General features: G+C 40.4%; 1 protein-coding gene across 1 annotated transcript; it reads left to right on the top strand.

Annotated features, from left to right (window-relative positions):
- Positions 1-44660: 44660 nt before the first annotated feature.
- On the top strand, positions 44661-125240 carry galnt18b (UDP-N-acetyl-alpha-D-galactosamine:polypeptide N-acetylgalactosaminyltransferase 18b). The gene is made up of 11 exons (XM_061246653.1): positions 44661-45291; positions 92422-92614; positions 93872-94038; positions 103665-103848; positions 105454-105651; positions 106570-106684; positions 110887-111072; positions 113936-114073; positions 114540-114635; positions 119260-119424; positions 124547-125240. Exons 1-11 carry the CDS (start codon positions 45054-45056, stop codon positions 124691-124693), a joined length of 1827 nt encoding a protein of 608 aa, XP_061102637.1. The 5' UTR covers positions 44661-45053; the 3' UTR covers positions 124694-125240.
- The last annotated feature ends 18939 nt before the right edge of the window (positions 125241-144179 follow it).

Genomic DNA, 144179 nt, shown 5'->3' with positions numbered 1-144179 from the left:
TGTTACTATGTTGTTGGTCTGTTGGGGAAGCAGATCCTCCGCCCCACCTACTGGTGGACAGGGCACACACACTTGGGTTGCGTTAACTAAACGGCCCAGGTGCTTAACGTGTGCTCGCTTCTACTGTACAGGAGAACACTCTAAGAACGGCAGTTTTGTGGTGGAGTTTTAAAAACGCATTTTATTTATCCTTCAGTTTCACTGCGCATTTTGGAGGAAGATGCTGTTGAAAAGTCTCAGAGTGGCGAGCTGAAAAGCTGTCACTCGGTTTGACTTTTTTTTTCCCTTTTTTATTTTAGTTTATTGTGATAAGTTATTATTTTTGCGAAGGGCGAATACTTTTTATCATGTATTTTGTGCTGGTGTGGGTGTTCTCTCCCTCTCCATGCGGCAAACAACGGGAAGATTCTGGAGGTGCTGCATCTCCCTCACAGGGGAGACACACGGCATATTAAATCTATTTTCATTTAATTTTATTATTGGTCATGCAGGGAAGGGGCATCAGAGCATCAGTGATACAAGTCTATTGTTTCTTACAGATACTTTCCAGTATGAGTTGAGTTTTTATGTACATTTTCTGTATTTCTATAAAACGGACTAATTTTAGCTTAAAGGTTCAATTGGTAATTTTGAACTTCTAACTGTCAAGAGCGGAATTGCAGAAACAAACATGCTCAAACCACAACACTGTTTACCACACCCCTTCTCTGTGAATGCACTGAAGTTGAAACGCCATTGGCTGTGGCAATTAGAACTAATTTTCAACCAATAAGCTTGAATTACTGTACAGCTATACAATGTTTATGAGTGCACGCCAATCAACTGCATATTTTGAAACCTGGATTTAAGGACTATAAACACAGGTAGAGGGTGAATCAACATGTCAGTGAGCCTTTTTCAATGATAGGGAGGGATTTACAATTGTCTTATAATAATGTTTTAACAGAAAAATCTAAAGGTACCTATTGTACCTTTAAGGAATGAGAAAAAATATCTTCAATAACATAAACATGTAGGCTTTAAAAAATTTTTTATATCATGTAAGCTTTTGAAATGTTGTGCTTTGTTTAGATCTTTGATAGTTGGAATTTCATTGAATCAATTATGGTGAAGGAATCTACATTTCTTAAGTGGGATCATTGCGCATGTGTTAGTAGTGAATGATACTTGCCAATAGCCTTTAACTACTGTAGCTAATGCTTGTCAAATCTTAAATCTTGTCATTGATTTCAGTTTAAGATTATAGGCTACATTTGCTATTAGCAACATTATTTTCAGTCGTCTATAAATCAGGCCTTCAGAAATCACTAGTGTTTTGTTAGTCACAAATCACTAGTGTTTATTATTTAGTATTTAGTTATGGTATGAAATCTAACCCATAGCTTTTTTTTCAGTAATCATACACTATTGTATATTATAATATATATGTAGTGAGGTGCGTGTATTAACGATCACGCAAATATTTATATTCTCCTCCAGTGCGCATAATAATGATCACGCAAATACTTATCTCTAGTGCACAAGGCGCACTTGGGTGTCATCTCCTTTTTCTCTCCCGTTGTCTACCCAGTCAAATATTTACCTGTTCGCCAGGAAGTGATTGACATCCATCAGCGCCACTGATAGAGTTAGGGAGGGTGGCGGTCTAACAGGTGCGTAGAGCATTGAATATAGGACAGGTACACCCGCCTCTTTCTTGTCTCTTTCTTTGCATCCTCGTGGCTGGGCTGTAGGAGATTGTTTGGCGTGTGTGATCCTCTAAATCAGGGGTGTCCAATCTTATCCAGAAAGGGCCGGTGTTTGTGCAGGTTGTTGTTTTAGCACAGGACTAAGACAGCTGATTCTACTCATCTAGGTCTTGATTAAAGACCACGATTAGTTCATTAGTATAATCAGGTGTGTTACTGCTGGGTTAAAACAAAAACCTGCACCCACGCCGGCCCTTTTAGGATAAGATTGGACACCCCTGCTCTAAATGATTTAAATCGGTATGCTAAATTAATTCACTTACTTCTACATTTTAAATTATACGGTGTTTTAATCTGAACACTTTATGTCCCAGTGTGTGTTTATTGTCTGACCGAAGTTAAGACGCAACTATCGGCAATAATCAAGTTCCGTTGCTGAATCAGGAAAGGGTACGTTTTACAATAGATTCTCTATTGTGTTTTGTAAACGTAGTTTTGTTAATCTTTTACTAAGGTTTTCTCCAGTGCCTGAGTATTATTTCTGCATACTGACTGTATGATTAACTTTTTGATGTACATTTGTAATGTTTGGTATTTATTGTCCTTATTCTATTCATGTAATGACGACGTACTTTTAAATTGTTTGCCATTTATTGTTATTTTGTTCGGTAGGCCATTCTGCTTGGAGTGCTGTATGGCCACTGTTTCTTTTCCCTCCGATATTAGTTTAGAAATGAGTTGAGCCACCATAGTGGTTGTTTATTGATTTCTCACCTTTTGCTGGCCTTGGTTTACATTTGGTGTATTGTGATTTATGTGTGTATTTGGTTTATTGTCCTTTTAGGCGCATGCCCATATCAGGCATCTACTGTTGTGCCTGGGTTTTTTGGCCCTGGAGAACTTACACCATTGTGGCTAGATTGGCCCTCGGGCTACTAATTCCACCCCTATTATTTCAGAGTAGCTTTTGGGTGCGGTGCAGTGACACTTGTTTGCTGTTGAAATTGTGTATTTCTTTGAACAGTGTGTAGTGATCACGGATTGTGCTGTGCATCACATGGGTTAAGGCCTATTATATCCTACTCTGAACGGTTTGGTGTGACTCAACCCCTAAGGGCCTAGCCTAGCCTCATGGTTAAAGCATGTACTGGGGCCCATCTGGGACATGGCATCAAGGGGTGCATATATCTCTGCATTGTTGTATTTTTCTTTTGTGTATTTATTAATTAACTAACTATTTGGTGGGAAGACTGCCTGTAACACCAAGGGCCTGTGCTGGAGTGTGATGCCCAAACCAGCTACTTTTTATGGATAACTGAAAATAAAATCTTTATCTTTTATATTAAGTGTTGCTTATGCTGTACCTAGCTGGGCTCCCCTACCCATTATAATCAGGGGTGGCGTAGTCACGTTTAGCCTTGTGACATTTTACTTCCTTACCATACGGTCACATATATGTATACTTATAATCATATTATAAGTTGGGATTGTGTGCAACATCCAAATCAATAGGTCACAGATTTTCTTCTGTACCACTATATGACAATTTTGTCGCTATAAAGGTCAGTTCTGTAGATGTTGGATTCTTTAGAAGATGCATTTTCAAGTCTTTGTCTTGAGGACCAAATATACTGAACAGCATAATGTTTTATATAACCAATCAATTACTTGGATACACAGGATATCCTTTCTGTGGAGTGCACCTAATTTGTGAAAACATAGAAACAAACAAAATGCCCTTTGTAATCCTGATAATGTCTTTGTTATTTCCAGTTAGTTCAAACCACTTCCTCATTTCAGGAAGAGCCCCTCATTGTTTTGCAGTTCATGCCAGTGAGTACAAGTCATGTGTTCATGACCTCAACTCCACAGATTTGGATCAACTGCATCTACTGAAGTCAATTATTTAGACTTGAAAAAATCCAAACTTTATGTTCAACCTATTATCAGGCACCTGGCGATGGTGGTTCCTGCAGTGGTTCTCTGTACTATACTATAGTATATTAGAAACAAAGTCACTGTTTTCCAACTCCTCCCCTTAAAGTGACTCCTCCCCAAGCAATACTTAACACACATAACATGGCTTCCTTTCTTTTCACACCTTCATTTCTTCTTAAGCTTATGAAGTTTCTTGTCAACTTCAGGTTAGAGCATCAGCTCATGTCACCCATGAATTGTAATGCATTTTAAAACATGCATATAAATGACTGAATTAATTACAGCAGGCTTCTCCAATCGGCCCAGGGCACAGGGAGATAAGATTTGTCTGCCAGTAAACGACATCTCTCACTGATCATTGAGAATGTTAGATTGTACACCTGAACAAGAATACCAGTTCAGTGCTGATAAACAGCAGTGCATGGTTACATTAATATACTTATAAAAATATTTTGACGAGCTTTGTGATTAGATTTTGAGTTGCTAAATTGAATCAGTGCTATGATTAATGAGATGGTTAAAACCTGCAACCTAATGCTTCCAAATTTATAATCCTGCCAGAGCCTTGAATTCGATCCATTTCTCTCAAATACAGTTGACACTGTATGGATACATGCTGATGAATTTCCATGGCTTATGTTTGTTTTATGGAATTTCTAGTCAGATTAATGAGTACTGATTGGAAATAAAAATGATGAATGTTAACAGGCTACAATGAATCACAGTACCCCCTGATGTTACAGGTCTATTAATGCCAAGGAGGTAAATCTTTAATGAACATTGACCCGGAACACACAATTCAGGAAAAAATTTAAAAAGCAAGCTTAAATAATTACTATGATATTGATATTTGCTATGATGTCGCTCAATGTGCTTTAAAAAAAAATCCAAAACATGAAATAAGTGACAAGGAAAGAGTTGAATGGATTGGATGTGAAGGACATGTCATGAATTGAGGGATCAGAAGAATATGCTTTGAAGCAAAAGCTGGTTTCATGCATAAGTCATGCATCTCCAAACTATGCAATAGTTAGACAAAAAACTCTTCTTTTTTCCATGAGTTTAGCATTTCGGCTTTTGAACCAACTTTATTAGCTTTTATTAGTTCTGAAACTCTGACAGTAGAGAACGTCCAATCTGTAAAAAAACAAAATAACAAATTAAGATACAAGATATATTTATTTTTATACAACACCAACAAAATGATACTTAATAGGCACATTCCAGGACATATACAGCCAGTGTGCATTTTATTAGGTATTATTTCATCATTTTATTTATAATTTTTTTGACTTATTGGTCTTCTATTGCTGTAGCCAATCCACTTAGTCTCAGCTAATCCTCTACCACCTGAGATGCATGGACGGAAAGTGCTTTCATTATGAGCATTTTTGTTCTGCTTTACAGCTGAAGAAGGTAATATGCTAGCAATCATAGCCTGCAATTATCTGAATTTTTTTATTTTTTTTATTCTTGGATTGTTCAGTCAGTCGGGTGGTACATTCTTACTGATTTAATTTGCTTCCATCTGAGCTAATGAACTATGGGACTAATATTTCAGAATGCCAGACACCTGCTGTTATAGATATATCCTTCAATATAGAATGCTAATACATCAGGTTGCTGCATTTCCTAACACTGAGCTGAAAGGCCTGTTTATATGCATGCAGTAACTGCCTTTTTGCATGTAGATGTTTCTGTGATGATAAAAGGCTCACCTTCCTGTGATACTGTCATTGTTTTCATTTAAAAAAATGCAGAGTGAAGAATTCTGCGGTAAGTTCCTTGCTCAAGGGTACAACGGTAGTGTCCTACTTTCCACGACATTAACTCACAAAATTCTGGTAACTAACTAAATTCCCAAAGCAGTATATCACACTAGCAACAGTGTTGAAAGCCAACAGGAAACAAAAACATGATCCGTATTAAAATAAAAATATTACTGGGTATATGAGAGTGGTTTATAAGTATTGCAAACCTTGGATGTTCATCTCATTACAAATGGGGTGTTCATCTAATTAAAATTATAGTCAGCATTAATTGTAGTGCATTCATGTAACATTGTTTCACTTTGATACTTTGCCAAGGAAGAACAACCAGAACTGTGTGGAACAGTGACAGGAGAGGGGAAATCACAATTCAATGTGTCTTTAAATCTCCCTGTTCTATTGCAGATCGATTTGCCTGTGCTTTTGTTGGTACACTATGTAAGATTGCCCATTCAGCTACACATTTAGTCAGCGAAACTCACAATAGATAATGAAGGAATGGTTAAGAAGAAAACCATGTTGGAGCCATTCGCCAGTGTGTTGGATCTGTCACTGGTAAATAAATAAAACTCTATAGCAGCTTAAACATTGCACTTGTTGAGATTGACCAGATTACTGGAATGCTAAAATATACATGTGTGTGTTTCAAAAAGGTTCGTTTGAAACAGAATAGAGCACCCATCAAATCAAGTGACTTTCCATTTATCTGGAGAGTCATCGACATAGAAATATGTTCTGCCTTGATTCAACAATATTCATCCCATATAGCCCAAAAATAAATGATTGAATAATTTTTATTTTCTTGAATTCCAAACTTATCAAGCTCTTGGTGCGGAAAAAAGTTTACCATGGCAAAATGTTTATCCATTTACTTAAAACTTGTAAGACTTCACTTGTGCTCACATGTGCTGTGAGTTGCATATCATCCATCATCCATCATCATGCAATAAGCACCAATCATGTGGGAAATGGGCACGCAGACATGTGATATCTAAACTAATCACGAACTTCCCACTCGTATTCGCAATTCAATACGCAGTTGGACGTGAAAAACAGCTGCTATTATTCTGCAGTCTCTTTTCTCTGGCCATATAGGATGAACATGAATGCACTGCTGTGCTGTTGGCAGCAGGAGAGTTGTTCACTCACCCCATCCTGTGTGTCAGTGGCAATGCATACAGCAGTGTGAGAATTCAAAAAGAGCAAACACTGTCTTGTGTTTGTAGTCCAGATGCAAACATGACACGCATTCTTGGGAAAACAAGGAGGGCAGTAGAGCTATCTAATCCAAACAGAAAGGACATAGATTTTAATACTACAGCCTAAAGCTCCACAAATCAGCTCAAGTGTAAATGTCCCACATTTCTCCAGAGTAAAGCAACAATCGTTATTAGCATGCTGATTGACTGTGTCAGCTATTATCCGGATTATACTTTTGAACATAACGTATTGCATTACATGTGTTTACATGACGCAGTAATAGCAAAGCCCAGAAATATAGCGCTGCTACTGCCACAGTGGGGAATGTCTAACTTCTGTTTCGAGCGTGACAATGACCAAACCAAAATTAAAGGGGCAACTCGTTCTCCCACCCCTAGGAAACTAATCTTCAGGCCAAATGACCCAGAACTGAATTGGTGCCTTTCAGTTTAGTTTGGTGAGGCACAATTTGTTTACTATCATGGTCAGAAGAAAATACTGAAGCAAAGCAATGGCTGATGTCTGTATAACTTTAGCAGTTGTTGTGAAAGTGTTCCCCAAACAGCTGCAGAGTCACACAATTTCAAATGCAGCCATCTCTGCCAAAACTCACAAAAGATACATTTCTATGTTCAAATAGCTAAACCATTACAGAATCCTTGATCTCAATCTTAAACACTTAGTCACTTTCTCTTCCTCTTTGTGAAGTACTCCCACTCATGTAGGCGAGCTCACACCTTTGCTGCAGTACTGTACATGCCCAAAATGTCATATTTGTATGACAATACATTTGTATTGTCTCTATGTGTTATGTATGTTCATTTGTTTGTGTTGGCTGTGGGCAGCTGTTCTCAGTGAGAAAAAAAAATTCTTTTGAATTCTTGGATACAAGACTTTTTTTTTTTTTTCCTTTTGTGTGTGTATTGATTTTCTTATTGAAAAACAAGCTCAAACTCCTTCTTAAAGTGCTCTGTGTCCAGCTGTGGTATTTGTGGGAGCACAGCCATGTCTCAGCCTTGGGCAGATTAATGCTATAGTCAAACCTGACCTCGACGATGAGGCATCCGACTGCTCCTCACATTAAAACGAAAGATGAAAAATTGGTGCAACAGCAAGGCTCTCCTTCTGAAACCGTAGACGAGGTCGGCCAAATTACTGGCAACATCGCTGCTTAAGGTGCTTATCCAGCCTTCTATCCCAGCACCAATAATGGCCTCCATTTTGGACCTGATATCTAAAACACATCTTAACTTGCCAACAGGTGTTGTGCTTCTTTATAATTATGTTCTTATTAAGAAAAAGCATTTAATTTTATTTAATTTATTCATTCATGTATTTTCTGTTCTGTCTTTAAAATAATGCAGTTGATTTTTATTTTCACATTCTGACATTTAATGTGATTTATTTGATATTATTTATTTTAATTGATTCATATAATAGCACTCTACCAAGTACATAGATTAGCAATATTATTGTCATAAAAATACGCATAAAGGTGTTTGACACTTACGTACTGTATCTAGAAAATAAATACTTTATTAAAAGGCAGCCAAAGAGCTAAAATGTTTTAAAAGCTACACAAAATAAACAAGCTTTGAATAGTTAACACAACCTGAATAACATGAAATTATGAAATGTTTTTATTCTACCAATGTCTGAATGTGAAACAGTTATTTTTCTGGCACAGAACAATGGGTGTGAATGACATGCGTTTGGTCTTTAACAGCTTGCAGGGAGAACAGCAGCTATGCGGGGAGAGACAGCTTTGGCTGCAGAATACAGGTGTCTCATTTGCCAAAAACTGGCATTCTCTCCCACAATCAGTCCTCTCATCTCTGCTTAGGAGGCTCACCCATGAGACCATCCGTCTTGGTGGACGGGCCACAAACAATGTGAAGAGCATGTGTGTGATGAGGACGACAGTCAGGCAAATGTATGAATATAATAACCATATTACTTTGAATAATGTGAAAGCCTTGTTAGGAGTACTGACTATTTGCTGTAATATGGTAGCATTAGCAGAATCCTGTGAATGGAACACATCGTACTTGATTTTGGTCTCTGAGTATCTCTCCCCATCCCTCCCTACCTCCCTGTGAACCTTAATTGTTGTCTCTGTGACTTCCTTGTGTATCGGTATTTTTAGTTGGCTAGGTAAGCAGTGTTTGGATAGTTAACTTTGGTCACTTTTGCTCTGTTTGTTTGTTTCTTTGTTCTCAAAAAAAAAAAAAAAAAAAAAAAAAAAAGGCCCTCGTCCTTATCTTTGTTGTACAGGTAGCAGTTGAAATTGTACTTCCCTCTAGGGTCTTTCAGCGAACTTATCCCTGGTTATGGGTATGCACTTTGTTGTACATCGCTCTGGATAAGAGCGTCTGCCAAATGCCAATAATGTAATGTAATGTATGGCATAATCTATGGTGTTCCATATTTACATATTTATTTGATAGCCTTAAGCAGCTATCGTTTCTTACCGGGACTGAGGTTACAGATTTTCAGAGGAAGAAAGCATTTCTGGCCCTGATGGGAAATCCTGGTAATTAAGCAAGGAAAGGGATAAAGTTTTAAAATCCCTACACTCCTCCAGTAATTGTGGCCTTAGGCACCTTGAACCAAATGTGCTGGTTATTAATTCGCCGGACTTGACTTCTGCAGTGCTGTTGAACAACACTGAGTCGGAAGACGTTTTGTAGTTTTTTGGCAATCCACAGAGGTGCATGTTGTCCAGTAAGTATGACCTTTTCTCTCCTTCAAAATAATTTAATTCAGTTTCAGTTTACTGCTGCTTTTCTGCTTTAGATATTTGAGTGCATCTATTGAAAAGCAAGAATAGCAGATCATTGTGGCAGGACTAGTTTTAAAAGGATGAAAGGGGTCAAATAATTATTCATGTAATGGAAATTCATGGAAATACTAAACATAAAATTGCAATGCCAAGTATTCATATGTTAATTTTCATATTTTTTAATATCATGTTTTACAGAATAAATGTATACATGAGAATGTCTCCCTCCGGATAATATTTTAGACCTGTTCATTCCTCCCACTGATCCTGGATCAGGCAGCAGCTGACCTGAGGCAGTTCTTACGGCTGTCGTTTGATCCCTCAGGCAGCGTCACATCTCTTTATTCCACATCAGCTCACATCATATCACCTCAGGGAAATGGCAGATTACTGTGTGACAGTCCCGCTGTCTGCTTCCCAGTGACACACGGTGGCGTGGGCAGCAGCACACATCTAGGTGAGTCTCACCAGTCAGGCTGCCATGTCAACGTGTCTCTCTGGTGCAAGAGATAGATCATTGTCTACTTCCTTAAAAACATGGGCTGCTCCTCTTCACAGAGTTAAGATGGGCTCTCTCCTCTTTGGCTTTTACAGACCTAATGATGAGGAACCTACGATGGTTTCTTGCTCTTCAACCCTCAAAGTGTTCAAGCAATGGAGTCTTACCTGATAAGTTCAACACAGTCTAATTTAGACACTTCTGCCTCGGTCCTCCATAAATACATTAATCAGCATTAGACTGATTGATACTGATGCTTTCCCAAAGCACTTGATAATGATGCCTTCAGAAGTGTGCCCAACGACTGGATGCATTCCTGGCCCAGTTTATGGTTTTGCTGCCACAGTTTTGGTTTGGTTTTTGATAAAGCATAGGAAAAGTACTTTTGTTATGCCGACCTAATTTAAATGTATTATTATTAATAAATGGTCATCGAAATGCAATCAAATCATGATCAAAAGCTTGCGAACAAACTTTGTTAATTTCAAATAGAGTGTAGTGAAGTTGGGAGGGGAGGGGGTGCAGTTTTGGGGGCTGTGGTGGTTGGTGGGAGGGGGTGCAATTTTGGGGACTGTGGGGGTTGGTGGAGGGGGTGCAGTTTTGGGGGCAAATAGCAGGAGGGATCTTTGTGCACTGTGTACTAGAGCATGATCATTAAAATCAAAATGAAATTTGTAATTAATTTTTTTTTGAGTGAGACATTGTTAACCTAAAAGCACAAAGCCTGCATTTTGAACAAGTTAATTCATGTTCTTCATTACCTGAACTAATTAGCCGATTGGCTACAGTGGAACTGGGATTGATTGTCCCTCAAAGCCAAGTAAATGTATTTATTAATCTTTCCAATTTTGTTTAGTTCTTGCTTATGCACAGTATACCTCCAATTCAACCCCTTTTGAGTTCCTGAAGACACAACATACGGAAATAATGACAGTGCCCCACCATAACAAGAAATCATGCAAAGTAATACATTGTTTGACAGATTAATAGATGTGTAGTCCCCACAGATGACACAGGTCTGACATGAATTAAAATGTATCGCATCAAGGTCGCCAACTGTGGGGTTGTCTCGGTGACGCAGCCTGTAGAGCACTGACCGCATGCTCATTGTGAGCCGCGACGTCAGCGGTTCGAATCCGACCGTCTGACATTTGTCGCATGTCTTTCCCTTTCTCGCTCCCATTCTTCCTGTCTCTCTATACTATACTGTCCAATAAAGCTGAAAAAGGCCGAAAAAATTTATTTTAGGAACCCCCCAAATACACCAAAAAGCGGAATTATCTAAGAGGTGAGTAGTCTTACCAGATGCTACTGGAACCGGGTTAATTAAATGTGTCTTGTTTGTCTGACTCCAATGATTAGGCTAACTGCTCCTCTGTACTAACAGTTCAGCAAAAACGGCAAACTTGCATTACCTGTGGTTTATTTCTAAATGGTATTTCAAAATCTTTATTCACCAACTATTGTACTACACCACCAATGACACCAAACTATTTCCCACAACACCAAACACTGTATGATCTATACAGTACTATTACAGTTCTGGGAGCATTCCACTGAGGTGGCAGAATTGCACAGAGGCAGCATAATGGTGGGTGCAATAGTCCTTCATTGTAAACACAGTCTGTTTCCTTCTAGGGGTCTGTAGAGAGGCACACCCATGTAAAATGCCCTACAATTCATTCACTAACGGTGCAATAAGCAGATAAAGTTGAGCTGGGTAGTCAGAAGCCTCTGCTTCCCTTTCTGGGGGAGTATGTCATGAAGTTTATTTCACCTTCAATGTACTGAAGTATGACAGTATTAGGAAGTCATATGATTTTATATACGTAAGTCTTCACTGACTGTTTCATGCCATGAGTTGTGTCGGATTGTTAAAGCAGTAGTAAAAATGCCTGCCTATTTGCTCCATAGTTCTGCAGTTAAGCTTGTGCAGAGAGTTAAAAGGACACCATGGGTAGCTTGTGCAAGCAGACTTCAGGAACCCGACTGACCAGAGGCAGTTAGTGGTTCTGCTGACTGAAGTCTCTCCCATCCTTTTCAACACTTAGGCTATTATGTGCCACTGTGTGGAAGCTTGCTACAGTATGTCTGGCACAGGTAACATCAAGTGGAGTGGCCCACCCACACCTCATCGGCATCAATGCAAGACAAAAAGCAGGTGTTATTTCCAGGCGCCTATACGTACAGTAATTAATGTGATATATCCATATGCATCATATTATACCATTATTTCAAGGTTGGAGCATATTCAATATCTCTTGCACTACGTATATTATCTATGAGATAACTATTTTGCATGGCATTTCTATAATGGATTTCAATGGCGGTGCAAGAGCCAAGACCAAAGTCTGCTCCGTGGGGCAAAAGAACAAAGACAGCAGTCAAAAGTTTGTGGTACAGGCAGGCAGAGGTCAACAAAACAGAATTCAATAATCTTTGGTCAATAAACAGGCCCGGATCTTAACAGGTAGCCAATGGTTTGGAAAACCACTCAGACGTGCACTGACAAACAGGAGGCAGCCATTTCACAAGGACATGACATGGAACTGAGCTTTATGCAGGTGTAGATAGGTGCAGACAATTAGCTTGAGAGCAGCATGCGAATTGAAGTGAAGGATTCACAAGTTAACAAGACACGAAAAAGTGTATGCTAAACAATGAACGGAACAACATAAATCATGACATAACAAGTTTGCAAAACTGTGACATGAATATAACGTGACATGTCAAGACTAGAAAATACATTGCATTACAACTATACATCAACATGACATGAAAATGAAATGTAACAAGAAATAAAACATAAAAACGTGGCGAGACTAGACTAACATGATATGTGACATGACAATAAAATAACTAAGACAATAACTAAACATGAAACATGATATGACAAGCATAAAACGTGAAAATGGATAGGTATTTTTGGTGGAAATCATTGGAAATTATTAATATCTACATACTGTGCTTGACTGCAAGCTGTTCTTCCAACCACATGTAGATGCCATTTCTAAAAAGGTAGAACAACAGCTGTATGTACACTCACTGAACACTTCATTAGGAACACAATGCTAATACTAAAAACAGACCCAATTCTTCATGGCATGGATTCCACAAGACGGTGAAAACATTCCTTTGAGATTCTGTAACAAATTTACCACGGTTGAAATCACTGAGATCATATATTTCTACATTCTGATGGTTGATATGAACATTAACTGACGCTCCTGACACTGTATGATTTTATGCATTGCACTGCTGCCACACAATTGGCTGATTAAACAATTGCATGAATAAGCATAGGTGCAATAAAGTGCTCAGTGAGTGTATGTGTACAATTGACTCTTTTTAAGGTCAGTGCAACGATGATGCTGTTTCAAATATTCAGTTATGTCTGTGGAATTGGTTTGTTCATAATGATCCTTGATATTTCCATATCTCAGTCCTTTCATTGGTGTCTGCTGAACTTCCCACTCAGCTATCTGACCAATTGTAGAGCTCGGTGTCAAGTATTGCCCACACTAAGATGGAAGGACAGTGCTCAAAGGGTTTGTGTAAATCGGCAATCAAACACATACCATATTTCTTATTTTTAAGATGCAATTTCAAAATACAGAAGACCGTTAAAAAAGGCACTAACATACAGGATACAAAACTTCCATATGTCTGTGCACTATAATGGATTAAAAACTTTCACTAAAGATAGAGTGCAGCTGTCATTAGGCTCTCTGTTGCAAATTACAAACTTTTACAAGACTAGAGGCATATACACTGTGAGCACTTTTTTAGGTATTTATTAGAATTATGTTTTAGACTTCTACTGCTGTAGCCTATCCACTTAGAGTTACGATGCGTTGTGTGTTCAGAGATGCTCTTCTCCATACCATTGTTGTAATGTGTGGTTATTTGCATTACTGTCACCTTCCTGTCTGCTTTGACCAGTCTGGCCATTCTCCTCTGATGTCTCTCATTAACAAGGCATTTCTGTCTGCAGAACTGCTGCTCACTGGATTTATTTATTTATTTTCGTTTTTTGCACCATTCCTTGCAAACTCTAGAGACTAGTGTGCATGAAAATCCCAGGACATCAGCCGTTTCTGAGATACTCAAACCACCCTGTCTGCCACCAACAATCATTCCACGATCAAAGCCACTCGAGTGGAGTAGGGGAGTGCTTGAGTGGCGTAGCAAGCTTCCCCAGCCTACTAGCTATTATAAACAATCCAGGAAGCACTTTTGGTTTGGTGGTGGTGATGGTCAATAAATTATTGACATTGAGAGTTTTACTGCTGCTACAAACAGAACAGCTATACCCTGGTCCTGTGTATTAAGCTCACAGCTTGCTCATTTCTAACATGCTACTAATATGTTAGATGATATCTCATTACAGTAAAGATAGCAGTACATTGGCTGCACACAGAGAGCCTGATGGCAACATATAAGCAGGGTGATTTATCCGGTGGATATTTAAATTTATACTCTCCTCTCCGTATTAAAATATGCCTCTTTGCTCTTGACCCTCTAGGCTAGGAAGGAATTTGAAGCAAAATGTTCCTATGTACCCTGGACAGTGTTTCTGGAGACCATGAAGAAGAGTAATGACCAGAGGTAGACTTATTTATGAGACTAATATAGTCTCAAATTCTCACCTCAAACTCAACTTAACTCATCTATTACAGGCCCTGAACCAGACCTATGAGTTTGTCCTAGAATATGTGTGTGTGCCTTATGCACAATGAATCAGTGCCCCTTGTTGTGGTTGCCATGGTCACAGAATACCGGTGGTTCTTTTGATCAGATTCTTTTGGTTTGTACTATGGGGCAAAATGAAATGTGCTCTGCGCTCTCTCCCCTCTCTCTCAGACTCGAGCAGGGTGCCCGAGGAGTGACGCTGTGTCTGTACAGGAGCTGGCAAAAGCGCTCAGTCGCCATGGCAATTCAGAGGAAACGAGCAGGTGTGCTGACTGGCTCATTGGGCGAAGGGCAATGATTGTTGAAAGATTATAGCCCATTTACAGGGAGAGCAGGAGGCATTGGTACTGCTTCAGGAGTGAGCTGCCTTGATTTTAATATTCACTCATAAGGTGTGTGTGTGTTTCTCTCTTCTTCGGAACATGTACTTTCCTCTGGTGTTTATTAGTCTCGATACAGAAGTGACAATGAATTTGTTTGAAAAAAATCCCCAAATTCTTCTGAAGGTCAATACCAGCACACAGTAGTTTAATCGGTTAGAATGCCAGACTGTGAACTTATAAAGCATATTGAAGCCAGGAAGGTCCTAGGCCCCGCAGCTGGCTGAATAATGCATTCCAATAATTGTGGTCTCCAAATTCACAGACAATTCTGGCCAGTCTTATAATCAGCCTGGGCGTCTCTCCCATTTCATCTTCAAAGCTCATTCTCATTAGTCTGTTAAGGAAGGAAATTCATTCATTCAGCACTTGCTGCATTAACATCTGATTGTGAAGAGGCTCAGGGTTTCCTCAAAGATAATGTAATTAAGAAAACAATGCCTTTGTGGCAGGGTAATTAGTGGGAATAAATGCAAAGTGAACCCTTTCTTTTCTTTCAGGCATCTCCTTTTCCAGGGGATTTCTTTTTAACTCTCTGCTCGGGCATCTGGCCTGGATGCTCGTGGAGACCTTTTCTCCGCTCTGCTTTGGTATTTTCCGACACTCCTAGTGGCCGATAAATCCAGTAAAGATCACACAGATGGCTACACACAATGCAGACAGCGACTTTTGCTTACCACTGGTGCTCAGCCACAAGAGTGTGAGCTTTACCATCGTCACGATACGGATTTGTTTCTGATTGGCTATTTTACAATTTAGCCTATTGTTGGTTATGACTTGAAAAAATGTTTTATATAAATGTAAAATTTCCTAAAATTGGTGTATTTCAACGTCGTTTTCAGAGTTCCAAAAATTTCAGTATTCAGAACTGCTTTGGTATTTTCCAACACTCCAAGTGGCCAACTAATTCAATGTTTTATTCAACTGCTTTTCTGTGTTTTTTGGAAGTGAAATTGGTGGGACATCATCATATTAAATCAATTTAATTAAAAAAATGAGAAATGGCAGGACACAGTTAAAAAATGGTATTACTGGTTCATATTACTTGTTTATTATGATTTATGAGGAATCGGATATAACAAGGAAACAGGGAACAAGGAACAAGGAAATGGAACCCGCACACCAGAAATACTGCTCCCTAAATCAGTGGTTTATTACTCACAATAACAACATGATCAAGATTTCAGTTTGCAAGGCATCTCTGTCAGGACCCAGATTTAAACCTAATGTTTAGAGTAAAAAGGATAAATGTATGCACATTCTGAATCACTGACTGTACTATGTTCTTGAGTCATGGCTGTGATAACTTATGACTCATTCCATCAGAAAGACGAGGTCAATAAAGATTATGAATGTATATGTTGTTCGCGCTTGTAATTAAATGACAACATTTATTTACAGAGGCATATATAGTGCGTGTACTTCATGATCACCTCAGTAAGATACATGCTACGGAAATAGTTCCTGGGGCGATGTGAGATCAGGCTCCTTCATGCAAATGCTCTGGCCCTGTGGGAAACCAATGTACTTCAGGTACTCCATTCACTTCCCAACAAAGCAACTTCATTTGATATAGTGCGGCCTGTATTTGTCATCAAACATTCATCTTCTACTGATAGGTTTGAATCCAGTCCACAAATAGTTGTATTGCTTCATGTAAGACATTACTTATGGAACAGTAAGGATATTCCAATGAGTAATATCTGTTTTGGTGACCCAAATGTCCTGGCCTCTTAAAAATCTGTATAATTAAGTACAATACAACCTCAGAGATCTGAAACTCAGAAAAAAGAGGCAGCCAACCAAACAAGGTATGGAATCGGAAGTATAATTTTAATACAAAATTACTTCAAATTAATTACAAAATTGACTTCAAAACGTAAAGGAGTAATGCTATTAAATGAGAAAGTACTTGACATATTAAATTCTATATTAAAATTAGAAAAGGGCCTGATCTTAACGACTGTTGCTAAAGTACCTCTGTTGACATAAAAAAAACACAAGAAAATGTTTTGCTGTCGGATGGAAGTCAGAAGTGAGCGACTTTTGCTTACCATTGGTGCTCAGCCACAAGAGTGTGAGCTTTACCATCGTCACGATACGGATTTGTTTCTGATTGGTTTTACAAGTTTAGCCTATTGTTGGTTATGACTTGAAATAAACTGAACAGAAATGTATATATTGAATTTCCTAAAATTGGTCGTTTTCAGAGTTCCAAAAATGTCAGTGTTCAGAACTACTACGTGTTCTCTGAGGTAACTACTTTAGTAGTAATTACATTTCCATTACTTTTACATAGATAGGTCAACTGGAGATGAAAAATATATATAAAAATATATTTTTATGTTGCGATGTGCATTTTCTCTGAACTCAGCCAGTTGCCAATATACTACTAAATTAAAGTAGGCCTGCATTTATTCAATAAATATGTATTAATAATTCAACAAATTAGCTACCCTGGTTATCAATGCCACACAGTTGTCATTGAGGTCCACATGAGAGTGATTTTTTTCATTTTACATTTGCTTGATGCCTTTGTACAAACAGACACGGTTGGGGATCACTGCCTCTACCAGGTGGCTGAAAACAACTGTTTTGTCAGGGCATGGATGAACAGTTTGTTTGTTGAGGGATTTACGTTTGCTACAGCATATAGCATTTATGCAGAACACTAAGGAAAAACTGGGTCTAAAGATTTAAAAAGGAAGTATCATTCCATTTCACTTCAAAATTAAAATATTTTCATCACTATTGTTTCCATAGGCTACTGCATGGGTTATAGCATAATATTGAGCTCCAGCTCTGAAAAGTATTATCTCATAAAATTGTTGTCTCATTAATACCAAATGGCCATTTTTGTTTTTAATTCGTTGAGTGGTAAAAACATTTCACAACAAAAGACAAAACAGCAAAATGTGTTATATGCTGTTCCAGAATTCTCATGTGGGTTTATGAGGCATATCCAAGAGCTAAGAAGCTGAAAGAAAAATTAACTGATTTTTTTCACTCCGGCAACAAGCTCATTTATAATAATTTCACATTAAATGATATATACTGTATATATATACACAGTGTATGCCATTACTTCTTTCTTGCAAAATTACAAGCCATTGAATGTGTACTGCCAGCACAACAAATAAACATTTGCATTCCTCAAATATACATGGCTGCCAGTTCAGGCATTATAATCCCCAAAACATTAAACACACTAATTAGCTTGTTTAATTAGCTAGTTATTCATCTCCTCTCCCTGTACACCAACCTAAGAGCTTTGGGTCTCCACCCTTGTTTTTCTACTTGTATTCTATTCTGCAGTGGAAGCAGTGATTTGGCATAGTGTGCACAGGAAAAGCTCGTACTTATTTTCGAACAGTTTAACACACCCATACATTTGCCAGTCTTTCGACAATAAAAATAACAATAACATGTCTGTTAATTGTGCAAAATCTGTGTTAATTAGTTCCACTATGTATTTATTTATTTATTATTCGAACAACCTCACAATATTATAGTTTATAATCAATTGCAATGAATATATATGACACCACACCTCAACAACACTGAATGTTTGTTATAATTACTGTATGTATATGAGCACACAATACCTAACTCTATATGTACATGCCAACTCTTGCATCATAGATGCAGAACAGAGAGAAGCTTCTTCTTCTTCTTCTTCTTCTTCTTATCATTACTATTATTCTTATTCTTATTCTTCGATAGAGTATCGTGACCCTCCAGTCTCAGTCATTCCTATGTCCTGGGAAAATGATCTATTAATCTTTTAGGCTTTTTAAAGTGTAATGTGTCCCACTCCTGTGACTGATCTAACAGGGGGAGATGAGGGCATTTTTCTTGCCTCCTTAAATCATGCCATTATCTCTGTTCTCAACTCAGAAGAAGAAATCAAGTCAAAGGCTGCACAGTCTGTTACTAAAGGCTGACACAGCAGCTGCTGGACAGGTGGAGAGTAGCCCAATAACAACAGCCAGTTTATCCGGCCAGTCCGACTCAGCAAAGCCAAAGCAGAGTAAGAACCCGGCATCCTACCCATTATGCAAATTTCCCAAGATGAAGTGCAGATATTCTCTGGCTTTGGAGGTCCCTACTGATAAAAATCCAAGCTGAATGATGCATACAGTGCAGTCTGTAGGCATTTGGACAGTTGGTACAATTTATGTTCTGTTGGCTCTGTAGTCCAGCACATTGGATTTGACTTGGAAGTGCAGTCTATCCCTTTTATTTTGACGGTATTTTCATCCCTATCAAAAACAAAAGTAATTGGACAGTTGGCTTCTCAGCTGCTTCTGAATGGTCAGGTCCTTAGTGCCGGGATAAGAACGTTTTCAGTATCTCGTCTTGATTGCCTTTGGAGTCTGTTATTGGCATTTGTCAACATGAGGCCCAGTGTTGTGCAAATGACAGTTATGAAAGTCATTGTGAGGCTGAGAAATCTGAAAAAAACATGTATTGTTTAATTTAAAATCCAATGTGCTGGACTACAGGGCCAAAAGAACAGAAATTGTACCAACTGTCCAAATACATACGGGCTCCACTGTGAATATGCAATAATGCCTTATGTGGGCTCTCATCCCTGTGTGTGTGTGCTAAGACACGCTGCTCTGACAGAGGAAGTCCTTATCAGACAGGAGGAAATAGTGTGACAACCACAACACTGTCTGCTTCTAGGTAATCCGGCCTCCAGATCTGTGTGGGTTTGATAAGCTCGGTCATGGTCACTAGTGGAAAGGATCTGTCTCTGTCCCTCAGATGGCCACCAGGATAAAGGCCTGATTTTTTTTTTTTGTTTGGACCTATTTTTATCCATGGTTTTTTATTACACTGTAATAATGTAATAATGGAGTCCAAATTCACAGCATTGTTCAGTGTTATGGATAACAGAATAGCAAAATGGAAAGCGTAAAATCAGTCTGTAAGATTAGTCCTGGGTTTATGGTGTTAGTGAGTAATTTTGAATAATATGAATGCAATATTAGCATCAAGCATAATTTAGATTGCACCAATTTCATTTCAGTCACCAAGCTGCTGATGCAATAAAAGCGCAACTTCAAAGTGCAGCAGTGGGGAAAAATAAGAGCCCTAAAAAATCACATATTGCACAGGCAACTCTGAATAATTGTATTCATGAAGATAAAAAGAATAGGCATCTGTGCCCAAGGTTACAATGGTCACAGCAAAGTAACCAGTCCTAAAAGTTCAAAATTAATAGAAGTGTGAGTTGAATGTGGGTTGGTGTGTGTGTGTGTGTGTGTGTGTGTGCGTGTGTGTGTGTGTGTGCATGTGTGTCTATGTGTATGTGAGTGTGTTTGTATGCATATTGCATTTGCGTGTGGTTGTAGGCAGTCAGTCGCAGGGTCTGCGGGAACCGGTGCAGGCAGGCTGCTGGAAATAAACTCACTCCGGTTGAAGGCATCCATAATGAAATGCCAGTGAGTCACTCAGCACCAGCTGTGCCTGAAGAGCACTCCTCTGACGTAGAGGCTGTGCAGCTCAGCTCCTGGATCCAGGACAGAAAAACAAGCTTTAGGTCGGAGCACATGCTACAGAGAATATGGATGCCTGTTGGTTCTCTGTTGTAGGGGAGCCTGGGGATGATTGTAACACTTTTTCTTCCAACATGTATGATTAAATGATTTTGCTAGAACTCTTGTCTGCTACAAATATTAGTCACTTAGACATCTACTACAATATCACAGAATGTGTGAGTTAACATCAAATACAAAGAGTTCCACTGTTAGAATATATTTGGGAAAGGTGTAACACTAGCTGCAGGTGGATGTAACAGGAATAGAACATTTGCTTCAATCAGACCCACAATATGAATTTTTTTAGAAGAATAATTTTATAGAAAAAAGTCTGACTAGGCCTAACATACATACTGTACATTCTTTAAAAATGAACAAAAATACTTTTATTCTTTAACATGGAATATAAAATAGTATATTTCTAACATCATTTGAAAATGTAAAATCCATTTTACAAATATAAATGTCTTTTTATAACGTCACAATTTTTAAAATTATATATTTCAAATAAAATCTGTGATACTTTTTTATTATTTAAATGTTTTTGTTCTTTTGTTTCGTTTTTTAAAATATCTCTTTCATCTACATACAAGAGTGCTTTAGTGTGTCTACTGGGACACCTCTGTCTGTTGGTCTCTCCCATTTTCTAGGCATGCCGAGAATTAAATGAATCCCAAAAACAACCAGTTTTGATAGATTTTGTAGAAATAAGTGTTACAACTGTCTCCAACCCAGGTTGAAGCTAGCATGACATTTGACTAGAGCAACTGCTTATTACTGCCATAGAACTTAAACAATTTTTACCTACAATATTGTGATTGCTAAGCAAAAAATAGGCTAGATGAGAATAATTACTTTTGTACCTCAAAATGTGTTTTGTTTTAAAACACCCAACATTCAATATAGAGTCATCCAGCTTGTCCTGTTAGCTCAAAGGGGAATATGGGTCTAGATAATAGTGATAACATTATCACAACCTATGCTGTATAGGTAAAATGTGTGTTACAACTAGCTTAGTATTATACACATCCCCCAGTCTCCCCTATTCACAGAGGTTTTGCTCTGATTATATTGGCAAAAAAATCTGGTTAAAAAAACATTGCTAGTGATCACAGATGAAGGTGACCATTGTTGATGCTGGCATCAATTCTTTCATAAAGCTTTGATAATGCTTCATTCTGCTCAGAGCAGGCCAGCTGCTCGAGACCTGCGATCTCCCACCCCAGATTGGCGGTGTGTCTCAAAGGCTTTCTGGACATTTTTTCTTTCAATCTGAACCAAAGGTGATGAAATGCTAGCCCTGACAGCAGTTGGTCTCTGGCTTACTGTTCTCACATCCTTCTGACACTTTACGAACAAAGGAACACATACATTTCAGGGGCCTCACAATGATGTGGTAGAACATTTTATACCTGTGTCATTGACCTGAGCATATTATTATTATTTTTACGATTTTTAAAACTTTTTTTATGAATATGTCAGCAAACAAGTCTGGGTGTCTGTTGCGTTTCAGAAGGCAATTCATCAGCCACCAAATGGGAGACGCGAAAAGGAGGTGGGGTGTCATTATTTTAAAATATTTCTTGTCTTGGTGTTTGATCCCATCCTGTCCCTTTTTCCCTCTCAATTTAAAACTGACACTGCAGCTAAAAAGAACACACTCCTCTGATCCACCACTGGTCCAGCCACTTCTTTATTTCCTACTTTCCACACAGTACTACAGGACACATATAGCCCTGATGGAAGGAGCAAACGATTCCTGGCCATCACAAACCCACCCTACCCCTAGGTAACTGTGCCCTTCTGCTGCAGTAATGATGGTTAACTAGTGACATAACCCTGTTTGAACTGGAAAAGGGGTCATCTCCAGGCATTGTGGGCCCCGTGAAAAGATTTCACACTGGGCCCCAACATCCCTGCGCAATTACACTGCATTTTTTGAGGGACCCTATTAGTCAAGGCCTTTGAAATCATCATTACTCCCAATATAGCACACCTGACTGGAAAGGCTTGGACTGCAAGTTTATTGGTGTAAAGTACCTTTTCCAACTGACCTGTTCAGGAGTAATCTTGAAAAACTCTGCACTCTGCAAGATTCTTTTCAACATTCCCTCTCAGCACTTCTACCTAATCAGCTCAGGCTAATGAAATAGAACAGCTACTGATGAATGAAAGCAGACAACAGTGCGACATGGTAAGTAACCTATGCTGGCTAAGGACGAAATGGACCTATCAGTACTCTTAAAAGGCACTAGCCATCTCTGCCATCAAAGCTTTGGCTGAATAAACATCAGCATCTGGGCACTAGCTGAACAGCTCGATAAGATCAGTGCTGAGTGCCCAAGGTTACAGGAGATTGCCCATTTGAATTTTATTTCGTTTTTTATTGAATAAACCAAAACTGTAAGAATGTGCCCAGGCTCTGAAGTGCAAATGAGATTACAGCTGGAGAATGAGAACTGAATTCTGCTAAAATCTGGGATGAGAGACGTTAAATTCACAAAGATCAGCAGACTACAAGCTATCTTAGCTTAAATGTGACCAGACAACGAGAGTGGATTGCCTGGAGAAAGGGATGGTGGCAGAGAAGGCAGTGGTGTTAGGCTAATGGACTCACAACTGTCATCACACAGAGGAAGAAAGGTACTTGGTGTCAGAATACTGCATCCTGAAGTGTCAAGTAGAATCTATCAAAAGTTTTTATGGCCACTGGGTTCAAGCCAACACACAGAGCATGATCCCTGCCTCTCTGCACTTTATTTAGTAGTTACATTCCTTTTAAATGTATTGTTGGGCATTATATTGTATCAGCATAGAAAGCAATTATGTGTGTACAGTATGATGTCTATTTTAAACAGCCACCGGCCATGGCACATGACTGGGACCCCCAAGGTTGGTGGTTCGAATCCCGCTGTAGCCACAATAAGATTCGCACAGCCGTTTGGCCCTTGAGCAAGGCCCTTAACCCTGCATTGCTCCAGGGGGGATTGTCTCCTGCTTAGTCTAATCAACTGTACGTCGCTCTGAATAAGAGCATCTGCCAAATGCAATAATGTAATGCAATGTATCAGGAATGAGTTCTGTGCATTGAACCAGTGTCATATGGCCCGATGGCGTAACTGCATACACACGCCCAGTGTTCTTCATCCCTAGCTGAGGCGAGCGCTGGTTGCTCCCTGCAGTCTCTGCGCTCAGATGAGATTGATATTTTCACTGTTCACCAAAGCAAAAGGGGACCTGCCCTGACCCTACCCGTGGGCCTCAATCCCATTTCCACATGGGTTTCGAGTCTGATTACACAATGACCCTTTATAGCAAACTCCAAAATGTATTGGCTGACCACAACAAGCCAAAGAAGGGAGCGGTGTGTGCAAACATGGTTCCCATTGTGTAGATGGTCACAATGAATAATTAGCATTTGCCTTTTGCAACGGTGAGATTACCTTCAACCTTTAAAACTTTACAAAATGCACTTTAGATTGATCACCTTTGGGTTTAACTTACACAAACTGCTGGAGCACCTGGAGCACCATTATAAATGATGCATTGTCTTGCTACCACTTACTTTTTCCTCTGAAAAGAGCGTCTGACACCACGGGGCCAGCAACCTTGTGCACTCACAACATAAAAGGTATAATTACCTCTCTCAGCTCTGACTGACATCAATCAAAGAGCAAATGGGAAACTGCTTGTTGTGTGCATGACTCATAAAGGTGTCTGACGAAAATATACAAGAAAATGTACTAGATTCTGACAACTGTTTTCTGCAGATATCCCTTTCAAGCTCTGTATACCGTAGCTGAAATAATTTTTTTCATCTTGAAGAAAGGTCCTCTAAAATTAATACTTTGTGACTGAGCACATCCATCTCAATACAAAATGTTTATCTAACATCCACTAGAATGCAGAGCTTATTTATCACACTAGTCCAGGGAAAAATTATACCAAGAATAGATTTTTTTGTATAATGTCACCCCCAGTGAGCACTTTATTAGGTAGTTATTAGACTTATTTTTTATTAAGTGTGTTCAGAGATGCTCTTCTGCTTACCACTATTGTAATGCATAGTTATTTGGCTTACTGTCACCTTCCTGTCAGCTTTGACCAGTCTCCTCTGATGTCTGTCATGAACAAAGCCACAGAACTGCTGCTCACTGGATGTTTTTTCTTTTTCGCTGCAGACCTTAGAGACTGTTGTGCATGAAAACCCTCAAATCACTCTGTCTGGCACCAACAATCATTCCACAGTAAAACTCACTTAGATCACATTTTTCCCCATTCTGATGGCTGATGTGAGCATTAACTGAAGCTCCTGAACCGTATCTGAATGATTGTACTCTATGCATTGCACTGCTGCCACATGACGGGCAGATTAGACAATCACATGTATACGTAGGTGTACAGGTGTTCCCAATAAAGTGCTCAGTGAGTGTATTCATTGAATAATGGAAATGACCACAATTTTACCAAGCATGTACATGGCTTATTTTATTTTATTAATAAAATAATGGTTCTCAACCACTGTCCTATAAAATTAGAGTGGCCTTAGCTGGTTAGTTAAAGCTGTTGAGTGCACAGTTCACTGTCCTCATCTGGTGTTTTGGGTCTAAACTGGTTGCTGGTTGCCAGCTGAAAACTAAAACTAGCACAACCTGTGACTTTCCAGGACCACTGGTCTAATATATGTAATTTATGATTTAGGAATGACAAATATTCATTCCTTTTTGCAGAGGACGACTGGGAGTCCTTCTCATGTGCCAGTTTGAAAACCCTGACAACGGGGTTTCTCAAAGACAGAGTAAAAATGGTCCCTTGAGGAATAAATCCCCCCAGCACTTGTACCACCTCTGATAGTTTAACATCATGGTTTATGAATTTAATCTTTCCATCTGGCTTTCCTAGCTCTGTGGTGGCTGCAGACAGCTGGAGGATTTCAAAGAAAATCACACTGGACCAAATCTTTTATTGACTTTTTCAACATCCGCTCATGGATGGGGCTAGAATTCATCCTTAGCGCACTATTAAAGGGTCACTCTAAAGTCCACAGAAAGTCAATGTGTCCCTTGTTAAGATGTAAAACATTTCCAGCCCCTGAAAGAGGCCATATATCCAGCATGCACCAGACAATCTGATCCATTTTATACACGTTGGATATCAGAGGCATGGTGGTGAAAGTTGTGAAAAAGCCAATACTTCATTTTCAAAGAAGGGCAAACTAGAGATCAGGCAAATATGTTTCTGTGGTCAGGACACACATTCAGAAAGCCTTGAGAGTGAAGTGCACTATTCATCCTTGCTAGGAATCAATAGGTAATGTATTACCAGTGCGTCGGAGGCCAGGTTAGGTTGCTCATTTTATAAGAACACTTTGCTGAAAGGACAGTGGTCTTCTGCCATGGCACTGTCCAGAGCACAAAGGTGGCCAATCATAGGCTGATGGGTTACCATGACAATCACCTGATGTATGGTCTAAAAATAAGCATGCCTGAAAGCTGCAACGTTGTGTGCCTTTAGGGCTGTCTGTGAAACCTGAAGCAATTAGACAGGTGGGGCGTTCGCAGGGCAAACTAATTACATTCAGACAGAAAGGTAATACAACAAAACAAGGTGATAGGAGAATGCATGTGAATGTATGTTCAGTGAGTCCAGCTCCCTTCCTTCCTTTTCTAATATTCACTTTCCTTTCTCCAGCCCATTAGAGAACTGTGTCAGTCTATAATTCAGATATTTTTTTGGGAAGTGCATGTAGTTCCCCGACACTATGAATGCTCCTCCACACCAGCTCACACAGTGGGGTCCAGCGCATTAGCAGCTGCATCTCATTACCTCTACTTAAAAGCATTAGCTAAAGAAAATAGTTTTAAATATATCTCAAAATGTCATAATACTTGCTTATCAGGCCCATGGATGATAGATTGGTTGATGGCATCAACCATGACAGTGCATGGCAGTTACCCATGATGCATCAGTCCTGTGCCAACTTTGGACTCAAAGCTCCTGTAAATGTAAGTGCATTGTGCCGTCTCCTCTGGCGTCTCTCTGGTTTTTGTTTTTACCTTAATATCAGCAACCTGTTCAGACCCAAGAAACCAGGTGACCTGAGTTAGCTGTGTGAGCAACAGACATCACATGCCTTCTCAGTGCCACTAAGCCCTCGTCTTCCCCTATTGTGGAACACAGGATGGAGCTCAGATGTTAGCTGAGATGCAAGCAATGCTTTGAGTCCCCACCACCTCCCCAAGCTGCCCCAGCTGTTTGAATGTGCTGCCAGATGGCTACCTGCAGGTGGGGAACATGAGACAGCAGGACCCCTCACCTCGGATGTCCTCTTTACAGTCAAGCTGGTCCCGTGCAAATATGACCTGGCCCTTTCTATAAAACAGGGAGTAAAACAAGTAACACATAACATATAACACATCTCACTGCCTTCTGCCCTTCTGTAACACAAATGTTCAGTTCTCAAAGGCCTTCTGCCAAATGCTTCCTCTTTACTATGAAACCTTGTATTGGAAGTGTGGGACATGCAGGAAACAATGTGAGTTTCTGACATCAAGCACAGCAATATTATCAAGCTCCACCTCCATGGTGTATACCAGCAACACACTGAAATAAAGAAAAACTTATTTCTGGCCATAATTATCATGCAAATCCAATTATCACAACACACAATTACTAGCAGAGCTTCTGAGACATTGAAAATAATTTGCATTTGTACTGGGGATTAAATACTGTTTTCCCTTAAATCTTGCTATTGATGATTTCATGCACAATGCTTATCTGCTATAAACAATTTAATTAATGTAACTAATTAATTGAACAATGTTATAATTAAATATCAATCCAGATTTGTGTCTTTGGCTGACACTATTTTTCTTTGTGATCTGGCAGTGAGTTTAAATGATTTTTACAATGAATACATTTGCAAAACAAATATAGTACTTATTGACTTTACTGTAATTATGTTCTAAAATAACTAACCAAGCATTTTTAGAGATTAGTTACTCTGCCCAAAGCAGACCTTGCAATGCAATGTGTCCAGTCCTGCTGGCCTGATCTAAAATGAAAAACCTCCAGTCCACTGGGTGATTGAATGCATGCATTAACTGGCTGCAGCATCAGTACTTAGAGGCTAAGTACATTTCCACACTCCTTATGTCCCTTGTTTCCTTTAGTTTTTCCTTCATATATTTCCCACCTCCAAAGCACTTCTGTAAAAGCACTTTGAGTCTAACTCAGATGAGTGTACCTCAAGGCAGAACAGCCAGAGGGGTAGAAGAGTGCGGATATTTAGTGCATTTTAATATTCACTGCCTGTACACTGATTATCATTGAAATGTGTGCCAGTAAAAATAAAGCCTGAAATCTCTGAAAATAAAACAGTACATTACTATATACTGTATCTATAGTACATTGTATACAGTATATTATTCATGCATGTACACAAACACACACGCACACACACACACACACAAAATATAATATTATATTAAAGCATTACAGTTGAAACCTGACTCCTCTCTGTTGCTGAGTGGTAACATCACATACTCTGCAGAATGAGTGCAAGGGTGAAGAGCAGCTGCAGAAATGAGAACGAAGCACTTCATTGGTTAATATGAAAGACACTTTACTGTTACTACCCCTATAATCAATGTCAAATTTGATCTCATTTCAATCCATATACAGGTATCTATTGAAAAAAATGTCTCCATGTCATTCAATAAATTAAAAATGTTACCTTCATTCAGATTTCATTTTAGTAGATTGAAGAAATGCATCAACTCTGTCTTTCCAGGTCAGGTAATAGCAATAAAAGATGATGATACATGATGAAAATGATAGGCTTCTGCACTCAGGCCTCTACACTCAATAGTGATGAAGAGAGATTTTGGAGCAGAGATATTTTTGTGTTTTTGGTGAGGTTAACATGGCAGATAACATGGTGCTTAGCAGAGCCAGTCACAGTACTCTTACTGTGTTTCCATGGACACATGAATAACACTGACATCCTTCCCCCCTGACAGCTGAGAGAAGCTGCACTTTGTGCTCTGTCACCGCTCATGGACTTTGTGCAATTAGCGGCCTGTCACCGCACTGCAACTCCAAGCAGCCCTTTGGCTGACAGAGCCACCTTTCACCCCTAAAGAGCCTGGCCCAGGGTGCATGGAGCTAATGTATTTTCCTACTTGATTTCTTTATTAACTTAAATACGACATGTAAATAAGATAAAAATCGTATTATATCGCTCTGCATAACAACAACAAATACAGCAATGACAATTTTCTGTGTATATACGTATAACTTAAATCAATTGGCCTATTGCTACTAAAATTGTACAGGTTCTCAACATTACTGTCACTAACATTCTCTGTCCTTTGGATTCTTCGAAAAGCCTGTGATTGATTAGTTGTTTCATCTGCCCAATATTTCATTAGCTGACTGTGACATGAACTGCAATCTGCGAAAGCAATCTGCAGCAGACAGAAATAACTTTGTCCTTTCAGATCAGGGTGGGCTAAATCAGCCAGGGTTCCTCTGACTACCATTGCATGAACATGCAGCCTCTGCCTCTCACCTAGGGCTCATCTGTCAACTGCATCTCACAAACTTCACTAACTGTCATTTATGATTTTACCCATGACATGGAAGTGACTTTAAGCGACTTGTACCTGAAAACTTGTATTGCAAGTCTCACACACAGTGTATTTTATTATTTTTGCTGAATCAAATACGATACCTGGTATATGCAGCAATTTAAAGGATATGCTGTACGTAGCAATACCAGTATGTCAACGAGAAACAGGAAAACAACACTCAATTATAAAGGATAGATGTCACACAGGAATCACTCTAAATAATACCTTTTTGGTCCCAGCTTCACTTTAAAAATGAGCTACAGACGTTTTCCTTGCGCAGGCACACATGAGATAGTAACCCCCTGCATTTGGCAACTTAATGAAAAAGTAGAAAAGAAAACATTTTGATGAAAGCAGTGGGCAGAAAGACATTATTTTGTGTTGCTCAAAGGTGTACTATAAACTGCTGAGTTCCTGGCTTTGGATTACCCCGCATAAAGGCAGAGGAGGCTAATCATCTTAACCAGACAGCGCAGATTAGCCGAACTGAAGATTTATTCCTTTTGCATGGAAAGCGGAGCTCAAGCTAAGCTTCTGAAAAGGTTGGCCCATTTCAGAAGAAATCTGTGCTAAAATTTCACAACCTTTGTTCGGCGTGAGCAGACTGCCTTCTTCCTGCATGTGTGAGGAATAACACTGAATATTCAACATATTATGAGCACAGCGCCAATGACAACAATGAGGCATTTTCAATGAGCTGTAAAGCTCGAAATTAGACTTGGTCACGGCATCAATCCCATGTAACGATACCAATATTCAAATTTATTTTATTGTATTTCATGTCACAGGTCTACTAAATCACCTTCTAGGGATAAAAAAATATATCCAATGGCCAATCCACAGGACCCTCTTGACACAAATAAAGTAAATAATATTGTCAGATTCCTCCATTACACAGCAGATATGCCCCTCCCCCCTCTCGCCTGGCAATCGATCGTCTCGTCATTGGGATACTTTTCTCCACAGTCTCCCTTGCGTCACACTTTTAGGATTTGCAGATGCATCCAACCAGTAGATTAAAGGTTTCAAAAAATGAAAAAAATAGAAATACCCTTGAAGGAAAATATTCAGCTTTGATACGGTTCTTAATGTGGGAGTGATGAAGGGAGGGGCAACCTGAGGTTATTTCTCTGTTCCCAAGGTTGGTGGATCAAGCCCCGGTGTGGCCTATACCACCGCTGGTGTCACCAGATGACTCACTCCATACTCTGATTACCAGACTTGGTTTAGCTTCTCTGACTGTACATCAGTTGCCAGATTTTCACCTGAATGATATGGCTGTTAGGCATTAACTAGTACAGGTAGAATTGTGGATATTACCGTTTCATTCATTCATTCATTCATTCATTCATTCATTATCCTAACCCGCTTATCCTGGACAGGGTCACGGGGGGGCTGGAGCCTATCCCAGCATACATTGGGCGAAAGGCAGGAATACACCCTGGACAGGTCGCCAGTCCATCGCAGGGCACACACACACCATTCACACCTACTGGCAATTTAGACTCTCCAATCAGCCTAACCTGCATGTCTTTGGACAGTGGAAGGAAACCGGAGTACCCGGAGGAAACCCACACGGACACGGGGAGAACATGCAAACTCCACACAGAGAGGCCCCGGCCGACCGGGATTTGAACCCAGGACCTCCTTGCTGTGAAGCGGCAGTGCTAACCACTGCACCACCGTCCCGCCAATATTATCGTTTGCCCATCATAAATTTCCTCTCGGTTCAGACAGGTTTAACTAAAAGTAAAATTTGAAGCCTCTCATTCTTCTGTCTCACTGTGGTCTGCCTTCTTATTAAAACAGGTGTGTTGTGTGTTGTTTTAGTATTTTAAACTACTGTTTCATGAAAATCCTGTTTGTTTGGAGGAGAGTTGTGTGAAACATTTTCAAATCCGTCGGGTGAAACTGATGGGAAACACTGATGTGTGGATATGTTTACTGTAGGATTTCACATTCAGAAAATAAATGGTCACACAGACATCACAGCCTCAAGGGGAGGTTCAGATACAGAGCACGCCTTACATCTCAGCCTCTCCTGCAGGCAGCAAACACTGAGGCGTAATGGCTATCAGCCCAGGTCTTCAGTACACATAAACCCATAACAATCATATTTCTGTCTTGACTACAACTGGATTCTGGCCCAAACAATAACTCTTTTATAAAATGAAATGGGCCTATGTTGAATGTCCAGACTGCTGTTGCAATGGCTGCTGAAAGGACTGTGTATGGTGTGACATTTTGATGCTTAATATTGCTTGTTACTCCTGATACCTTTGTTTATACCTGTCATGTCCTCCAAATGGGAACAACTGAGCAAGCAGAACAGCACCTTCACACTGAACAGGAGCAAACAAATGTTGCATTTTGAATACGCCCCAGGTATCATTGTATTGCATCTTATCCAACACAAGTCATACAGTGCCCGTAGCTGATCACATTGCTTATATACACATTTCATATAGTGGCTTGATGGCTCAATATTTTTCGTGGTGGCCATCAGTCCACCGTGGAATTATGACTCATGTGTGACCAATTCCATGGCTAAACATTAGAGAAATGTGTGGGAAATTAAGAGTGTACATTATCAGATATTGGCAACAAAAACGACATGCCCAAAATAAATCTGCTGCCGTGTATTGTACCACAGCAATACACATCTATTTCAATATTCAAATAGAAAGGAGACCTCTGCAAAGGCAAAGGATGCTGGGAGGCATATAAACTGGGTACAGCAGCGCTGTTTTCCCTAATGACCCATAAAAAGGAAACAGACCAGCTGCTTGCTTTCCCTTACTTTTTGAGTTTTCAGCACAGGGAGTAACCTGAGGGCATAATAATCTCTCTCTCTCTCTCCCTCTCTCTCTCTCTCTCTCTCCCCTCCTCCTCTTCCTTTCTTCCTTCCCCTCCCTCCTCATAAGAAATGCTGAATATTTTCCATTTCGCACCAAATGCTTTTCTTATAAAAGGGGGGAAAGTTGAAAGGAAATGAAAGGCAAGTCAGCCTGTTTTGTTAGTATGTTGTTTGTTGTGTATATTATGCCCGTAATCTAACTGATATGTAACTTGATTATTTTTTTCAAATTATAAAATGTACCTTTGTCTGTCATGCTAAGCACAATCTGCATTTACAATTTTCATCAAGAGTTTCAAAACATCTGATAGACATCAGCAATACAGTCCTAGAAAAGAGGACTGCAGGAGTGGACATTATATGCATGGTGCTCTGGGTGCTATCATGGTACAGAGCCCCTCAGAGGGCAACACTCAGCCAAGAAGAAGTAGAACCTTCCTCATCTTAGGGGTGACATGGCTCAGGCAGTAAGAGCAGTTGTCTGGCAGTCGGAGGGTTGCCGGTTCGATCCCCTGCCCGGGCTGTGTCGAAGTGTCCCTGAGCAAGACGCCTAACCCCCAAATGCTCCTGACAAGCTGGTCGGTGCATTGCATGGCAGCCAATTGCTGTTGGTGTGTGAGTGTGTGTATGAATGGGTGAATGAGAAACAGCGCTTTGGATAAAGGCGCTATATAAATGCCAACCATTTACCATTTATCTTTCTAAAAACACATTCCTGATCAATGAATGTGGTGCAGTTGCACATCATTGCCCTAGATCACCATGTTCATCATTTCCCTAGATCTCATGCACCACATTAACCACATTTTCATTCAACCACAGCCTTTTGCCACTTCAGATTGACCGACACTTTTCTTCTTACATTTCAAGCCTTGAATTGCTTTGATCACATGAAAAACCTGTGATCGTCACAACCTGAAAATGATCTTTGTTTTAATTGCAATGGTCTCTAAATTTCCCACCCAGAGACAAAAAAAAATAGCAGTTTTATCTCTGGAGTGCAGGATCTTTATAAAAAAAGTACTGTAGGTTAACAGATGCACTGATGCATGTAAAGCAGAACTCTGTTGTGATAAGAAGCAGCAGCCAATGTCATGCCAGGGATCACAAACTCCAGTCCTGGAGGGCCACAGTCACTGAAGGTTTTATGATTTCCTTTCGATTGGCAGCCAATTTAATCCTTTGTGGGCCCAATGTGTGCAGACTCTAGCCAACCAACAACTTGAATTAAGCACTTAAGTGCAAGAACACATCAGAATCCAGCAGAGGCAAAAGCCCTCTGGGATTGTGAGATCCCTGTTGCAATGTCAGCTGCTGCTTCTTATCACACCAGACGTCAGGCTCACACGGAGGGGAAGACACCAGTAGATTAAGACGCCATGTGCTGCTCAACATGTTGTAATAATGAGATGTTTTATTTACGCTGCGAAAAGCTATGTGACATATGCAAGTGAAATAGTTTCAAATGTAGGCCTACATTGAATATTTTATATAATATCATACATTTAGACTTTACATTTTCTTTGATGACTACATTTCTTCATAGTGAGTTCAGTTTTAATTGGTGCTTTTTCTTCAAATGTTCTTCTCACTTTGTTGTATTTTGTTTAATGAGTGGCAGTTAAGGGCAGTTAAGGTCACAGGCACAACTAAAACAGAAAAACTCAAGTGATGGTTGTTGACAAACAAGTATGGTGCTAGTGAGAAACAAGGAAATTCTAATTATTCCAACTGCCTTCTCAATTAGGAAGAGAACAAAAAACCTTGTTGTTGTTGTTGTTGTTGTTGAGGTTCAACTGTTCTTGTCTCATCCGGGGTTCATTCTGTTGTTAGCAAATTGCTAAACTAACTTGGTTGCTGTTGCCACATTAAAAATGTGTGTGTGTGTGTGTGTGTGTGAGTAAAGATATGTGTTGTTGCCTGGTTAATGGTCTGTGTCTCCTTGGCCAAGGGAAGCATCGGTATTGTGTCACAAACCTCAGAGTGGTTACCAGGGGACTCATGAACCACCGGCATTAATCAGCCTGAGTGTGTGGGCCTCATACAAGCTGGGCACAGCCCCAAATTACCCAGATGAGCACAACCCCTTGTCGATGACCCAGAATGGCAGCGAGGGCCCCTGAAACTTGAGGATGGTGCAGAAAAGATTTATCAGCAGAGCTCCTCCTGGTTTTCATTACAGTGGACACTTCCAAGGCCCTCCCCATCAAACCTGCAGCTGCAGAAGCAGTCAGCAGCGATGGAGTGAGGGCTGGGGGAGAGGGTCCATGAGGGATCGCTGCTGCACTGGAGCACAGCTCCAGCACTGTGTGCTCTTGTTCCCAACCCTGCTTCTTCTCAGCCGTCAGTCTCTTTGGATGACAGTGCAGCCTGATTAGCCAGTTACACTAACTGAGATCTCAACTGTGCCTTTTAATTGATTCTGGTAAAATATGCTCCAGAGAACAATATCGTCCTGACACTTTGTTGAAATTGGTGTGAATGTGTTTCTGCTCTTTCAGAGGAAACATTTCAGTGGGTTCTGAGAAAAGTATCACAGAAGGCATTATTATGTGTCCAGGGGTGAGGTTTAACCATGGTGCAGTGAAGTGAGGTTCATTATGTTGATGGGGGAGAGAAATTCACCTCAGCAGATGGCATTTGGCAAACTGTGTGCTCGGCTACATGCCCCCAAGGAACAATAACAAAGTCCTGCAACAGAGGGAACTAATCCATGTCAGATCAATATGAAATTGTTCTCGGGACAGTCGTATTTTCAATATTCTTGTTTGTTTTTTTTTTTTTATTCATTTTATATAGAAGACTAGAGTGAAATCCACTGGTATGTCAAGGTAGATTAAATGTGTTATAGCAAGATTTGGTTTACTCCTAAATGCAATTTAGTAAAGACTATTTCAGATGGCTTACTGGTCAGTAAAATGATTGGCAGTGGGAATAGAAACTTATGAAAACATGTCTTCCCACAGTCTGTTTAAAGAGCTTCATGTGTTTCAAGTATAAGCAGCTCTTGATATTGTAAATCATGAGCTCTGCTTTAGCCCTCTGACAGTCTCAGTTTTCACACATTTCACACACAGTTTTCCTCAAGCTCTGTAGTGCCATTATAAACGTTTATGTATCTGTTCTTCAGTGCACTTACAGGGGTCATTTTATGATGCAATAGCCTTTTAGCCACATAATTTAAATACAAAATAAAAAAATTCACTTCTTATCAACAGATATAAATGAAAGTTTGTTCAAAATAAAAAAAAGTAATGCTTTAATGCTTAATGCTTTAAGCTGCTGTACATCCATTGTAAAAATTTTATGGACTATTAATTGTTTATTTTATTGTCCTCTATCACACTGGTGGATCCATCAATGTAATATTTAACAATATCTACCAATATGTAATTGTAATGTCTATTTTTATTCTACTCGTAGAGAGGTTGGTATAATTGGATTCCTCCAGTGGCCTGTGCTGGTTTTTCATCAGAAGTAAACACTCGTCCTGGTTCAAAGGGTTTCTCAATTGATACGACAGCTTGATTTAATTAGAACCCTCCAATAAAGGTGGGTGAAGCAACATTATCATCTCTCCACTGATTTAGGGCTGCCCAGCCCCCACTGCTCTCTGCTCATTCGATCACAACAACAAAACAACAATCCATTTAGGAGCAATAAGAACAATCAGCATTAAATGCCTCCAAAACAGAGGAATCAGCCAGTAGGACACTGCTGTTTCCCCCGACAACAATTCAAATGAATCTGACAAACCACACGGGGGTCTCAATTAATGTATCCTATATATACATATACTTGAAGACTGAGTGGCTTCCCAACAGCTAATACGATTAAATGTATTAACTAACTTACTACTAAAATGGTGTAACTTCAAGCAAGCAATGCTTGATGTGTGTGCGTGCCTGTGTGTGCATGCGTGAGTATGTGAGTGTGTTTGTGTGTATGCATGTGTGTGTGTGTCAGCCCCATAATAATTACATAGTTCAAGCAATATTAGGCTGGTCTCATGTTTCCCTTTGAAGGGCTGGGGTCTGGAATAGAATTAAAATGCCGGAAGCATAATAATGCATACAAATGCATCCAATTTGACATATACTGCAAATTAAAAGCAAATCTGGGTATTGTGTTACAAAGAATATTGTCACTGTGCTGGAAATAAATCCATTTTGGTACATTACCTGTCAGAGAAAAACATCTATTGAATGTGTCCATCCATGTATTTTATCATCACGTACATTGTGCTCTTTAGTTCTACATGGAACGCTTCTGAAATAGCTCATTCTGGAGAAGACAAAGTGAAGGTGCCAGCGTGCTTGTTGCTATGCAAACCATAATCCAACCAGTCTACAGAAGCCACTCCCTGGATCCAGCCCTGGTTTTACATGTACAACACATCAAGAACAACATTTTACATCACTCCTGTACTTTTCCTCTCTTTAAAAATAAAGAAATAAATAAATGTGGCCCTACCTACATACAGCTTAAATAATATTCTACTGGAGCAGGTGGACAAGATACAGTAGGTAGCTGAGCGACACAGCATAATTAGTTCTATTATGAAATCTGACATAGATTACATCAGCGCATTTACACATTTACATCAGCGCATTGCTACAGAATGCTTATTAGTTTACCGTGATGTAGCTTGTGTTGCTATATGGCAGTTGGTAGGTAGCATGTCCAAGAGGCACACATGAGCCAATTCAGTCAATTTAACTCCACTTGGGAGCAATAAGTAACTCCCCCAGAGGAGCCTTGCATTACTTTAGCTGACACTTATTCTGAGCAATTTAGAAGAAACATAAGTGTTTTCACCTGATTAACATGAGCAATAGAGCTAGATCCCCAGATGACTGGGTATAGATGCAACATTTGGTGAAGAAATGAGCTGGAGAAATGGAAGATGTGTCAATTAGATACCTCCAATAGTTTATTCAATCTTTGAGTTTTATTTTTTACCATAAGAGCAATCAATGTAGGTTGACCTCATGGGAAAATTGGAAAAATGCTGAAAAAATACAGAATGAAGTTTTGCCCCATATTCAGGAAATGGCAACACTGACGGTGATTTTATGCCTACACACATAATTTAAGCATTTAATCCAAATACGCTGAACTGAAAAAAGCATGACAGTGCTCCTTTAAGCCAGTACATGTCTGCACACATGCATTTGCACATATCTGTGCATGGGTCTGTTTGTGTATCTGTGTGGGCATTTGTTCATGCATTTGTGCAAGTGTGTGTGTGATGGGTGCGCATGCGCATGCAAGTGTGTGTGTGTGTGCGTGCACCCACATGGTGTATGTGTTCCTTCTCTCTCTGATGCATTGCTCAGTCTGCTGGATCATGACTGCAAATCCATCTTACTGCAAGAGACAACAAGGCATTCAGCCATCAGCGCTTTGGCCTTTCAGAAGCTCTGCCCTTATTCCCCACAGCCCGCGCAGGCATCCTTGCGCTGGGTCAAACAGACCCACACAGGCATCCTTGCGCTGGGTCAAATAGATCCACAGAAGGCTTCCTCTCGCTGGGTCAAACAGACCCACACAGGCATCCTCTCGCTGGGTCAAACAGACCCACACAGGCATCCTCTCGCTGGGTCAAACAGACCCACACAGGCATCCTTGCGCTGGGTCAAACAGACCCACACAAGGCATCCTCACGCTGGGTCAAACAGACCCGTACAGGCATCCTTGTCTGAGTCAAACAGACCCAGACAGGCATCCTCGCGCTGGGTCAAACTGACCCACACAGCAGCGAGGTACTGCCCCAGCCACAGAGAGGAAAGTGTTCTGCCTTCTGAGCCTGACTACCGATACACTCCACGCTATCCTTTATGCATAATTTTCTGCCTTGTTATGAGTGGCCTCTAATTTATGGCTCCTGTTCTTTGCGAATGTGAAACAAAAGGCCTTCCCGGCATCCTTCGAGGCAGCAGAAGGACCATCCTTATTTGTGTGCTATTTTTTCCTGTTAATGAGATGGCTCCTTTGCTTGGAGCAGTAAAACGTGGAGTTAGATGCTAGAGCCCGTGTCCTGCATACAGCATCCGAAGCAGGGTTGGGGGGGTGTGGGGGGAATAGGCAGCTGTAGACAGCCTTTATAATTCATTAGAATCGGTGAGATGGGAGCGCTGCATTATGAACGCTTTGGGCGTGTTTTTCTGCCGTACCCTGTCTGGAGAAACTGAGAGAGAGACAGAAAAAGGGGGGTTGGGGGGCAGAAGCTTCTAGGAAGACTAATGAAGTAACACGTCTCTTCTCTGCACTGTTAATGTGTTCTTTACATTCATCTGTGTGGATTTGTCATAATTAGCTGCCTTATTTGCTACTGCGCACAAAGACAAGAAGATTTGTGAGGAAGAGAAGCAGTCATATTTCTCAGCTCTGTTCAACAGCACTGATGGCTCTCTTTCAAGCCTCTGGCCAGCTGGCGATCAAGAAAATGGCAAACTCTTGAAACGTATGCAGGGCAGGGACTGGTGAATGAAGCAGTCTTCCTGTATGAAATGTCAGGGCTTAGCCTGAGCCTGTTCACACATTGAGTTCCTATGTGTCACAGCAGAGAGGTTTATTAAACCACTGAGATGTGCTGCCATTTCAACCTCAGCAAGCAGAGCTGTATCCCTGGAACCTTCATCTTTAGGTTGTGGCAGTGCTGGAAATGGGCTGCACGCAAGTAAACTCAACCACTGCTTCCCAAACCAGACTTGTCACTCACCAATACATATCCATCCATTTTCTTATGCCACTTGATCCGAGTCAGGGTCATGGTGGCTCACCAATAGCATTGGTCTAAGAAGATGTCATCCAGCTCTTCTCAAGGCAGCTGAACAGCAGGTTTCTGTAGGATTGCTGCCACCTCTTTTTCTGCCCTATCGCTTTTCTCCTTTCAGAATGTGACACTCGGGGAAGCTCCAACAGCAGGACACAAGCCTCAGAGGACAACATTAATCTCTTCATCTGAAGGAAAAACAAACATCCTTACGGTTATAGTCAGTAGTTAACTTTATACTTTGTGATATTTACATTTACATGTAGCCATTTTGCAAGCACTCTTATCCAGAGTTATATACAATCCATTTAAACAACAAGATGTTTACTGAAGCAATTCAGGTTAAGTACCTTGCCCAGGGCTACAATGGCAGGGCCATTGAACCTATAACCGCAAAGTTAGTGAGTGAGTATAATGAATAATAGATGACGAACAGGAGATTTCGGATAGAGAACAGAGGACATGGAATAGGGCATAGGGTACTAGGGGTGGGTATAATGGATAGAGGGGTAGGGAATATGAGATAGGGCATAGGGTACTAGGAGTGGGTATAATGGATAGAGGGATAGGGAACATGAGATAGGGCATAGGGTACTAGGAGTGGGTATAATGGATAGAGGGGTAGGGAATATGAGATAGGGCATAGGGTACTAGGAGTGGGTATAATGGATAGAGGGGTAGGGAATATGAGATAGGGCATAGGGTACTAGAGGTAGGAGATGAGGTATAGGGGAGCTGCAAGTGGAAACAAATGTAATGTGAAAAATTACCATTGATCAGGAAAATGTGTGGCATAGTATGTATGTATGAACAACATTGGGGGGCACCCATGGTAACTATGAAACTTCTGTGTCTGTGAGGGAAGAGTCTCAGTTTGAGCGGGTTAGCATTGATGTTGCATGGATAATGCTGCGGATTAAGTCCAGAACTCACACATCCGCCACAGTACCAGGTTTATTTTAGCAGATGTGAGAATTAGCTCTTAGTTCCCCATTGATTTGCTGCATCACAAACCCCCTCCCACCAGAACGCCTTGATTAAGGAAAATGGTGTAAGCTACCGGTGCTTCACGGTGGCACTTCACCGAATATCTCATCCCATCTCCCACAGCCACAGCTTATAGCTCTCACTGAACGGGAGAAAAATCCATTTTCTATTACGAACCGTGCTTCAAAATTAAAGTCTGATCTGATGAATGGATCTAAAACCCATTTGCTTTACAATAACAAAAGAAAAGACTGTGGTCGTTAGGTATGTGGTAATTAGTATGTGTGTTGAGGAGTCGCTTGTGTTTGGGCGTGTGTGTGTGTGTGTGTGTGTGTGTGTGTGTGTGTGTGTGTGTGCGTATGTATGTGTGTGTGTCTCGCCGCACCGATGAGGAGTGTGTGACCATCAAAATCAATGTCAGCTGCATCACCCGCTCATGTTTACCCCCAGTACACCCCAGCACTGATCTGATTGTGAGGGTGTTTAGAATGACTGCAGAACACCTGCAGAGTGCCGGCCCACATTCAGCATGCAAACAGCAAACATCTCTTCAGCAGGTGAAGCAGCCGTCACACCTCTCTGTCCTTTAGCCTGCGCTGAGAAGACACAAACGATAAATCATGCTTTTCGGAGGGAGAGGGAGGACCGAGGAGCCCAGACCGGGACACGGCGAGATACCTCACCAACACCTCGCCGATACGATTCGGATGTTAACGCCATGATTGATATCAGTAATTATAATTCAAAAGGGCTCTTGGCAGGCCTCTGGGTTTGTAAGGAGAGGAACAAATAATCCATGCTGTTCACCAGGAAAGAGAAATGACTCACACATTGTGAGAACCGAAAAAAAAGGCATTCCTCAGACACCACTGAACATGGCTCCTGTATCACTGCTGCTCAAATTTAAGACTTCAATCTGAATCTTAAGAGGTAAATGAATACAGGAAGTTATTACTGTGCTGTAATAACTGTAGAGCAGGTCTTGCAGCTCAGAGATTTTCAGTATTTACAGTAAAGGAGGGATTTGTTCACTGCTCCTCGGTGCTATACCATGCTCCTTAATGAACCATGCAAAGAAACGTTTAGTCTATTCTCTGGACTTCATGAATCACCAAAATTATAGTAAACTAGAAATTATGATCGCTGGGCGATCAGGTAAAATGCCTCCCCCCACCTGCCCTTCCACTGCCTCGGTTTGTTTTTATTCCCAATGCACTGCAATTCCAATTTCAATATAAGTCGCTTTTATATAGCAGACCATGACTCACCACAGGAGAACTATGCCTTATAAATATGTAGATATGTTGGGACACTGAGAAGGGTAAATTATGCTAGGCCATTAAGTTGAAATCCATCTGTTTATGTCCAGATTGAATAACCAGGCTATATGCATTTCACCTACTTGCACTATGGCATAGATTTAGTGCAAAACATGAGTATATACAGACTATTTTATATTTAGCCCAAAGAAGTTACATTTTTTTGTCGCACCTCTTTTTCAATTGGCCATATGACCTTGGCCGCTTACCTAATTTCTACTGTGTTTATGTGGCTATTCAAAACAAAAGTTTTGTATCATTCAAATTACCAACATTGAAGAAGGCCTAGTTTTGTATCATTTGTATTGAGGTACTTCCATTCAGTAAGTATACATCTCTGATGTACAAGGACTAGTTCCAGGACCCTGCGGTTTCTGAGATTCCGTCGCCACAATATTAACCAGCCAGAAGAAAAAATGATAATAAAAAAAGACATTTTTAGAGAGGTTTCGGACTAGTGGGTGGACATGGATTCTGATGATGCATATAAATCCTGCGGGAAATAAATGTAGAAAGAAACCCAACGATTGGAATAAGCCGCCCCCTATGGGGGAGGCGTAAGTATTTGTTTATGCTGCACATGAGGGATACATCAAATTAAAGTGACTATTGATACACATTTTCTGTCTTGTCTTCATCATTTTAAATTTCAGTATATTAAATACATCATATGCTGACTTTTGTTAAAAATACAGTTACTCCTTTTGACACTAGATGCCCTGATTTAGTGCGGAGCAAGCAAAAGAGAGATTCTATCAAAGCTGGTGGATTCAGCCCATGTAAAACAAAAAATTCCAGACAGTTTAAACTAAGGTGTGAGAGGCGCATTCCCATCACGGAGCATAGCATCACAAAGATGTTTTCCGACATTTTGCAACAGATGCATTTCTTGCCTTGCTTCATAAACTATTCTTCATCCTCTGACGTGAACATTGACTAGACCCCCTGCCCTCCTGTCCTCCATTTTATCTTGCAGAATAGCATGGCCTACTTCCCAACCCAGTTTTCTCAAGCGAGAATGCGGTTTACAGAAATGTGCAGTCTACACATGAGCTGTGCAGTGAAGGTCTCTAGTCAGAAAACTGCTCTGCATTCAAACCAATAGCCAATCAAGTTTGCCTGCAGGCACTTCTGTCAGCACGAAAGGCTGTTGTCTGAAATGATCTTTGGGTCAACTTATGGAAAGTTCGGCGTACAGCAGTGGTGTTTTTTTTCTCCTGGCGATGGCACCTGTCACCTGCTCAAAGTGTATAGAAGAGAGAGACAGCTGTGCACTGCATAAGCGCAGTGAGTCGTCACGGCAACTATACCAGCCGTGGCGTGAAATGCCTTCCCAATCGCTATTGTTCCACATGCAGAGCCTGACCCTATCCCGCTAACATCAGAACTGCCTAGAATACCCCGTGGTCTTGGCGGACTGACCAATGGTTGCAGCTTGCACCCTCAACACAAGCCCGAGATCATATCATATATTACAATGGAGACCACATGCTAAGTGCTTAAGGGTTAATTTGTAATATCTTGTAAGTAAATACAATACAATATAAATGGCTGGCATTTATATAGCACCTTTATCCAAAGCACTGTTTCTCATTCACCCATTCATACACACACTCACACACCAACAGCAATTGGCTGCCATGCAAGGCACCGACCAGCTCGTCAGGAGCATTTGGGGGTTAGGCGTCTTGCTCAGGGACACTTCGACACAGCCCGGGCAGGGGATCGAACTGGCAACCCTCCGACTGCCAGACGACTGCTCTTACTGCCTGAGCCATGTCGCCCGCAATACTTTTACTGGGGATGACTGTGAGGTTTATGAGCTTAATTCTTAATTCTCATTTGTGGCTTCCACACACACAGATCCCTGTATACATCAAACTGCAAATATACAAATGGATACAGCAAATTAAGCTACGGAAAATGACTACAACAAACAACAAGCAAATCAGCTTGTTTAACATTCCAGTTCATTCACCTTTCATCATTCACAGTTGTAGCTATCTGCGTCAGTGTTTTTAACTTACATCTACTGTGGCAACTACTGTGTGGAGAGTATAAACATTTGAACAAATACTCAAAAGGTTTATAAAAGTAGTCCAATGCTTTACAACACTATATCTTATGTAGTGAGAGGAAAGAGGCTCCCATGCACGGTAAACAGATTTATTATTATCATCATTATTAAAGCACTCAAATTGGAATGAAAAGTATGAAACTACAGTGAATGGGGAGTTTCCAAGAAACACTGAGTAGGTTATATGGACATAATTAAGGTGTTCCCTAAATCGGACAGGTGGACACTTGTAAATAAAAGAACGAATGCGCCTGCCTACAATAAAAACAATTATTAAGGTGATACAGTATTTTCTATATTTGTTACTTTACATGTCAAGTTATTTCCTTGTGCGGGAATGTTGAAGAATTGTTTTGCTAAGTACTTTATCCAATGCTTAAAAATCAGCTCCGTGCATCTTAAATTCCAGTGTCTCTACCGTGTGGCTTAAGTAAGTACTGCAGTCACTCACTTTCCAACACTTCAAACCTGAAAAGTCATACATGAGTTATAACATGAAGGAGAGAAAACATATTCCTAGATTTGGTCGATATACATTTCTGAAATCCTAGGAAACATCATTCTTACAGTATGTTGGGAAGTTGCACAATTGATTACATTGCATTACTGCGTGCAGAAATCTTAGTGCGAAATTATGACTACGTACTCGTTTTGAGATACATGGTCTAATTATTATAAGCTTCGTCTGGCAATTATATGTTCGTAACCATCAAACGTAATAAAAAAAAACTGTTGTAAATATAATTGATTGTATATTTCATTCATTCACCGGGCACGCATTACGCACTCTGTACACAGCAATGTATCGGCAAAAGCAAAATTATTAACCCAGTGCTTATGCCAGTTTGTAAGGACGATGCTCTTCTCATCTTAAATGCTGAACGCGGTAGCGTATAGTAGGCTAGTAAGGCTAGTTTGACGTTTTTTAATTTAAGGGACTGATCCACAAAATACACAATTAATATTCAGCTGGTCCAGTACACAGGACCTTTAAAAATCTTTCTATAGCCTAGACGAAAGTTTTAAACTGGTGTTTATTTTTACATCTACTAAACTAGAAAATTATCTCAATTTAACCCAATAGAACATAGCCTATACTGTACATGTTACCACTCCGTTTTAGTTAAGTGAAGATGTTCACACAAAAAAAGCCTACAGAAAGCACTTATTAACATGCAGGCTGATTCCGTGGTGTTGAATAGCAGGGGTGTATGTATTTTGTAAATGTCACACATTCCAAGTTAATCATGGTGCCCGCGGTGATTTCCGCTGCAGGATTCACGGAAACCCTGCGGACATTGAAAGGAGCCAGACAGCAAACTTGTGTGCAAAAGCGCGGTCTGAACCCTTCTGTTTTGTCGAACGTGGATAGCATACGTTCTTCCGCACGCTTTTGACAGTCTTTCAACAAATAGCCTACAACTCTATCGAGGAAGTATTCCCAACTCAAAAGGAACGAGCAGAAAGCAAACCTCCTTTTAATTGGACCGCTATCCAATTGAAGACGAAGCGCGCTGCTCGACGGACGCGTCTCATTCGCCATCAATTCTGTAGGGGTGTCCAGGTTTCAGCTCCGCCGAGCCGTCTAATTTTAGTCTGTCTTATTGCCTTGGAATGACACGAAAGGCATTTGGGAGCTGAAAAGTTATTCCCACTTGCCGCGGTTTGAATTGAACGAATTGCATCCTTATACATAACGGGGAACGTACCACAGCAAGGTCAGAAACGAACACAAGCGGAGACTGTAGTCGCAACGCCTTTTTAGTGCCGGATTCCAGAGTGCGGATGCGATATTTTAATCAAGCTACGAAGTAACTTTCAATTGACACAAGGTTGTAATTGAGGTGGACCTGCCGCACTTGTTCTCTGGTGTCTCAAATTCAGTGGGCTATATGGAGGGATGTAGGAATGGCTTGCACCAGGAGAACAAAAACTCTGGTGTCTACATGTGTGATCCTGAGTGGCATGACCAATATCGTGTGTCTGCTGTACGTAGGATGGGTCACTAATTACATCGCGAATGTGTACATCAAAGTTCCAGAACCTGTCCCGGAGAAAAAGTTAGAGGAGGACAACAAGGGGGAAACTTTGAGGATTATAGAAAGACTTGATCGCCTCGAGAATGTAGTCAACCAACACATACAAGGTACAGATTTAATACAATTTTATTTTTGATAAATATTTCGTGTAGGACCTGTGTGCATATTCTGTACCTATTGTTTTTAAACGTATAGCTTCGCGGTCGATTCTTTTGAAAATAGCCACACATGCGTACTTTTCGATACATTGTGCAGTCAGTTCAAATGTGTATTATTTCTACTTATGTGCGATTCCTGTTGTTCTTTTTGATGTTAAATGCTTACATTATCTTTGCTGATTGCTTATGGACAATAGTAATTTGGTATGCATGAGAGATAAATGTTATGATCAGTGTTACAGATATTGAGAATGAGTCGCTTGTACGAATCAGTGAATCCCGGTGTATAATGTTCCATAAGGCATATGATTTACTGCACGTTGACATTTTTCTACAGAAACATGCTATTCTGATTTCCATTTACTGCAGGTTCTTCGCAGACATGTGTTTATGCGCGCATTAATCTGTTAATGTGAGAAGAAAACCCCTCCAAAACAGAAATAGCCTACTGCATTAAGCTGGCTATGTCAGAAATGTAATACCCCTATAACCCGATCCAATCTCTTCCGTTTTCTCAAGACATTTCGCAGGTCAAAGCTTTCGAAGCGACTTAAAGGAGAGAAACCACGACACGTTTACGCCTGCTTGTTGAAATAACATAGATTTACTGCAAAATAAACGTCGTTAAAACTTAAACCAGGCACAGTCCTGGGTGTACAAATTCATGAAAATTGTATGAATTTTCAGCGCACACAAAAGACCCCCGAACAACACGTGCAGTAAAACCTAGAACGTTGCCCCTGAATGAAATTTAAACGGGACATAATTAAACATTAATAAGACTAACAGGGCTATGCATGGAGAAAAGTACGAGGACACGTTCCAGAGCACACGTGTTAGGAATCTCCCCGGGCACAGCTTGGTACACACTGATGTTAGCAAACTGTGTTACAATATAATGATAGAGCACGGACATGTTCTATTTTAATCGGATGACCAGATTAACACAAATCAACCTGCTACGAGTGAGAGGAATTCTATTCGAACTGTAAGAAAGATCAAGAAGAAAACGGGTCTAATCTAATTCTCCACTTTTTGTTATTACCAAAACATTCCTTTAGAAACGGTGGTATGTGTTTGAACTTGCTCTGTTGAGTCAGTTTGAACACAAAATCGGAAGAACGAAAATTACCTCATTCTGAGACAATGGCAGGATTTTCCGAGGATTCTGAGGACTTTGGACTGGTCGGCTAGGAAAGATCTTTTGTGTCTAGTATAAATCCTCCAGACTGGTACCATCTGATTCAGTGGCAATGCTCTGAAACAGTACTACCTTTATATCTGTGTATTATTGCTGTCTGGCCTGGAAAGAATCACCCCGTATGGGCAACGCAGTCTGACTATATAGGCTACAGAAAATACATTGCCCATTCAGTATTCTGTTGTTCACAGACTCCAGACATAAATACAGTAGCATTCTCTCAGTTGTAATGAGCTGTGTGCAAACAAGCTGTTATCCAAATTAGGTTTAACTTCTGTGAAAGACAAGTGGGGAGTTGGGCACACGTGTTATGCAGATGTGTAATGGTACAGGAATGATACATTTTTATCAATGGTTATAATTGTAGTGCTTGGCAGTGTACTTCATGTGTAAATGTTCCACCAGAGACAGTGGCGTAATAAGCCCATGCTGGCTCAGTCTGAGCAACCTTACTGAGTTCCTCTCTTAGTGCTTTAGGACAGTGAGGACCCACTGGGAGGTAAAGAGCAGATGAGTGACATCATGGGGTACAGTACACATTTTGTATATACTGTAAAAATGTTCACTGAATGCAGGCTGTGATTTACAGTATTGTACACAAAATCTTTCCATCCTCGTTGGCACCATTGAGGAAAATGGTAGGATGGGAGGGATTGTGCTGCCTGTGATGTCACATGCATTTCAGACATGTAACGGCTTCAGAGGTGCAGTCTAACTCATGTGACGTCTTTAAAGTGCAGCTGGCCTCCTTGCCGGAAGGTTTTATTTATACGCAGTGAGAGGTTGTTGGCTTGCAGCTTTGCTGTAGTACATTACATGGCCTCATAGCAAGCTCATTTGTACCGCCCTTAGAAGCTGCGCTGAGTTGGGGTGCTGACCCGTGCCTGCATCTGGCCCTATTGGCACTTAAATTGAATAGTAATTTACTAAATGCTGCTTATGGAAAATAAATCTGTAATAAAAGTCTGTACTCTGATATTGGGTAAAGCAGAAGACATTTAAAGCAGAAATAATGAATATACAGTACAGTGCATTTCAAAAAATATTTTTGGTAAGAGACACGATATTCTCTTGTACAAATTTAGTTTATCAAAGTTAATTTTTAATGTTTATTAAACATTCACTTTGTTTACAGTATTACTGGTGAAATATGTTATTCTATTACCACTGAATGGAGATTCAAGTTTCAGCAGTATCACCGTATACTGTTATAGTACAGGTGTAGTACATTCACGTTCCTGTTTGCTTGCTATTGTCTACTTCCTTTACACAAATGCACTCTTTTCCCCCTGTTTCCGAAAGCAGTGCATTTCTGCTTGCATTAATGCATAATTTTGGTGCCATGAGAGAGAGAGAGAGAGAGAGAGAGAGAGAGAGAGAGAATAAATATAAAAATAAAATATCATCTTTAAAAATATAAATATTATTATATTGGAGACCATGTCTCAATAATATTCAGAGAAGGTCTCTGCTCTCTACATGTAATATATGTATTTGAATTAATGTTAATGTTACTTACAATTGCCATTTTGTTTATCTATTTGAAATATTTTTTAAATGCATTATTATTATTTATTTTGTTATTTTTTACATTTTATTATTAAATATAATATATTTGTTTGTTCTTCACAACTTAGAAAAATAAACTATTACTTGTAATATGTTTACTGTCAGTGTTCATACATGTGTTTGTATGTACTGTATAATATTGTATTGCTTTGGCAATGTGACTGTTGTTGTCCTGCCAATAAGCAAATTGCAATTGAATTGAGAGACGGGGAGAGGGAGAGAGAGACGGAGGGAGAGAGAGAGAGAGAGAGAGAGAGACTTTTTCAACAGGCACAAAAACACAAACCCTGATTTACATGCATACATATGGCACAAGGACAGATACACACATGCACTGATACTACGGTCACACACAGACCTCTCAGTATGAAAGTCAGTTTGAAAAGGTAGCGTAGTATTTTGGGATATAAAATCAGTGCCTCCTCCAGATTGGGAGGCTGCCAACAATGCCTGAAACAGAGCAGTATCAGGCTAATTGTTATATTTTTACAATTACAATCCCCTCACTACTCTATGTGCATGCCCCAGACTCTCAAAAAAGAACTATTGGTGCTTGTAGTGTAAGTGGCAAACCAAACAGATCACTTACACTACAAATGTAATGATATTTCATGGTTTGATATTTCAAGTTTTGTAAGATGAACTTTCCAGGAATACATTTAATACACCCCACACCCACTTGCATTATGAACACCACTTCCCCATAAAAGCAACGGTATCAGGTGTAATGATGTTAGAAAATGCATTGGTATTATCATAGAAGTTGAGCAAAAGTGACTGATTATATGAGTGTTAGTAAATTACTGTTGATTTACCTGAAGACATGAAATTTAGTTCACAAATAAATCAACAATGTAATTGTGCCTGCGGGTATAAAGCCCTTAATATGCATGGCATCCATTGATGATGTAACACATTGATTCCATTACTTGCTTATTTGGGTACATGATACAATATGACTCATGGTTTGCTGGGTACTGAAGGGAGAAATTGTATTTTGTGGGGAAAACCTCCAAATGTGCTTTTACAGTGATACTGAGAAGGTCCTCTCCAATGGCAGTGTCACTGAGAATGGAAGATGTCACAGTGGTCTGAAAATGTAAGACCTGCTGGATGTCCTTAATTCCATATAAACCAGTCCAGTTGCTGATTTAGTTCCAGGACAGTTACTCTCAGAGTCAGACCAAGACTGTCTCAGCTGGTCCGGTACCATAGGTAGGTCTGGCCAATCTGTCCATATGCCAAACCCAGGAGTTTGTGTCAAGCTTACAGTTGCGTTTCTTTTTTCAAAAAGACACAGATTTACACACCTCAGGTTTGCTTATTCCACAACTGTGTCTGTGGAGAAGTGCGCAGATTTCACTTAAATGGCAGTTGCAAAGCCCCTCAGTCTTCAAGTATGTATGATACATTTACTGAGACCCTCGTGTGGTTTGTCTTCTGTTTGAATTGTTGTCGGGGGAAACGGCAGTGTCCCTCTGGCTGATTGCTGATTTCTGTGGAAATTTATAGCTGATTGCTCCTCTGGGGAGGAGTTACTTATTGCTCCTAAGTGGATTGTTGTTGTTGTGATTGAATGAGCAAAGGGCCGTGGGGCTGACCAGCTCTAAATCAGTGGAGAGATGATAATTTTACTTCATCCACTGTTATATAGAGAGCATTCTAATTAAATCAAGCTGTTGTATCAATTGAGAAACCCTTTGAGCCAGGATGAGTGTTTACTTCTGATGAAAAACCAGCACAGGCCACCGGAGGAGTCCAATTATGCCAACCCCTAAACAGGGAGAGAGAAAATATAAAATTAGTACACAAGAGGTACAGTGTTGCTAAATCCACCAGTGAGCTGGAGAAACAATATAAATGACTTAACATATTACTATTCCTGAAAATGTATTTGAAAATGTAAACATTTTTTAAATAATAATAATAATCATTTGGCACCCGGCGTGGGGCTGAGCATATCCAATTCCCACCCAAATTTGGAATAGCCAATCGTCTGCAATCGCAGCCAACATACATTGTACAAATCCCGCAGCTGATTCAGGAACATGTAGACATCCACAGTACTCTGAAACATTGTGTCGCCCGCTGTTCTTTTCACATCACAGACTCCAGCTGAGCTTGCATAGAGTGGAGTCAGAGGAAGATCTTTCATATGCAGCTTTGACTGCAATCTACAGGTACCCGATCTGGTTTGTTAAATAGCAATGCAACCCTAGAACTAGGGCGGCACAATATGAGGGAAATGTGCGTTATGCAATAATGTTATTGAATATTAGAATGACCATATGACTTGCGATACATAAACAAACATTGAAGTGTGCACAGTCTGCTTTAGGTAAGCTGCTAAAATAGACATATGCCCACTGAATAAAAAACATTGAATACATTTTTTCCAACATGCTTTTAATGAACAAATTGCACATGGACAGCCAATCAATTTAGCAGCACATACATTTTAATAAATACTGTTCATCGCAGTTCAAGCATTTCTTTGGCGGTATGTCTTTTGTCTTGCATGTTCATATCTCGATAACGATAGGTATACGATATATCATGCAGCCCGACCTAGAAGCGTATCCTATTAAACCCTCCCATTCGCTGGGCGATGGATTTACATTTGCGTTTGGCCCTGTGATGCTAGCAGCCAGTCAGCTCTGGCATGGTCTGGATTCGATCTGCGGCTGTGAGGCTCATCAATGCACCTCAGTCTGAAGCCTAAAGCAGCTGGGCTATCCAGCTAAAAGCTTTGCTTTTCCTCCTCATTTTCACCTGCAGGGAATGTACTGTATTTGCCACACTCCTTATTTGCAGATGTAGTGTAGCTGAAAGGAAGAAGCAGCAGTAAAATTTCTGGAAAGCTGTATGAACAAATAAATGTAATTCAGAAGCATGGAATGTTGTTCGTAATTTTGTTCATTATAATTTTAACACATTTGCATCTTTTATTGATTGGAATAATTACTTACATTTGCAACACCATTCTCAATACAGTACCGCAGGGTAATCTGAATTTGTAGCTATACATTTCAGAATGAAGTCTCTGAAAATTCAATTTTCCTTTCCTTTTTATATGCATTTCATTTTCAATGACCTGCGGTCTTTGGCGTCTTTAGCAAATTGATTGATTTTGTTTATGCCCTTCTTTATATCAAACACTGTTTATTTCAGTCTAATGTTCACCTTTACATCAGCGATAATAAAGATTGTGTCAGTAGTGTATGTTTATTCTGGTCTTTAAGTTCAATTCAGTTGACTGGTCAGTCCATAAGATTGACTTAGTGTGACTTTTTTATCCCTCATCGTGTTGATACCGTATGACAGAGATAGGGGTTATAAAAATCCTTTTACCCTCATATGATTCAGACAAAACCACTGAGATGAAATCACCATTTCCTTTGTTTATTCTTACCAGAAACTCCCAGAAAGAACCACTATCATCTTGAAAAGATGAATGGCCTTGGCCTCTGATCTGTTTGTGTTTTATCTGTGGTTTCCATGTATCTGCTTTTCTGTGTGTGATGAAAACACTCTTGCATTTAAAAAAATAAGTTTCTCCAGTGAACCCCACAGCCAGGTCCAATACCCAGGTATATGCAGGCTTTCTCGGTTAAATCTGGTACCTTTCATCTGGAAAGAGGCTGTTTGTCACACACGTGCTCTTCTTTGGTAGTCATTGCGGTAATGGCTTTCACCACTTGCTTTCCTGGGATCAGCTCCCTTTCCGAAGCATGCCTGGTCTTGCTGTGGGTTTAAAGGCAGATGTTTGCGAATATGATGGGGTGCAGTTGGAGCTCAGTTTTTATGACAAGGGCACCAGTATCCTATTTTCTAGTGACAAGAAATTTGTTGAGTTTCTGTTTTGAAATTTCATGTTTATTTCATTTTCATTAAATTAAAATCTCCAAATCTGAATAGTACAATTCTCCCAACACAGTGGGAGGTAAGCAAGATGTCATGTACTGGTATTTAAACTATAGCACGTAGAAAGGTAATTACACTCACAAGACAGGGTTTTTAGATCGTGGACTTTTGTAATTTTGAGTTTCCTTCCTTCTGCTAATTGCCATAAGGTTATCTTAAAAGACTGCTGTATTATTTATTCCAAATTGCTTTATTTCAGCTCAGATGTTCTTCTGCAGCAAACTCCTGGCGAGGTAGTACATGTTCATTTATGAAGGGTTAGAAGTGTTAAAACCTGTACACACTAAGTACCCTACTCCAAATGTTGTATTTGAAAATAATAAACACTACATAAGTAATAACTTTTAATTTATTAGTATAGTCAGGATAGTTACCTGTAGCTGATTGCAGTCCCATTGTAGGTCACTGCAATATGTAGGTAACATTGTAGGTCAAGGTGTGTGCTTGAACGATTGGACAGAGAGTCACAGTACACTGAAAAACAGGATTAAGTTGGCCCCTGGTATTTTTAACACAGTTAATTTATGACTCTTCAGGGGATTCAGGTTATTGAAATGTTCCCTTCAGGCAAGGTAGGCATTTTTTTTGTCAAAATATTTTTGTCCACTGTATGAGTTCTATTTGTGTGAATAGTGTTTAGGCCTGAAGGTTTCAGCCTGCCGGTTTTCCATCCAAGAATATCAAAGATGCGAGCTTTGATTCAGTATTGACATTTTTGACTTGCTGACCTATTCTAAGCTGTGTGCTTTCAGATGATTGTGAATTTGCTTTGAGTTACAACTTCATCAGCCCATCAAAATTGCTTAATGAAAGTACCCTTTCCTCAGAATACATCAGAATGTCTCCTCTGAAAAGTCTGCTCACACAAGTTTCAGTGTCAGGGCCAGATTTATCTCCAGAGCAAATTTTGAATTGTTCAGAATTAATTACGTGGAACTGGAACTAGGCAGTTACACTGTCATCCAAAGAGACTGGCGGCTGAGCAGAAGCAGGGTTGGGAACAGGAGCATAGTGCTGTGGCAGAAGCAGGGTTGGGAACAGGAGCATAGTGCTGGGGCAGAAGCAGGGTTGGGAACAGGAGCACGCAGTGCTGGGGCAGAAGCAGGGTTGGGAACAGGAGCACGCAGTGCTGGGGCAGAAGCAGGGTTGGGAACAGGAGCATAGTGCTGGGGCAGAAGCAGGGTTGGGAACAGGAGCACGCAGTGCTGGGGCAGAAGCAGGGTTGGGAACAGGAGCACGCAGTGCTGGGGCAGAAGCAGGGTTGGGAACAGGAGCATAGTGCTGGGGCAGAAGCAGGGTTGGGAACAGGAGCATAGTGCTGGGGCAGAAGCAGGGTTGGGAACAGGAGCATGCAGTGCTGGAGCAGAAGCAGCAGAACAGGAGCTCTGCTCCAGTGCAGCAGCGATCCCTCATGGACCCTCTCCCCCAGCCCTCACTCCATCGCTGTGACTGCTTCTGCAGCTGCAGGTTTGATGGGGAGGGCCTTGGAAGTGTCCACTGTAATGAAAACCAGGAGGAGCTCTGCTGATAAATCTTTTCTGCACCATCCTCAAGTTTCAGGGGCCCTCGCTGCCATTCTGGGTCATCGATAAGGGGTTGTGCTCATCTGGGTAATTTGGGGCTGTGCCCAGCTTGTGTGAGGCCCACACACTCAGGCTGATTAATGGCTGGACTTCATGGGTCCCTTGGTAACTGTGCTGAGGTCTATCTGACACAATACTGATGCTTCTCCTGGCCGTGGGGACAGAGACTATTAATCAGGTAACAACACACACATACACACAAACACAAGTATCCCCACAAAAAAAAAAAAAAAACACTTCCATGCACACACAGACAAATGTGTCAACACACAAATCATAACCGTGCATACATAGGTATATTCAGTCACATGCACACGCGCGCATACACACACACACACACACACACACACACACACACACACACACATACTAAAGGAGTGTTAGTGGAAATAGACTTAATACAAGGTTCATTGTGGATGAACCTTAAATCATGGATTTTTCTGGGTACTGGTGTTTGGAGCTGCGACAATCCTGCAACAGTTTCCCACATCATTTACCAGCGCTGGTATGTGTATCTTGGGAGAGGGGGAACGGAAATGCTCTTTTAATGATTCCAAAATAAAGCTCACAGCACCAGGGAAATATAAAGCAGACCTTCATGGTCATTTTGCTGTGTCCTGATAATGGAATAAATATTTAATTACTGTGAGAGAAGTGAACCAGATTATTTTTAAAAAGCAATTAAGTAAAATCAGTAGTTTAAGCTTGAAATGAAAAAAAGTCTCTGATGAGTTCCAGGTCAGTAGCTCCTGGTGCCATCTTGGTTGAATAAGCTCTAATGCTGTACATCACAAAACCCATGGGATATCCCGAGGTAGTGCCAAGTTGAGCTCTAAGAAATAGGTGAGATATTTCTTATACTAATTACTCTTTTCAGTCAAATAAAATCAAAACGCTCTTCTCAATCAGCCCTCACATCTATTGGTTCTACTCCTGCAATCTGGCTGGATTTTTGAAAGTCTGTAATTATTATTTATACTGCCAATTAGAAGCCATTGTTCTATTTCAGCTTTTTAATGATTTTGAGATGGGTTATTCTGATTCAGGGAGAGAGGGAGAGAGAGTCTGGTCTTAATCACTAGTACCATTTATTGGATTATGCTGAAGGGACATTCAATAAACAATATATAGACTTCAAAATATTTTCACTGCATGTTTTTGTCATCCAAGAGACTTTCATTAGGTAAAAATTTTCCATGCTTACATTTTTTTCTCTCCTGGGTCTCAGGAGGCTTTTTTCTCCACAGATTACTCCTGTGCTGTAAACTCAAAAGTAAGGGAATGAAAGCAGCTGGTCTGTTTATTTTTTATGCATCTTCATAGAGGGCAATGCCGCATGGGGCATAAATAACTTTATATGACTCTCAGCATCCTTTGCAGCGATCAACTTGCTATTAGAATATTTAATGTATTTTGTTCACTTTATGGCAGGCGTTTTCAGGGATGGACAGCAACACAGTGCCGTGATTTATATTTGGTGTGTGCCATACAGTATGCTATGGCCACAACCTTACTCTGTAAATCTACCCTGGAAAAAATGCTTACAAAATGCTTTTCTTTTCTTTTTTTCAAAACCATTCGCACAACATTCAAAATGACTTTCCTAATTTATGCTCTGTTTGGCCGGACAAAAAAAGAATTATAATATCATCACTAGATCATATCAGCAAAAACTTAAATGTTCCACCGAAAAAATGATGATAATAACCAGTAAAAAGTACTGACTGAATGCTCAAAACCATCAGCAATTGGTGAGATAAATCTATCACACTTTTCTGTCCCTGAAAATCTAAGGGAAACAAGATCCTTTTGGGACTATTTGTTTCTAAGCCAGGACATTGAACCATAATTTGAGAGCAAAGCCCAATGATTTGTTCACAAGAATTTTGGCATTAAATCTGGCAGGTAGGTCACTGGGGGAGATGCTAACTCCCAAGATGCTTTGTTCTTTCATCACTTTATGTTCACTGTGTGAGCAGAACTGAGAATTCATGACAACATGTTCTACTGTTTTCATATGGACTTATGCTGTTTTCCAAGATGGTCCGGTGCTCACCAATTATATCATACCATAATTGGTATGTTATGTTTATCAATTGTCTTTATTAATAATAAAGAGTAAACTTTATTATTAGCAGTGTAGCAGTGTATATGGGCTCTTTTTTGGCAAAAGATGCTATTTGTTTTCTCGCATATGCTGAGATACATGCCATGGTGTAATTGTTTTTTTGTGTCTCTTTTATGAGCATCTAAGGTTTTACTTTAAATAATTGGTTACATAATAACCTAACTGAAAGTCCAGGTTGTGAGAGGGTTTTTCTTGAAGTTTAATTACATAGTTTTATGCTGCATAATTGACTCTATACTACCCTCCCTGCTGCAAGAAGCAAACTGCATTATACATGTAAATCACCTGTCAATATTCACCCAGAAACTCTCATTCAGTTCACAGAGACCCCCTCCCAGAGTCCTGTGTTTGAACGAAGAATAAAAGTCTTTATTATTTTATTATGTCGGGGACCTTAGTGTTGTATCTATTGCAAACCCCTAGAAGGAGCTGCAATACCCCAGTGACATCTATTAAGCAAGATAAGACAAGGAGCAAGTCTGGATTGGTTCAGCCCAATATTCACAGTAAGGGCTTCCATTTTGTTTTATTTTTGTTGCTGGCTTCATGACCAATCCACTGAATAATTTAGATAAGTGCAATGTATGAATGCATCAAAAACAGGATGCAGTTTATATGCAGGTGACTCACATTAATAATTAAACTCAGCTAGATTTTAGAGCATCTTTTAATGAGGCAGCCTAGTATTTTTTGCTCAGCTGCTCAGCTTTTTTTCAGATTCTCTTGTTAGGGAGGAATAAATCTTACATTTTATTCATTTGCACTCCAGTGTTAAGATGATTATTTGGCATCGGCCTCTTCCTTACTGTGCGGGGGGGAAATCAAAGCCAGGATCTCAGCAGTTTCCTCTGAATGGTTCATGCTAGACCTTGGTAAATTGTCTTGTATGAAGCTATTCATGTCTTATAGTATTTTAAATGTTCTTCCAGATTTTCATCTAAAGCAAGAATTGAAATCTAACCCCGTCCAAGCACTTATTACTGGTTACCATTTAAAATAAGTTTTGCTCCTTAACCCTTTATGTCTCACCAGGGCTGGGCCGGTGAGGGGTTTTTTCCATTCATTCTTTACCTTCGGTAACTAGATATACCGTTTGAAAGCATTAAAACCCACAGTTCTATATGTGTAACCTATTTTAAGATGCCATAGCTTTAGCAACAACAGTTCCTTTTTTTGTAACATATGGGGGGTAAAACAAGCGTGGGGGGACCTCACCATCTCTGTCAGTGTCCTTTTCACGAGAAGGGTGGAATAAACCAAATGCACTAAAGACAATATTCATTGTTTACTTTTCTCTGGAGGAATTATCATCGTTTTACCATTGTATACTTCTACAAAAGTACTTGTATACTCTATACAAAACAAAGATTTTCTATCTCGAACACAATGAGCCCAAGTACAAAGATTATTGTGATTATTGTACTTATTTTTTATGATCTTCTCGACCTGCTGCTGTCTGAGTATTGTTGCAAGGAGAGGGAGCTGCGGGGAGGGTAACAAGCAAGGGGAAGTGCAAAGACTTTTTTCAGGATAAAAAATGATCTGTAGTTTAGTAAACAAAATGCAGTATTTTCCACCTCACATAATAACATTTTGTTTCCATGTGTCCTTTTGGAGTCTCCAAAGGTCCTTTTTTTAAAACTGCCTAGATATAGATTAGACTAAACAATTTTTGGTGATATTGTCCTCAAATTTGAAAGGGGATTTGTAACTGCTCCATTGTGTGTGTAAGCGCACCAGCCACAGCTGTATCCAGTCAAAAACTATAAATCTTAATATTTTCTGTGAGAAAAAAAATCTTCCACTTTCACTTTGTTTGAGCTTCTATAACTTTGTTTTAGTAATATTGGAAGTAATTCTTAATCTTCTTAATGCCTGTAGTCAAAAGGGTTCAAGAACATTTTATTTTGGGTATGTCATTTTCAAGCTTGTATCAAGAAAAGGGGCGATACTTAAGGGTTCAAAGGGTTGAATTATTCAGAATAATTTGTATTCACCAGGCTTGTCTGCTATCAATTTTCAGAAGTAACCAGTCAGTGTCTATGTTTTTGGTATAACTGTGTTACTTGGCCCTTTTTCAGGGGAAGCTATGCTGTGAATTAATTACTTTGAAATACATTAATCAACTCCTGCATTCCTCTGAAAATAATCTATTTTGTTGTTGATTCAAAGAGAATATCTGATTGAATCCTCCGCAGCCTGCCCAGTGGTACATGTTGTTTGAAGTAGACCATCATAGTTACAGTACCCATAGCAGGTATTAATGCATTGTGTGCTGGAAGCCTTGTCAGTGCATAGGTCAAGATAATGTTCTTGGTGCTTCTGAGAATTTCCTGTCTTTTTTCGTCTTTTGCCAATCATTATCTCTTCTTTAAACATAGTTTTTGTGTTTAATATAGAAAGAGGCTTCAACTTCACACTAATGCGCTCCAACACCCAATGCATGCACACCCCTCACAGCCTCACAGATGGAAGTTGTATATGTATTTGTTTATATATAGTATATTTTCCTAATTTACATACATCATCCGCAGTGCAAATTCCTTAGTGCCGTGTGCCAGATATAGCATGTACCACTTTTGTGATGGTGTCACATGGTATGTATAGTAACATCTCCATCTCTGTGTAGTATGTTCAGGTACACACAGAGAAAGCATGCCCCATGCTATACATACAATTCAGCTGAAACTGGTAAGGACGCATATTGAACATGTTTGCTTTTAAATTACTCTACAGTATTATATTTATTGGTTATATCATCTTGTATTATTGTAAATAATACATTTTGCTCTGCGGCATTGGAGGTGTGCCTCCAACACATTTTAACCTTTCACTTGGGCTATTAGGCTGTGGAGCTGTGGGGGTCTTCATGATTCACTCCCCCCACCCCCATGCCCCTCACTGGCCCACCCCCACTTCTCCATTCTCCCACTCACTTTGTTTGTCTCTTTTGCCCTTTAACATTATGGCTGGCTGGTAACCTTTGGGGAAAGTGACAGCTGCTTTCTGTGATGTGGATAGATAAAGCTGGTGGTTCCCCGTTTCCTGTCAGCTTCACCCTCACATTATCATGGCGTGTCAAAGGTCATCAGCTTCAGTTCAGTTATAATCATCATTAATGATCCTCACTTGGAGACACACTTTATCAACCACTAATTAAAAATCAGTAGCTAATTAAAAAAGTTCAAAAAGCCGATGTACTTTCACAGTTTCCTCTCCTGTACAGACCCCTGCCAAGCCTGCTGTCATAGGGGAATACACCAGTGTAATTAATGCTGCTATGCATCCCAGCAACAATTATGTGTCCTTCTTATACATGGTTCCTGTGAGCAAGGAGATACCATTGTATAAATTCTGTTTCCAGTGAAAGTATTAAGAAATGTTGTGTTTTTATGCCATTAGTCTGTTTATGAATTCCCATTATTCCGTTGGAATATGTATATTTGTTGAGTCAACTCAGACAGCAAGGAGAGGAAAGAGTCTAATAAGAACTGAATATTGCAATGGAAAGAAAGATGAATGTGAAAGGTGAGCATGTGTTTAACCTTCCTACCTCGGATAGCTTGCAGGTCAACACACGTTGCATATCAGATGTACCGAGCAGTCATTTTTCACAGTGCCCTGAACTGGTCCGCCTCCACTCATTAATCATTACTATAGAAAGTTTCATGAAACTGCCAGGAAGGATCTTCATTTTTTGCCATTCATAGTCAATTGTTGTCTTCTGTTTCATTTTATAATATCAGAACGATGATGAATAATGTTAAGTGACAGTAATGACAATAATATGGTTTTGAAAGATTTGCATATGTTGATCCAGCTGGACTGAGAGCAGGAAAAAGCATCACAGATGTTGAGGTCTACGGCATGTGCAATCTGTGAGTGTGTACACACGTGACTTTACCCTGCTGTCCGGACGGATCTGGCACAGAGCACTAATGAAAGGCGAGAGACGCTGTGTTAGTTACACTTGAAAGGGTGCTTCATATTTGCAGTAGCTGCTGTAATGGCTTTACTGTAGGGTCCCCGACTTAAAAGCCTGAGATAGAAGCCGTCTGACTGTCTCACTAAGTGTACTCCTGCTTATAGTCTCCCCACTGATTCCTTTTGGCTACTCCAGGACCTAACCTATTTCAGAGGCAATTTGTCACCATTACTCGTATGCCTTCATTTGATACCATTCAGGTGTGCACACAGGCACACAGAGAGGTTATGCTTTCCCTGTAATATACTGCGAAAAAGGCTTTTTCACAAGTCAGTGAGGGCTATGTTTTTAGGGAGTGGTGGACGGTAAGTGAGAGGCTTTTTGAAGAGCTGTAAGTACAATGAATTGGTATTTTTTTGCTCTCCAATTTTTGGAATTGCCTTTTTCAGAAGACTTTCCATATTACACATGACACCCACACCTGCAAAGGGAATGTCTGCTGCAGTTTAAAATAGTCTCTGACCCAGTATCTTGAATGTGTTTTACACACTAGCTACACAGCAAGTAACAATTTTCTAACTCAGTAATGTTGGCAAATCACTACCTGGTTCTGTAGGATTTCCTATGAGCAAAGTAAGTTTATCCTTTACTCTGTTTCGTATAGATGAAGTGCACAGACACATTTTCTGAATGTGCCAAACTTGTTTAGCTGTACAAATAGAAGCTTGCAGTGGTCAAGAGGGAACATTTCGCCTGGTTGAGCAAACTGAGATTGTGTTACTGTACAGCTCGGCTCTGGGGCAGGTGGTCCTCTACAAACAGTAGGAATCCTTCATAAAGACATGTAATATTCCTTAAAGAATGACTTTGCTTTGGCGGTGATAGATAACTAGGATAGCAGCCATCGCCTGGGGTTAGCTACAAAAAAGGTATATTTCACTCCTATGCTGCTGTACAGTACGCGGTTTCTGTTTATACCTTTGGCAGAGTCAACTACAGTGTGATTGATTCCACTGCTTTGGAATGATTAGGAAACATTCCTTGTTGGCTGAACGGGAGAAAGAAATGAGTGGAGAGTTCCTATGAGAGAATACACAGGCTGGCAAACCTCTAGTGATGCAGAACAGGGTTTCTGTTATGGCTTTGCCCTTTGATCCGGTAACTCCTGCAGCTCTGAAATCCAAGTGCTGCCTATGGGATGCCCTTTCTCACCTTTACCCTGTACTGATATAGGGCAATGGGTAACTTTGGATTCTGTGCAGTCTGGCATTAATGCCTAATACCGTCAAACCTGTTAAGTCATATTGAAAAATGTGCTACTCAATCAAAAAAGCAAAATTGCCAGATTGATGTGTCACCGTATTACAGTAAAGTGAGTGCTGAATGAAATCATAACTGCCATCCTGACGAGAAATCTCAGATTAGCCTGAGAAGGTTTGGAAACCTGAGAAGCTTGGAAATAGATTAAACCCAGGGCTGTGTGTATGTGTGTGTGTGTGCGTGCGTGCGTGCGTGCGTGCATCTGTGTGTGTGTGGGTGGATAATTTGAGAGGAAGTTAAGCCCAAACAAGATACAAACAAATCTGGTGTATTCTTAGTTATTTTTAGTTATTAACAGCTGAAGCTGAGGAAAGCAGGTGACCGTCCAAAAGTAGATCTGGGCCTCTGAACTGACAGGAATCTGGTTCTGCAGTGAGATAGAGGATGAATTGGACCATTTAGACCTGTCTGCAATTTGTCTGTGGTTTAATTGATTTATGAGGCCTATCGCTCTTTTTATAACCTTGTTACAGGCATTTACTTGTGAGGTGCTCTGTTGCTAAGTATCTAAGTTTAAATAAAAATGAAAAGTTTCTGATGTCATGGTAATGGAATTCCATGCAAAGAAATTGCATGGAAAAAAAAAGACTGTAAAATCAAAGGCTTTATATAAATTATAAATAGGTGCGCACAGTCTCTCAGTTTTGCTGATATTACACACAAGCCAGGAAGTAAGTTATGTATTTATTTCATGTTTAAATATTTATTTATTTAGTTTAGCCACCATGAAATGGCTGGACTACACAAGTCAAGAAGCCACTAGCGTGGTAGTTTTAAAATGTCCTTGGGATTTCGTACATGTAGCTTAGTTCAGCAATTTGCCAATACAATATGAAACATTTAATTTCCTCAACTCCTGAATTTTTCCTTTTATTACAATGTTTTCCTGACAAGGAACTAAACATGAGCATCATCACAACTAAACACGAGGTGGAACTATTTGAATTTTATTAGGGTTTAGAAAAATGGCACCAATGAAGTAGATTTTTATGCTTTGCAAAATATTATAAAAGCACCAGTGATAGCACATAGCGTCACACCAAACCAGTATCCTTCAATGCAAGTCCATTTAATAATGTATTTAGAATTTGTACTTTGGTTCTTGGATAGGTAACATGCAACTTGTGTTTTAATGTCACTGTCTGTTTATCCATTAAAAGCGGCTTAACTTTATTCATACTGCCAACATCAGGCATCAATTTGTCCCTCACCGAAGAAATCAGAGGTGGCAACAGTGGGGGTGAGGGACAATATGTTTACTATTTTCTTGTTATTGTTAGTGAAAGAGAGCAGGTTAGCAAGGCTGCAGGTTGACTTCCCAAAGTGATCATGCTGAGAGTGGAATCTGATGGAGGTGCTTTGCCCAGCTCTCCGGAAAACAACAACCTAACCTGTCTCTGGTAATGGAGCTTTTTCAGCAGGTTGAGCAAAGCAATTACCAGCTTGGTGTGTGCGACCAGAGGAAAACATTACAACAGGGGAGGCGGCAGGGGGATGGAACTATAACTTTGGACTTGTCCTTCTACATAGTTTGCTGGCGTTGCAGGTGTGAGTCTAAGAAATGCCTGAATGCCTCTAATGCCACAGCCAGTTTTTTAAAACTGAGAGAGTTTTTTGTATAAAGTTGACCTTTGTCCAGTGTCATATAATCACAATATGATCTGGACATTGTCACTCAAACACCACCTATGATCTAGTATATCCATAGATAAGATGGAAGGTGGACTCCAGTCTCAGCTTTACTTTATGTCAAGGTTATGCCGCCCCACGATGACAATGTGCAATTGCAAGGAGAAATATAATAGATAGAAAATAGATGTATTTACACATGATTTGTGGGCAAAAGGCCAAAACATTGTAGCAACAGAGGTCATGGTTAGGGTTAGTGTTAAGATGTAACATTAAGAAAATTAATTGAGGATTGAGACACAAAAACGTACTGTATGCACACATTCGAGCGCCTCAGTTTTGGTTGGGAAATTAGAATGTAACTTCAACAGGGCGGATGTTCAGATTTTAGAACACAGAGGCCGATTTCAGGGGTCAGAACATTCAGTCAGTGGTCATGAAATTTGTATAGTATAGTACAAACAGTAAAGATGTACCTACCATGCAATTAGATACTACAGTGTCAGCTTAATATATGCTCTGACCATGCCTTCTAACATGATCTGTGAATATCAAGGCGTGCAGAAATAACATTGATGCCATAAATGTTACATGCCATACTTTCCTTTGGTAATCAAGAAATATTCCAATTAAAAATCTATAGTTTGTATTTAGCATTGTCTGGCTAGCTCACTAATAATTCTTAGACCACTTTGCTCTCTAGCTGGCATAAGCTGCAAGAACTAGTTATTGACCAACACTGGGGTATGATGAAAGGGTCTCTATTTTTACAAACAAGATGATGAAATAACTCATGTGCATACTGTAGAAACATTCACCGCTGACAGTCCCACGGTGACTTTCCCTCTCCGCTCTTATTTTCCCCACATTATTAGCAGCCTACACATGCAGCAGCTCGGATTAATCTAAAAATAAAGCACTTTAAATAGAGACCTTAAATCACCTTAAAATCACATTAAAAGATGAATTGTGCTTCACAGCAATTTATTTACTGCAGTCCGTGTTGAGCTCTCTCTCTACACGTACACTTTACACAATGCTCTACAAAATTCTAGTTTTCTACTCAGGTGCACAAGGAAACTAAATGTTTTATGTTGGACAGTGAAAAAGTAAATAAAGACTCACAGCAACCTACTTAGAAGTTTCCTGGAAGTGATGTAGAGCACCAATCCACAGGACATTAGTTAGGTATTGAAAGTCTCCCTGAAAAAAATCTTCACGGTTTTGAAGGCAGACCTCAGTCCCTATCTCAGGCCTGATTGATGTAACCTGTGTGGAATCATATGTTAATGCAGACTGCAGGCGTGCATTTATTCAGTGGTCTGATGTGTGGAGAGAGAAGGAAAAAGTACCCACCGAACTATGATTCACAGAAGACCAACCTTGTTTTATTACTCCAACTGTCACTCCAGGTAGCCCCCTAAAGGCACTCAACACCATTTATTTCTGGACAAAATCATATATAGCATCACCATAGCAGCACATGCTTTGTGCACACACATGTGGCAGGGCTTGTGTAGCTTGTACCTTTGTATTGCTCGCCATTTTCATCAGTGGTAACATAATGAGGCCCTGCTGAGGTATCATTAATCGACCGCTCATTAAAGGATAGGGCTGCTGTGATTACAACTCTCATCAGCCTTGTTCTAAGTCTCACGGTGCTGCATACGAGATGGAGCAACCAAATTCGGATAGCCCATGACGGTAGAGGTGGCAAAAATGGTGAGAGATTAGTTTATCACCTTGCCTGGTGGAAGAGAGAGCTCTCCATCTGTCAAGAGTGGGCAAAAATCTTCCAGCTTTTAGAAAAAAAATCTGTCTCAGAATTTGGTGATGTGTCCCAGAGCGATGTGTTTCAATTTTATGTTCACAGTGCAGTCTAGACATGGAGATATAATGGCTTCACTTTACAAAAAGCTGTACCTTGAGGAATTGGAAACGTCAGTTAGTGATGGCTTGGTTTGAAACAAGGTGGATGTTTTTCATAGATTTATTTTCACTGTAGAGCTGTCCCTTTTTTATCCGGTAACAGTTGTGCAGTTCAGAGTATTCATTCGAAATTTGCTTAAAATTCCCTACAGTCAAACATATCAAATTGAAAAAATAAATAAAATTGATTCCCAGCACTGATGTGCCACCTTTAATCTACACATCCTTTGGATAGAAATGACAATAATGTCAAAGCCACATCCCACCGTAATGGGATTGAGAAATGTCTTCATGTTGACGATGGGGAAATCTGTAACGCAACATTTTTATTCCCTTTCCTCCTCTTCCATTGTTGTTATCGTGGGTCAACTTGTTTTATTCCATTCTTCAAATCAGCTTTGGTAATGCCAGTCCGTGTAATTTTGCCAGTTAGTAGATTCTTTTTTTATTGCTGTTAAAAGAACATAAACGACCAAAGGTGCCCTGTAAGCCACCAAAGACCAATAGGGCACTAGAATGTCATGGAGGCCCATGGGAGATCTATTTTTAATATAAAGTGTGTAAATGTCCTTGGTCAGCCTATAGAAATTGGCATATATCACAGAGGTCAGTGTGTGCTTGTTTTCACTTGGAGTGCTATAGACCTGTCACTGAGGATAGGGTGCATTGATTGAAGGCTAGAACCAGGCCAGAGCCATGAAATGGCTTCAGACAGTGTGCCAGAGGGTGGGAAACGTGGCAATTTCTGTATAGGTCACCGATTCTAACTGCATAATTTCAAACATGGTCATATTCTCATATTCCTACTGCTGTTCAAACATGTATTTACTATAGCCAGGCAGCTGCAGCTTATATTACTGGATTGGGCATTGCTGCCGTAACTGCAGTACAAAGGTGGTTTCACTGCTGCAATGCTCTTGGTTGAGGTTACTGACTGAATGAATACAGAGAGGTAATGTATAGAAGATGGCCGGTGCCTCATTGTGTATTCACTGTGGCACAAACACACACATACACCTGAGCAGACATTGCAGAGAGGTGTAAAGGCAAGTGCATGGTTCACAAATACAAGGACAAAATGAGAACCGCATTCAGGCGGCAGCTTGTGGAATTAATCCAGAATTTAGCTCACCCGTGGAGTGGCTGAGGGAGCCAGAAACAACTGACAGGGGCTGCCAGGTGTGAAGACTGCTGTATGAACACTGGCTGGGCTCTATAGTGACAGCTCTGAGCTTTGGTTTTGACATTAGCCAGTGTATTTCAGGTGTCATGGGTTCCTGAGGTTATCAGTCCCTTCAAAAACATTTTCACTCACCCATTACTTGTAGATGAATTCCATCTCTGCAGAAAGGTCCTGCAGCAATGTTAAGTCCACTGAGGTTGTCGCCTGGTGTGATAGGTATTCTTGTCCACGGGCATTGCACAGATGCTATATGTTTTCATTGGGTTCAGGCTGGAGAAGGCCCTTTCAGATGATACACTTGTTGCAGGGTCAGTTTTAGCTGTTGGACTATCTATCAGCCTTTATGTTCATCTGAAGTACCTCCCCCAGCACTGTGTCTTACATCACCTGCAGTTCAGTTTCTGGCCTACAGGTGCCAAAAGGAGGGCAGGCCAGTGACTGTTCGACAGCTCTGCATCAATGAAGCTCCACTTGAAGATGCAAAATCAATGGAAAATTGAAGCCTCCCATATCACTGAATTGTTCTGTTATTTGGCACAATTAGTTCAGGTCATTCTAGTTCGGCTTGTTATCCTTATTTGTAGTCTTGCCAGCCCTGGTCTTGCCATTTCCTTTGTTCATTGATTGTCATCCTGATGTCTGAGCCTGATCCAACTGCACAAATGGTGTTGCCATAAATGTCCTGGAAGGCTGTGTCGCTGCAAAGGGCTTTCAGTATATCGAGGGATGCGTCAAGGTAGTGAAATGATACAGAGTCTGAAACAGAATATGAATTTTATCATCAACATATGAAACTTTTGTTCTTTCTTTTTTCTCTCGAATGTATGATGAGGCAAAGCGTCAGTTTGCCTCACTGAGCAGCTGCCAGTGATGTATGTGTTTCAGCTGCAGTGTTTCGTGCGCGGCATAGTCCTGGCTCAGGAGGCACAACAGTGGGGATGCCAAATTGGGTAGCGAAAGATTTTAATTTTAAAAATAGAGGCTGTTCAGGCAGCAGAGCCAGCCTGCACTCTGCCCTGCTGCTCCATTAATCCCCACAAAACATTGCTACAAGCAAAGAAAATTAATATCCAATAACAGCTAATGGCCTCTGATGAGAACTACATCGCAGGCCAAGAAAATAATGACCTTTACAGAAAACTGAGATTGATTGAAAATGATATTCCACCTGCAGTTCCACAGTTCTCTTCCCAAACACATTGTGCCTGTGCAGCCATTGATTTTTTTTTTTTAAACAAACATTTAGAAAAGGTCAGTATGTTGTGGAATGAGGATATGGTGGGGAGAGCAGACATGGAGGACAAGCCAGAAGCCCTGCTGGTTTGCTACAAATAAACGGTCCAATGATAGACACTGTACAAGTGGCTTTCAGGCATTGGAATGTCATGATTTGCAGAGCTATAATATGTGTGACTATTGGTAGCTCTTTCAGGGGGGCTGACAGGAAAGAGGTATGAGACCATAATAGACACTAGAGAGTAATGACTTCTGAATGAAGTCTGGAAATCCAATGCCCATATATGGATTAATGGATCAAAGAACAGAATATCTGAAAAAAAAAAAATTGAGTTTCAAATGGTTAACGCTTGTGAATGGTAGCTGAAAATATCTGCCCTGTGTATGATGTTGTAATTGTGTGACGGGTCATTGCGAGCGGGATAAACACTTGGCTGCTAGAAATGAAGTTTTTTTTAATTGCAACATTATAAAAATAATTGAAAAGCATTATTTCTCTCATATACAAACAAATATCCAAATGTCATACATTATTTTGAAAGATTTGGAAAACCCCATTCAATTCTCCCATAGGCCATCTATTTTTTTTGATTCAGACATCTGAAAAATGATAACAGATCTGAATGGAATTAAACGACACAGAGGCCTGTGGACAATGAAGACTGAATGTCACGACGGAAAAAAAGGGCACTCGCCCAGGCAAGTCCATGGCTAAGAAAAGTTCTGTACACTGATAAAAGGGTCCTTAACATTCACTGACAAGTAAATGCAAGTACACTTTCCCTCACGTGTGAATTTTGGTGAGTGCCAAACCTGTCAAACTATAAAAATGACACAAATTTAAGCTATATGAGCACAAACGTAAGCTGCGTCCATGCCGCAGACGTTCAAGTTGAGAACAGTTCTTGTTCTCAATTAAATTAATCACATTTCGTAAGCCCGCTGAGTCCTCACTGTTTTCTGAATGCCCGGGCACCTTGTGACACTGATGAGGCGCTGATTAAAGTGTTGCATCCGTTGCCCTTTGAGACTCGTGCAGTGATTTAACTCCCTTGAGTTAAAAGTCTTTTTGCGTTTAGGTTGCCATCCAAAAACATCAGCTGTCAGAATCGCTATTTCAAGGGCCCTTCATTCCTTCAGGTTTATGAGCGTGTGTCTCCGTGGAGTTCATGAGCGTCTGTCTCCATGGAGTCCTCTGCTGCGCTACACTGTTCAGCTGTGCCACCAGCCTTATTGCTTGCTTTTTTTTGCGATGTAAAGGTTCTTTATCCCGGATATGAGCGGAATTCAGTTTTTTTCAATTTATGCGGGATCTGATTTGCACTTCAAAGTTGCGAGAGATGCTCAGTGTCGCGGTTCTGACTCCATAAAAAAGGTTAAAACAAATTATAAATTGAAATGAATGTATGTGTCTGTGGCTGCAGGCGGCCATCTGTGGCGTTGAAACTGTGCAGTTTGGCTTCGGCTCAATAGATGACATTGATGATTCCGGGCCAGGCTTTGAAGAGAGAGCGGCTTACTACTGCCAGCGCCTTTCACAGCGCTTTCATATTCCCTAAAGGTCTGCCGAAAGTTTGACACATACGGTTTGGTTCCTCTCCAAGAACAGCTACCCTGCCCTCTCCCAGCTGCATAATTCAATGGGGCGGAGGTGCGATGGAACGACAATTTTGAGAACTCTTTAACTCTTGCATTAATTCTTATTTTGTATTTATTTATTTATTTTATTGTTATGTGTTCCTCACATTGGCCAGAAAGCCCTACAGAGACAGTAAAGGCTAGCACATATTCAAAGCAGTCCCATTTACTCTGATGTTTTAGTTTTTGTAGTTATTTGAATGTGCAATTTGGTACTGATAGTATAGTTAACATACACAATATTCAACAAAATGTTTTTATAAATATGCATGAAAGTCTCTAAATTTGCAGTATTAGTATGTGGTTAGAGCCTTGAAAATGGATAGTGCAACTGAGAAGATTTTCCTGAATAATGAATTCAATCAGAATTTTATCAGGGAAGCCTATAGCCTAGTGCAGGCGTCGGCAACCCTGGTCCTGGAGAGCCGCAGGGTGTGCTGGCTTTCGTTGTTGCTTGGCATTAATTGATCAATGAAAGCCGTTGATTACACAGTTAACTCACCTCACCTGGTTTCTTGGGTCTGAGTCACTTGCTTATTTTAAGGTGGAGACGAAAGCCAGCACACCCTGCGGCTCTCCAGGACCAGGGTTGCCGACCCCTGGCCTAGTGGCTAAGTTGCTTAACTGGGACCCGGAAGGTTGGTGGCTGAAGCCCCAGTGTAGCCACAGCTGTTGGGCCCTCATTGTTCCAGGGGGGATTAGCCCCTGCTCTAATCAACTGTATGTAGCTTTGGATAAAAGTCATCTAAATAACTGTAATGTTTTTTACAGCGGGTATCTTTAAGTGAGCTGGTAAAGTGGCATTACCAGAAATATGTGTGTATGCCAGGTTATAGATAGCATTTGTGTTCTGTCAATCTTTTGTTATGTCTGAAAAAGCACACAATTTGCTGAGGAGGATTAGCAAACAGCAAATGATTTGCACATATTAGTGTATGAATGCGTGCATTAGTAGAGCTCAGTGAATGGTGAAATGATAGGTGGATAAAGCTAAGCCATTACCTAGCTGTTACCGAAAGCCTGGGTTTGTATGGAATTCTGCATTGTTCTTCTGTGGGGATCGCAGGGTTTACTAAATGGAAGTTTCTGGATTTCCCCAATGCTATTTGCGTTCTGGCAGCTGATAAATTGCTTTGTAAAACACAACCGACACTTGGTCATTCCTTATTTTTCACTGTTCATTTGATAAGCTGAATTCAATTAATATAGAAAGCACCTTATACATGTATCCATAGTGTAATATATATATATATATATCTACTTTTATATTTATTTAAAAAAAAATCTTAAGTCAACTATTGTTGTAAAAAGCATTCATGGCACATTCAAAGTATATGCCTGCTGTGTTTTAAACTGTGTATTGAAACACATGTAAAATATATAAATACATTGAATTTCTGAAAAATGTTATTGAATTGAAATGTAAAGTTTAAAATCCAGCTTGCAGAGCGTGATGCTGCTGTGTTCTCCACCAGCTCAAGCTGAAACAGCTCAAACGCCGGTTATGCCCTGTGAGTGCCGATGTCTGGGATGCAAATGCACCCAAAGGGCAAATCGCAGCACAGATCACTGCACACAGCCTGTCGCTGTCTAATAGACTGTTCTGTGAGACTTCCTGCTTATTTATACCGCATCTCAGCCGCAGATTAATGGTCCTGTTCCCTTTAACCTGCCCTGCCAGCTAAGGTTTCTGCAGATATTCTGCCTGCACCTGACTACCCACATACACTGTGCACACGCAGTCACCCTGAGAACGTCACACTGGCAGACTCCTGGTCCTGCACCTGTGTAGTAGTTTGAGAACTCTGGAGCTGATGCTCCTGTTTCATATCTCTGGGGTACGTTTAACTGATCTGAGCTCCTTGAACCCGGATGAAGCCAATTGGCATCATAAAGAACTCCCTGTAGTCTCCATCGAGTAACTCTCTTATGTCTGAATGTAGATTGTTGCTTTTTTTGTGCAGCGGCCGACAGTAAAACCGGAGTTGCATTTGAAAGCCCACATACATTTCGATAGCCTACATTTCGATAGCCTACCTGTTGCCAGCAGCAGTACCTGCATATTCAACATATTTGAACACAAAAAAAAAAAAAACTGAGGGTACTGAAAAACATCAAAATAGTAGTTTTGTAATAACTCATTTCTGTTACATTACATATAATTTGGCTGACGCTTTTATCCATAGCCGACCTTGCGGGTCCCAGTCATGTACCTTAACCACTACACTACCGCCTCACTGTTCAAGGTATCTGGGCCCAGAAGATAATCAGAGATGATTGCCCCCCCAGTTTAAAAACAACCAGACAGAGAATAATGTTGTTTTTTCATATTGGCCGAGTATTAACTCATCCAGTGCTCAGATGAGTTGAAGTGTGTCACCTAAGTGTGTCACATAAACTACAACTAGATTTCCTACAGTTGAATTCCTCTTCTTTTCCCCCAGTGTATTTTTTTCCGAAATGCAGCATGGGTCTATATTTTCATCTGTGTGTTCTCTATTTTAGGCTTTACACTGTCTGTTTTAGAGCAAGGCGGGAGATTTAGCCTGCTTAGGTGGCATTTCTGCTGCTGGATGTCTGGGATAGGGACAGATTTTATTTTTTTCACGAGCAGCTGTGACTTTTCACACGTACACCAATTTGGATTACACGGAAGCAGACAGCGTTCTGGGAATCACATCTCTGTGAGTCTGTGCAGTATGAGGCATTATTAGATACTTGATGCATCACAAACAATCCAGCCTTGATTTTTATCAGAATGGACAATGTTAGATAATACTCACACTTCAGCCAGGGCATTGCACCTTCATCACAGTGTATGGGTTTTCTCCAGAGAGCCATGGGCGTTTATCTAAGGCATTAATGAATTATGCCCTGGGAGGTGTGAGTCAGCTGCCTCTCCACATAAGCTGTGCTGGAGCAGTCAGCTCACGACTGTGCGCAAATGCTATAGCAGCAGCCGTGCCCTCTCAGGAGAGCTGAAGACTGAAGGGGGCTGAAACCTAACCTCAAACCCTTCACTCTTCTCCGTCTGTATTCATTTACTTTGCTTGATAAATAGTGTAAGTAACCAAATTAATGAATTGAATAAATGAATAATCCATACCAATCTGTCACTAATTCTCTTTCTAAATTTTATTTTGTGATACGATAGTCTTGTAATAGTCCATTTTTGTATTGTTGTAGCTCAGTCGGCATAGATGATTCAGTTTAAATGGCCATGAAAATACATTGATTTTATGAAGTTTCTGTGCTAGCCTTTATTGCCCTCCGAGCTCACATGGTGTGATAAATGATTAATTTCCCAATTCATGTCAGGTGTATTTTTCTTATGATTACATTGGACTGTGGATTTGAAGGAAAGAAACACTCCTGTTTGAGCTACATTTGGAGAAATGTAATTACCTGAACTATTCAGCTGATTGGCACACTTGTTAATCAAGGCAAGGAAACCGCTTACTCTCCCCCATAGATCAAGAAGGTCTTCAAAATGTGCTTTATTCAAAATCACTTCATATTGTAAATCACCGGTTCCCTTGGACCTTGTATCTCAGCCTGTTATTTAATTCATTGCGCTTGAAGATATAATTGTAGGGTTATTATTCATGAAATCAAATGCTCCCGTTGCATTATGTACCTTCTCTCAATACCCCATCTCCCCTTTACATGGGATAGGATACATGGGATGCATCAACTGCATCTATCTCGCTTCAATATGCTGAGCCCTGATGAATCCGTTTTTTTAATTTTTTAAGTTGTCATCATTTATTTACATGAATTTATTGAAACAGATCTCCAAATATGTCTAAGTTCTTTATTGCCCAGGATATGAGTTTGAATCCTTTCTGCGTTAGACTGCTGTTATAAATCTGGCATGGTGAAAGTAACTGCACTGAGATTCCACTTTGGGAATAAGCTATTAGCAGAAAATATGGATGCATGGAATTGTGATTGAATGTGGCCATTTATTACCTAGCACAGGGGGTCTGCAAAGGTAACCTAGTGGGTCTGTTATCGTACTCTCACCACCCCCTCACCCCCTCCCATAATCGCAATCTCCCTTCCTGCCAGTTTGTGATAGCATTCTCCTGTCTTGGTCTGAATGCACATTCCCGCCCCACCCTGGGCTGCCAATCACACTACACCCCCCCCCCCCCCCCTCCCTCTTCTGATCATGATTACAACTCCCCCCATTGTGCAGTCTCAAACGCAGAACTATAGGACACAGATTGAACTATGACTGTCGCACCACCATGCTGCTGCACACAACTCAGTGCAGTGCTACTCCGTGAGTGAAGAGGAGTTCCCTGATTTTACACGCGTTTACCGTAGTAAATGCAATACCGTGCATTCAACACAGCATGTTTATACATGGCTTGTATCTGGTACATTCCTTTGAAAAAAAAAAAAAAAAAAAAAAAACTCAATAGCTTGCTATTTCAAGTAATGCGGGAGGAATTGAATAGAGGGTGCATTTGTAAGCAGAAAGGGCTGTGCGCTGCTGTGTTTGGCTTGGAGGGGTTCTGCTCTGCCCGTGTTGCATGAAAAGACGACTTGCTGCTTATTGGAAGGGGACAAAAGGAGCCCTGGCTGATGACAGCTGCCGGCTGGGCCTCAGTGCCAGTTGGTGGTGGCTGTAGCTGACCCGTGGCATCAGATACATAATGTGGCACTGGCGGGCGCTCCAGGGGCATCTGTGGGGTGTTGATAAGGATTAGGGCCTCTCTATTTAATTAGCTACTGTGGAGTCACTTCTCTTCTGGTTTAGCGAGTTCCTTTTACTGTATTGTACTGGGAATTAAGCTGTCCAGTCTTGCATGGAAGCATGGAAACTTGCTGTTACTTGAGTTGCGAGAGCATATGAAACATTCAGCGAGTAGTATGTATTTGTTTTGGCTGACTACACAAAGAAGAGAAGCTGGAATACAAAACTGTTTTGTCTGCTAAACTGTTTCAAATAATTAATGAACGCCTTTCTGACTCTGACGTTCTCATCGTCGTTCTCTGTGCTTGATTCGTAATCAGTGTTTCTCTCTCAGTCTCCCGATCTGACATTGGCTCACGGCCGATGCCTTTGGCCAATGATTTTTCATAACTCTTCTGCTTTTTCATGTCTTGTCTTCTATTACAAAGAATGTTGCAGACACCATTCGATTTCTACAAGAGATTCAAGGGTGTCTTGGCGAAACCAGATGGGGATTCATGGGAGATTAAGTTCAGGGGCGGTATGACTGTATCAGGCTGCTGAGAGTAAGAGGGGCCGTCAATGATAAAAATAGTACAGCGCATAGAATATAATGAAGTCTCAAGTTTTTTTTTTGTACTGTGGTGGCTCTAGGGGACTCTGTCATGTTGAGGGGTGGCTGGAGGGGACCACCAATAGATACAATAAATACTTTATTCATCCCCAAGCAGGGAATTATTTTGTCAAGAACAGCACAGTGGAGCAGCAAATACAACAGAACCTGTGTGAATGGTAGTGTGGGGCTTTGCCAATAGAATGTGACCAAGCAGGAAGGGTTGAGCAGGTTCAATCTCACACTAGCATGAGTAGTGGAGCCATGCACCCCTGAATGGCTGGCTGGAGCTTCAGAATGGGATAGTGCATGTTCAACTGACTCTGGAGTGAAGGGTATGCTACCACGCCTTCTAACAGCAGCCTGCACTTGCAGTGTTTGGCATCTTTTCATATACTAACAACAGGACAGCCTGAAAACTGCACTCTATTGACGCTGCCGCCCTTTGGTCACAAATCAAACTCACTGGAAGGATTGAATGCAATTTTCTCTTTTTTTTCAGTTTTTCAATAAACACCAGCATCGCAATTAGGGTGAACTGGTTTGGATGATACATGGCAGACCACCCTGGAAATGCCTCCTGAGAAACATTTTATGTTACAAATCCATCACTTGCAATCAATTTGTAAGCTTGGTGGGAAGAAATACTATAGCAGTTCAAGAGCTGGAGAAAAATAAATTGCAGATGCAAAATACTTGTAGGAATAAAAGTGATTTGTTTTGGCAGCTTTCGTGTGAGACTTCAAAGATGGTTTTGCTGTCACCCGAGGAATCCCGTCTCATTCAATTTCTAAATATAGTAACTGTAAAGAAGTAAGTGAGTTTCTTCTTTGCTGTGTGGCACTTTTGTTGAGGCAAGAAATATATGCTCAGTCTAATCAACTGTGATTCGCTTTGGATAAAAACATCAGCTAAATAACAAATTATAAGTTATATAATATGTTCACGTTTCCTTCAAGCTTCACTTTAATTAGAGTGTGCTTTGGAGTTAGATGACACTTTTTTCCCAATCATGATTTGAAGATTCAAGGCTTAACTATTTCTGATTCTGAAAAGGGGTTACCCAGCAGCTGCTTTGACTTAAAATTTGAATTGTCTTTAGTTCAGCCACTGCATGCCATCCAGCGAACCAACCTTGTATTCAATATAGTAGTTTGTGTTTTAAAAATGATGCCTGTGATTGGCTGCATGTGGCCCTGGAAGACAAAAGCTACACACACCCTGTTGAGAAATGGAGGATGCGTGTAACGGATGCGCCTTGGCTGCTTGCCGTAAATCACTGCTGCACCCCTGGTGAGTCCCGCAGTCAGAATGAACACACATCGTCCTTCTACAAAAACATCAATTCACAGCAACCAATATCTCACAGAGTGGCGGTTTCAAAGCTGCTATTCAGAAGGAGCTGATAAACCCCATTCACTGCCAGACCTAAAGCACCTCCCGCAGGGCCTGCTTCTTCCCATCTTGCTGCACATCAAAATTCTGAGCCACTGTCTTCACCGGCCTCTCATTTTGCATGTCAGCTGCATTTGTCAAAACTAATTGTGTTCATCTTAGCAGGAAGAAGAAGCCTGTCTTTGAGGAAGTAATCTGTGGAAAGACTTGAAAGGCAGTATTTGTCTTGTTTAGTTGCAAATTCTGTGTGTAATTTGTAGCTGCATGGCCCTGAATGGATTAAACATAAGGATCAGCGCTTGTCAGAATGCGTTTTCCTCCAGCTGTGGTGTAATTAGCCTTGAATAGAACAGGAGTGTGTTTCCGATGTCAACGGGATGTGGGATGGGACAGCCTCCAAGCTCATTTCCTTGACAGAGAACAAAAAATTAAACCTAAGGTGCAATGTTGTTAAGAATAAACAGCAGACTTCGGTCAGGATGCCATGGTGCACGACTCCAACTTGGGTGCGGATTCATAGCTATTGCTTTAATGGCTGAAAAAGAAAGAAACTAAAGAAAATGCACATAAAAATAAACTGAGATTCCTGAAGCCCCTCAGAGAAAAGGTTAGATGTAATACTGTATATGAACTGAACGCCTGTCAGCATCTATATGCTGATGGAAGAGATCCAATAATACAATTAGAGCGGGAACTCTGAATGTCTTGTTTTCAGGAACAGTCCCCACATGCACTGAAACTACACATGGCTGAACACATGATTCATTTCAACCCATTTTTATCCTCGATGGATTTTTTCTTCACCCAATTTGGAATGGAAGTAGCCCTGTGTCATCACTGCATTAGCTTTCGTCAGTTTGTGCAGATGAGTACTGCTCTCCTCCGCCTCCAAATGCTCCAGATTCTTCCAGAACAGTACCTTCTGCTCTGTTTGGTATATGTAAGATGGACAGGTCTTACCCTAGCATCCAGCTTCAGTGACCTGGCATGTCAGGCTGCATGACGTAAATTCTTTGCTCTGCACTGTTAGGTTTAGCTGTAATAATATCTCATGATCGATGTTTAATTTGACAGTTAGCTGCCCACAGGGATGTACTGCTGCTCTGTGACAAGGATCCAAGTGTGTAGGGTTATGATTGGATTAGACAAAGGCACACAAAAATACACTGAATACTTCAATAGCTGCTTTATTCCCCGAGATGGGAAGCTATCTATTGAGTTCTAATCGGGAATATCCAAGTACCATCAAACATGGACACGCACACACCATTTTAGGCTTTTAGTTAAATTCAGCATTTCACTTCTCATAAAATATTCAATCTCCTGAGATAACTTCACTTTATTTAATCATTGATTCAAAGGGTTGGAAATCAAATCTGTGACTAACAGAAAAAAATAAATTGTTGGTGGAAACTAGATGACATCGACTTCACTATCTAAATGTTACTTTCCTAGCTTGTGCTTTGGAAAGAGGCCTGGCAGTGAATCACTGGTCTTTAAAGACTTTTCTAACTTTCTGTTGTTATCAGGATACCAGACTGGCTTCAGACATCTCTCCTGGCAAATCAGATGACAGGCAGTATTTCAAATGGTAGATTCATCTTGTTGTCGTTCAGATCCAAAAGGAACTCAAAAGTCCTAACCCAGAAATACCTGCTGCTTATACTGGGTTTGCCATTTGAGATTGTGCACTTGGAAATGTTTTAAATATGTAGGTAGGGATTTTGACATTTTGGCAGTAGTTCCAGACTATATAGAAACTACTTATATTCGAAGCCAGTGCTGATATCTAACAATCTGCTGTGAGTGTTGGCATGGCAGGAAACAACTGAGATTGTGTGTCAGCAGTGTGCTTCCTTGTCTTTCTTGAGAATTTACTTATGACAGGCGCTTTCAGTATGGGATAAGGATTTGTGTGTAAATTGTAGCTGTTTCTTTTTGCCTTATTGTGTACTTTAGTCTGTTCATCATCTACAGAGGTTTTGTAAGATTGCGTTTAAATTGTGAATTCGTTTTCTAAGATTCAGGCTAACTGACACATAGATGTTTCTGGGGCTTTGCCCTCCCTCTTGGCTTCTCCCATGGGAAGACACACGCCCCGACCATATCCTAAAAAATTATGCCCCAACCACAAAGATCAGTAATTCACGGCTCAAACGGAGGGATTTGGAACCAATAGAAAGTACAAAATCTTTTTTGTTTTGTACAGACAGATAAATCCCTTCTGCAATCTCTAAGCTCAGTGAAACACACATTGTCTTTAGCAGAAGAGCTGTTCCAGCTGGGCATATCTTTCCACTCCTCCTTGAAATGAAATCCCCAAGTTTTTTGAACACTTTTTAAGACCTTGTAGGATCATAACATTCTTATTTTCTGCCTTGCATTGATGTTATTGAATAGAGAAAAGTCAAAGAAGACTGTATTTAGTTTCTTGTAATGCTACCCAAGTGAACATTATGCCAACAAGGCACAACTGAATTGCTCTGATTGAAAGCTGAGTGGATATTCAGTTGGTCCTTGCATGACCCACGGGTATATTACCAATGCTCAACAAGACTGTTTTTGTCTGAACACCAGACAAAAATGTATTGCCAACAGTGATCTCAGAGTCTATCATGAAGATGTCCGACTAGTGTGTATCATATTTTCACATCGTGTTGTCTAAAAACGGTTTCATAGGTATATTCCATTGTCAGATTAATCTACAAGGTACAAGTCCTTATCTTTGTTGTGGTCTTAGTACTAGAAACTGTACTTCCCTCTAGGGTCTTTCAGCGCACTTGTACTTGGTTATGGGTATGCACTTTGCTGTACGTCGCTCTGGATAAGAGCGTCTACCAAATGCCTATAATGTAACCTTGTAAGGGGGTGCCTATATATATATAGGAAAGTCTCAGGGATATATATCTAAGGAATGGACATGCAAGAACAGAAGGATTATTATGTCTGTCCTCATCTTACCTGTTTTATTGCTTTGGTGAGGCGGGGTGATTGTAATGGTCTGTTTAAAAGTACTTGCTGTACACAGAGATGCAGTCAGCTCTGTTTTCAATCGCATCTCCCTGACATGCCTGTCATGGGTCCTGGCACTGGAGCTGAGCAGCTTTTAAAGACTTCACCTGAAACGTTTAGTTTTCTTACTTCGACAGGCTTCCCATAACTTCTCCTCACAGAGCCGCTCTCTTTTCTCATGCATCGGGAAGGCAAAGGTCTATGCAGCGAACAGCTCTACAGATGCAGTGAAACCTGCATCCTCATTTGAGAAGGGTAGTTTGTGCAGTTTTTCTTTTTGGTTGCCTAGCCACTTTGGAATGATACATCTCCTTTGGATGTGTATGAAATAGCAATTCATCCTTCTGACTCTCTGCTGACTTCAGTTTCTATTGTGATATGGATCTGGGTTTAAAAAAAGCAGTTCCCGAAACCAATTTGTATCTGATATCTGCAGTCATGTTTCCTGCTTTGTTAGAAATACTGAACCAAAGCCCCAGGGAAACCACCAAATATCTTTAATAATCTAGTTCTACTGCCAAGTGGACCTGATTCCTGAATAACCTAATTTCCTAATTATGTCTCGTATAAAAAAGACCAATGTAGCTGTTCTGAGGCGTCAACTCTTCAGGGAATGGAAAATGTTAAAGTGGGGCCGGGGAAGTTATTTTCAACCTCTTGAGTTCTGTCCTGTGCTATACTGTGCTAATAATGAGGGGAGCAAAGCTTTGTGCCCAAGTTGTAGCACAGCAGAATTTCACCCGCTTAGGAACTTACTCTGACTGCAACCAAGTGACAGCTTTATCCTTGTCACACAAACATAGTAATGATCACATCAGAATGCACACTGCCAATAAGTGGCTTCCAACCATGTGATCTACTTAGAGAAACATTAAGGGCTGTATTCTTGCCGTCAAGGCATAATTGGCAAACTGTAGTGGTAATTAAGGCAAATTGCTGGTAAATTAAGGCATGTCTGAATCAATTCTGACTAGCACCTATAGCACTCCTGAAGTGCAGTTGTGAAAGGAAACTTTAGGAGGAATAAGTGAACTTTGGGTGTGGTGGTTTTATTCCGCCTAGTCAGATCTGCCTGTTTCTTTTATGCAGTTTGAAAACTGTATAATCAAAAATTGTATCATAAAAGCCATGCGGTCTCTCTGGAGAGTAATTAACTAAGTCAGCAAGATACAACAGGGTCTCTTGTCAAACCTCCATCCACTACACGGATCAGCTTCTCACATACACCCTTCAGAAATACCTCTCATCAATCATGGGCATTGCATTGCAAGTCTGAGACCACATTGAAAATCTGGGAGGCGGTTCATGTAATCCTGGAAATAAATTTTTTTTATTTTTATGATTTTGAAAAAATTAAAAGAAATTAAAGTTACTTCAAAGCTTTGCAAGAACTACTCAAAGACCAAAGAAAAGCAAGGAGTGCTGGACAGTCCACAATCACCTGACCTCAACTCCATTGAACATTTATGAGGGCACTTGAAGACTGACCAAAGCCAAGCATTCAGTAACCTCACAAGATGCTTTTTGGAACATTGTCAAATAATGGTGGGATAACATGAATCATCAGGTTTTGCACAAATTTGAGTCCATGCCAGCTTGAGTGCACGTTGCCATTAAAGCAAAAGGTGGACATACCAAATAGAATAAGAAATTCTGAAATTAATGTAATTTTTCATGTAAAGATTCAGCTTTACACTCAAATTGTTATGCTGATAATATAAAAAGTAATTTAAAAGTTTGTATTAAATTAGAAAATAATGCAAAATAGAACCATTTTCACTAGTGGTCACAGACTTTTGGACCCCATTGTATACACCAGTACTTGAAAAAAGCAGATAAAAAAAGCAATTCACACTGAACAAGTTTGACTCACTGCACCATACATAGACTTCTAATTTCTGGCCAAAGAGCTCTTTAGTCTCATCAGATCACAAAATCTTGTCCCAGAAGGTCTCAGTTTGTGTCACATGGCGTCTGGCAAACTCCACTCTCCCATAGAGAATAAAGAGATTGTTGATCTCTGAACAGTTCTTCATTTCAGCTGATGAGCTTTCTGTCAGGGTTGTAGCTGGCCTTTTGGTCTGACCGATGGCCCTTCTTGTCAAGTTGTTCAGGTTGATAGGATGGCCTGATCTTGATAGTGTCTGGATTGTTCCATATTTTTTCCGTTTTGTTATAATGGACTTTCCCATAAGTCTTTTTCCTACCCTTCTCTAGCTTTTTGCATCCTAACAACTTCATATCAAATTTCCACCACCAGTACTTGGTCTTCATGACAGTGTGAGTGATGAGCCGACCTGATGTTTCAGTTGTGAGACTTCACAGACTCAGGGATTTTTTTTCTGTAGACATGCAGAAAAAAACACTGGTGGACTCGAAATATAAAATGGACCGTGTTTATGAATTTAGTGTGAACTTTCAAGAAAAATTAGTTTGAAAGGGCTGGATAATTACTAAAATAATTGTGTAATTTTCAGGTTTTTAGTTTTAATGCTGTTCTGAAGAAATCTAAATATTTTATCTCACCATGGAGTTATGAGATATATCCAAAGTAAATATATTTTACATTGGGGGGCAAAAACAAAAAAAGGTGGAGAAGGGTCAGTCTGGTCAAAGCTTACAGGAAGGTGACAGTAACGCAAATAACCGCACATTACAACAGTGGTATGCAGAAGAGCATCTCTGAACATACAAAGCGTCAAACCTCGAAGTGGATAGGCTACAGCAGCAGAAGACCAGTAAGTCTAAAAAATGAGTCTAATAAATAACTAATAATTAAGTGCTCACTGCGTGTATGTAATTAATATGTCATTAATAAAAATGCTCAAACAATTCTATTTTGTGACTAAATGAATGCATTGCCACTTTTCTCCCTGCTGACAACCTAAGCAACGTAATTAAGCTAGTTTTCACCATTAACTCTGCTCTGGGTCATTAATTAATTAAATTAGCAATGTAAATGATCCCACAGGTCAAAAGAGGAGTCTGCTGTGACTCTTAGCTCATTCTCATCCTAATGGAAAAGTTTGGGTCTCTGTGCATCCTCTCATTAAGTGCTCATCTTGCTGGCAAGGGAAAGCCATTTGTATGGAGACACTGTGTCTAATGCTCTTTTCACAGTCTGTAATATTGATTGGTTTATTCACTTAGGAGTGGAAGATAAGTGCCTGCATAGGGTTGGTACAGAGCAGTTCCCTTGCCTTAATTTTCCACATTGCACTAGCAGTGTGCTGTAGGTTCTGCTCAGATTTAGTCTATTCTGTTGGAAGAGGCCAACATAGAGAATGACAAAGAAAGGCTGGTGTGAAATGTAATTGAATGTGGACAAGTGAAGCTATTCTGCTGGCCAGAGAAATCTTCAGCAGTAAAATTATATATTATGTAAAGACCTCATGGAGCACTGGACATGAAAGTAATAATTATGGGGTCAAATGTCAACAACCCTTACCCTACTTTTGTGGCTTTGGGTGTTCTCCACCTGGTGTTTCTTGTTTCTGCTTCCACTGAACTAAGATGAGGACATTCACAGTGGACAAAAAGTTGTCCTCATTGATTTCCTAGAATTGGTACTTTTCTAGGCAACTATGCAGACTTTGTGTTGGCTGGGTTGGTTGTTTCCCCACCTATTTCTGATGAACAGGGTAAAATCACCACCAATTGCAGAAGTCGTATCATGAAGAAAGCCTATGCAGTCACTGCTAACAAAGCAGATGACATTCAGTACCACTAGCAACACCTGGAGGCATGTCCTCTACTTGGTTTGAAAATGCCAGTCATGCTGAACAATCTTAACTGGCATTCCAGAGATACACCACCTTATGGAGGTAGAAAAGGGTGTCAAGGTTCTTTAGACAGGTATACCTTTATTTTACTTTATCCTTGGCATATTGGTGTGGCAACCTTTCTATCGTGACTCACCTGGATGTGTGCTACGGCCCACGCCAGCCTGTGTGGCTGGGAAGTAGAGACAGCGGAACTGTCACACAGTAATCTGCCATTTCCCTGAGGTGATATGATGTGAGCTGATGTGGAATAAAGAGATGTGACGCTGCCTGAGGGATCAAATGACAGCCGTAAGAACTGCCTCAGGTCAGCAGCTGCCTGATCCGGGATCAGTCGGAGATCTTATTTGTATATACCTTTATGTATTAACATGATGAGCATTATTCTTACCACTGCTTTGACAACTTTAAAATATGACCCTATCTTCATTGTGTATCTATGGCATTGGAACACTACTGATACTAAACCAACCCAATATTAATTTTAGAAAAATTGAAATTAAGTACAAATATTTGTAATTTGCTACTATAAATCAGTAGTTAGTTTATTAGTAGTTAGCTGACACAATACAAATCCAACCCAAGACTAATAAAAAATTGGGTAAAAATGTTTGCAATTTGTTATTAGTAGTTAGCTTATGCCAACTAGACTTATAAAATAGAAATAATACAGTAGATAAAACTATAAATTACCTCCACATTTGAAGAGCAGACATATATTTATTCAATCAAGATATCTGGCACTCACGTTAAATGTTAGTATACAAGAAGATAATTTCTTCCTGACCAAAGATAAACTGAAGTACAGGCTTGCAGGCTTCGCAGTAGTCCATACTTCTTTGCCTGAGAGAGGTTGCGGCCCTTAAGGGTAGTCATTGGGGGCCATGATTAGCCTCTCTGCCTCTCTGTGTGAAGCCTTACATGATTCAGTAGCACATTTTTGTACCTCAGAGTCATATAAATCGCTGTGTCCTGTACATTTCGAAGCACCCTACACTCACCCAGGAGTGGCTGCGAGCAGCACTTGAGCTGAACAGTAAGAACACAGGGACCCCACCCCTGATCCAGCACACTGAGCAGCCTAGTTAGCAGGTTACCAAGGTGATGTGTCTCTGTGAAACTGCACGGCTGTGGCCCTCCCTGTGCTGCTGATCCTGGCCGCAGATGAAACAGCCTTCAGGCTAATTACTGGTTGGGTAGGGGCAGTTCTCTAGCAGCCCTGCACCACCACTGCTGGGAATGGAGGAACTGAAACGCAGAACTTTCCCTCGTTTAATTTACCAAGTCTACTGGTCGTGGGAAGAATTATTATTTTTCTCTAAAACAAAGAATTCTAAAAATTGCAACAAAAATTCTGAGGAAAATATTGGTAAAATTACTGGTAAATGATCCGTAGCCTACTGTCACTTAATACAAATACCAAAATAGTTGCTTGTATTTTCTCTCCATGCATATGCTATTAGACTGCACCAGACAGGCATCTCCAATACAACGTTATTTATTTAGTTGTTTATTGTTTTATTTCATAGTGAATAACCCCCTGGTTTTAATGTCACATAACTGTTAGTCTTTTCTGTTAAGAGCAGAAACCGTAGTCCATAGTAGGGCCTCTGATTGGAGTTGACAGGATCCGGACAGAACAAAGATTCCGGTGTCACATTCCTGATTTTGCTGCTAAAACAATAGAGCTTGCTGCTCCACTGCTTTCAACAGGAAGCATTTTACAGGAATCCTGCTAATTGGGAAATATCCCCGAAGAATGGAGATACTAATTCCCAAACAGAATGTAACCCCCTAACCCCTCTCTTTCCGCCTACCATCACTCAAAGCTTTCAGACACTTTGCATTGCGGAAGAGCTAAACCAACATTGAACAGCCACCCCCCCCCCACACTTTTCTGGTAATCGAAAAGTTGGCCCTTAAAGAAATTTTTAAAAGGGCAGAGCAATGTTTTCTATAAAAAAAAATCAATATCAATACCCATAACTCAGAAAAGCGCCCATGCTGATAGTATAAATTAAAAACATGGTGTTGTATTTCATGCTGAGAGCAACATCAGCCTTATTCCAACAATGCTGGGATTATAGATGGAGCTTTAGTTTGGCCCTAGGTATGGAGATTGATTTTTGGGATGCATACCTTGTGGGCCCCTGATATTCATACTGCCCCCCTCTCCCTAACATCCAGTAAATATCGACAAGCACCGTGACTCATCTGTCCTTCCAAATACTGCCCATAAGTACGCGCATTAATGCATGACATCATAATTGTATTTACCCGGAAGGGCAGGTGATCAATTGCAATACCTCTACTTATAATTTCAGTATTTGCATATAATTAATTAAACACTATTGTGATTGGTGTGCTCATTACAATACTGGCGTCCTTGGCAGTGCTAATACTGTACCATGTTTAAACTATAACAATGTCTCTGGTGTGATGATATTGCCATGATGAACAAACAATGTGAATAGGTTGTGTGTTACCAGGGAAATGGAGTCCTGGGTCTGGATAATCGTCATTCCTTTTTAGGTGACCTTAAATATAAAATATTAATTATATTTAATAATAGAATAATACCATTAACAGTAACATTAACCCCTTATGTATCCTTTTGACTACAGGCATAATCCTGGTCTCTTCTGAAAGGTGTTATTTTCTGGAAGCTTTGTGGTTTACTTTCCAAGAGTCAGAATTACTCCAAATATTACTAAAACAAAGTTACTGAAGCTCAAACAGTTTTTTTTCTCACAGAAAATAGTTTCTGTATTTGACTGGATACAGATTATTTTAGCTGTGGCTGGTGCGCTTTAAAACACAATGGAGCCAAGTCACAAGACTGGACAAATTTAAGGACAATATCACCAAAAATGAGCATTCTGCATTGTTTTTTCTAATCTATGTCTAGGCAGTTTTCTAAAAAGGACATTTGGAGACTCCAAACTCCAAATTCCTCTCCTTGCAGCTATCGTCAAACAGCAACAGGTCGAGAGTATCATAAAAATAAGTACAATAATCACAATAATACCATCTTGTATGCTAATATATTCATTAATGTCCACTGATTTTTGTCAAATACTCAACCCCCATCAACAAGTCAAACACATAATTCCACATGCTATTTATTATTCTAAACCAGGCTGCCTCCTTATTTATAAACATACTGAATAATGCTAAAAGATTTTGAGAATGTATTTAGATGCTCACCAATGTAAAATGGGGTCATGTCACTAAAAATACCCTCTTTTGTATTGGCAACAGTGTTTTCACTGTCTTACTCAGAAATATTCACTCAGACGAGAGATTCATTAGAAATCCTCCAGAGGAAGTCTTCTATTTAGATGAAGGCATGATTAATGATAAATGATTTGGTCTGCTTGACCCTTGTTGTGAAAAGGACACTGACATTACCGTATTTCTTGTAGTATGTGGATATAAAAAATGCAGAGAAGGTGAGGTCCCCCCACATTTGTTTTTCCACCCACATGTTACAAAATAAGAAACTGTTTTCACTAAAACATTGGCAGCTTAAGATAGTTTAGACAGATAAAACTGTGAGTTTTAACGCTTTCGAGCGGTATATCCGGTTACCATAGTGATTGAAAATTGCACCCTGAAAAAAGGAATTAATGCAAAAAAAACCTCACTGGGCTGGTGAGATTTAAGGAGTTAATTAAATTAATTATGTAAGTGTAATATCTTATGTTAGACACAGAAAATGGTTGATCAGGGGAGAGAAACCAAGTGAATGTGTGAGAATTCTGAGCTGTAGTATCTGTTGTAATCTCTGCCATCTTTCTGAATCTGTTTGCCTATTTTGGATCTTGTCTTATTTCTTTTGATTAATCAGTGCACTTTATGTGATTGTAAGATCTGTTTCAGCTTCATGTATGCCATTTTGGATAAAGATTTCAGATTAGACTACACTGGATTGCTGGATTTAGTCAAACAGTAATTTTATGATGCAGACCATGAACACTAAATAAAACATCATAAATACACATCAACCTCATAAACATTACATACAGTACACAAGCATATATACAGTATTAAGCAATAACTGACGACAGGCAGTGGTATAAAGAAATTCTGTCACAGCTAAGGGGCGTTTTTTCGGCCCGATATGCATTCGACAGTTGCAAACCTCGTAGCTGTGATCAAATTTCTATATACCACCTCCTGGAATTATTGCTTTTATAAAATGGTTACCAAATACGATAATATAGATGTTATAGACACAATCCAATTAAAAGCGTATTTACTGAAGAATGTCATTACAAGAAAAATTTACAAGAAAATAGTTCCTGCTGCTGGTACAGTAGATAGTGCCAGACGTTTAGCCGCAACGTTAGTAAACTCTAACATTGTTCTGTCAAACTAGCTAGTCAGCTGTTTTATGTTTATACATGCATTCACATTGTGCAAGCACTGAAAAATTACAAGATTTGTCCCACCGTTTTATAACTTTATATATACAGTATACACTCAATGAGCACTTTATTAGCTATTTATTACACTTGTTTTTTAGACTTATTAAGTCTTCTGCTGCTGTAGCCTCTCCACTTAGAGGTTTGGCGCATTGTGTGTTCAAAGATACAGTTCTGCATACCACTGTTGTAATGCTTGGTAATTGCATTACTGTCGTCTTCCTGTCACCTTCGACCAGTTTGGCCCTTCTGCTCTGAACTCTCTCATTAACAACGTACTTCTGCCCACAGAACTGCTGTTCACTGGACGTTTTTTTGTTTTTCACACCATTCTCTGAAAACTCAAGAGACAATTGTGTGTGAAAATCCCATATTGGCTGATTAAATATTTGCATTAACACGCTAGTGTACAGGTCTACCTAATAAAGTAATTACTGAGTGTATATACTCTATGATGTGGTGACAAACTCCCCAGGAACAGACTCTGGAGCTCCAAGACATAACTTAATGATACATCCGTCTTTATTTACAATCCTTGGTCACTCCCATTAGAATGTACCCACCAATTACTACTCTCCACACTAGAAACAGGCAAGCACCGATCTCTAAGCAGAGAGAATCCGTACCTAGTCTATTCCCCAGGGCCTAGATCCATTACTGCATTGCAGCTTTCCCATACAAACCCCCCACCCGGCCTGTACTGGTAGGCCGCAATTTTCCTATAGTGATTGTGTGAGTCCCAATATGCCACATCACACTATATTACCTGTACAACACACTCCCAACACAGACTCCAGAACTCATTTACTGACAAAAGCTCCATGAATCACTTGATGGGTGGAGATACCACTGACCTATATTATGTGCCAATCAAATTTGTTTTCTCTGCACTGTGTGGTGGTTTGTTCAGGCCGTGCTAATATATGATGGATCCACCCGTTCGGGGGGGTTTAATGCTTTCTGTCCCATCACTGGGGAGCCCTAATGAAAAGGACCACCCAGCGGCAAGGCAAACGAACCGGAAACTTAGAAAATCACTAAGAATTTCAAAAGGGATTATCTCCCATTCAGCTTACTTTTTGATTTCCATCTGAGTGAATGCTCTCCCTTCACAATGAGTAAAAGCTATGCGTGTCCCACACTGAGCTGGAGAAATTGGAGAATGGTCGTCATGGTTGACTTCCCTCCCAGAAACTCATTACCTTTTACAGTGGTCAACAAATACACCTGGTGCCAGAGGTTATCTTTGTCAGCTGCATTTATTTTTTCCAGGTCCAAGATTAGCTTTGAGTCTGTATTTTCAGAAAGTTGTGCATTCAAGTAGAATGAGTATTATTTAATGTTTAACAAAAAGAGCAGAACTGGTGCTTGCGGTTTTTAATCCGTCCTGTAAAAATATTTGCGGAAATAAGTTTCAGTGCTCAGTGCATGTATAATTCTGTGTCCCTCAAGTTTCCTCTCCAAAGTATTAAAAATACATGCTGGGGGAAGAAAGCAGCATTCATGTTGTCCTTTATTACAATAAATACATTTTAACAACAGTGATGTAATGAGTATTGTGTTCACTCTCTCAGGCAAACCACTCCACATGTAGCGGAGGCAGAAACACTGGGGGTTTTCAAGACCAGGCTTGATATGGTGTTAGATACTAATTGGCTTTTCAGCAAACTAAGCAGCTGGTGCACTTAGTGATAGGAAAAGGCGATCATTGCTGGGCTGAATGGCCTTTTCTCACCATTATTTTATGTAATGTTATGTTATATATACTCAGCGTGTTACCTACAGTATATAATTGTATTCAAGTTTGGGCAGCCCTGGACAATGTGTACATTATAATAAGTGAACTAAGTGAACAAAAGAATTGGAACATTCATTGTAACTGAGTGTTTTGCTCAAAAGAGACCAAAATTGAGCTTTTTGGCCACACACATGAGTTTGGCATTAATCTACATGAGTAGATTAATAGATGAGCATGCATGGAGACATTTTGCCCAAAAACCTAGTATATCCTACCCAAGAAAGCCTAAAAGCCAAAAATGGTTCTTCATTAAGCCAGTGATCCCAGGCATGCCTCAAAATCAACCATGAAGTACAGAAAGTAACAATGAAAGTTTTACTATGGCTGTCACAGTGCTCACACTTGAATGATCAAAAATCAGTTGGGAGATTTCAATGTAGTGCATGCAAGGACACCCATGAATATTTCTGAGAAGAGTTCTGCCAGGAAGAGTAGGAAAAAAATATAATAACAAGAGTAGAAACACTTAAATGGAAACAGGAAATGTTTGAAAGCCATTTATAGATCTGCCTGAGGTGTTTCTAAGTAACTGACAAGTAACTTCACTTTAGTTTATTATTTTGAATCTACAAAAATGTAAATAAATAGTAATCACACATTATTTATGCACAGAAAGATGTCATGGTTAACTTGTAACTGTATGTAGTGGTTGGGTGAGCTTCTGTTCACTTATAGATTCATTCTTTCAGTCTAACTGCTGAATCACACACAGTTTCATCAACTGTAAGACTGGATGCATACCCTTAAAATGTGGCTGGACTGCCTTTAACAACATTAGAGTTGAGTGCCAGAAAATTCTTCAACAGCTTCAATGGCTGAAAACAGAAAAAAAATTGATGGGAAATGTAAATGGATTTTTCCAGTTTGAGACTTTTGGAATTGATTTGTGCGGCTTACTGGATGTCAAGTGTTGAATGGCATGCCCCTGATATGTACTTTAAAATTGTACTTTTTACTGAACATTCCCTTCATGTGATTCACTGAAAACCAGGGTATGGCTAATATTGTAAAGTCCAGGAAGAGGATAAGTTTGCAACTGACCTGTCACTGAACTTTGGAAGACACACAGACCTGAAACCAAGTTAAACTACGATAACGCATCTAATACCGTGACCTTACGAAATTTCAACACGGTTACATCAGGCCAGATTACATGGTGTGCTTGATGATTTGGGATCATATTTCTGGTGTACTTTTGCACAAGATCTGAAGCCTTCCCGGTTCTTTGGGCTCAATTTCAGTCAATATCAGCCTGTATCTTGCAGTGGGCCCCTGGGACGGTTCCTGTTGCTCTCCAGCATTCGTGGGGAGGTGACCAGGGAGTGTGTGGCCTCTCAGTGGCCCACAGGTAACAGTGTAGCCTTTGAGTCGGCCGGCACTCCACCATGCCTCCCTGTCTCTGGTCCCTGACTGGTGGCTCTGTGGTGAGAGCTGTAGCAGGTCTGAATTACCGTGCTATTTCTGCAGCTCTTTGTGCAGTGCATTATGTAGAGCTTTCTAAGGCTCTCATTCTGCTGTGTGGTGAGAAAACGCCTGTAATGAACTCCATCCTTACTGGTTAACTCTGGGGACTGGGTGGTAACAGTGTAAGCCGTGTGCTTGAATTGTAATGATAGACCTTACAGCAGGACAAGGCATGGTCGTAGGGACAAACTTGCTAAGTTGCCCCAAAACTGCTGAGCAACATCTGTCCAGTGGCTTGTCACACCTAGCATGCATGCACACTACAGCCTACTAATTTGTGGACCTATAGGGACAGCAGTCACTGAGATTGCCTCTTTTGTTTCTGCTAGAGTTTGCTAGGCTGGAGACTATCCACATCTACCAATATTGTTTCAATCCTCTGCCCTTTGCAAATACAGGTGCACACTGCATTGTATGCACCTTCAGTGGTTTACCCTCTGAACTGCATGCATCTTCATTGAGGTTTACTCATCTGTCTACATTTTAGGCATTTAGCAGTAAGATTTACACAATACACAACATCTTCAGTTCCATTCATGCACACGATGACACACTGCATTCCACACACCTTTAGAGATATTTACACACTGTGTCAGTGAGATTTACACACTGCAATCCATGCATAGCCAATGAGATTTAAACAGGTTTTAAGGTTGCTGTGGTTATGTGTGCCTTTAAGTAAGGTATAGTAGATATTAAATATGTAACCGTATACTGTGTGTTAAACATTTTTATGTAGCTTTAACTGCAAACAAGTTATGTGTAATAGCATTATTGGATACCTTGCAGTTACACAAATGCACTTTAAAGGTTCATAACAAAATGTAGTTGGTGTTAAATTAGCACTGATATTTTACTGTTATGGGGAACATTTATTCCCTTTGTGGATTCATTTAAGCCCTGTTAGAGGTAATTACATTAGCATTGAACTTTTAACTGTTTAGATAAAAGGACATGGCAAAAGTGGTTTAAAAAGGAAATATTATTATACATGGAAATAAAACTGTATCACAGCTGCTTAGTTAAGTTTTATTTAGGTCTAGTGGGAAAGCTAGGGTAAGGGGCTGAAGTTGATGTGTAGCTAGGTTTCAAATTGGGCTTTGGGGTTTTGGGTGATTTGTGGTTAGGTTTAGTTAAGGTTAATGGCTTGCCTTAGTGTGAGGTGTGGAGACAATTTTGGGTCAGGTTAGGCTTAAAAAGTCAACGGTTATTCACATAGCCTCCACATAGACTCATAGACTGTTAAACATCAATTAATTTTTAATGAATGGTGCATGCAATTTAATTTCATATCAGTTACCCTGTTGTTAAAATATAATCTAATCTAATCATCATTTTACATTACCACAGCCAATGCTGAAATTCAGACTCATATAAATAAGTAATCAAAAATGTACCAGCAGCACAAGGATTGGATTACAAAATACCCAGAAGAAACTATAATGCTAACCGACACATACAGTATATACTTATATACTAGAGTATGCCAGGGGAACTGTTTGTCCTGCCTGTGCACACTCATTTCAAGGATTGGAGAGAATGTTTAGAGTGCACATTACAGACAGGACAGTGTCAATACCATGCCATGCTGCTGAACACCGCACGGCTGTTTGTGTGGCTCAAATCCAGACCTTCCTAGCGCTGGCCAGATACTTAAAGAACTTGGCTGCAGTTCACAAGAGCTGAAAGTAATTGTCTGCTGTCACAATGGAAATTATGAGTTATTACCTGCCATAGTGGTGTAATACAGTGCTTGTTAAATAACTTGTTCTGTTAATAATGCTATACGTAGGAGTGCCACCTACGTGTAGTTCAAGTAGTCTGCATCTTATGTGATTACAGTGCAGATTACAGGCTACCAGTTATCATTGATGACACATTTCTCCTAGTCTTGGTGATACTGTAGCAAGCTATAGCACCATGTGTGTATGAAGGTAAAAGTCTTACTGTACATTTTACAGAATAGAAAACAACAGTAACCAGAGCCACAACACTGAACAGACAGCAATGTAGATATTCTATAGATACAGTATATTCTATTATACAATATACATATAGTCAGAGGAGAAGGGCCAGACTGGTTGAAGCTGACAGGAAGGTGACAGTAATGCAAATAACCACACATTAGAACAATGGTATGCAGAAGAGCATCTCTGAACACACAACGTGTCAAGACTATCAATGGATAGGCTACAGCAGCAGAAGACCAATAAGTCTAAAAAATAGGTCCAATAAATACATAATAAAGTGCTCACTGAGTGCATATAGTAAGAGCATAAGCATATTTTGGTTAGCAATTATCAAATGATGTGTTGTGTGACTACAGGACTATTTGTATCCAGCAGCATAAATTAGAACAGCTAACAGTTCTCACGGCACCAGTAGGGTAGAATTATTATTCAGTAGATGTAGATGGAACAGTGATTATAGAACTAACTGAAAGAACTAAGTTTTGAAACCACACTAATTACTGTACTGTATATCAGACACATCCCACTTCTTCTGTTAAAATGATTATAGAAATGTCACTACTTTCAAGAAATTCATAATTCCATTGTATTGGAGCCTTTTGTATACTGTAATTAGAAAGTGAGTGTTGTGTTCATGGTTTTAATTGCCCCCCCCCCCCCCATCCACAGAGACACCACCAAAGGATGAGAATACAGTGGCTGAATCCTTCTCGGACTCCTCCCTGTTCACTCACTGGGGTCAAGACCTGAGTCCAGAGAGCCGCAGGGCTGCACTGAAAAAGTTCCAGTACTACGGTTACAATGGCTACCTCAGCGACCGCCTCTCCCTAGACCGGCCCATCCCTGACTTGAGGCCTGATGGGTAATTATCTCTCTCTCTCTCTCTCTCTCTCTCTCACTCTCTTTTTCTCTCTCTCTCTCTCTCTTTCTTGCTCTCCCTCTCTCTCTCTCTCTCTCTCTCTCTTTGAATCATAACAAAGAACATTTTACATGAAAAATGATATGGCTTGATAAAAACAATGATTACAATAAAATATACTGCTATAATATAATATCGTATCATATTGTATACCAGTTCACAAGTACTTTCACGTGCTGCAAAGACTAATATAGCTTTGATAAGGAAGGCATTAATCAATGTATATGTTCCGCCTTTCTTTGCATGTAAATAATTCAGGTTTTTTCAAGTTTTTGTTTCCATGGCAATGCCTGTAGCCACAAGTTTGAAAAATGACCAGTCAAAAGGTCCTAATAGACTTGCAAAAGAAATAATAACCCAACAAAGCAATACATTCTCACTGCTTTCGAAAGCTTGCAGAGCTATAGGGGAAAAAAAAAGAGATGAATTGGAGTTAGGAGGTTGGAGATGAACTAAATGGTGCTTAAGCTGCCAGCTTTCTCATTTGATAATTTCCTCGCCCACTTTGGCCGATGGTCATGCGCATATAGCATGGAACTGTCCTCTCGTTATGGTCTCTGAATCATTGGAATGGGAATGTTACAGCAAAGCACTAAGGCTGCAGCTTTATTGTCTATATAAGAACAAATGTCCATCTCATATATTGAATAGGTCGCTATGGATAAGAGCATTATTAAAATATAAATGTCTTTTAAAGCTGCTGTTATACGGTACCATGATTATTACATGAGACGGTAATTAGCAGCCGTCCACAGTTCTGCTTGTGTGAGGTATGAGGAAGGAAGCCTGCTGAACTGGGGCTCAACACACCTGCCATGTTACCAAACTCTGCTTGCAGTCAAGCGTTTAAATCTACAAAACAATAATCCAGAGCCCCTACCTTTTTTTTCCTACTGTAACACTAGTAAATGTTTGTACATTTTAATATTACGTAATATGCATTTCAGGGTATATGCAAGCCTCTTCTGAACATCAGTGTATGTAAATTCATGGTTTGTGGCATCATCATTGTGCAACTTCACAGTGGGAGTATGCAGCTAGGTGAATTCCTGCACCTTGGTGTTCTCTTTAAAATAACTAGAGAATGTCAGTCTTTCAGTGGCAGTAAAAGTTCCATCTCCTAACCACTAATTTGCTCTAGTGTTGTACCGTCAAACACAAAACTGACCTCAATCCTTTTCTTCACCCCACCCATCCCAGGTGCAGAAACATCTCATATCCTACAAACCTCCCACAAGTCAGCATCGTGTTTATCTTTGTGAACGAGGCCTTGTCTGTCATTCTGCGCTCCATCCACTCAGCCATCCGGAGAACGCCATCACACCTCCTCAAAGAGATCATCCTGGTGGACGACAACAGCAACAACGGTGAGCTTCTCGTCACCTTGGTTAGCCACAGTCAACAAAGTCCAACAGCGTCTTGATTCATAGTAGTTAGATATGTTTTATGTGTTGAGCAGTAATATGCGGAACATGAGATTTTGTGTGATTCAAAGGAAAAGATGAGTCAAAGAGATTGATTTATAATATAGAACTTAAAATTAATTAATTTTGGACTAGATCTTCATGTGTTAATATTCCCATGACATTTTGGAATTGCTCTTTGGACAGAAAACAAGCGAAAGCTAGAGCTCTTGGATTCAGAGCTCTAGTGTACTCTGGCATTACTCTGGACGTGTTCAGCCATTAATGAAGTGCTGTGCTACTCATGTGAATGTCAGGTGCATGTGCAAATACAGAGGCTCTTACCATTTCCATGTCATATAAAGAAACCAAATACCATTTTCCTGGGAAGAGCACAGATAAAAATGGAAATTTGAGGTGTAGACAAGACACACGCTAAGTGCACAATATATTTTTGTTTCCCTGAGCAGATATTTTTTTAAAGTCAGTAAGTATGTCTTTAAGAATGCAGAGTATTTCCCAAATGTTGACGGGGAAAGGAGAAAGGAGAATGCACCGGGCCTGTCCAGCCGTGTCTGCCAAAGCTGAGCGCTCAGAAAAGAGCAGGCAGTTTCTCTTTAATCTGTGTTAATCTACTTAATGCCTTGGATACGGGGCTGCAAGTTTGTGCTGATTAGATTAATTTAGAGAGAGGAGTGGAGAAGAGGAATACAGATGACCTGGAAGCTTCCGGCGACAGCCCAGGGGCGGAACATAATCAGGCGTGGCAATTAAGCGCTTACATGTTCCTGCGTCGGCTCTCCTGAGCACCTGGCAGAGATCTCCAGGGAGACAGCCGGCAGCGCGACGGCATCCTGCGGGAGCCCCTGTCTGATTGGCTACAGTACAGCCCCCCTCCCCTGACTGCATCAGTGCAAAAATTGTGCTCTGTGCTACTGAGCTTCAGGTACTTTCAGACACACCAGTGCTGAAAGAGCACCTCCTGCCACTAGCAGTTGGCCAATTGAAACCCCCTCTTCTGCTGTCCTGCCCTCCCTGCTGGAGATACACTGCTGTGCCTGTCCCCCTACACCCCCTGTACTGACCCCCTACACCCCTCTGTACTGACCCCCTACACCCCTCTGTACGGACCCCCTACACCCCTCTGCATCGACCCCCTACACCCCTCTGCACTGACCCCCTGCACCCCTCTGTACTGACCCCCTACACCCCTCTGTACTGACCCCTTAACCCCTCTGTACTGACCCCCTACACCCCTCTGTACTGACCCCCTACACCCCTCTGTACTGACCCCCTACACCCCTCTGTACGGACCCCCTACACCCCTCTGTACTGACCCCCTACACCCCTCTGTACTGACCCCCTACACCCCTCTGTACTGACCCCCTGCACCCCTCTGTACTGACCCCCTACACCGCTCTGTACTGACCCCCTACACCCCTCTGTACTGACCCCCTACACCCCTCTGTACTGACCCCCTACACCCCTCTGTACGGACCCCCTACACCCCTCTGTACTGACCCCCTACACCCCTCTGTACTGACCCCCTACACCCCTCTGTACTGACCCCCTACACCCCTCTGTACTGACCCCCTACACCCCTCTGTACGGACCCCCTACACCCCTCTGCATCGACCCCCTACACCCCTCTGCACTGACCCCCTGCACCCCTCTGTGCTGACCCCCTACACCCCTCTGTACTGACCCCCTACACCCCTCTGTACTGACCCCCTACACCCCTCTGTACTGACCCCCTACACCCCTCTGTACTGACCCCTTAACCCCTCTGTACTGACCCCCTACACCCCTCTGTACTGACCCCTTAACCCCTCTGTACTGACCCCCTGCACCCCTCGGTACTGACCCCCTACACCCCTCTGCATCGACCCCCTACACCCCTCTGTACGGACCCCCTACACCCCTCTGTACTGACCCCCTACACCCCTCTGTACCGACCCCCTACACCACTCTGTACTGACCCCCTACACCCCTCTGTACCGACCCCCTACACCCCTCTGTACTGACCCCCTACACCCCTCTGTACCGACATCCTATCTCTGTACTAACCCCTTAGATTTCTGAGTCAGGGTAGGGTAGATTTCTTTCAGATTGTGAAGATTTGCTGGCTCCGTGCTCTCTCCCCACATTCTACAGAGATTTAGATTGAGTGATCTGTGCAGGGCTCCCTTCATTCAGAGAACTACCCACAACATCTTTCTTCATCACCCCCAAGCCAGCCACAGCTTAAAAACAGCTTCACAAACTGTTTTCAGGAGCATTTCAGTGGGGTCTGTTCGACTAATAAACACTGTCAGTCTATTGGCGTGCTTTATTGCATCCAAGCCTTAAATCGAGAGAGTCTACTGCATTAATGTGAGATAACTGTATTGGGCAGATTTAACCCCGTCATGATTAATATACAGGAGATGTACAGTTGTAGGTCCACCAAGGGAAACCCGGTGTCCCCTGCTACACTGCTACTGGTTGATACATTGATAATGTATTACATTACATTACTGACATTTGGCAGACATGCTTATCCAGAGTGACCTACAGTTGATTAGACTAAGCAGGAGACAATCCTCCCCTGGGGCAACGCAGGGTTAAGGGCCTTGCTCAAGGGCCTGACGGCTGTGCGGATCGTATTGTGGCTACACCGGGATTCAAGCCACCGACCTTGTGGGTCCCAGTCATGTATCTTAACCACTACGCTACAGAATAAGCTTCTACGTGCCAACATGGCAGCAAACTGAGCGAACACACTCGGGGCTGTGCCACAAAGCAGTGCCAAAATTTTCTGAATGAACTGCAGTTTTTTACTGTGCAGTGAACAGAAATCGAAATCTGACAAAACAAAACTTTACACTCATTGTCACAAGGACAATTCATGAAGGCTCGCAATGACCACAACAACTATGGAGCCTCCTCATCTGCCATCTTGTATCATGATGTCATAATGTTGTGAAATAATGGCCAGGATTCAATCACCATTTGTCATTACCAATGTGAAACAGAAAAGAAAGAAGACATTTATTTCTTTGGAAATAAAAGCTAAGGTCTCGTGTTTATTGAATCCAGGCAAATGTTTTAATTAGCGAGACGTTTATTCAGATAAAAACCAGACAATAGAATAGGAAGGTAAAAGGCAGGCATGCCAAGGGAGTGTTCTTGAAGTTATTCAAAACCTGAAACCCATTCAAAAAATGAAATGACTAATTTCAGGCGTAATGCAGACAATCCAATAAAACTGAACAGATTTAATCATAGAATTTAAATAATTCAGAGCTTCCTTCATTATTTTATTCCCTATACATTCCTCTTTATTTCATTCTTATCTCTTGTGAGGCTTATTGTGCTATTGGTACCGGAAGAAATTTCAATAAAGGCCCGTCACTCACTCTAGAAAAGAAATACTTTATTAAACTCATCCATGAGGATTTGACCTTCTTAGAGGTTATTATCCAAAGTTTAAGAACCACACACATTAATAAGTTTCTACATCTGGGAATGTTGCAAGAACCTTTCACTTTTTATTTGAATCATTTAGAGGATGCTAGGTAGGAGGTAGCATCCTGATGTTTATTCTATGTGTCAGAAAGGCATTCTTCTGTGATTGACACAGACGACTGCATGTGTAACACAAACAGACACACACACTCCCAGAAGAGATTGCTTGTATCTCTGATGAGTGAATTTGCCCCAGCTCAAACTAACCTGGAGATTCAAACTAATGGCATGTTTCAGACGAGTCTCAAATCTCCCTGGGGGTAAGAGTTTCATCAGCACTACAGAAGTTCAGGAAATGTATTTGTTTAGCAGATGTCCTATGCAAGCAGGACTACAAACTCAATTCCCTGTCATGTGTAACTATCCAATAATACTACAGAAGGACGGACCTGTGTATATCCTGATTGAACTGTCTATCTGCACAGTTTAGTTTAAACTTCAGAATAACACCCCTCCCCGCATACCTCTCTCCCATTTGAATCATTTCTCCTGAGTTAAAACCATACAAATTACCATGGAGTTAATCTCTGCTAACACTCAGGAGTCTACCTGTGGTGAAATAATCTATTGTTGGGGAGGAAGCCCTGTACACTGCTGTTCTGCCACATTGACCCCCATAGTGTTCATTTGACAGGATAATTTACCTTAATACTTATTAATTTTGAAAAGAAAAAAAAACAAGCTGCTCTTGTAGCATAATTGCAGCAGATAGGCTTTGAGCATTTCTAATCATCAGGGAGTTGTTTGAGGAGTGGAGACTTTACACAGGCAGAAGTTCTGATTGGTTGTGAGATTGATGTGTATGATTCTGACAGAAGGTATATCTGAGTTAAAGCATTGATCTTGGGGGCGGGGGGTGTCCTGAGATGACAAGAGTACTATGAAGTACAGGCTTAATGGGTGAGCATTTGTCCTATTCAGGATGCCATTGAATTAAAGGTAATGCTAGTCAGTGGAATAACCCTGAACTGAGACAAAAATATGCACTTTACAGACTATTTATAATACGGCACATTGGGAATATATACAGGCTAATAAACCCCCACAGTTCAATTCTTAAGCTTCCAGCATTTATCCTTGCAGTCCTTAAGCAGGCCAAAATGAATGTATCTCCTTTGTTACTGTTTAATAGATGACCTTCCTACATGATGATAACAAAGTGGTTGTACGGTAATATGAATTATACTCTTATTCCACTTCTGTGTTATTTGGTACTCATTGTTATGAAGCAAAATAAGATCTCATGGACAAGGACGAAGCTCCAAATTTTGTATTTTCATATAGGACTGTGACATTGCACTTTATTCATCGTGTTGCTGTAGTTTGACATATCTATTTTATCATTCTGTGCTTCTGTGGTTTGACATGCCATACTTACTGACTTTACCTATATTTACCATAGTGAACTAGATTTCATATCCATGGCTGTGGACAACTGAAAATGTATGTGAATTGTACCTTATCCTATCTGTTCTGAAGTTGTTCTAATGACCTTCGATTATATACTTATTGTATGTAGCTTTGGATAAAAGCATCTGCTAAATAAATTAAAAAAGTTGTGTAATGTAATATGTTGTTCTTGGCAGTATACTCTACAGCATTTGACATATGGCTCGAGAGTAAAAAGTGCATAATTTGCTCATGAACAAATGGAAAGATTAGCCTTTTATTAAGTCAAGCTAATCCATCTATAATCCCACATCAGTGGATATCATGTTGACTTGTCTGAATGGCTGCAATGACTTGTTGCTGCCCTTGAAATCAAGGTTAGCTTTCAAGATACTGAAAGATTATCAAATGTGATTTTGTACACATTAGATGGTCTGGGTGAGATAATTATGTGTGTGCTACTCTGCATTAATTGCAAGGCAAAGATGGAAAACGTAGTAGACAGAGGATGTATGTGAATAAACCAATTGAGTTAAACCAATAGTTGTATAAATAAAGATATTCATTTTTGGCTCCCCAATTTGTCAAATTCACCAATTACCAAATCTATCACACCAAGCTGCAAAGATATTGTAATTAGCTAATGTAAATAAGATTAGATACATAGTAAGACATACCACGTTTGAACAACCGATGTTTGGCATGCCAAATGAGATCAGAGCAGCTGATATAAGTAGGACATATTTTTCTTTCTGACAGGGAGGTGCATACCTCAACTCCTTATCCTCTATTTGACTGATGGCTCACGCTGTGCGCTAATTATGATGGAGCTAAGCTGGTTTTGTTTTATGCGCTGTAATACTCATCATATTCCAAACAATCTCCACAAAATAATCCTGCAAATGGCTGTCGCTCTTTGTTATCCGACACAATGAGCACGATGTATTGTGCAGGCACTAGAGCTAGTGTCCATCTATAGTGAATGGGCCAAAGAGAGATAAAGCATGGAGCCAACTGTAACACAGAGACATGTTGGGGAATGTGTGTCCAACAGCTGATCATGAGTTTCTCCTTGACCTGGTGCCAGAGCCATCAACAGCTTTTTTACATTTTGCCTACTAAATGCATCTGAATAGCATTTTCTTTACACCATAACAGTCATGCCATTATGCCTGTTATACTGTACTATATTTGTCTTTTTTGCCAGTATAGTTGGGTCAGTTCTGGCCAGAGTATTTATTGACTTGGCCATGGGCCTCTGCTGAGGTAATAGGTTTGTTATGATTGATGGTGATCCATTACATTTTGTGATTATTATTCCCAATCAATTCTCTTGCATTTGAATTGCTTTATTGCAAATGATATGAATAGATATCTATGACGCAAAGGTAGTCCACAGAACACTGTGCATTTAACAGTGTGTATTCCATGGCAGGGAATTGAAGGGTGAAAAGTCAGAAACCCGAAGATCCACAATTTTACCCTCTCGTAAATAACACCGTAAACCTCGCCTATATGTCAGGGCTCATATATTATACATAGGATGCATTGACTTCACTTATTTTACATGAATATTTCATATCAGGATGGTACTATCTGCAGAAGAGTTCAACAATGAGACGAGGTATTTGAGAATGGTCTCGGCTGTGCTTGGTTAAACAGAGCAGCTCATTGCTCCTTCAGAACAACCTACACGCTTGTGCCTTTAGTACACCCAGTGTCATCACACTTGACCTACCAAATTGCATAAAGGACAAAGGTAAAAACATATATATACTAGTAGGACTCGTTTTAATAGCGGGTGGGAGGGAACTGTTGCTAAGTGGGGGAATGAGTGGCGAATATGTGCTGCTGTCTCCCACCATCGGTTTGATTGAGGAGTAATCAGGTTGATAAGCAGATATGCTGATATTCGGGACGCCGTTCTGAACAGTGTTTGTGAGGGGTGGTGGTGTTTGGCGCAGTATGTGGGAAGTAATGGTGTTTGGAGCAGTCCGTTCGTGATTCATGCCATATGGAAGAGTGTGTTTGTGCGTGAAGCTGGCACCGCTGAAAGATTTTGGCACAGCTGTTTTAATCATTGTTACAGCTCTACTGCAGCCAGATCACTGCTTCCTCCAGCCAATCCAAACTCAGCTGTCAGCCCCTTCTGTCATCTCCTCTTCTGGATATTTTGTTGGAGGCATCACAGCAGCCAAAATGTGAATAGATTTTATAGAACATATTTGGTAAATAATATTATGGATAGTAACCACATAGTGCACTACTGTATATTGATGTCTGTGGAAATTGATGGAGAGTTTTGTCTGATTCTTGTTCACAGCACGTGTGGTATATTATGTTCAAGCTGCCTTGAGTGTGTCTGCCCTGTTTAGAAATGTTAGTTTATATTGCCCCTATGGAGATAATGCTCATATATTGGAAAGCACAGGAGCAACAGACGAGTTTGGATTCCTTAATGCAAAGAAAGCCTCTTGCATCTTTCTTGCCTTTGCAGAGCGGTTCAGAAAGAGCCTGGGGTCTTACAGGATTTTAATTGTTGAAGTGCTCTTGGCACACAGGCATTTGGAAATGTTGTACTGGATCAGAGACTAATTTCTGGGATATGAGCTGGGCATTCTGTGGGCATTAGACCAGTGTACAAGGCTCGATACAGGAGTGCAGATATCTCTATCCTATCTCACTGCCAACTACAAGAAGAGACACAGCATGGAGAGGTGTAGAAACCATGTAAATACCAGAGGTGAAAAAATAACAAAATGTCTATCTAAGCAAACTTGTGATTCTGATTTAAAGGTGGTTGTCCCCGGAGTACATTGTTTCACAACATAAAAAGTGTATCTTTAATTAAATTGAGATATTTTTAACATCTCCGTCTATGTGCAGTTGATATAAGCTCATTAAAATATAGCCCTGAAGTCAGAATTAAAGTGTATGACAGGTTCATGGCCTTTGTACTGTAATCAGGCCTGGTGCAGTTACTGTAGAACTGTAGAGAGTTGCTGTAGAATTCAGAGATACATGGAGTCAGAGCCCTCATCAGTGAGTGGGCAGATCTTGTCGTATTCCTTTCGAACAGCTTGTGGACTGTTGTAGAGGCTGTGTTGATGGATTGCCCAATTCGCCCATTTGTCCCTTTCGCCCATTCTCTTGGGCCGTCGGGCCCGCTCTGGGCCTGGTTTGTCTTCGGGGAAGGTTTATTCATCATCACACCCCAGTTTTGTCAGGAGTGCAGAGCGCGCTATCGTTCATCACTTCCCTTTAACGCTCAGCCAGATCACCATGACAACAATGACCGCGATGCACACCCATCTCACCGCTGTGATGAGGAAAGGAAAGGAGCTTGGTAACAACGTGCTAAATTGATTGGCTCGTTCAAAAAAGCAATCAAATTATGACATCGCCTCAACCCACTGAGTGCCAGGTCAGCAGTATGAGTGTAAACATGGCCATGACTGGAAGAGTAACAGTTTCAGTCATTTCTCCCCATCACTCTCTCCGGTGTCAGACGCTCTGTGCGGCCAGCCGAGAGGACACCTCCCTGTACCATAACTTCACCATATACCCTTCTGCTTCTTTGGCATGTCTTTGTATTTTTAAAGGGATCCCAGTTTCGGTGAAAATGAAGCATCTATCTATCTGAGGGCATTGGTACAATAGAATTCTCTGGTGGACATGTATGCTGCAACTGGCCATTTTAAAATGATAAATATATATTTTTTGGTACTTTTGACTAAGTACTTTTTGAAAGTACTTTTTAAAATATTTTGACGTATTACATAACTTTGTAATGTGTGCTTTCCAACACCCACTGCTTTTCAAAATGGTGTTGTACTGGCTTCCTTCCAGAAAAATATGCAAACCACTCTGTAGCTCCGTGGGTATTCAAACCTTTAATGCTTTTGGGTAACAGTCTAAGGTAAAGGCACAGAGAGGGTAGTAGTGACAGCATCAGATTGACATCGACTTTGAAGTACACTATTAATGAACTCACGACTAACTTCACCATAATCAGGAATAATCGGTGTGGTTATATACTAACAGTATTAGGCGTTAACAGAATATACTCATAACTCATTCACTAATCCCGTGCTTCTTTTGCACATGGTCCTGAGTATTGACATTTTTCATTTTCAGAGTGGTGTCCAGGCCCTAAGTCAGTGTCCCGGAAATGCTTCATGTCACAGTTGTGACATCACAGCCCTGCAATAGCCACAGCATTCTCTGCAGCCTGCCAGTCCCACGTCTCTCCTCACTGCAGGGCATCAGCACCCGATGAATTATGGGCCAGACCGTTGCCAATAACAGCCTGTTGACCCATGAACGCAATCAGTGCAGTCAAAGACGCGGGCGGTGGGTAGGGGGTGGTCGTGTCATCGCTGCGGAGCCCAGGGCATCCGTCAACAACTCCTCGTTTGCAGACTGGCTCGCTGCCAATCCTGATGTCCGAGGCTTTCCGGAATCCTCATTAGGTTTACTGATATTGGATTATTCTTCTCATGTATAAAAATGAAACAAATTGGAGAAAAAAAATGGAAATTCAATAGAGAGGGCAAGATGAAGAAAGAGAGGGACCGAGAGAGGAGGCAGTGAGAGGGGGGGGGGGGGGGGGACCCCAGGCAGTTTAGATTTTTGTCGTACTTTAACCTCCGTGATTTTTGGCCGCACTGCATTACCTGTCTCCATGTGTGCAGAGGACCTGAAGGAGAAGCTGCAGGACTTTGTGGACGAGGCTAACAGCCAGCGGCCCGGCTTCATCAAGGTGGTGCGGCACGGCCGGCAGGAGGGCCTGATCCGCTCGCGGGTCAGCGGCTGGAGGGCCGCCACCGCGCCTGTCGTGGCCCTCTTCGACGCCCACGTGGAGTTCAACACCGGATGGTGAGCACCCCCCGTCTGGGTCTCACACATCCACCATTTCACTGTACCTGCTCACCGCAGGAACGCGTTCGTGCGATGTATCCCTCTGTTTCATATTGCTTGAGGTTTACACATTTATTATTTTAGTAATAATGGTCGTCCTAGGTATGGATTTGAGAATCTCGGGGTTTCACTGAGCGAAACATTATTCAGTGCTTCCCTTTGCTTTCATTGCATTGTAATGTTCTTTTTAATTTCTTCTTCACAAGCACAGTTTGGTGAGTACATTTTGTCAGAAAAAAACCCAATATCTATTTAATCTGAAAACAAAAACCTGGCCCTTTTACTGGTGTTAAAGACCACTGTGTAATCTGATCAATGGCCTACTGTACATGGTGACAGAGTATGAAATCAGTCTCACCTTTCCACAGGCCATTGAGTTTGTTTCTCTAGCAGAGTTTACATGTCTCGTAATCTTACTCCCAGCAGTCTGACCCAAATCCTTAAAAGGCTTTGAACAGCTTCCAAAATGAGTTTGCTTTTAATCCATACAAACCAACTCCAGACACATGGAACTACATTAGATTACTGTGTCAGGAGCAATGGCTTGAGGACACATTCTTGCATGATGAATGAACACTTGTTACACTTGACAGATTTGGCAGGGATGTTCGGTCTTGCAAATGACATCTTCATTATTTTTAAATAATAGTACTATTCATACAGTATACCCATTATGCCAGTTACATTTTTGGGTTGGGATTGTCACTCACAATAAACCAGAGGCACGCTTTGTGTTCTGTTGCCCATGTTGTCCTGTTTGAATGTTGATTCTGTGTGTTTTTTTTGGCAGAATGAATTTGCATAAACCTTTGTGTATTTAGCCTTATTGATTCTGAATGTGGCTCTTTTTGAATGATACGAAGATTGCCATAATTAAGTGGGCGGGTGACAGGCATCCATACTAATCACATCACCATGCACGTAAAGTTTGAATTATCTGGCAAGTTTTTCAAGTAGGTTTTTGTGCAAATGGCAGTGATCAATAGGTCGGGTGACCGTCCAAGAAATTTATTATGCAGTGAATGAAATTCATATCCATTACCGTAGGAAGGGCGTGCTGCATTGAAAGGGATAAGTTTTATTACCCAGGCAGTGGATTTGTATGAATATGTATAAGCTTTTGAAGTGGAACAGTTCAGTAGAAACCTCAACTACATGACCATTTCTTCTCTTTCAGTTGGTAGTCATATATATTCATACCAGATAAATGTATGGCTGTCTCAGGAATAGATTTTCATTAAGATTTTTTTTGTGCCTGTTGTGCACATAACTGTAAGGGTGAAGGGTTTTATAATGAATAAATTAGAAAATGGATTGCATAATAATGAATAAGTAAGATATGGATTGTATATTTGCTGGCGACATTGAACAGAGTCCAAACACAAATTCCTATTTCTCTGATATGGCATTATCTAGTAAGAAGGAATAAAATTAGCTTCTTTGAAGTATTGGATGTTTCTGGAGTATTTCACTCTGCTTTCTGATATGTTGAAGTGGATTAAACACTTGACTATATCTGGGTCTCCGTGGAAACAGAAATAGGGTTTTCCATTGTGTTCTAAGGGCTGAACCGATCCTGCTGAGAATTAAGGAGGACCGAACTCGGATCGTCTCCCCATCGTTTGACAATATTAAATACGACACCTTCGAGATCGAGGAGTACCCCCTGTCTGCACAAGGCTTTGACTGGGAGCTGTGGTGTCGCTACCTAAACCCACCAAAGTCCTGGTGGAACAAGGCCAACTCCACTGCTCCTATCAGGTAACTGGGATCCTGCCAATGTACACTTCACAGTGTATTTTCTGAAGACAATGGTGTATTCATCCCATATGTGTGAAAGACTAGCCCTTCAATTCAATGAAAATACCTATGCCTGGATCACAGAGTTAGAATTTCTTTGGTGATTGTTCAAGTACTTACAAAACGATCATTGAAAGAGATAAAAATACAGATTGCATTGTCCAAATATTCTGCTATTACAGAGCAGCTTTCTGTTGAAATGGCTTGCGAGTTCTGTTTCAATCCAGGTAGCGCTTTATTGTAATGCAGTGTTGTATTAATCTGGGAGGGAAAAGCATATTCCCTTGAGGTGTATACCTAGTTTTCTTTGCATCAGGCTGAAGATACCGTGCAAGCCTACAGCCATTAAAATGTGCAAGTGTTTACTGATGTGGCTATACAGAGGCAAATCTATGTGTAGGAGTACAGCTTATTTAAATGTACCATGGCCTGTGGCAGATTTAAAGAGTCTTCTTAAAGATCAATGCTTCTTAATGTGTGTGAATAATGGAGCCAGCCTCCCACCTCAGGGCTGTTGAGCTGCTGGTAGAGGTGCTTTCAGCCTCGGTGTTCTGTGATCGATACAGCAGTGGCCCCTCTACGGCATACAAAGTGTGTGTGGAAATATGTTCCACCTCCTCAGCCATGACCGCACCACACTGCAGATATGTTTATGGGACTCATACACAAACATGCCGCATGGCAGATTAATTAAGCACTGGCCATGAAGAAAAGTTGTGTGTGCCTTCAGTCATGGTTTCAGGCCGGCTCTATGACGAATCACTGAATCTTTGACAAAAGAAATGAGTTAATTATCTATTTCACCTGCACCACTGCTGTGGAAAAGATAGATGCAGTATTTCTGATTACATTCTCATTGTGTCTCTTTGGTCCTTGTAGGAGCCCAGCACTGATTGGCTGCTTTGTGGTGGACAGGAAGTACTTTGAGGAAATCGGCCTTCTGGATGAGGGCATGGAGGTGTACGGGGGAGAGAACGTGGAGCTGGGTGTCAGAGTAAGTCCCAGAGAAATACAGGGCTTGCATGTGGATCCACAACTGCAGCAGCAAGAGTAATGACACCTTTATAGTGTGACCCCTTTATTTTCATTATCATATATGCATGAAAACAAATACACACATCAGTGGGAGGGAGGAGGATGACGTCTGTCTTTGGCAGATGTTCAGAGCGAGCCCATTAGTGGCTGTGTTAAGCAATCTGCTGTGCCATTATGGGAACATATGCCACTGCTGTCAGGGCAGGTTTGACTGACACAAGGAACACCCCCTCTCCCTCCAGCCTCCGTGAATACCATTGGGTCCCCAGCACTCAGACTCACATCATAATCATAATCACATCATCTCAGACAGCGAATTTCATTTAACACTCAAATGCAAATCAGCCATTACACTGCAGCAACAGTAGCCACGACACTGCAACAACAGCAGCCACCTGCACTGCAATAACAACACAATTTACACTGCAACAACAGCAGCCACCTGCACTGCAATAACAACACAATTTGCACTGCAACAACAGCAGCCACTACACTGCAACAACACCACAATTTACACTGCAACAACAGCAGCCACTACACTGCAACAACAACATAATTTACACTGCAACAACAGTAACCACCTACACTGCAACAACAACACAATTTACACTGCAACAACAGTAACCACCTACACTGCAACAACAACACAATTTACAGTGCAACAACAGCAGCCACTACACTGCAACAACAACACAATTTACACTTCAACAACAACAGCTACTACACTGGAACTACAGCCGCATTTACACAGCAACAGCGGCAGCAATTGCACAGCAACAACAGCAGCTACTGCACAGCTACAAAAGCAGCTTCTACGCTGAAAGTTCAACAGGCCTTTGCTCATAACCGGTGGTTAATGCTTTAAATTGGCCTTCAAAATTCAGGAAGCCCATCTTGTGCATAATGTCTTCCTGCGTGTAAACATTGTGTTCCAAGTGGATTTTCTGAACGATGTCACCTGTGACTATTCTAGGTTCGATATATTGTAGCTGCTGGGGCAGCTGGAGTAATTGTAATTGTGGTGCAATTTATTTAAAAAGGAAAATAAAAGTTGTGTTTGGCTTCTATTGCTTCTCCAGAAAGCACACACACACAGACGCAGACACGCACACGGTGTAGCCACAGTTGTGCCTTAGGCAGATAACTTGAAAGAGTATTTTTTTATCACCCAGGTGGTTAGGAGAATTACTGGCAGGAATCATTAATTCAGTCATTCTGTCAATAATGTGCAATTGCTGTAAACCTAAGCCATACTTAAGCCTTGCACCTGACATTGCACATGTGGAAAGCTCCATACCAGCTCAGCAGTGGAAGAGATGCACCAGAGGAAGAGTTGGAACACTGTGATATTCTCTGGTGAAGGCTCATAATTAAACTAACCACTGTGTGGTGCAGGAACTGAAACCAGTCACACAGCAATCAGTTCCAAGAATGACAAGACCACAAAGGCAGGTGGATGTGGCCATTGGGCATGCCATCTTCCAATTGCAGTGCTGTATGGGTAATACGGTCCAATATTACAGCACAGTCAGATAACTGGCAGTCCACTGGGAACGACGATGCAACTATATGTACCCCATCCAGCAATGACTCCGATGACCATTAATCACACAACAGGAGGGAGGATACGTGTCATCATCAATCTCACCATGGGAAAGAAGAGTTTCCATGTTGGATCTGTTCCATGTGTCTTGGAAAGCCACGCATTAAAGCAAAACAGAGTTGCGCTGTTTCTAGCTTGTTTCTCCCCAAAAGCAGAAACATGCTCAACTTCTCACTGTATCTTATCCTATAAGTGCTGGTGGAGCAACAGTGTGAGCTCAAACCAAAAACAGGTGGCAAAACCTGTGTTTGTAGAGATGACCAGTGCTGGTTTAATTGCTTGGCTGTGACAGGGCTGGATTAAGTTGTAGGGCAGAACACAGTATTTGGTTTGATTGCTGGTTTGAGACAGGAAGAGGAATTGGCTCCTGATTGCGTAGGCCCTGGATTTGGCAGGGTCTTCAGTACTTATTTCCGGCTGTGGGCTGTAATGGGGCTCCTAACAGATGGCAGTGCTGTGAGATGAGAGGTCACAGAGACCCTGGCACCAGCTCCAGAGCTGCAGCTGCTCTGTGCTCCAAGAGAGCCACTCTCACCAGCTCTAACACCCATGTAGCACTTACAGGAACAGTAGCACTTAGCTGCATGCTGTTCCTGGGCCTCTCTTCAACACTGCAACCGCACTTACACTGTCCCTTTGCTGTGCTGACCAATGTGCATCTAGAGATACGTATTAAATACTCAATCGACATCTTGATTCCCAGCCTACTCATCATCTGAACAATAATGATTAGCAGAATAATTCCACCTGTTACAGTATTGAAATTGTAAAAATGTAAATTAAAAAAACACAGATTTTCCCTCACTTTGTAGTTGTTGCAGTCAATATTCATGCTGTAAAGGACTGAAACAATATGAGCAGGCTTTTATTTAGTTATGTGTTTGTATAATTGTATCATTTTGTAGATGCATAACAGTGGAATCATTTTCCTGTGTGTTAAAATGAAAAAATGGGTGTTGATACCTATATAGAATAAGCACTCTAACCCCCACAAACTGTTGTAAAGCCTCTCCACATGAAAAACAGCAACAATTCCCCATCCTGACTGTAAGCCTAGGAGAATGAATCACAGTGGACAACATTGGTTTTAAGGACTGGCAAGCAAATTGTACTATAAAATGAGATTGCTGAATGCAGCAGTATAAAGCTTTCATGTAAATGGGAGCCGATCACTCAGAATATGAAATAGCCATGTGCATAAAATATATTGAAGTCAGGAACACTTGCCAGTTAGAGATGTGGCATTCATTTTATGCCAAATTGTATACACTAACCTGTTCAGTAAGTGTATCGACAACAGGCTTAGTAGATGATTTTACTTAATCCCCTTTATGAATGAATGAGTAAACAAGATTAGAAAGCCACCGATAATTAATATCAGTATAGGTAATTGGTTTTTTTTAGCAGCAGACTGGAGAACTGCATGTCAGTATGCATGGTATTAGATTTGAGTCCATATGTAAACCGGCAGCTGATATTACAAATGATGTAAATCTGTTCTTGGTAGTATTTTTCTGAGCAAACAATAATAATTAAATAATTTAAAGTCATTTAATACTGCTATCTATAAATATTTTTAGTAGATGTTTCTTCGCCCATCCAGCAATGTTTACTGTGCTTGAGAAATTGAATTTGATTACCTTGTTCAAGGTTACCGTGGCAACGGTGCATTCAGGAATGCGAACCTACGGCCTTCCTTGTTAGGTGTTTTGTTCCCACTGCTGCTGTTACTGAACTTACTCTTACAGTCTCCGGTGAGATACACTACATCTTTCTTCTGACAAGCATATTGCAGACCTCACGGCCATTAAAAGGCAACAAATCTTTTCTTTCTGCTGGAACTATCACTTCCCAACTTTCACCATTCTGCCCTTAAGTGACTTTGACCATTGTCCAAACTTGTGTAACCATGGTCTGCATTGAAAAAAATAGACAGTCGATTGAATTAAAATAACTATGTTTGCTCTGATAGCAACACTTCCATACAATGTACAGCTGCAAAAACTGCAAAGTGTGTTAATTGAAATCTGCAGAAGGTCTGTGGGAAAATCTGCTCACTGACATGCTGGTAGACTTACGGTGTGTGTTACAGTAGCATATCAGTCAAGAGTAAGACACACACTGCTACAATATATCCTAGCACTGAGGTCTATCTTATGCATGCCCGCCCGCCCACGCACACACTTACTCAGTCTCAGTCAGTGTCATTGAGCGTTGGTGTGTGTTGGGGTTTAGACCTCGCTCTGGCATCGTTGTGGATTCCTGCGGTAAACACCCCCCTACCCAGCTGAACATCCGCGCAGTGGTAATATGGCATCAGCAGAATGTTCAGCCCAGTTAGGTACTGGCTGTGATGAACTGCGTGTCGAAGAACAGTTTACCTTTGCTTCTGAATTTTATACATGGCATGGGCATGTGTGTAGACATCACTTCAACATTATAATTATGTAAATATCACTCCATGTGTCCTAGGCTGTAACATATACGGTATATTTTATCTTTCTGAATCCCACTTCATTAATTTGTCTCTGTGTCTGTGTGCATGGATGTAATAACAGGTGTGGCAGTGTGGGGGCAGTGTGGAGGTTCTGCCCTGTGCCAGGATCGCCCACATTGAGCGCGCTCACAAGCCCTACACTGAGGACCTGACAGCGCACGTGCGCAGGAATGCGCTGAGAGTGGCTGAGGTGTGGATGGACGAGTTCAAGAGCCATGTCTACATGGCCTGGAACATTCCGCAGGAGGTGAGGCGGAAACACTGTCCACATTTTAATGTTGAAAGTCTGTGTGAGTCTTTTGGATTTAGGCACAAGCTCCCTGCCAAGGAGAGGAAATAAGATGATAGAATCTCCTGAGTGTCATACAGTGTATCATAGAAATGACAGTGTATCATAGTAGTGACTGAGCATGTTGAACATCTTACGAGAATGCAATGTACATATTTTGTGTAGTTGCTAAAAAGGTTTTTGAAAATAATTCATACAGTTTATTGAATGGATACACAGTAGAACCTCTACTATCCGGCATTCTACTTTGTTCCACTTCCCGTAATTAGGGCTGAGGGGCTCATGGGTGGGGGTGATGAAATAATTAATAATACAGTATGTAATTGAAAAAGTAATAATTACCAAAGAATTTAAAATACACCCAGGTGCAAAAGTTCAAACATCCCACACTGATACACAAATATGCCACTAGCCTGACACCAAATGTATGTTGTCTTATCTTTATTTTGTTGTTTCACAAAATGACTGTTTTTCTTTCAAAATATCAGCTGCTGCAAGTCATTCGGGTAGCATGTGGAGCCCTAAAGCAAATAGATGAATGTGCTGTTGAAAATGTGCAATAAAGTATTGGCTATAGAAAGCTTAACTTATAATGATTCATTCAGGTGATAAATTACTTCTCTATCCACATGTATTCATAGAATCTTCTGTTTTGTTATTTCCCTGTACTTTTAATTGGACTGTTTCATATGTACTAAACCATGCGAAATCTTTTGAAAACAATGAGGGGTAAAAATAAAGGTATAGATTGTCTTGAAGCGCAGCGGGTTTGTGAGTGAACCTGCTCGGTTCGGACAGATGCATGCTCCGCTCTCGGCCTCTCTCTCTCTCTCTCTCTCTCTCTCTCTCTCTCTCTCTCTCTCTGGAAGCTGCCCATGTGCATTCTGGTCCTGCGCCGGGCTGAATCAGGCACACAGCTGCTCCTAATCTCCTTTCATTAGGCTCCCGTTACAGGCCACGTTCCTCAGCTTTCACCCCGGCGTCCGGGATCGGGCCGGCCCCCACCGGCACACGGCCGTGGAAATTACAGACAAGTTCATTCTGGGTAGATAAACGACTCGCTAGTCCTGCCGTCCCCGGCTAGCTCGGTGCCATAAATATCTACCGTCTTCCTCGGTCTGGAGTGCAAACGACTGCACGCTGGTGGTGGAGCGCTGGGAGAGAGAGGGGTGGGGGGGAGGCTGCTGTACGCATGTGAGGAAAATGCCTCCAGGGATGCCTGTCGTTTGCATGATTTGACTGGGGCACGCGGTTATCCACAGACACTCAATACCCCGGAGATGAGTCAGTTAGGGATGCCAGACTAGATTTAACTGGAGGGGAGACTAGCCAGCCATGTTGTTAAAGCGACAAACACTTATTACGAGATGCAGTGAGATCACACCTGATTGTTCATTTGTACTATTTGCGGAATATGCCACAAAATCATACGCAGTTAAATTAACAGACAATCTTTTTTTCCTCTACATCACATATCATGTTTGTGCATTCATTTATTGGTGTGGGAAATTACATTGTGTTAATAGTCCTACAGTGGTGAGGAGTGAAATAATGGAGAAATGACACTGCACTGCAGTTACTCAAACCGAGATTACCACAGATCCCTTTAGCAGAGCAGCACAGAGCCTTGAATGTGAGAAGGGTGAGAGTGAGTGTCAGATGACAGCGCTTTTTATCTCTATTGAGAGCAGGTTCAGTAGTGTTAGTGTCTTTTGGGTTTAGTAACAGAGCAGTGCTGTTTATCTCTATTGAGAACAGCTGCAGTAGTGTTAGTTTGTTTTGGGTTCAGTAACAGAGCAGTGCTGTTTATCTCTATTGAGAACAGCTGCAGTCGTGTTGGTGTGTTTTGGGTTCAGTAACAGAGCAGTGCTGTTTATCTCTATTGAGAGCAGGTTCAGTCGTGTTGGTGTGTTTTTGGTTCAGTAACAGAGCGGTGCTGTACTCTCTATAGCAAGCATCTTAGTGTGGGTGCGTGTGGGTGTGTTTTAGAAGAAGGGAGACTGAGCTGGTGATAGCCATCTTCTTGCTGTGTTCCCATCATGCTTTGTGGTCTCAGGGGCTTCTTCTCTCCGTCAGTCCAGCTGCCCCCCTTAGGGAATCTGTCTCCTCTCCGGCAGCAAGCACAGAATTGTGGGAAAAGACGCATCACTCTGTTGTTAACATTCGTGAAAGATGGAATCTTGCTTTTCTTCCAGATGTATGGCAAAGAAGTACTAAACAGGAAATGTGATTTTGTATTGATTGTGGATCATTCATTTCATGGCACAACATATTCCTTCACTCCGCTGCCATTCCCAACTGTGTAAAAATGCAGACAACATGCAGATCATTCATTCATTCATTATCCTAACCCGCTTATCCTGAACAGGGTCGCAGGGGGGCTGGAGCCTATCCCAGCATGCATTGGGCGAAAGGCAGGAATACACCCTGGACAGGTCGTCAGTCCATCACAGGGCACACACACCATTCACTCACACACTCATACCTACGGGCAATTTAGACTCTCCAATCAGCCTAACCTGCATATCTTTGGACTGTGGGAGGAAACCGGAGTACCCGGAGGAAACCCACACAAACACGAGGAGAACATGCAAACACCACACAGAGAGGCCCCAGCCAACTGGGATTCGAACCCAGGACCTCCTTGCTGTGAGGTGGCAGTGCTACCCACTGCACCATCCGTGCCACCTACATGCAGATCAATTGACCTGAAAATAAGGTGTGTGTGTGTGTGTGTGTGTGTGTGTGTGTGTGTGTGTGTGTGTGTGTGTGTGTGTGTGTGTGTGTGTGTGTGTGTTTGTGTGTCTGCTTGTGTGTACAGGACCCAGGGATCGACATCGGGGACATATCTGACAGGAAGGCCCTGAGGAAAAGGCTGCAGTGCAAGACGTTTCGATGGTACCTAGTCAACGTTTACTCCGAGATGAGAATGTACACTGACATCATGGCCTATGGAGTGGTGAGAGTTTGCCTGTTATCCTTTCCTGTTCTTCATCGGCTGCCGAAAGTGCTGTTGTTCACTTGTCAGTAGTTTAAATTAGTGGCTTCCACTGGGGATATTTACATATTCTCCCTGTACATTCTCCCCGTCTGTGCACCAGAGAGATATTCACATATTATTCAGCAGCTGAATGAGACTGTATGAAAAGGGCTTTTCAGCCATGCCAGAGGAACAGCTTTGCACCTGCAGTCTAGTTGCTCTGCAGGGAAGCTGTTTTTTTATTAATAATTCCGCTAGAAAAACCTACACTTACTCAATGGTTGCATGAAAATATCTGGCAAAAAAGCTAATCACAGCTAAAAGGATCCATAGGTATTGGAAACCAGCTGATTCCAACATTATCAGAGCATGACCACTTTTGACGGACCATTCAGAACTCAGCATTTGGCTCTGTTCACGGACCTGTTTTTTTGTGTGTCTGCAGCTGAAAAGCTCCATCAGGACTGACCTGTGTCTGGACCAGGGGCCGAACACAGACAATGTCCCCATCCTCTACATCTGCCACGGGATGACCCCCCAGGTCGGTGGTCCTAAGCTCAGTGCTACTCTGTGTGACATCACTCACCTACCCATATGTGGTCTCAAACAAAGAAAGAATATCCATTGACAATTGAGTCTGAAAGACTACCGGTTTGAAAAACCTTCAAGCCAATGGCTTTTTTAGACTCAATTATCACTGGAGTGGGAGGTCAGGCTGGATCTTGATGGCTCTGGATATGCTTCTATCTGTGGCCCCAATTACAGAGAAAATGCTGCCGTGTTCGTCTTACTCAATTATTCTTCTTTCATTTCCAAATGAGAATGACCTATAGGAACTCCACCAGGGTTATTTCAAATTACATTTGAAATAGTCCTTTGGGTTACTGGTGTATGGCTTTATATTAATACCCTCAATAACGAGGTCTATAGAATACAGTATGTTTCCTAAACAGAAAACCGTACTTGAAAGTAAAAACATTGCTTTGGAATACAATTCAACCCAATGTATAGTTGATGTACAGTATTTATAGAGCAATAACAGAGTGGTATATGACTAATGTATGTAATAAACACATGAGTCTGGCAACAGTAAAAAAGTAAATAGCAATGTTTAGAATTGTCCTTATTTATGTTATTGTCAGAAACTTGGTTTAAAATTTCTCAAGTTCATTATTTTGAAAATGCAGGCCACTTGGTTAGTGTCAGTGTCTGCTTCTTATACTGATCTCCCTGAACTGATCCTTAGTTGTTTTTCTGAACTGCATCCACTGTTCATCCTACCACATGGATAGCGATGATCAGAATCAGAATCACTTTATTCGCCAAGTAGTTTTCACATACAAGGAATTTGCTGTGGTTAGTGGGTGCATGCAGACAACATAAAGAATAATACTAAAAATAGAAACATAGATATAAAATAAAGTGGAATATAAATATAAATTAAAAGATAAAAATGCAAATGAATATTTAAAGATGATACTGAAGCAGAGTATGTGAAATATTATTAAAGTGCAAAATCTAAAGTCTATGGGGGCGGTCTATGATCAGCCACACCATGATCATCTCTATGGATCACCATTCTTTCCCACACTGCTGCCGCAGTATGGCATGACCTGTGCGATATTGAGCACAGAGATAATATACAGTGTAGTACAGTGATCTACAGTGTAGTTTATATGTTGAGTTTATCCATATGGCAGATAATATATGTCATTATGTGTCATGTTGAATATTTTTGTACATTGTTGAGTGTATTTCAGTGCTACAGCAGAAACAGTATATATACACTCACTAAGGACTTTATTAGGAACACTACACTTGTACACCTACTTATTCATGCGATTATCATGATTATCTACTCTGCCAATCGTGTGGCAGCAGTGCAGTGCATAAAATCATGCAGACATGGGTCAGGAGCTTCAGTTAATGTTCACATCAACCATCAGAACGGGAAAAAATGTGATCTCAGTTGTTTTGACCGTGGCATGATTGTTGGTGCCAGACGGGCTGAGTATTTCTGTAACTGCTGATCTCCTGCGATTTTCACGCACAACATGTAAAACCTCTAAGTGGATAGGCTACAGCAGCCAAAGACTTAATAAGTCTAAAACATAAGTCTAATAAATACCTAATAAAGTGTGTCTTTTTTATAACACATGTATAATTTAGAGTGAGGGAGGGAGGGAAAGAGAGAGAGAGCGAGAGAGAGAGAAATAAAGCAAGATTGTAAGAGGTCTGACAAAAGTTATTATTCTGTCACAAATTATAGATTTACTCCTCAGAGATTTACACAGCCCAACTTGCTGTGTACAATGTCAATGGTCACTATAAATGACACATTCATATTATCTGTTATATATTTAGAACTGACAAGTTTTACTGAGAATAGTAAATTCAAAAATCTTTAACAAACTTGTAGCTACTGTGACACATTTTATATTTGTGGTTGCCACATATACAAAAAGTAGTACAGTAGTTGAAAACATAAATGTAGTTGAAATGCATTATGAATTATCCTTTTCCCACAAAAATGTCATGTCAAGACAGCAATGAAGTTGAAAGACCAAGGAAAATGAGAGAACCCTCGCCAAATTAAAATGCATACATAAGATGAAGATGTTACTTCAAATAATATATTTTATAAGTGTTGACAAAGTATTTTGACAGATTCAGTGCTGGCTGATTATTGCAGATCTTATCTGTGGTAAATGACAGTTAGTCATGATACCAGTCTGCCAGCCAGTAAGGCCATGTCTCCGTAGGGTGGTGTGAGTGCAGTGAGTAGGAATGAAACTCAGCTGGGTATTGAACCCACAGACCTCTGAAGGAATTTACTAAAGAACAGACAGCACTTTCTCCAAATTGGAAAGAGCTGTGTAGCAATTATATCATAAACACAAGAAAAAATATTTATGTACAAGTAAAACAAAAAAAGTATAAATTGCATTATTGACCTGTTTGTTTATGCTTATCGATTTGTTTGAACATTACATTTCACACATTATACTTCCATATTCTGTAGGTGGATATTAACTGAATGTAATTCAGGATTAGTTGTTTTTGTATCAATATTTTTAATGCGCTGTAGCTCTAAACAAAAACAATATAATAAACCTCATCGCAATTTTATGCGGTACAGTGGATATGATGTGAAATGAAAGAGATATGGTAAAAACCAAATAAATAATTACGTATGAAGCAGTGGTATGTATTGTGGCCTGTGTAATGTCCTAAAAATGACTTATTATAGTGTATGTAGGTTATTGGACAGGTTCGGTATACTGTATGAAAAGCCTGAGACAAGGCTGCCATTATCTGACTTGGGATTTGCAGATTGTAAGGTGCTAATAAAAGCCCTGCTGATGAGCAGGTAAAGTAAGTTAGCTCCTGAAGCTGTGAGTCCCCCTTAACTAGACACTGCTGAGCAAGTAATGCATGTCATAGTACATGCAATATCCAGTTTTACAGGTTTGATAAGGAAGGATGTTTGTTCATTTTCAATGTTGGTTGAGCTGAAGTTGTTTTGACTTTGGAGAGAAAGCTGAAAAAGCTTTTTTATTCCATTCATAAAATGTGTTTGAATCCGATTTCATGACTGGAAAGGGATACTTAAATTCAAGCCAGTTTCGTTCTATTTCCTGAAATATTTAATGGAGAAATCTCCTTGTATGGCAGTAGATTGCATGGAACATCTTTTAAAATGTAAGTATACACAGTATATCTTGTCAGATGTTAGCACTGATAGTAGCTTTGAGTTTTGATGTATATGCTGTGCTCCTTCAAAGTGAAGGCCCAGAAAAGCAAAATGCTTGTGCACAATTCCTGCAGCCTTTTAAGTGTCCTTAAAAGGCAATTACGTCTTTTTTTCTTCTTTACTAAACTCTAAAAATATATGTATTTTGCCTTGGAATAGCATTGATACACCAGTAATCACACATGGACAAATACCTGCAAAACGGAATCAAGCTATTTTCAATGAGTGAAGATCATCACTAGGATACAGAAGAATGCTGATGGTGCTATGAGATGTATCTGCTAAAGGAACCCTAAATAGTGCTGCTTGGTCTTATCAAAGCAAATCAGCTGCACATGTAGAAGGGCTTACCAGCTATTTACACATTGCTTGTGGGTGTTAGAAAAATGTCTTGGGAGATATATTACTACTGCAAAGACTGAGTAAGGCACATTGCAACGGGTAAACCTGAAGCCTTCTCTCCATTGAAATGTGAGATCAAGGAATGAAAGGCTTTAAATAAATTCTATCAGATATTATTACTGTTCACTTTCTGCTTTGTATATTAAGGCTTTTCTCGGAAATGTCTGAATCATAAGTAGATACAGGTCTATATTTAATTAACATTTTGTCTTTAACTTCACTAAATTTAATGTGTGTTTTGCTATTTATTGATGAGTCAAAATGAAGGTTACATGTTGATTGAATCCATTTATTCAGGAATAATGTTAACTGCACCTCTTGGTCTCTTAAACACGAATACAAATGCACACCAAGGCCCATCAGAAGGAAAAGAAAATGGGATAATGTAGTATTCAATATAATAACAGTGTCTATCTTTGAGGTAAGTGTGCTTTGACATTTATGTCACTCATAAAAAAATAAGTGGAAAAGGAAACTACATTTTTAAAGAGTACGTTTTGAAGAGACTGGAAGTAGCCATTGGTGTCCATGCAGCATTCATACGCTAATATAGTATAAGGAATGTGAAGGGGGGCAGAGATCACACCTGCAGCCACATTGAATTACTGAATAACAATATCTCACCTGTCAATCTGATCCCACAAGTGACTGACATAAGTGACTGAATGGATTCTTAAATAGGTCTTGAAAATTGAAGGACAGTGTAAATATTCATAATTCTTCGCAAATGTGAGCCGTTGAAGAAGAGAATGGTGTGTTCTGCTCTGACAGAATGTGATAAAAGAATGAACACTTCAATATTTGGCCGTTTCCAAGAATGTGGTGAACATCAAAATGTTGTATCTTTTTTTTTTGGTGTAACCAATTAAATATTAGTATTTGCCCACTAACTTGGCTGTAAATAGGGCCACCACCTCCTAGTTCCATGTTATTCCAGAACTGTTTTGATTTCAGAATGTGGTTGAATCTAAAATGCAGCACTCAACAGATCCATCCTCTGTCATTCCAGAATGTGTACTATACCAGCAGTCAGTGGCTACACGTGGGGGTCCTGAGTCCTACCATTGACGATGATGATAACAAGTGCCTGGTGGACGTCAACAGCAGGCCAAGGCTAATTGAGTGCAGCTACGCTACAGCAAAGAGGATGAAGCTGCACTGGCTGTTTACTCAGGTAGAGTGTTATGTGTGTTTTGTCTTGAGGGGAAAACAATTCCATTTCAGTGAAAATGAAGGCCGAAGTCGTGTGTTGTTGGCTAATAGAATAAGGTCATTAGTTGATTTTTCAGACAGGCCTGGAATGGTAATAACTGGGGGACTTGGGACAATGTCGGGAAAAACACCCTCAAGCTTTTGTGCTATCTCATTAGTGCCACTGAGAACTTTACCCAACTACTGAATTAGGGACTATCACAGTCCACTGGACTCTTCCCTCATTAAACATTCTGCATTCCTAAAAATCATTTACAAGGGAACAAACAGCCACTAATGACTTCTCTGTCCTCAATAGCACAGCTCCTACAGACTGTCACTAATTTTTAGTTCAACTGGGCCAAAGCCTGAATGGACGAGAATGTGAGGTTTTCTCTGATTATGAAAGTATGATGCATTTTATTTAAGAAATCTACCTCTCCTGATGTACTTACTATTCCTTGCACAGTGAGCCATATACAAAGAACCAGGCAGCTCAGTTTACAGTAGAGATACTGTATAGTTTTGGTTACATGAATAATACGGAATATGGAGCCATATTCAGTTAATACAATCACAAACCAATCAGCACATGCACACAAAAAAAGATTTTAGTCGGATTAGGGCAATCATTTGGATTCTTTGCAAACTCTAGAGACTAGTGAACGTGAAAATCCCAGGAGATCAGCCATTTCTGAGATACTCAAACCACCCTGTCTGCCACCAACAATCATTCCATGGTCAAAGTCACTTAGATCACATTTTTTCCCCAGTCTGATGGTTGATGTGAACATTAACTGAAGCTACAGACTCGTATCTACATGATTGTATGCATGGCACTGCTGCCACACAATTGGCTGATTAGATAATCACATGAATAAGTAAGTGTAATAAAGTAAAAATATTCCTAATAAAGTGCTCGGTGACTGTACAGTATGCACCTTAATCAGATGCATTTGCAACTTGTTTCTTTAGAGCACATAATAGCTTTAACTCTTAATATTAACTACAGACCTTATTTTCTATGAGAACAAACAATCTAATTTTAATCTAATCTGCTGAGAGTTATATACTGTATCTCCCAAGCAAAATTATTCAACATTTAAAGGAGAGATGGATCGGTCGAGCAACTCATTATTGGTTGTTATAGAAACCATCCTTAAATTTGATATTAATTTGTTTGTAGTCTTTACTCAGCAACATTTTTTCATTCAGCTTAATCTCCCCTATTCTCACATCTGAACTGGGTTTAGGCTTCCAAAATCCTCTGGGTTATTGATGAACATTTGTAAAAAGAATTTGGTTGTCTTCATATCACACAAGCAGTGAAACCACAGATTCTCCTTCTAAATACTATAAAGTCAGAATGTCCTCAAGACACCTTTTGCCTGCCAAGTTAACGTTATAGAAAACCTATCTACACACAGACATAAGGTGGGGAACCAAATTGTCTACTGTGATTTGTTATCTGTTCATATCTGATTCTGTTTCAGAATGGTTGAAAGTCACCTGAAGAGGCAACCGTTTGTTTTTCCATGGTTTAATATCTTCCCATGTTTCAGAAGAATATTCATCAAGTGATAAAAAAAACAGTTTTTTTTTGTCAAGAAGCTAAATTCCACAACCAAAGCAGTTTATATTGAATTATGGTGCCATATCACTCCCGTTTGTTTTGGTTTAATGAATATCATAATACCTTTAAGTAGTCTAAGTGAGTTTGACTGCAACTGGCCCTACATGGATTCGATTGAATCTTTGATTCCAGGCCTTAGTTGTACATTATATCAGGACTACTTTTCTTTTCAGGTGAATGAATAGACATCCTCATCAGGTTCGAAAGCATTTCTGCATAAATCATTTGGTGAATCAAAGTATTGAGTTCTCAAGTTCAAATTGGAAATTCAGCTCAGCATTCTGTGTTCCAGACAACTCATACAGGATCTCCTTAATAAACTAAAGATTAAAAATCAAATCAAAAGAGCTGTGATTTCCAAATTGACTAATTTGACCATGGAGGTCCTCAGCACATGGTAGGAGCTCTGCCTTTAATGGGGTATGAGGGTAGCTCTCAGCAGGCTTGAGGCCCAGATAAAACCCACAGCCTGGGGTCTAATGGGCCTGCAGCTCCATTTAGCAAAGTAACTCTGTCAAGTACAGACCCATTACTGCAGAGTGAGTGGGGTGGTGAGGGCTGCATGATCAAAGCCGTCAGATAGCTGGCAGGTATATGTTTAATGCAATCTGGATTTCAAACATATAGTCCTTTTATGAGTAGTCAGAGAGAGAGTACTGCGTATGGGTGTTGCTGTAATGACGAGAAAGGAACATCTTAGATTATGTTTGAAACTGAGCAGTCATTACAATAAATAATCTGTAATATTCTGCCAACTGACTGTCGTTACAGCATGTATGTAAATGTCTGCATATGAAACTATATATAATTTGGCAGATAAGACGATGCGGTTCAGGGCTTCTGGTTTCTAATTAGATTTCCTTTACCATGACTTAAATTAAAATTCAATTATATGCTGAGGAATTTATTTCAAATGTTAAACTTTAGGAAATATCTAAAAGCAGCCAGAACCTTCCAAAGTCAACTGGAGGTCTAATTTTACAGTCATTTTAAATGCTACTGCATTTCACATCTCCTTCCGTGATTGCTGTTAAAATCATCTGTGTAGGAAACATACAGATTTAGCATGAATTAAAACAAAGTAATTATTGCATTTTTGCTATGTTTTCTCCTCGTGTATGCATGTTATGCATTACATGGAATATAATTAATGAGCCATAGTCATGGTTTGTTTCATCATTAAGTGGGTATGAATAGGTTTAAACTACAAATGCAGCTAAGCTGATAATTGCCTTATCTTGTACACATTGGCATGGTGGACAGTTGTCTAAGCAGCCATGATGTGTCACATACAGGTAAAAATCTAAAAAATCTTTTTTCAAAATCATCATACTACAGAGTCTGCCTCATTCTATTTACAGTTTTAACTGTCATCATTCTAAGCAACCAGGCAGTTCCCAGCATGCACTGGGAAACTGTATTTCAGCCGTAGCCTACATGTATAAACTGTGTAACCTAACATATCTCAGCTCTGTTATCTCCCCCTTCTAAGGAAATGCTGTGCCTGTTCCACTTTTCAATTTCTGTTTCTAACTATTAAATATGCACTGTGCATCTTATGCTAGTTCATGTAATGTGCTAAGCCTGCCCCCCCCTCCAAGAAAAACACAATTCTGAAACCATAGAATTGTCTCCCCATTGTGTAATAGTTCATTAAATAAGAAATAAAGAATTTTGTGAATTGAAAGTCTTTGATCGATTGATAGATTTAGAAGCAGGGTCCAAGAGGTCAATCCATTGCTTTTCAGTTCATTACAACAGTGAAAACAATAACACTGAAGTGCGAAATGTAAGGTAACAAGCAAACAGACACCAGAAGGAACCATAGCCACTGCCGCTAGTCTGCTAACTTGAGCGTTCTTGGTACAGTTCCCACACACATAACATTTCAAAAAGAATAAAGAATACATTTTAAATAGTCTTCTTAATTGATATGGGTAGGTCTAATACACCAAAACATTCAAGATTTAAATTCTGAAGAAACTGTAGTGGAATACGATTGAGATGAGCAGCCGCTCTAAAGCATAACATTTATAGTTTTTTTTACTTTGTTTATTTAGTGTAATCACTGTGATATTCCAGCCATGACTTTTCACCATATACAGAATGAGTATTACCGAATAACATTTGACTGGTGCAGAAATATTCATCTCTTAAAAACCCTCAAGATAACTAACGTGTTTGTGTGTGTGTGTGTGTGTGTGTGTGTGTGTGTGTGTGTGTGTGTGTGTGTGTGTGTGTTTGTGTGTGTGCAAGTGCATGTGCAAGCGCATGTGCAAGCATGTGTGCACAAGATAATTTCATCCTTTCACAGAAGATTGATTGTCAATAGGAAATGAGTCATGCATCTTTCTTTCCTCTTTATTCTCAAAGTCTTTAACTTTATTTTAGCTGTCGCCATTTTATATGCAACACGACTGGATCTGTACAACACAGGACACGGTATGACACTGTAGGCTTGTTCTCTGTGTGGATCTGTAGCGTGGGCTGTTTGAGCTGATGTCTCACGACATGGCACCATTACTGCAATGTCTTGGTGCTTCTACTGAGAAGAACATTAAGTGTAATGGCTGGTGAATTGTAGTTTTATGCAAAGTTTACAGGCCCTTCTCTGTTTGCTGGCATAGCCGGGAGTCCACCTGCTGGAGTGTAAGTTCATTAGTGCAGAGGAGAGCAGAGCAGCTGCATCTTGTTACGCCATTAACCTCCGTGGGTTTGAGATGCTCCTCCATTACGGAGGAGAGCTGGGGCTCAGATATACAGTAGCACATTTCCCTCTTCCCCTGCTCAACTAATCACAGTGCAGCACTCCCACAAAGGCAGATTGGCTCTTCACTATTCATTCAGAAAGCCTGATACTCAGTGGGGAGAGATAATGAGGTAAAGGAGTGAAGCGAGGAAGAAGAGGACTTGTCTGCATATGCCATGTATAAAATGGTATAAGATACATAACACAGTTGTGTCAACAGGTTCTATGTAACTGAGCTACAGCACGTTGCATCAGAATTGTATTATTTAATTAAACCAACTTGCTGTTTAAAATAAATAATACAATGTTGACGCTGCTCTATATGCAGTTTATGTGTTTTGTGTGTGTGTGTGTGTGTGTGTGTATGTCCTGGCTTGGCAGCTGCTTTGCATACAACATGATTGTCTTTGTAGCTCCAAAGTCAATTCACCATTATATTCCAATGGAAATAGAGCTAGTGAAATAGACTCACCTTAAAATATGCAAATAAATTACATACTGTTTTTTTTGTATGTGTGGAGACATAAGGGTTTCCCTTGTAGAGTCATTCATTTAAATGAATCCAGAGAACACTGAGCCGGATACAATGATACAATGAGGTTACTGTTTCTCAATTGAATGTTCCCTCAATTAGCATTTTTGCAAAAATAAAAATAATAACACTAACAATAAAAATCTACATTTTGTAATAGTATAAGTTTATATGAATGTTTTGTCTTGTAGGGAGGTTCCATCCAGAACAGGAAGTCAAAGCGATGCCTTGAGTTGGTGGAGAGCAGTGAAAGTGAGTTTGGGTACCATTTGGCTTTGCAGAAGTGCTCTGGTCAGACGTGGACAATCACTCACCTCCTTACTGGCACCTCTTCATGACCAGGTCAAAACATCTGTCTGTGTACAATTCTGGAAGACAAGAATCACAACCTCTCAAGCAATTATTCAAGCACCTTGATGTCTCTCCCTTTCATCAAAGTACGTCATTCAATATATGTCAAATACTTCTTTCCTGCATACCGTATGTGTGCTTTTGAAGCAGCCAGGTGGTTGACTTATCCATATTGAGAGACTACAACTAAGGACTCTATTTTGTGCAAAGAATCTTTTTTTTTTTTCATTGACTTGCGCTGGACCCAAACACTTTGTATTGTACCTTGTATATTTTTGCTACTGTGTAGCAAGTAATTGCAAAGTTTCCTGCTGTACTTTTTTCTTAGTGTCTCAGGTTTGTAGTTTATTATGAAATCGAGTTAAATCAAGTTTGGAAAAAATGCCAATATGGTAGAATACAAGAGACTGAAGATGTCAAACTATTTTATAAATGTAAATATTCTAGGTATTTATATCTGACAGTAAATGTAATGATGGTGAACAAGTGTGTTTGTATTTTTCCCCTGAATAAAAGCAGGCAATGAAAATGGTCTTTAAGAACATACAACAAGGATTTAAATATTAACAACTCCCATTTTCATGAAGCACATACACACTACACAGCTACATACTCCTAATCTTTTCACATTGAAAATAGACTACACAGCATACGTTTCATGTGAATGCATACATATTCATAATTTATATTGTAAAACAAGCTAATTATGAATAGCTGATATTTCATGCTATATTTTGTAACCTGATACACCACTGTATAAAGCTTTATATCGGGAGTGATATAATGCATTCAGAAACATTTACTGTAACTGTTACTTGGGCACTTATTATGAAACATATGACTCACATACTGTGTGACACCCCCGGGAGGGAGATGTGGCAGCTCCAGGTTTACGCGCTTGTTTACCACAAGGAGAGAGAGAGCGAGCACGCTCACACCAACTCAAAACAAATAATAAATACGTGTGCCCGAGACAAACCCGATTCTCGACAGGACCAAATGCCACGAAATGGGTGCATTGTGTGGTACCTCAGGTCTCTCATCCTCAAGTCTGATGTCTTTGTTCTTATTGTTGCAATGGGCCAATCATTTATCATCTTGGCCATGAGGAAGATTGCCTTCTACTGGTCTTTAAATCACTTTTAATAAAAGCTACAGAAACTAAGCACTCGACAGTGCATAGTTTTGGTAGTTTAGCAAGAAAATGCATGAAAAAAGTATCCCAACTTTGTTTTATCTCACCTATTGAATCATCAGCCACTCATCAACAGCAAAATTAAATGCTGCACGGACACACGCACACATGCCTGCACACACGTACACGTACAAATACGCACACACATGAACACACACACACGTGCATGCACACATGCACACACACAATAGATGGGTTTCAGTATTTCTTCATGAATGGTATGTCGTAACATAGCCGGCTGAAGTGAAATTGTGAAAAAGTATTCAGCGTTTAATATTCTGCTCTCTTGAATACATTAAATGTCCTGTTTTTTCCTCTTCTTTTCAGTGGATGCACAGTACTGTGCAAAGGTTTTAGGCAGGTGTGATTTTTGAAAGCATTCTCATTTTACAGCATTTTTTCACACCTGCCTAAAACTTTTGCACAGTACTGTATATTGAAACATCGCACAATGGGCCCTGTGCAAAACTGTCATCAACCTCTCGAAGCAAATGGTAACCAAGGTTTACCCAATCATTGTTTTTTTAGCCAATACATTTTTTTGGTCACACTTTAAAATAAGGTTCATGAATTGGCATTAAATATTGTAGTTGTTAACATGAATTAATGACAGACAGATACATTAATTAAGCATGAAATTCACTTTTCATTAGTTAATGCATTTGTTAACAACTAACTAACATATTTGGTACATTATATTTATACATTAGCAAACCATAGGATGAACTTATAATTAACCATTAACAAATGCATTAACTGACTTTTTCATTCCAATATGAATTAGCAGTACCTAATGCAGTTAGTGTAGTTAACATGATGTAGTTAACATTAATTAATGATTTACAAATACATTAACAGAGCTGTATTGTAGGCGGCCTGTAGCATAGTGGTTAAGGTACATGCCTGGGACCGGCAAGGTCGGTGGTTTGATCCCCGGTGTAGGCACAATAAGATCCGCACGGCCCTTAACCCTACATTGCTCCAGGGGAGGATTGTCTCCTGCGTAGTCTAATCAATTGTATGTCGCTCCAGACAAGAGCATCTGCCAAATGCGATTAATGTAATGTAATGTACTGTACAGATTCACTTCTCAGTATTACTTACTCAACAACTACTAAACTTATTGTAAACTGTTACAATATTATTTTATGCAACAGAGGAGCAGCATTTACAAACCACTAGTAACCAAGAAGATGTATGGCCAAAACCACTGTGCACACTAAACACCTAAGAGCAGAGTCTCTTTTAGATATACCAATTACATTAAATTACTTTGCATTACAGTCATTTAGCAGACACTCTTATCTAGAGCGATGTACAATAAAGTGCTAATCAGAAACAGGGACGAGTGCATTGGAGACCCTAGAGTAAAGCACAATTCCAAGTCCTGGAGTGATCACATAGATAAAACTTGAACAATTGAAAGAGTTACCTGTTCACAGGCTATTTCCAACTTATTTCCATTAGCTGAATGTGTCCAGTGGTCATGGTGGAAGGTATATTGACTATATGTGCTACATCAGATAAAGGACACTGTAAATACTTTAAGTGCCCAGTGCACTTAGACATATTGACTTTCACACAGTGCGACAATAGGAGAGCCAATCTTCATCCATGTGTGGTTACAATATATCACCCCAATATTGAGTGCAAAACACTATGACCTTACACACATATATTCATGCCCAATACCCAGCACAACCAGTACAAAAGCATCCTTAAGCAAGTACATAGCATCAATGGTGACTAGACAAAAGCACAGACCTATACAGACCTACAGTAATGTCAATGATTCCTTTCTCAAAGTCAAAATACTATTTTAAATATACTGAAGGCCATAACGACCCTTTTTTTAACAGAGCTGCTGAAAAACTTACCTGGCCATCCTGTTTTTGCAACTAACTAGTGGTTGATCTTGCAGTGTAGATCTGTTTGTGATTTATTTTTCGGTAAGCCTATTGTTTGGCCTCTGTCTCTCACTTTCCCCCCCTTGTTTCTCAGCCTCATAATCTCTTCCTTGGCTTTCTTTGGCACAACCCCAGCCCTCATGTTCCAATAACAGCCTCCAAAGGCAGTCAAAAGCCTAGAATCAAGACTAGATACTGAGAGCTCTCTTATGCTAAATGGAAGGAAGCAATTGAATACACTTGACTAAACAGAAACAGCTGAAAAGCCAATTACTTTTGGGGCCCTAAAATGGGGTGAATAAACTGTTCAAATACTTATGGACTCCACTGTAAGTAATGTATATACACACATTCACACATACCATACTTACTCATTATACTTCCCTCTTGAGCCTCTGTACATCTCTCCATCTCCGTGGGCTCCTTCACTTCCCTCTCAATTTCTTTCCTCTCCAAACCTGATGCACCATATTTTATTTTACCTTTTAAATGTCCCACTTAGTGGATGACAGACCAATTTTTTAAGATACATTACTGTGACTACATTTATACATTTTAATTATGCTTTAAAATGAGTCTACTTAGTTGTTCTCAGAAGGTTGCATAGTGGTGCCTTGAAAAGCAAGCCAAAATCAATTCATTTAAATCTGTACATTCCCAAACATCAATTATCCTTGAGAACAAAGTATTCACTGAACAGTGTATACTGCAGTTATGGATAATTGCTACATCAGATGTTCTTGTTATTAGTAATACATTGAAAAAGACCAAAGCCTGACCTAGAAATGTTAACTCGGAGACACACACTGTAAAAAATTCAAATTTTCTGGGTTACCCAAACTTTAGCGTCTAAATAACGGTGACAATGCGTTAAGCATACATTAACAGGCTGTACGTCTAGCAATGTAAAATGTATCCTTCAGAGTGAAACTCCTGTGTTAGATTGACAGTTCATGGTGTGTGTGCGGAGTTACTGAGCATCACAGGGGAAAAGGCAGGCGCTGTATTTGATATGTTTATGAACATCAATGTCTAGCTGCCACTCTCCCCCATGCAGCGGAATAAAAATAGTGGCAACTTGTGCTTAAAAATGATTGAAAACATTGACTGTTATTTTGCTTGAGTCTGAGTCTCTGTTCACTTTAAAATGTACGTATTTCAGGTTAATCAGTAAACTGTAGTGATGGAAGGCAGCATGAACCAAGAGTACATGGAACTATGAATAAGCCACAGATATATTATAGTGAAGGAGATCAATGTTATTATTTGTTAATACAGGTCAGTAATTGATGTCATACGGTAGCTACACCCACGGTATGCTTCAGCATACTACATTGAATATGAACTATTCATATAAATTGAACACGTTGAAGGAAATGCTGTTTATTGTGGCTAAGTATGAATTTTAATAAGTTCTGTAAACATGTCTGGGAGAATGAGGGAAACTAAACACATGAAAAAGACAGTACAACATTGTATGCCTGTGTATGTATGGCTATAACTGTATATGACGTTTTCATGGAAAGATTTTCACATTGAAAATATTTGCTTGTCATCTCAGCAACATTTTAAATAGCCCTGGACTTCAGATTAAAATCAGATAAGCTATGTCAGTGTGACCTTTCATGCCTGACTTCTCTGAAATAATATTTCATAACTTGTCAGAAGTAAGACATTTATTTGACAGATAATTCTAGCCTTTCATGATATTTACACACATATTTGTGTGTGCGTGCGTGCGAGTGTGTGTGTGTGTGTGTGTGTGTGTGTGTGTGTTTGAGTGTACACATGTAAAGAGAACATGCAAGTATAGGGGAGGTGAACAGCATAAATAAGTGAAGGAACTTCTTACCGTACTCACATGCATTTGTATTTCTGTAACATTTTATATCTGTTGGTCATTCATATTTGTGAGTAAAATGTGCAAAAGCAAAACAACGGGCACAACAATCATTTACCAAATGTGAGCTGAACGAATTTGATCACAAATCATTAGGAAATGCCAGAAATGTCTCAAAGTTTCCATGTCAGTTTGTTAGTAGGATCCAAATTGATTTCACAAATGCTCTAAACTGTTAGTATTGTATTCATAAATGAAAAAAAAAACAGCTGTAAACCTTGTTTTGTACTTTTTTATTCCATTCAGTCATATCTTATTTTAAAAAGAGTGGCAAAATTATTTGAATTAATAAGCTAATTGAATATTAGAATTGTTCATATCATCTGAAAAAAAAAATCACATCATAACATTGTGATGCTTCATTTGGTTGAATTTAAATTCCATAAAGCACGTAAACTAAGTTTGCTATGAATATGGCGTATAAGCTTAGGCCTTCATTGCAATGGCTGACCTCTTTACATTACAGTTACATTTATTGCTTTCGTCGAAGAGATTTTTTTATTTTGTCTTTTCTTGGCTACATTTTTAATTGCTTTCAAAGGAATTCCAAGCTAATAGTACAGTATTTTAAGTTCTGTGAACGCGCTTTTCATATTACAGTTGAATGGGATTCATCGATATACACACATGGATACAAAAAAAACTAATCTGTGACTGACATCTCCACCGAGCAATGTTTTATTGGCTATAGTGTCATAGGGTGTGGGTGAGATCTGTGAGAATCCCACCAATCATGGTTTGGGCACAGAGGGGCCTTCCTCATTTCAAAAGTGAGGCTCACTATATGGACCACAATGAAAAGCTGAATCCGAACAAGGGAGCATTCACACCACAGTGGAAATACGTATTTGTAATAGGACATCATATTTTCCCTTTGCTAAAACCCTGAGGAAGCTATTCTGTACCTTGAATACAGAATGGAGGTGGATGTGGGATGAGTCTGGGTTAAAGGGATGGGGGGGACAGGGTAGTGAGTGCGTCTGTCAGATATGCAAGGTGACATAGCTGGAAATGACTTTGTGGTAGGACTTGGTTGCGGTAATGTTGTTGTTCTGCGGAGAGGGAGAACAGTGAATTATGTGTCTCCTCAAAACCCCAACTAGCCACATGAGGCCACTTCCATACAGTACATTTTAGCAGTGCAGCAGAATACAAACTCCCTCTTCTGTTTATGTGTCTTAATTATAAGACAAAAAATTTAAATAAACTTTCTCAAATTAAATCATTTTTACCATGGAGCAATTTACCATCGTGGGAGTTCATTCACCATTTGCAAATAAGATCATCGAAAGATTCATCGAAATTAACAACAGCTGTAGTAGACAATATGAAAATTAGTTTTATTCATGAAAAGGCATATTTCAGATGCAAAACACATTTTATATTGAATATGGAAACAGTTTGTTTCACCTGAGAGTAACTGTTTACTTTAAACATTCCAGGGCCTGTAATCCATAGCTTAGGTACACATACATGTACAGCTGTGTATACTATCTGTGTATACACTCACCGAGCACTTTATAAGGTATTTATAGACTTCTTTTTTAGACTTCTACTGCTGTAGCCTATCCACTTAGTTTTACGATGCGTTCTGTGTTCAGAGATGCTCTTCTGCATACCTTCTGCATATCTTCTGCTCTTCTGTTGTAATGTATGGTTATTTGCATTACTGTCACCTTCCTGTCAGCTTTGACCAGTCTGGCCATTCTCCTCTGATGTCTCTCTTTATCAAAGCATTTCTGTCTGCAGAACTGCTGCTCACTCAATTTTTGTTTGTTTTTACAAACTCTAGAAACTAGTGCATGTGAAAATCCCAGGAGATCAGCAGTTAATGAGATACATTTTTTTCCCCATTCTGATGGTTGATGTGAACATTAACTGACTCTCCTGACCTGTATCTACATGATTGTATGCATTGCACTGCTGCCACACAATTGGCTGATTAGATAATCGTGTGAATAAGTAGGTGTAATAAAGTAAAACATTTTCCTAATAAAGTGCTTGGTGAGTGAATATGCCCTAATTTATGCCGGTGTACCGTTTCATTTATTTTTTTATTTTTGCATGCCTGCTTCTAACTCGGTCAACATTCGGTCACAGCTGCGAAAAGCAAGATGAAAAGAAGTCAGTGTTCTGTCTACATTTGTCGGCACAGCAGCTATCACCTGAGGAAATGTGAATTGATAGGAGAGAGATTTCCAATTGAGGTTGCCCTGTGTTTGCACTCAAGACTGTTTGAAAATTGTAGCCTTGCATGAGGTGACTTTCCATTGTGCTTCTTCATTTCATATAAGAATAGCTTCTAAGCCTCTGATCTGCAGGTGCCCTGTGTTTGTTTTGTTAGTTTTTACTCAGAGTCGGGCTGCATGTAGGCTGTAAAGAAAAACTAAGTAGTGTTTTTGTGTCAGAGTGGATTAAAATTTTGACAACTGTGGGCTTTTGAGACATTCTAGGACATTCTATTAAAATGAATGCCTTGGCATGAGTTTGCCAGATTTTATCACAGTCCTGCCAAAGGCTTCTTTGTACGTCAGGATGTTGAAGAGGGGACAGGAACCCTCTGTTTTTCAGAAGTTTTATCTTTATCAGTAAAAAGCTTCTGTTTCTTTGCTGTAGGTTTTGATGAGGGGTCCCTCCAGAGTGTGTCAGGCTAGGCTCTGTTATTTTGGTCCCTAATGATAACATGGATATACCTGTGTGCTCACGGACAGCACAGCGCTGTGATTAGTCAATTTACCTTGTAAAATAAAGCTTGCAGATAAACTGGTGTAGAATAACCATTTTAAGACTCAGCTGAAAGCAGCATGATAATACAGACTTCAATATTCAGTATACAGGACCGTTATCAGTAAGTGTCAGAACACTTAGCAAATAACTGAAAAGGTGTTCAGTTATTTTTTGTACAAGGTAAAGGAGGCAAGAGTGGCTCAGATGAGCACTTATAACAAAAAAAAAGTATTAAAAAAAAAAGGAAACCTGTCTACTCTTACAAATACACTATGTTAATTCAACATTTTAAATCTTCCTTAATTCAAAATTTGTATGTTTACTTTTTATGAGATATTGTCTACACTTTTCAGGATCTGTTAGAGGACAGTTGGCTCAATGCCAAAGTGCACATAGGGCTTCTGTCCATTTATGCTGATAAGTACTCACCACCAGAAATAAGAGCATTGCCTTTCCTATGCAATCCCCACAAGGGCACTCTGTAAATGTCAAATTCAGCAAATATTTATTAAAAATTCCTCTTGTTGGCTTCAGACCAGAAATTAACCTGCGCTTTTTATTATAGGGGATACACTCAGGAGACTCTCAGTGCTTATTATAAAGCTGCTTTTATTTTTAATACAGGTTCTTCTCAGTTCGACCTAATGTATTTTCACATTACATTAATGGCATTTGGCAGACGCTCTTATCCGGAGCAACGTACAGGGATAAGTGCGCTGAAAGACCCTAGAGGGAAGTACAATTTCAACTGCTAACAGTACAACAAAGATAAGGATTAGGGCCTATTTGATTGTCAGAATTATTATTATTATATTTTTTTATTTATTTTATTAATACTGCACCATGCAAATATATGAATAAACAGCTTACCTAGACAAACAAAACTAGCAAAGATATCATCCTAGCGTAATAAGACAAGTAAAGATAACAACAATAGTTAAGGTTTACAGGGAGGTAGGGAGGGGCAAAGAAAGGTGCAGTTTGAATAGGTGTGTCTTCAGTCTGCGCTTGAAGGTGGTAAGAGATTCTGCTGTTCTGACCTCCACGGGGAGAACAGAGAGTAGTCATGAGCAGGAGGTGGAAGTGCAAAGAGGGGGAGGCGCCAGGCATCCTGTGGTGGCTGAACGAAGAGGTCTGGCAGACGTGTAGGGTCTGATGATCTTTTAGAGGTAAGCGGGGCCAACCTCTTAACTGCCTGGAAAGCATGTGAGCTATGACAGGCAGCCAGTGGAAGGAGGTGAGCAGGAGGGTTACATGAGTTTGGGAAAGTTGTAGAGCAGACGAGCTGCTGCATTCTGTTAGAGGGGTCTGATGGTGGATGCTGGAAGGCCAGCCAGGAGAGAGTTGCAGTAGTCCAGGTGGGTCAAAACCTTCGCTTTGACCAGGAGCTGGGTCGAGTAGGGGGTGAGAAAGGGGCAGATTATCTGGATGTTGTATAGGAGGAATCTGCATGACCGGGTCACCGCTGCAATGTTTTCGGAGAGGGACAGTCTGTTGTCCATCACCACGCTGAGGTTTCTTGCACAGGGTGATGGCGTCAGTGTGGTATCCTCTAGGGAAATGGAGAGATCCAGATCATTTGATCTTCATTTCAGTCTTACCTGGGTTGAGCTTTAGATGGTGGGTTTCCATCCAGCTCTGGATGTCACTCAGGCAAGCAGAGATGCAGGCTGAAACCTGTGTGTCAGATGGTGGGAATGAGAGAAAGAGTTTGGTATCTTTAGCATAGCAGTGGACAGACCATGAGCAGTAATAACAGGGCCAAGGGAGCTAGTGTAAAGGGAGAAAAACCCGGCCAAGGACTGAGCCTTGGGGAACTCCTGTGGCAAGGGGCCAAGGTGTACCAGCCCAGGCAACCTGGAAGGAGCAACCAGAGAGGTAGGACTCGATCCAGTTCAGAGCTGTGCGACAGATCCCCGTTGCAGACAGGGAGGACAGGTGGATGGAGTGATCCACAGTGTCAAAGGCAGCAGAGAAGTCTAGGAAAATCAGAACCGAGGAGAAGGAGGCTGCTTGCACTGCATAGAGTGATTCGCTGACAGAGAGGAGTGCAGTCTCCATTGAGTGGCCAGGTCTGAAGCCAGACTGATGGGGGTCGAGCAGGTTGCTCTTGAGAAAGTAAGAAGAGAGAGTCGATTAGAAGCAGCTCATTCTTAGATAAAAAAGGAAGAAGAGATACTGCGCGGTAGTTCTGGATGATAGAGGGCTTTTTCAGAAGCAGGGAGGTGACAACCCTTAACTCCCTTAATTAGGGGCAGTGATTTACATGTATTTAGCCTGATTTTCTCCTTTATTTAGAAAATGTCTTGGGGCGGCATGGATGGTGCACTGCCGCCTCACAGCAAGGAGGTCCTGGGTTTGAATCCATGTCGGCCGGGGTTTCCTCCCACAGTCCAAAGACATGCAGATTAAGCTGATTGGAGAGTCTAAATTGCCCATAGGTATGAGTGTGTGAGTGAATGGTGTGTGTGCCCTGCGATGGACTGGCGACCTGTCCAGGGTGCATTCCTGCCTTTCACCCAATGTATGCTGGGATAGGCTCCAGCCCCCCTGCGACCCTGTTCAGGATAAGCGGGTTAGGATAATGAATGAATGAATGAATGGATCTAATGTCTAGGCCTATGCAACTTCCTTGTCAATTTATAAGAGCGTTGCTTGCCAAGCATGTTTTTTTATATTTTACTTTGCATTCTCAACATATGAGTAACAGCATACACAGAACACTTAATTAGCTAGATCTGTGCACCAGCTTGTTAATGCAAGCATGTGGCAGCAACTAAATGCATAAAAGCATGCATACATGGTCAAAGGTTCAGCTGTTTTTAGGACCAAATGTCAGAATGGGGAAGAAGTGACCGTGGGATAATTGTTGATTCCAGACAGGGTGGTTTGAGTATCTCAGAACCTGCTAATATGCTGGGATTTTCACGCACAACAGTCTCAAGAGTTTGCAGAGAATGGTGCAAAAGACAAAAAACATTCAGTGAGCAGCAGTTCTGCGGGCAGAAACATGTTGTTAATGACAGAGGCCTGAGGAGAAGGGCCAGACTGGTCGAAGGTGACAGTAACGCAAATAACCATGCATTAACACAGCAATATGCAGATGAGCATCTCTAAACATACAACATGTCAAACCTCTAAGTGGTTAGGCTACAGCAGCAGAAGACTTAATACATCTAAAAAAGAGGTCTAATAAATACCTAATAAAGTGCTCAACATGTATATTCATACGCAAGTCATAAAGGTGCAGAGGTATCTTCGATTTGATCTGATGGGAGATTCTGATAGACTATACTATTTCTAATCCAGTATGTAATTTTCTGTAGTAGTATTCAGCTCAGTAGTGTTATACATTTCTTGGCAATAACTTGGATCTCAATGAGTAATAGAATGTATTTCATTATACTGTGGGAAATGAGCTGAAACATCTCAATAGTGTTGCAGTTACACCTGCTATAGAGCCCTAATAGTGCTTATGCGCTGGCCCAGAATCTGGAAAGTTCAAATCCTTTTTCCACCTTAATCGCAACCTCAAATCTCTCTCTCTCTCTCTCTCTCTCTCTCTCTCTCTCTCTCTCTCTCTCTCATGGAAATACAGAATAGAAACAGGCAAGAACTGTATATTAATTCAGATATCTTTGACAGGGGTGCCCCCTATAGGACTATGATGGCTGTGGTTTATCTTTTGATCTTCATCTTAAAAGTCTAGTATCGATGGTCTTCTCTCGGCCTTCCACTTGACCTAGAGTGAAATCAGCTAAGCCTCACCCTCTTCTACCGACAAAAGACTATCTTCAATGTCCATAAACACAGACATCTGAAGTTGAACTCAGTGTTCAATGAAAACAGGAGAGAGGAGTATTTGGAGACTATGAACAGTATTCCAATAGACATGTTAACTAGTCACACATTTTGTGGAAGTGGACAACCCTGAATGTCACCTCCTCCGTTAATTACTGGTAATTCATGCAATATTGACTCCAATGAATTGGAAAGTCACACGCAATGTCATTTCACTGAACTCTCTCACTGCTTTATTGGAAATATGAGGATGTAATATGCAATCAATGATGTGTGGCCAATAATGAATGATGTTTACTATTACCATTCTGTGATGAGCTACAGGAATAATGAGAAAATGGCAGATGGCAATCACCCGATTATATGACGGAGGAGCAGATGCTACAGATCACTTAATTCATCTTTATATCTTTGTTTGTTCAATGATACGATTTTCCTGCCTTTCCTTTCCTTTTGTGTTCATCCCTTCCTTAGTGACTGTATACACTCACTGAGCACAGTCTCTAAATTTTGCAATGAATGGTGCAAAAAACAAAAAAACATCCAGTGAGAAGCAGTTCTGTGGGCAAAAGGCCAGACAGGAAGGTTACAGTAATGCAAATAACCACATATTCTGCTCATAGCAGAAGAGCATCTCTGAACACACAACACGTGAAACCTCTAAATTGATAGGTTACAGCAGCAGAAGTAAATAATTATTGTACGTACATACTGTGCTTTATTTAAGAAATATAAGCACAGAAACCATTCAAACTCCTGGAAAACAAAACAAGAGATTATCTTCTCAGATGAGGTCTGGTATTGGCTGAAAATAAATGAAATTATTATATCTTTCATTTGCTTGACACAACTGCTCTCATAATTTACAGGGATTTGCTTACTTATACTTGCAACCAGACTTAAGCAAACAATTTCACAGGTGAATAGAGTACTCATTTTAACATGAAATCACAGATATAATACATGTACTGTAGTCTAATGACAAGCATACTCACAATCACATTAAAGCTACTTGAATTTCTGTACTCTGATTGTGAGAGGTCTTTAGGGGGTGCTTTTTTCCTTGTTTCTTTATTTGCTTGTTTGCTGGTTTGATGGTAGCTCCCTGCAGAATGGCCTGGATAATTTATATCTCTCCAGGGAAACCAGAGACTCAGCCAAGTCAAGGAGGAATGACGGACTGATTGTGTTTTTATTGTTTTGACTCTGCAGTTTCCCACAGCAGCTTTAATGTGTTCTTCTTATAATGTGTTCAATAATTTTGGCCCATCTATTTGCTTTAAAAAAAAGAAATTAAAAAAAAGTACCCAAAGGAGATTGTTCCTCCAGGTTAATGTGATGAACATTTGCAAAGGCAAGCAAAACATGACAACAAACATTTGCTTGGCTCTGAAGGTTTTTCCATGAATGCACTCTCTCGGTTTTAGAAACTTCAGAAATCACATTTTTAGGCAAGTCATGAAATCATACCTGCCAATTACCCATTTGGTTTTCAAGAGAAGAATAATATTATAGGTGCCTGCAATATTTCTAATGTGTCATTCAAGGACCTTTCAGAAAAATTAAATTAAAAAAGTTTCAACCTCTTACCCTCAGACTGTAACCAGTCTATCAGAGAGAAAGTGCTTTTGAATAATTATATCCTGACAGTGATCTGTGAATATTGAATATTGTTCTGCCCATTCAATGTACACTTTTCATTTGTAAACATTTATCATTGGTATGAGGTGTGATATACAATAATTTTGGCAGGCTTGCTGTGCCTTCCTGTGAAGATATTTCACTCTACTCAAAATCCTAAATCACTCAATAACTATGAATATCTTAAATATTCTTTGATATATTTCTTTATTTTGCAGGTATTCTTATTTAGAGCACAGTACATTATACATAGGAACGAATCAAAATAACGATGACAATTTAGGACAGAAAAGTAACAATGAAGAATACACTATGCAGCCTTAATGTATAGTGTACGCGTATTACTCTAAAGCCTTTCCTAATAACATAGTTAAGCCTCTAGCCTTATTCACATTTTGTGTGTGAAATACAATATTATTATCTCTGCAGTTCTTTTTAATGTGTGTGCATGCATATGTGTGTGTGTGTGTGTGTGTGTGTGTGTGTGTGTGTGCGTGTGTGCATGCGTGCCTGCACATGCCTGTGTGTGTGTTCAGTAGATTAATTGTGAAACTAAAACTGTTAATTTAATATTAATATAAAAAATATATATATTCTTTGGAATCTAATGGCTGCTGTAGGGCTACTACCCAGATATTTAACATAACATCACATACAGTAATGAGGAGGACAGGCCATTTAGTCCAATGAGGCAACCCGGATGACAACCTGAGTGGTGCAGGGGAATTCTACACTGCCAGGTTATAGTTAGGCAGTGTATGGTCAGCCAGTGGATATCGTTATTGTCACCAGCAGTCCATTAACACTTGACTTTTATATGGGAAGCTAATGGAGCCATTAGAGTTATCACTGGCATCTTTGTAGTCCGCCCTGTCAGCAGCATACAGGCACGGGAAAATTGTCATTGTGTTTATCAAACACTCAACAAATGTATGGTCTTCCATTCCAGTGAGGGAATATAATTTAAAGTTCAATACAATTTACTTAAAAAAAATATGATGATTTGTGGTCATCAAAAGCAAGATATTTAATGAATACCTTGAATAACAAATGAGTAGATTAATTCATTAAAAAGTGGCAAGGGTATTCAGTATGTTGTGCATTCTAGGGTTAACTAGACATCTGTAAGCACTTTGTCAATGTAAAAGTAAATCCTTAATTTGGCAATTAGGCTATTATCTGAATTACAATGACATTTAAATGAAAGTATTTTTAGATGGCCAAAAAGTTTGAAAATGCAATTAAATTTTTGGGAGTAAGATAGGACCCCTAGCGGTCATAAGCAGTATCGGTTACCTGGTTAAGCATTTTCAAAATGGGATAGTATCCATTTACAAAAACTGATGATTTGTCACATCCCTACCACACACAGTTTCCCTTTAAAATACAAAGTTTTGTAAAAGTAATGTAAATGCCTGACAGTCACAGAACCCAGTGTGTAAAAGGGAAATAGTGTAACTTTATGCAGTATTACAATACATTTTATGCTTGCCATCTCAAATGCACAAAGCCATCTGTCCTTCACCTAATCTTCCCTACTGCCTGATCCTACCCAGACTCAAAGCTGCAGGCACAACATCCCGTGAAAACTGCTCTGTCCCTCTACTTCCCACACGCGTCTGAGTGAGAACCCTGCGATATGCAAGCCTGACTGAACAAAGACAGCACCAAGACAGCTCACAGTGTGAGTTCATTTCCGGCCAATTTTCTGTCACATAACATTAACTTCTTCATTTCTACTGCGTGTATACACTCAAACACACACACACACACACACACACACATCCTCACACAGGCATGCATATACACAGACTCACACACAGGGATCTACGTACTACGTCTCTTCACATACCTTCCATCAAACTGCTGATAGGGGATTTGTGTAAATGGTCATAATGATGCACTTGTCCTTGAAACAGCAAACAGCTGTACGAGCAGAATATAGCAAAGGTATAATTTATTTAAAGCTCTTTGGAGAGGCATTTAAGTTCTCTGACCTAGAAATTCATGTCATCATCACACAAGATGCACAGCCCATGTCATGGAAGAATTTACTAACTGTTACAGTGGAGCAAAAGATTATTACATTACATTACATTAATGGCATTTGGCAGACGCTCTTATCCAGAGCAACGTACAAAAAAGTGCATACCCATAACCAGGGATAAGTGCGCTGAAAGACCCTAGAGGGAAGTACAATTTCAACTGCTATGTGCACAACAAAGATAAGGACCAGGGCCCATTTGTTTTTGTTTTTTGGGGGGTTTTTTTCAAACAAACAAACAACGCAAAAGTATGACCAAACCCCTTAACTAGCCAAACACTGCTTACCTAGCCAAATCACAGAAAGACAACAATTAAGGTTCACAGGGAGGTAGGGAGGGACGGGGAGAGGTGCTCCTTGAAGAGGTGCGTCTTCAGTTTGCGCTTGAAGATGGGAAGAGATTCTACAGTTCTGACCTCAACGGGGAGTTCGTTCCACCACCGTGGAGCCAGAACAGACAGTAGTCGTGAGCGTGAGGTGGAAGTTCGGAGAGGGAGAGGTGCCAAGCAGCCTGTGGAGGCTGAACAAAGAGGTCTGGCAGGGGTGTAGGGTCTGATGATTTTTTGGAGGTAAGCTGGGGAAGACCCCTTAACTGCTTGGAAGGCTAGCACCAATGTATTGAATTTGATGCGAGCCGTGATAGGCAGCCAGTGGAGGGAAGTAAGCAGGGGGGTGACATGTGAGTATTGGGAAGGTTGAAGACCAGACGAGCCGCTGCATTCTGGATAAGTTGGAGGGGTCTGATGGTGGACGCTGGGAGGCCAGCCATTATTATCATCCCTGCTATTTCCTGATCACGGGACATCGCATAATCAATATCTGTGATGATTAAATCAGGATACATGAAAATTCTGCAATGCTCGCAGCTGTTGGCAAACAGTAAAAAATAATCTGTAGGAAAATATATTCAAATAAAAGCGCATACTGGTATTGTGAATAAAACATTTCTATCATGCCATACCACATTAACAGTGGGCAGTCGATATCTGAGCACATTAGTATTTAGTATGACCACCACCATGGTAACATGGAATTAAGTAAACAATTAATAAAATATTAAAAATCTATTAAACCAGCAAATGAAATGCTAAAATAACATCATTTAGTTTTATGGACCCACAAGCAGGGAAAGGTGTGAAAGTGTGAAGCTGAGCAGGTCAGGCACAATGCATCTAATTAGGATTGTTTGTTCATTTAGCATTCCCATACTTTCTTTGGTGATTCGTCTTACAGGTGGTAAGAAGACATTTTGAATTCCCACATCAACACATGGCAGTACTGAAGGCAAATTTGAGAGAAAAGATTGCCAATTATGAACGGAAACTAAATCTAAAGTGTAGAAGATAATATATGTTGTTTTTCCATGGTTACATTTGTCTTGTACCCACTGTATTTGTCACAGCTGTGTGTGGGTGGTTTAATTAATGCAAGGACAGCCATTTCCTCATAGAGCTTTCACTTTGTGAAATATTGTCAGAGATCCATTTGGGGTACCTATTATAACAAATTAATTTGTTTTGTTCCCAACCAAACCCCACTTCCCAACCTTCAAATATAAAATGTGAACTTTTTATAATTAAAGTGGAAGTGCTGCCTAGGTACGATGCTGCCAGGTGTCTGGTGTTTGAGATGACAGTATGTTCATCAGATCAGCTGCTTGGGTCCGAGGGTGGGCAGGGAAGAGACCAGAGATGGGAAATGAATTCCCTCTCTATAAAGTAAGGCTAAAGAAAACATTACCCATCTTTATTTAAACAAAATGGTCAGCAGAGGATTAATTTTTAATTTACAGAGACAACCTGGGTAAACCTGGAAGGGAATTCAGGAGATTTCACAGACAATCAGGTAATGATTAAGAGGCCAAATTGAGAGGTTGGAAATGTGAAAGATATGTAGAAAAGAAAGGGAAGAAATCTGTCTTAATAAAAGCTGAGGAGACGAGGAGTGAGCAAACAGCAGAGGAAGAACGAGGCGTTCTGAGGACTGGGTCACATGAATACCTGACGCCTCCCTGAGCTGAACACACACTGTCTAAAGAACACCAAGTGTCCCATCTTCACAAAGCTCACGAACCAAGCCGTCCTCTGTCCCTTTCAAATCACATTTCACACGGGGTAGGACTGCATACTGCACTCCCAGTCAACTAATGATCCGGCCGAGGCCAAAATGGTTTTGATATTATTCTCACATTGTTTAACGCATGAGGTCAGAGTGTCTGTGGGCTCGTTCAGATCCTGCCTGTCTGTAGCTTAAACTTCTCAGCTTACCTCCTCTGCCTACATTTGCACACTTTCCACATTGTTTAATTTCGTGCTGCTATTTGAGTGATTCTCACATTTCAGTCTCTGTCTTTCAGGGGAAAGATGTGCCACATGATGAGGGTGATTTCCCCAGAGGGAGGTTTGCTCACTGCCTGAACATGGGCTATGTGCTGGGGTTGGAAGCAACCTAGGGGTGGGGTGGGGGTGCGGGTGGGGTGACACATTACAGATTGCAGTAATGTAAGCAGGCGATCTGGGAGATGGTGCATGTGATATTGCAAAGGATGGTCCGCAGAGAAAGAGAACACACTGTTCTAGCCATCTTCAATTTGGTCTGCTGCCGTCTTATTGCCTAGCCCAGGGACGTGAGTCGTCCTGTGGTATTGGTTAGCTGTTGTAGTAAATCTGTCCAAATCCCCATGGTGACCAAACTGGCAGAATGACAGTCATTATACAGTTCCCCAGGTGGACTCTGGCACATGCACTTGAAATTGCAGGGCCCACATTCCAGCTGATGTATTTTGTATGTATTTTGCTTAAATTTGACACCAAGGTGTTTGGGGGAAAGAGAACCGAAATAAAAACAAGATGGAAAACAACATGCATCTCAGTAGCATCACCCGTGGTAAAACATCTCAGAGGCAGTTACCTGCAGTGGCATCACCAGCAATGGCATTACTGGCTGAAAGCAATAGCAAATTATTTCCTTATGCTTTGAAGACCATTGTCTTCTGGAAAAAAAAAAAAAAAGATTGGTTTTATGGACATCGGTGTGGCCATTTCGGATTCAGAAACATTACTAAAAAGTCAAAATAAAAAATAACTGCCTACAATCAGTAATAAGCCATATTATTCATAGCACTGTACTCATCTTCAAGGCACCCACACCTGCTGTTTCCTGCCTTGCTGCACTATTGTTCAGATCTAATAGCATGCTTGGATAGGATATTTTTTTCTGTTTTAGTATCGTGGCATAAACAGAGAAATGAGTTTTATATTTTCAGAAAACAGTGGCGCAAGACCAATCAGTTTGTCCCTCCAAGCAGGAACAGAATGTCCGTGGGAAGAGTCTGCATTCAGAGACAAAAGAGCTCTCATATCACTCCTCAAGGCCAGGTACAGCTACCAGGATTCTGAATATGTATGTGTTTGTGTGTGTGCGTGTGTGCATATGCATATGTATGTGTGCTTGTGTGCATGTGTGTGTGTGCATGCAATCATACATGTGTGCATGTCTGTGTGTGCATGAGTCCGTGAATTTGTGGGTGTAGGTGCATGTATTTCTACATATAAAGTCAGAAGAAGTGGGCAGAATCCAGTCATCCTCTACATTCCAGATGGTGACCGAGACTGTCAGCAGCTTAATAATGTTGATCACGAGAAACACAGCCCAGCCCTGGTCCTCACATAAACACACAGCCCAGCCCTGTTCCTCATATAAACACACAAAGCTTTCCTGTCCTGGTCCTCACAAATGAAAGAGCTGAACCAGCATTAGGAAAAGGCTGAAACTATGCTTTAAATTCAGCTCCTGCCAAATTGAGTGCAACCTTAGCGCTTTACTTAATACAGGTCACATGATTCGGCATGACAGAGCCATCTCCACCCCAGCTATTCACACTGAGAGAGAAGCAATTCACAGGCCACTGCAGAACCAAATTCACCAGGCTATTCGTATTCACACTAAGAGGGTCCGAGCCGGTCTGTTTTATCTCGAAAATTAGTTCTGTCATGGATGAGACTCATTTGGATTCTCTTCTACACATCAGTCCCTTACCACCCACTTCCCCCAGAGAACACTGCTCTGGTCTCCTGCAGAATCCAGACTTCCAGCCTCATGGCAAAACCCAACCACCTGCCTAAATGATTCATAAAAATAGTAATAAGAACACGATTGGCCTCCTACCTGCCACTTTCTAAAAACAAATCAATACATGTTCATCATACTGTTGTGTAAAGTTGCACAAATGCGACATGGTTCAGGCAGTAAGAGCAGT

Source organism: Conger conger, chromosome 6, assembly GCF_963514075.1.
Source record: "Conger conger chromosome 6, fConCon1.1, whole genome shotgun sequence".
Lineage (NCBI taxonomy): Eukaryota > Metazoa > Chordata > Actinopteri > Anguilliformes > Congridae > Conger > Conger conger.
The sequence above is the reverse complement of the archived record's forward strand: the minus strand, read 5'-3'. Positions and strand labels throughout refer to the sequence as shown.

Bases quoted from the DNA above. Each gene is read 5' to 3' on its own strand.
- galnt18b (XM_061246653.1), top strand. From the start codon at position 45,054: ATGGCTTGCACCAGGAGAACAAAAACTCTGGTGTCTACATGTGTGATC. The intron at 45,292-92,421 runs GTACAGATTTAA...CCCCATCCACAG, and splicing joins AGTCAACCAACACATACAAG to AGACACCACCAAAGGATGAG. The intron at 111,073-113,935 runs GTGAGGCGGAAA...TTGTGTGTACAG, and splicing joins CCTGGAACATTCCGCAGGAG to GACCCAGGGATCGACATCGG.